The 144,179-nt window shown below is 40.8% G+C and overlaps 5 protein-coding genes across 11 annotated transcripts; 2 read left to right on the forward strand and 3 right to left on the reverse strand.

Annotated features, from left to right (window-relative positions):
* Window positions 1-346: 346 nt before the first annotated feature.
* On the reverse strand, window positions 347-9,458 carry dnaaf4 (dynein axonemal assembly factor 4). 2 transcript variants are annotated; one of them, XM_086029665.1, is made up of 10 exons: window positions 9,261-9,283; window positions 9,057-9,184; window positions 8,622-8,769; window positions 8,373-8,506; window positions 6,187-6,403; window positions 4,710-4,855; window positions 4,482-4,591; window positions 4,238-4,391; window positions 3,383-3,488; window positions 347-1,202 (listed from the first exon to the last, which is right to left on the reverse strand). In XM_086029665.1, the coding sequence occupies exons 2-10, from the start codon at window positions 9,171-9,173 to the stop codon at window positions 1,099-1,101; spliced, it is 1,236 nt and encodes a 411-aa protein (XP_085885791.1). In that variant the 5' UTR covers window positions 9,174-9,184; window positions 9,261-9,283; the 3' UTR covers window positions 347-1,098. The 2 variants fall into 2 exon arrangements, with proteins under 2 accessions (XP_085885791.1, XP_085885790.1); XM_086029664.1 differs by lacking the exon at window positions 347-1,202 and adding an exon at window positions 1,265-2,180 and having other exon boundaries at window positions 9,261-9,458.
* A 1,905-nt stretch (window positions 9,459-11,363) lies between these two features.
* On the forward strand, window positions 11,364-31,218 carry LOC147148268 (aminopeptidase Ey-like). Its single transcript, XM_086028553.1, has 21 exons — window positions 11,364-11,676; window positions 14,299-14,605; window positions 17,650-17,792; window positions 17,896-18,032; window positions 19,316-19,442; window positions 19,944-20,098; window positions 20,625-20,738; window positions 20,893-21,036; window positions 21,175-21,240; window positions 21,503-21,568; window positions 22,047-22,222; window positions 22,520-22,596; window positions 23,903-24,036; window positions 24,139-24,194; window positions 25,730-25,877; window positions 26,296-26,387; window positions 26,702-26,809; window positions 26,898-27,065; window positions 27,152-27,292; window positions 28,986-29,067; window positions 30,643-31,218. The coding sequence occupies exons 1-21, from the start codon at window positions 11,364-11,366 to the stop codon at window positions 30,796-30,798; spliced, it is 2,910 nt and encodes a 969-aa protein (XP_085884679.1). The 3' UTR covers window positions 30,799-31,218.
* Window positions 31,219-32,019: 801 nt separating this feature from the next.
* Window positions 32,020-49,430, forward strand: LOC147148269 (aminopeptidase N). Its single transcript, XM_086028552.1, has 24 exons — window positions 32,020-32,104; window positions 32,223-32,368; window positions 34,131-34,228; window positions 35,458-35,574; window positions 36,461-36,647; window positions 36,744-36,886; window positions 36,981-37,117; window positions 37,421-37,547; window positions 37,827-37,981; window positions 38,073-38,186; window positions 38,329-38,472; window positions 40,820-40,885; window positions 41,034-41,099; window positions 43,194-43,366; window positions 43,467-43,546; window positions 44,859-44,989; window positions 45,075-45,130; window positions 45,388-45,535; window positions 45,653-45,744; window positions 46,329-46,439; window positions 46,527-46,694; window positions 46,784-46,924; window positions 48,927-49,008; window positions 49,094-49,430. Exons 2-24 carry the CDS (start codon window positions 32,226-32,228, stop codon window positions 49,247-49,249), a joined length of 2,835 nt encoding a protein of 944 aa, XP_085884678.1. The 5' UTR covers window positions 32,020-32,104; window positions 32,223-32,225; the 3' UTR covers window positions 49,250-49,430.
* A 4,378-nt stretch (window positions 49,431-53,808) lies between these two features.
* LOC147148270 (synaptic vesicle glycoprotein 2B-like) lies at window positions 53,809-107,012 on the reverse strand. Its single transcript, XM_086028255.1, has 15 exons — window positions 106,697-107,012; window positions 95,132-95,685; window positions 92,517-92,740; window positions 83,180-83,360; window positions 81,047-81,198; window positions 80,807-80,940; window positions 79,757-79,846; window positions 77,906-78,019; window positions 75,553-75,641; window positions 75,368-75,443; window positions 74,899-74,987; window positions 68,306-68,439; window positions 67,395-67,592; window positions 66,085-66,244; window positions 53,809-59,449 (listed from the first exon to the last, which is right to left on the reverse strand). The coding sequence occupies exons 2-15, from the start codon at window positions 95,371-95,373 to the stop codon at window positions 59,266-59,268; spliced, it is 2,067 nt and encodes a 688-aa protein (XP_085884381.1). The 5' UTR covers window positions 95,374-95,685; window positions 106,697-107,012; the 3' UTR covers window positions 53,809-59,265.
* A 9,809-nt stretch (window positions 107,013-116,821) lies between these two features.
* LOC147148271 (dual specificity tyrosine-phosphorylation-regulated kinase 4-like) lies at window positions 116,822-142,969 on the reverse strand. Of its 6 annotated transcripts, none has more exons than XM_086029406.1 (13): window positions 142,719-142,968; window positions 141,666-141,842; window positions 141,186-141,249; window positions 140,938-141,101; window positions 138,551-138,687; window positions 138,225-138,365; window positions 137,988-138,126; window positions 131,825-131,900; window positions 127,282-127,454; window positions 127,134-127,194; window positions 124,719-124,821; window positions 124,537-124,637; window positions 116,822-118,562 (listed from the first exon to the last, which is right to left on the reverse strand). In XM_086029406.1, exons 1-13 carry the CDS (start codon window positions 142,848-142,850, stop codon window positions 118,480-118,482), a joined length of 1,551 nt encoding a protein of 516 aa, XP_085885532.1. In that variant the 5' UTR covers window positions 142,851-142,968; the 3' UTR covers window positions 116,822-118,479. The 6 variants fall into 6 exon arrangements, 4 of the variants coding, with proteins under 4 accessions (XP_085885532.1, XP_085885534.1, XP_085885533.1 ...); XM_086029407.1 differs by lacking the exon at window positions 116,822-118,562 and adding an exon at window positions 122,124-122,173 and having other exon boundaries at window positions 142,719-142,969; XM_086029408.1 differs by lacking the exon at window positions 124,719-124,821.
* Window positions 142,970-144,179: the final 1,210 nt, after the last annotated feature.

Here is a 144,179-nt window from a genome sequence, read left to right on the forward strand (position 1 = left end):
AGGTGGGGCGGGTAAGTATACTGAAAACGTTGCTTTTGTCTTTGTCAATTAATTTCATACATGAGCATTTGGGGTTTATTTTTAAATGTACTGTATTTGTTTCTGTTTAACTGTACTGAATTTCAAAATAAGGATGGTCAAGCAGTTGTTTGTGAATTGTAGTATATTTTACTTCACAATACTAAGCGACCTTTTTTTTTTTTTTTTTTTAAATCTTCCACTCAAAAACAAATAAAAACAACCAAACTCGGTCTAAAAACTAATTAAAACCAACCATCCATTATCCAATCCGCTTAAGGGTTGCGGGCGTGCTGGAGCCTGATCCCAGCTGTCTTGGGCGGAAGGCGGGATACATCCTGAACTGGTCACCAGCCAATAGCAGGGTACATAGGCGAACAACCATTCAGACTCACAATCACACCTAGGGACCATTTAGTGAGTTCAATTTAACTACCATGCATGTTTTTGGAATGTGCGAGGAAACCGGAGAACCCGGAGAAAACCCACACAGGCACAGGGAGAACATGCAAACACCACACAGTAAGGCCAAAGACCGGATTCAGACTCTCGACCTCTGTACAGTGAGGCGGACGTGCTAACCAATTTTTTTTTTCCCGTACAAAAATTGTTATACGGCGTACACAATTCGAATTGATCCAAAAACATATCAAATACGGGGAAAACTTACAAGTTGACAGGTATGTGTTTAAAACAACCAAATTACTAACTTTCTTTTTCTTGAGTAGAAGCCTTTTATTTTCATGATACAGAGCAGTTTATACCTGTCAAAAGTACAGTGGAAATAAAAAGACTACATACCCTAGTTCAAATGCCAAGTTTTTGTGGTATAAAAAACTTAGGCCAAGGAATTATTTCAAAACAGTAGTATTCATGTGTCTCTTTAAGGGGGTGTGGCCAGGAGTGCTGACTCCAACTCCAGCCATTTGCCACGTTTATTCAGTGTTTGTGTCTTCTCCATGCTCGTTGCGAGTGTCTTCATTTAGCATTTGACTGTTTGTCGCATTCAACAAACTGCCAAATCCAATGCCAAAATGACAAAGAAGCTTTTTAGCATCAAGGCTTTCACTTTGCCACAGCCTATTCTGAACCTCCTTGAATGATGTCCCGGATTTTTTGTGTGTCTGCCTGCAGTGCTTCATTGTTCGGGTCAATCTTTAAAGCAGTTTGGTATTCTTGTAGTCCTGTGGAAAGAGTTAGATGAGTTAATATCACTGATAGTCAAATGTGGGTGATCTCAGGGCAGCTCACTATGAGGGTACGAGAGTAACGAAAAACGATTTGAATCGGAAAATTGTTTTTTATTCAACAAACCGAATTGAATTTATAGTTACATTTAAAAATGGTTACATCATTGAATTTTATCACATCCCATGTATTGAAATACGTGTAGAATGATCTTTTATGAGAGCTGCACACCAACTATAAATCAGTATAAATTAGTTTGATGTTGCTGAAATATATATTTTTTTAATTTAAGTTTGAATAGTTTGGAGAGCATTTGAATGTTGTTGGATATGAATAAACATGACAAAAGCTACAGCTTTACCATATTGAATTGTATTCCCACTGAATCAATGTACTGTTCTTGAATTGTATCACACCATGTGGACCAAGATACATAGCGGGTCATCTTTTATTGGAGAGATGCACACCTCTAGTGGTTAAACTTCATTAAATGGGGGTACTCTGATAGCGACGTAGGGTAAGACAATTTGAAGTTTCGAACTTCATGCAATGAAATACAGTAGATTACTCAACGGTGACAAAATACATCATCATGTAACACAAAAAGACCAGTTCAAGTTACTCACTTGCTGTTTCCTATTTGATTTTTGTATTTATTTATGGCCTAGAAGACTTCTTTTTTTTTTTTTTATTTTTTTTTTTACAGCGAACCCATTATGTTATATGGGTTACATCTCATAATGAAGCCAATACATTTGGGTTTCCCATTTGCAAAAGACTGAATCAATAAAATAATTATTTTGCCGCCATCTTGTGGCATCATTGCGCCAAGGAACTATGTTGATGTCGTAATGCTGCTCTGCTTTGTTTTTTCTTGCCTTTTTGTCGCAGTCTCGATGAAGAGTGGCGGTGGGCGGAGTCTCCTGCGTCGCACATGCTGGCACTTGTCATTAGCAGGCTAACGGGACGCAGGACTAATAGAAGGGAGTTGCAGAGTTATTGTTTCTTCTGTTACCGTTTCCACGTCATTTTGATACTCGCGTGCTTCTTCTGTCTGGTTTTCTTCTACTAGTTACTTTTCGTTTCACTTTAGCTTTTATTACTGAGATTTTCTGTTACCCATTCGCAGCCTTGTGTAGGGTTTTAGTGTTTATGTTTGCACCTGCGTCTTCCTTCCGTGGCTCTCATCCGCCTACATTTGTTTTATTTGGTTGTTCACTTATTTTATGTTGCATGGTGTATTTGTTTCAATAAATGTTATAAAATCTGCTTCATTGGTCATGCTTGCTTTTAAATTGACCATCAGAATTCCTACACACCTGACAGTTGAAGTAAATTGGGGAGTTGCATCTAGTGTGACAAAACACCTCAATGACATTCTTTATATCATCCACAGTCAGTCTTTCATGAAAAAAATAATTCACACATATATAGAACAATGCCCATCACACTCATAATCAAGTAGTAAGTAAAAAGCAAACTTTTTCTGGGCTTAATTTTCTACATAATGCTTATTTCCTTTACCGTTTTTCCTTTGGGCATAAATAAGGCTTTACTACCATCATGTGGCATTTATAGGTAATTGTACAAGTTATTTTTGTGGGGTGGGGTGGGGTGCATCAATTGCTCGCAGGTCCCTAACCTCCAAAAATAGCAGGGATTTACTGTACTGTGTTAGAGCAGGTCACTGATAGACTACTGTGTGTCCCAACTTACTGTACGTATAAAATGGGGTTAGGGAAAGACCTTTGTCGTTAATAGAGGAGCCCTGTCGCCGGGTTCCTTGATGTTGCACACACACACTAGACAGGCCTTGAGGTGATCTCACCAGAATTTAGTAGTATCTATTATACAATGATTGCCCTAATATCAATGGAAAATTGATTTAGTAGACAGCAGACAATTTGGGTTGGACTAGATTTTTGAAAAGTATACGTTTTATGGGAAGCTTCAGTGTCTTCAGTGTTTTGCTGTGTGGTAAACAAAAGTTGACAGTCTGTAAATTGTCAAATTACCAGAAATAGTCCAGTTTGAACATTACAACAGTACTTTACTGTGTGTCCATTTTCCTACTGAAATCTGATGAGAAGAGTTGCTGTTTCGTGTGCAGCTTGTTAATTTGAGTGCTTTCATATACAGCTGTGCTTAGTCAGACGCCGGGTGGTGCATTTCAGACCTTCCGCATAGAGCTGCAGCTGGCAGAAAGCGGAGCCTCGACGCACATGAGCCCTCGCCCGGGCAGCCGCATTGGCACAAACGGCTGGAGTCAGCAGTTCAAGCGCCTGCAGAGAAAGATCCACTTCAGTCTTAACCACCACCCTAATATATTTTGAAATACAGCATTATCATAAAACCTGGGTTGGATATAAATTTCATCAGAGGCAATTTTCAAACTTTAGACGAGATGCGCACGGTACTTGACTGCAGGAGCCTAAACCTGTTTACTACTGTGCTGTTTTGCCTTTCCCTATCAATAATTTATTAAATGTAGAATGGTTGTCAGTATGTGTCCGCGATGGACTAGCGACCAGCAATGGTATACCTCTCAAAATCATCTGGGATGAAATTCGATTATCCTTGATCCTAATGCGGACAAGCATAACAGAAAAAGGATAATCTGATAATTATCATCTTTTGTAGCCACCTCTATCATCATCAGGTTAATGTCTTATTGATGTCAGGTGTAGAATTATACGATGGCACAGTATTCTTACAGTGCACTATTTACTATGATTAGTGCAGACCGGCAGTGTAGATTTCTTAGACCTGCATCAATGTTTCATATGCATAAATCTGTCTGCAAAAGTCTGGCTGCCAGTATTTATTGTGTGCCTTATATTGATATTCCTACACTTTGCTTCATGAGATCTGTCACTCATAAAAGTCTCTGCACTAGCACTAAGGGGCTCATTTTTTTTTAAAATTACGACTGGATGGATAGATTGATCGATGATTTCAAGCAATAGTGTTGATGTGACAATCATTTGCCACACCGAATTAGTCAGGCATATAACATTCGGACCACTCTGACCTGAGAGGAGTCCTCAATGGCTTTGTGAAAGTTGCGTAACTTGAGATGACATGCGGCCCTGTTGGAATACAAAGCTGGGATCTTTCTGTTGAGTCTGATAGCCAGGTTGTAGGCATTCATCGCGCTCAAGTAGTTTCCAGCGGCAAAACACTTGCTTGGGGAAAGAAATCATTTATTTAGTCGTTTCACTCAGCACAAGTCGGGACAAGAGTTAGCAAGGATGATGAGAGCAGACTTCACGTACTTGCCTTTCTCCTTCAACCACTCGGGGTTCCTCTCCTCCTCACTTAAGTCCTTCAGCTCTTCAATATCTGCACTGACCACACGTCTGGCCTCTGCTTGCTTTTTCAGCCACTGTGGCAAAGCAGAGGAGCACAGGTGTTGGATGCCGTTTATCATTCGTTATTTAATGTTTGTTTGCATGAATTGTTGTCGTTGGACAGTTTAGAGTCTGGACGAAAATGTTACTTACCTCTTCTTCCTCCTCAACTCGTGACTCTCTGAGGGCCGTGGGGAAAACCCGAGGAGTGAATGAGACTTGAATGCTTCCTGGAACTCTTGGAGCAGGAAGATCCACTTGTTTTTTCTTTCTCTCTGCTTCACTGATACTTATTTGATCTAAATGTAAGAATACAATTCTGAACGACAGTTGACTATGTACAGCGCTCAGTGTAAATAAGCACACTCCAACATGTAGTGGAATCTGAATTTTTTCCATGGCTTTCTACTCAACTAATGTAAAACACTCACACAAATTTGGACCATCCATTATCTATACCGCTTATCCTCACAAGGGTCGCGGGCGTGCTGGAGCCTATGCCAGCTGTCTCCGGGCAGTAGGCGGGGGGGACCCCGAATTGGTTGCCAGCCAATCGCAGGGCACACAGAGACAAACATCCGCACTCACAATCACACCTAGGGGCAATTTAGAGTGTCCAATCAACTTACCTTGCATGTTTTTGGAATGTGGGAGGAAACCGAAGTTCCCGGAGAAAATCCACGCAGGCACGGGGAGAACATGCAAACTCCACACAGGAAGGCCGGGGCCGGAATCGAATCCACGACCTGTGAACTGGGAGGCAGACGTGCTAACCAGTCAACCACTGTGACGCCGAATTTGGACCATTGATTGGAAATTGTAATGTGCACACACAAAAATTGAATTTTTCAACAAATGAATTTCAGTGTCAATCAACATTCGGAAACTTGCTGTTGTTGTCTGTCGTGATGTTTTCTTTATTTCATTTTTTTGTTAGGATTTCCTTGTGTCCAATTTGTTTTGTCTTGTCTTGTTCATTAGGTTTTTGTTTCCACCTCTTGACAACTTGTCATCAATATCTGTCTTTGTCTACCAATCAGCTCCCTTCTGCCACTCATGTCTTGTGCAGGCCCTGTCTATGCAAAAATGCATTTCAGTGTATTTAAAAAAATATATATATATATTGTTTTGGCATTTTGTCCACACGTTGGCGGAAAGCCCGAAAACGATAATTTTTGAGTGGTTAACGCTAAAAACACCAGCACTTGCATTTCAAGGTCTGCTGATTGTTTCTGTTGTTTCACGTCTCCCCTTGCTTTGTTTGACTTTGTTAATTTTGATATTCCATGCACCTTGTTTGTCAGTTTTGCTCTTGGAAATTCAATTCTCTTTTTTTGTGATTACTCTCTTGCTCCCCTCTCTTGTCTCCCTGCTTCCCTGCACTTGGGTACACATTTTGCTACATACTGTATGTTACCATGCAAACTAACAAGTCACGACACAATGGACATAGAGAAGATGACTGATGAGACAACGCAGTACACCTGCATACGAATGGCTTAAGGGAGATGATTAGTAGACAGAAATGGATAAAAAAAATAAACATTTCAAAGGGGGGTGTACTCATTGTTTCGCACTGTACAATAGCAAAAAACATACTCAAAAAACATGGCACCATAACATTACTCACCAAATATAACGTTTCTTCCACTAGGTCCGCCATTCTCACAGTTGTGTTTCACAGCTCTTGCTTTGTCTAAATGATTGGTCTGACGCTGGAGTTTGAGCTGTGCTTCTTCCTCAGCTTTTTTGTTCTCCTTCAGCTGCCATGCTTCGAGTTCAGCAGTGGTTCTCTCTCGTTCATCATCCTTCATTTTCTGGATTCTTTGTTGTTCTTCACTTTCAATCTATTACCAGATAGTAAACGTGGTTATACGGGACTGCGCAAACACCTTAGACCTGTTGAACCTTTAATTTATTTAAGTCCATCCATCCATAGTCACTGATAGTGTAGTGGTACACACGCCTGAGTTGTGTGCGGGCAGCGTGGGATCGGTTCCCGGTCAGTGACGGTGTCTGTGTGTGTGCCCTGCGACTGTTTGGCGACCAGTTCGGGGTGTAGTCTGCCTTCGCCCATTGACGGCTGGGATAGGCTCCAGCAACTCCCCGCGACCCTATATAGGATAAGCGGTTTGGAAGGTGACATGACACCATCCGTTTTCTTCCGCTTATCCGGGTTTGGGTCCCATGGGCAGCAGCTTAAACAGGGAAGCCCCGACTTCCCTCTCCCCAGCCACTTCATCCGAATCTTCCGGGGGGGGCTAGCTGGGAGACATTTATAGTCTCTCCAGCGTGTCCTACGGCCTCCTCCCGTTGGGATGTGCCCAGAACACCTCACCGGGGAGCCGTCCAGGAAGCACTCTAATCAGATGCCTGAGCCACCTCGTCTGACTCCTCTCAACGTGGAGGAGCAGCAGCTCGACTCTGAGTCCCTCCCGGAAGACCGAGCTTCTCACCCTATCTCTAAGGGATAGGCCGGACAGCGTGCAGAGGAAACTCATTCTTGTACCCGGGATCTTGTTCTTTCGGTCAGAAGCCACAGCTTGTGACTATAGGTGAGGGTAGGAATGTAAATCGACCGATAAATTGAGACCTTGACCTTTCGGCTCAGCTCCCTCTTCACCGCAACGGACCGAAACAAAGTCCGCATCACTGCAGACGTTGCACTGATCCGCCTGTCGATATCTCGCTCCATCCTCCCCTCACTCGTAAACGATAACCCAAGATTCTTGATCTTTTCCACTTGGGGCACCATGGTCTGAGATTTGGAGGTGCTGATTTTCATCCCAAGATCTTCACACTCGTCTGTGAACTGCTCCAGTGAGGGTTGGAGTTATGTAAGGCAGCTTTTTTTTAATAGCAGTCATTGCTGTTTGTATCTGTACCTGTATGTATCCTGTGCTGTAAAAATACTAGCACAGATGCAAACAAAACAAAAAAAAGCCCAATATTTTAGTTGCTTTTTGACTGGCAATTTCGGCTGGCATTGTGATTGCTTATTCCTGTCTTGCTGCTTTGTGTGTAACACCAATGCAAGTTGTGGAGTGAAGTCGACTTGAGATTTTGTTACCTTCCGTGGTAGCATCTGAGGAGTAACTGAAGGGGAATGTTGAACATCGGTGAGCGGAAGGTGAAGTTTAACACCTGCTTTAACTAAGTTGAAACAATTATCATTGTTGCGCTGATTTGCTACGCACCTAATTGTCTGAATGCGTGAAGCTGCAACAGCTCAACAGCACTTCAATTATGGATCAGCTCTGCCGTGAATGTAGAGTGGAAGCGAGACGTACATTTTGGTGAGATCTGGATGAAGGCACATTCAATGTTCACTAACTATTCATGATGGACAGGGCAAGCGCTGTGCTGTTAATAGCGAAAATCTGAAAGTCATTCATGCTCCCTCACCCAAAAGGTCCATAATTGCCTATAAATGCCACAAAATGGCAGAGTAACACAATATTTTTCAAATGAAATGCCCTCAAGTCACTTCAAAATAGTTCCTCGGCATCGAGATGCCAAAGATGGAAGCTACTCATCTGACTTCAGCACAATTCGTTGATACCAAGCAGTCACAACATGCCACCAAAGCATGACTATTATTGTATTGCATAAGCACAATAACAGCTAATACGTTTTTTTCTATGAATAACGGAGGATAGGTACAAAAAATACAAATACAATTATGCGTGGGTTCACATTATTCAGACATGTATTGAATCAGTTGTCACACATTCACTACGGCCCCCTAATGGAGCCTCTATTGGGTCATCAATGGAAATCAAAAAAGTTGTTTTAAACAACCAAAGAGTTTCTTACATTCATCATTGTCTTCAGTGTATATTTCTTCTCATTATGCCTTTTCTCTGATCTATTTTTGGCCTCTGCAGCAAGCTTTTCCTGCATTTTGGACAGAGCTCTCTCTCTGACTTCCCTTTTTGTTTCTTTATCATCTGAAACAAAGCAGACAAGAGAAAATATCTCACTACATAAAAGAATTAGTTTTCAAGTCATACTCATATAGGAGGAATTGTAATAATATTTTAACTGTGAGACATGCAGTCTTACATGTACTTATTGACAAATGTTCCCAAAGTTTGTTGGTCCTCTTTGACAAACTGATGACAGCTACACCGTTTCCAATCTTTGCTGAGCATTGGTCATCATCTACAAGCTCAGAAGGGAACACTTCCAGCAGGAATGGTGGGAAATGAACCTAATGGAAATAAAAAAACAAACCTCATATGTATCTATATTAAACTATAGTATAGTATAGTTTTCTTTTATCTATCTATCTATCTATCTATCTCTCTCTCTCTCTCTCTCTCTCTCTCTCTCTCTCTCTCTCTCTCTCTCTCTCTCTCTCTCTCTCTCTCTCTCTCTCTCTCTCTATATATATATATATATATATATATATATATATATATATAGTATGTAACGTGTGTTTGTCAGTTACTGAGAAACTAATACAATGCATGATGTGTTAGCTTAGCTCCATATTACCTTCAGGTACTCGTCTGACGACACTATGTCCACTTTCTTGGTTCCTTTCAGAGGCACGCTGATGAAAACCATTGACTCTGTCTGCGTCCACGAGTGGTCTGTCACAATCAGCGGCATCTCGTTCGGGGCTTACAAGTACAAGACAAAACACAAACGCTTTCATTTACAGCGAAAACAAGGACTGAAAGATTTGACTTTTGTTACCTGGCACTTTAGTACGACGTCCTTCACTACAATTTTATAAAGATTTATTGGTTTGGTGATATGTCTGGTTATTTATTAGTTATTACTGTCGAGTTAACCTTGCAAGTCACGCTTCATTTATGATTCCAGACGACTTGAGTGCTACGTTAGTGTGAGAGACAAAGACTAACGGGAATTGTTCAGAGTCTTGTCGCTATGGAGACCATGAAGCCTGAATGTTGCCTTCAAATCTGTCGGAAACACGAGAATCACGCAATGCATGAGTGATTGCTGTCTATGAAGACAGTTTTCCGTTCTCACGAAAAATGAATGACAGCAGCTGCAAACACACATGTATGCTTAATTGAGTAATTTAGTTTTAGAATGTAATAAAGGTGAGGTTAACTTTACTCAATGTATGTATTCATAGCTTTGAATAAAGGTAGGGGTCACTGATAGTGTAGTGGTACACACGCCCGAGGTGTGTGCGGGCAGCGTGGGATCAATTCCCGCTCAGCGGCAGTGTCTGTGTGTGCCCTGTGACTGGCTGGCGACCAATTCGGGGTGTAGTCTGCCTTTGCCCGTCAACGGCTGGAATAGGCTACAGCACCTCCCTGCAACCCTGAATAGGATAAGTGGTTTGGAAGATGACACATGAATAAAGATACTCTTTACCCAAAATATATTACTAAAATGTATCCAATTAAAGGGGCTGCAAATTGATACCCTACATTTATTGATTAGATGCTATAGTTGTTTTTTTTTTAATTTTTTACAGTACTTATACTTCGTGAAGCATGATTGAAAGAACTTACATAATATGAACCTTTGCTTGCAGTTTATATTATCATCGTCTCCTTAACAGTTTCCTGTTATCCATTTTGAAGTGGCCAATTCTCTTTTTATGTTACATTCCAAGGTTCGGTTGTGCATAAAAAGCATATTCCATAAATGCTCACAATCTTGTTGCAGGTGTAATCAGATGGAGATAAGTCTTCAAAAATCGCTTATCTGTTGAACATCACTATTGAATGGGGAAAAAGTAAATGATTCACTTCAACTTAGTTGTATCTTTATTGTCTGACTGTAACAAAAGTGACCTCTGCTGTCCTTTACTGCTTGTGGGGTGTTATACAAACCCTAATATGATTATCAACTCCACAGTAGTGGAGTTCCTTTTATTGCAGTTTTATTGACTCAGGAATCACTCAATCATATCGTTTAAGATAGTGCTTGTGCTGTCATTTTTGTCTATCACTGGTATCAACAAACATTCAGGTAGAATATTAAACATCTCAAAACACATATTCAGCACCTAAAAGTAAAAGCCAAACTAAATAGACTTCTTCTGAGTTTTTGGAATGAAATTTGTTCGAAAAGAAACTCTGTCTAAATGCATCTGTAAACTGCACTTTGATAGGCTATGCAATGCTTTGATAGGATAGCTTGTAAGATAGTAATCTCACTATAGCTACAATGAATTGATACAGACCGGATGTTAATATTTGAAAGGATTATTCTACAAAGTGCTTATTTTGCAATAGGCAGAGTTACGGTTAGCTTAACCCTGATGCAATGGTATTTCAAAACAAAATCCACAAAGGAGAAAAAAAAAACACTAACCACAAGATGCCTTTTTATTTCTCACACAACTTTTATATATTATTATGTTTCTCCAGTGTTAAAAAAATTTAAAAAATTGACTGGTCTGTGATTTTTTTGTTTTTAAGCATCACAAATATTTTTATGATCCTCATTTGTTGATACTTAAGAATTTGTACCTTAGTATCTGTGTGTCTTACAACATTTTATTTTATTTTTATTTACAAATGGGGAAATCTGACTTTATTTCTCAAAATTAGTAGATGACCCACACCAGAGTATACTGTACCATCTGACAAAAAAAAAGAACATTAATTATTATATTACCTTTTCCAATTAGTAACAAGCATTACAAATGTTGTAGCGAAGTCCTTCTTAGGTACCTACAGTTTAGTGTAATCTGTTAATACATCACCTGCTATAGTAAAAAGGGAGGAGAAATGCTGTGCAGGTCTGCATATAAAAGTTGTCCTTTCTCTGTCCCATGCACTTTCAGAGTGGGTTTTAGCTTCAAACAGAGAAATGGGGAAAGGGTTTTTTATTAGTAAAGGTGTTGGGGTAGTTTGTATTATTCTTGGAGCTGGGGCTTTGGCCACTATAGTAGCTTTGAGTGTTGTCTATTCCCAGGAAAAAGCAAAAAATGATAATCAAGTGTCGCCAACAAATGGAGCAACTACTCCAACTACATCCAAGCCCACTTCCACGACAACTGCCCCGTCCAACAACCCTTGGGACAAATATCGACTGCCCAAGAGCCTGGTACCAGAACTCTACAAGATCACACTGTGGCCTCGGCTTACTCCAGACCCGACGATTGAACTCTATATTTTTACAGGTAAAGTCTTTTTTATTATAATCTTCTCAAGACTGGGGAAGAGGTCTCAATTTTAGGCTACTCTAAATGTCATCACCAAAAAACTGTTCAGTGATTTGTTTCTCGTGATTACATTTTGCCGGAGAGAATATGCAGTTAAGCCCAATATTTAAAAAAGTAAGTTTTATTTGGTAAATTCATATGTCTTTTATCTGGGCGCAGATGCTATTTACAGTATTTAAAATAAAATCCACATTTTTATTTTTTTAAATTAGTTTGACAAAGTGTCCGTAATTGTTCATATCCTTTCCCAATACAACCATATCCAATTTTCCTAATTTGGAGTTGATTCTAATTTTCTAGAGTATTCTAGAAGCACATTTAAAAAGGTGCCCAAAACTTGTTTCCTCCTATAAGATCGATCAAATGATATCTTCACAATATCAAAACTGTGAAAATGACAAAGGTTTTTCTTTCCCCACTTGTACGGTGGCCGACAGGGGCGAACGCGCTGCAATCGTCCAAATGCAGATAGAGGAATGGTACAAACAAACAATAAAAATTATGCAAATAAAAAAATAAAATAACATAAAAAGATTTCTGCAGTGTATTATTATATATATTTTGGTATTTGTTTTATTGTTTGTAATGTTTGCCTCCACTTTGTTGCTGTGATTGCAGCATTTCTTTCTTGCATTTGTGTGTTGTTGTTTTTTTTTGTCATTTATGTGTTTATGTTTTTTGTTTGTACCATTCCTGCGTTTGCAGCATTTCTTACTTGCAGCCATGGGTGTAGCCATGGGTGGGCCTGGGTGTGCGTACGGCCACCCAAATTGACAGACTGCCCACCAAGTGACATTCATAAGAAAAAATATTTACTTTTAAATTTTTAGTAAAATATGATTAAATTATTTTTTAATTTGCGTTTCGTTGTGTTCTTCATTTTAATGAATATTAAGAATGGCATAATTGTGGTTTCTGAGGAGGATCTGAACTTCATATTATTCAGTTCGTCATTTTATTTGATTAAAAGATGTGTCAGGACTGGAGGATTGTGCTCAGTGAGAGAAATATTCAGGCCCACCCTGATTTTTCCAGGCCCACCCAATAGCCACATTCTGGCTCCTGGTACGGCACCTCCGACAGATTTCACTGAGGGACATTGTCGAACGCTTTCTCCAAGTCCCCAAAACACATGCAGACTGGTTGGGTGAAACCCCATGCAACCTAGAAGACCCTGTAGAGGGTGTAGAGCAGGTCCACTGTTCCATAGCCAGGTCAAAAAACACACTGAATCTAAGAATTCAACCTCCCGATCAACCCTCCTCTCCAGCACCCCTAAGGTTTAGACCTTAGACCTGGTAAGCCAGGGAGGCTGAGGAGTATGATCCTTCTGTAGTTGGAATCCACCCGCCGGGCCCCTTCTTAAAATGTGGGACAACCACCCCGGTCTGCCAATCCAGAGGCACTGTCCTCAATGTCCACGCAATCTTGTAGAAGACAGCCTCACAACCTCCATCGCCATTAGGAACTCCGACGGATCACATCCACCTCTGGGGCTTTGCCAAGGAGGAGCTTTCTAACCACCTCAATGGATTCAACCTGAGAAATATGAGAGCTCACCTCAGTGTCCCCAGACTTTGCTTCCTCAAAGGAAGGCGTGTCAGTAGAATTGAGGAGGTCTTCTAAGTATTTCCCCAATGACTCACAACGTCCCGAGTCAGTGGGTTAGCAGCAGGATGCTGGATGGTGGACCAGGATTTACTTGAAACTGTTCTGAAAACATTTTCCATGACCTCACAGAACTAGTCCCATGCTCGAATTTTTGTTGAGGCAAGTGCCAAAGTTGCATTCTGTTTGGCCAGCCGGTACCTGTCAACTGCCTCTGGAGTCCCTTAGGCCAAAAAGACCCGATAGGACTCCTTCCTCAGTTTGACAGCATCCGTTGCCGCTGGTGTCTACCACCAGATTCAGTCCTCCCAGTCACGCACTTCCAGATCTCACTATCATTGCTCACGTGAGGATGGAAGTCCCCTAGAAGAACGTGGGCATCCCCAGGGGGAGTGCTCCTCCACTTTAAATCTTCCATGGACTCCATAAATGGTACTCTGAACCGCTGTTTGGTGCATAGGCACAAACAATAGTCAGGACCCATCCCCCGACCTGAAGGTGCAGAGAAGCTACCCTCTTGTCCACTGTGTGAACCCCAACAATGTACACAGTCAAGCTGGGTGGAAAAGAGTGGAAAAGAGTCCAACCCCTCTCGAGAGGTGGGAATGGGACCCATGTTGCCTTTTTGGGCTTTGTCCCACTTCATGCATGTTTCCATAGGGTGGCTCCAGGTGAGAAAAAAGGTGAGCTAACTATATTGCTCATAATAAGAGTCCTGTGAGCTATACTTTTGTCTGGTCCCTCATCTTGGATCTTTTCGCTATGGGTGACACTGCCAGGGGCATAAAGCCCCAGCCAACTTAGCGCCTAGATCATTGGGACACACAAACCCCTTCACCATGGTAAGGTGGTGACAGCTCACAGAGGGGTGACACATTTGTTTGTTATTACATTTATTTAACCTTGTTTTAGATTACTGTATTATTATTTAGTCACCTTCTTGCCATCATATTATGCTAAATGTCATTCTAGGTGATTCCAGTGTAGAGTTTAAGTGTGCTGAGGAGACAAATCTGATTCTTATCCACTCCAATAAGCTGAACTACAGCAAATATGAGAATAACCAAATGGCATGGCTTGAACCGGTGGACAGTGGAACCAAAGCTCCCTCCATTGTATCCTCCTGGCTCCAGAGAGAAACTCAGTACCTGGTCTTAACGCTGGACAGTAAAATGATGAAAGATCACCGGTACAGGCTTCACACAAAGTTCACTGGAGAACTGGCTGATGACCTAGGAGGCTTCTACAGAAGTGAATACATGGAAGATGGAGTGAAAAAGTATGTGTACTTGTATCTATTTATGTTTGCAAAATGCATGACCCTTTTTTATTCATTCACGTGTGTAAGATAACAATTTTATTTCCTGTTTTCTTATCTCTATGAGTCTTTATTGCTCTTGACATGTTTGATCTTGTAGAACAGCTCCTTAGCTGTCACTGCTGTGTGTCAGCATGAGATGTGATCAAAATCTCCCCGTTTGTTCTTGGATAAATTTGTGGGGGGTGCGGGGGAGCATTTTTTTTTTGTATTCACAGACCTCATGGGACTGTAATGATTCATATAGCAAAAATGTCTGCAGAGAGCATGAGATCAATTCCCACTTAATGCATTCATCACAATCATGCTGTGACTCATCGTTTGAAAGCTGGGAAGGACTCAAGGAAGCTGGGATAGACTCAAGGCCCCCACTGTAACAATGAACAGGAATAACGTTCCACGTTGTAATTTTATTTGGCCCGCGAAGGCAAATCATGTGCACGGTGGTGGAATGCTTAGCACGTCCGCCTTACATCGCAGAGGTCGAGGCCCCGGCCTTTCTGTGTGTAGTTTGCATGTTCTCCCCGTGCCTAGGTGGGTTTTCTCCGGGTACTCCGGTTTCCTCCCACATTCCAAAAACATGCATGGTAGGTTGATTGGACACTCTAAATTACCCCTAGGTGTGATTGTGAGTGCGGATGTTTGTTTGTCTCTGTGTGCCCTGCGATTGGCTGGCAACCAAATCGGGGTGTCCCCCGCCCACTGCCCGTTGACAGCTGGGATAGGCTCCAGATTCCTGCGACCCTTATGAGGATAATCGGTATAGATAATGGATGGATGGATGGATTGTCTTCACGTTTACCAACACTGAGATAGGGGATATTGCAACATTTGATTGTTAACCAAATCCATCCATCCATCCATTATCTGTACCGCTTATCCTCACAAGGGTCGCGGGGCATGCTGGAGCCTATCCCAGCTGTCTTTGGGCAGTAGGCGGGGGACACCCTGAATTGGTTGCCAGCCAATCGCAGGGCACACAGAGACAAACATCCGCACTCACAATCACACCTAGGGGCAATTTAGAGTATCCAATCAACTTACCATGCATGTTTTTGGAATGTGGGAGGAAACCGGAGTACCCGGAGAAAACCCAAGTAGGCACGGGGAGAACATGCAAACTCCACACAGGGAGGCCGGAGCCAGGATCGAACCCACGACCTCTGAACTGTGAGGCGGACGTGCTAACCAGTCGAACACCGTGCCGCCTGTTAACCAAATCTTTTAATATAAATTGAAATTAGCTGAACAATTTACAAGCTGATTTCAAAACTAGTTATCCATCCGTTTGTTTTGTATATGTGATAAGGCAATCATATACAGTACAGTATATTGGATTCACAGTCATAACGGCCCTCCGAGCGAAATCATAATTACGACATGGCACGCGAAAGCAATGAGTTTGACAGCCCTGCTTAAGTGCACATATGGCAATTTCAAGCCTGGATAAAAATGGGTGGGTGGTGACAGGATGGGCATCCGGTGTAAATACTGTGACAAACATACACTCTAAAAACAGTTGGGTTATTTCATTAACCCAATTTTGGATGGTTTGTGTTGGGTCAAAATTCTGGGTTCTTTCTTATAAATTAACCAAATTGTTGGTTCAAATTAACTCTATATTGGGTTATATGCCAGAAATGTTTTATGTTGGGTCAAAAATCAGGTTCTGGTTACCTCGCTTGTAGAATGAAAACTGTTGAGCGCAACTCTCCTCAAGAGGTCAATATATCTCAACGCACTTTTCAAGATGGACCCACAACTCATCAGAGCACATGTGAAAGTGTGAGACAGTTGTCTGGTGATGACCGCAAGGAAGCAAGGCTTGGTTTAAAGAACTTAAATAAATTGTATACCATTTTACAAATCCATCTATCTCATGCACTGATTTGCATTTCCTGGCTGACAGCCAATCAGAGTGATTGACACTAACACCACTTTGCAGACTGACCTTGGTGGCTTATTCATTCAATTCATATCTAAAAAGCACCATGACACAAAAATGTATGAATTTGCCACAATTGTAAACACTACTTTTTAATTTAGATTTGTTCTCACTTCCATCACGAATGTGCTGAACAAAATTCTGGACACGTATGCATTCTACTTTATGAAACCATGACTGAGGACCGCACAACAAACAATGACACAAGCATATCACCAAGTAAACTGAGATGAAATTTGGCGGCATTTGTTCGAATGCATCATCCCTAAAAATGGGCATCCAATCAGTCTGGCCGCTGGAGTGCCCAGCTCTGACCAAATGTACATCCCTACTGTTATTGTTGCTGAAATTATGTCAATGTCAGGACTGATGTACCTGAAGATAAATAAACATATTTTTTTTAACTTTCACTTGTGGTTATAAATACATTTTTGGGGAAGGGGCAGTATCCTTAGCATTATAAATAAGATGAATAAATAAATAAAATAGTGGGATAACCCAATCATTTGCATTGTTTTGACCCAATTTGTTGTGTTCATTTAACCCTTAAAGTTGGGTTAAAACTGAATAACCCAATTTTTTGGTTCAAATTGACCCAAGTCTGGGTCAGTCCTTTTTTAACACAACAATTGGGTCAAATTTAACCCAAAAATAGTTATTTTTGACCCAACTGTTTTTAGAGTGTACCAAGCGAATGACTCGCTGTGGTGACTCCTGACCTGGGTTAGTTTTTCTTGGAAAATGTTGGTAGTAAAATTAGCATTATTTTTAACCACAGTTATACTAGAACCTGGTAATGTGTTTCATGGTAGATTTAACTCATCATTATGGATGGTTGTTACCCCTTATTAGATCAAAATATTGACCCAATATACTTGATAAAATCCTCATCTCAATGCAGAGGGTATAAATAACCTAGCATTCAGTCCCTTTTGGACCCAGCGATGGGCTAGCTATTTCACCCAGTTTGGGTTACTTTTAACCCAGCAGTTTTAAGAGTGTAGTAGGAGTTTTCCTGAGAATTGCATTTGATGCAGTGATTGTTTTTGTTATTGTTCAGGATTGTTGCAACAACTCAGATGCAGCCAACAGATGCCAGGAAGGCCTTCCCTTGTTTTGATGAGCCGGCTATGAAAGCAGTTTTCCACATCACTCTGATACACGACCGTGGAACCGTGGCACTCTCAAATGGCAAAGAAAAAGGTTAAGACACACGGCAGTGATCATTCATCGAGATTGTTCTTACGTTGATTTATTCATTATTTTTATACCCATTTGCTTAAATCCATCACATTGTTTTCTTCAGACACAAGCGAAGTTGTCATTGATAAAGAGACTCTACTGAAGACAGTTTTTGAACCAACTGAGAAAATGTCCACCTATCTTTTGGCATTTATCGTCAGTGACTTTGACTATGTCAACAACACAATTGACAACGTCATGGTAATGTATTCAATTCAGCAATAAAACAAACAATCGTATTACTTATATATTTATTGTTGCACTTACTTAAAGGGAAAGTCAACCCAAACAGATTTTTTTGAAGAATATGTTCTATGCAAGCCCACCTGTTGAAACAAGGCATTCTGATAAATGTTGAGTTTGTGGAATAAGATTTAATCCACCTGTTTTTAGCCATCTCTGGGGCCATCATTTTGTCCCTTTTGTCGACTTAAAATGACATCGCAACTGCTCAGGGCTCAGGTAACGACCAGTCACGGCTGACCTGTTTCCTGAAACTGAGCCGTGATTGGTCGTTACCTGAGCCCTGAGCAGTTGTGATGTCATTGTCAGTCCACAGAAGTGACAAAATGGTCACCCCCTGAGATGGCAACAAACGGGTGGATTTTGTTGCTTAACTCATATTCCACAAATGCAATATTAATCAGAATGCCATGTTTCAACTAGTAGGCCTGCTGGGAACATATTCTTGAAAAAAATGAGTTTGTGGTGATTTCCTCTTTAAGTATAATGCTCTAAGTGAACCTTTTCATTGTGTACAGTATGTAACAATAGCAAGTGTTCATAATAAACGAAACACAACGGAACCTTTTGAGATAGAATACAGTCCATTCCAGGATGTTTTTTGACCTTCCATTTGGAAACAGTGTACCGTTTGGGAACTCACAAAAATAGAAATCATCCGTTTTTGAGAGTCAACATTTTCCAAAATAATTGTTTAGCATTCTTAACAGTCATACAAGTGAACAAATACATTAAACAATGCTAACATTAAAAAATAATGTTTTGTCAGTATTGACTTTCATCCTTTTGGAATACCAATATCCCCCAAAAACCCAAAACTGTACAGCATTAATCCTTTGTTGCTCACTAAGCAGATGTTAAATAAGCGATAACGGAGTCTCATATGTGACATGCACACTCCGACTCCAACAACCTTTGGTTGAATTTTGATTTGTACAGCCTCAGGGTTCCACTGATAAAAAGTTACAAATACAGAATGTTCTCATTAGTTCTTAGCAATATTACAGTATTGAGGCTAGTACAGGCCTCACAAACCTGCAGCTCCACTTACCACACTAATATTAGCTGGGCTAGCCGCTAGCATAACAGAGGACACCCAAAAAATGTGCCCTATCCTCTTAGACAAATATATCATCAAGCTTCGAGTGTAAGCATTTAAAGACAACTGATGTAACTCATCTTAGTTTGAGTAAATCCGATACTGTCGATTTCACTTAATGTTCTGTGTTTTGTCGGTTTAGATCCGGATATTTGCTCGCAAGTCTGCTATTGCAGCTGGCCAAGGAGCGTACGCTCTTAGCATTACTGGACCAATCCTGAAGTTTTTTGAGAAGTATTACAATTCCACGTACCCTCTGCCCAAGTCAGGTATGTCAAACACGCTGCTTCTGTTTTAAAAGGAATAGATTTAAACAAACTATAAATGTTTTTTCTTCTGGGGCTGATGATGTTATGTTAGTGCTTTTTATTTTTGCAGAGTTAAGGGTCAATTGGCGGAGGTTTAAAAAACATTTGTAATCAGAATGAGTTGTCAAATAAGTCGACATTTATGTGAATTCATCAACATGGCCAGTTGTTTTGATTTACTGTTTTTTGTGATCACATGCTTTAAATCACAAGTACCTTAGTCTTGCAGACATATAAACTTTTACTTTCAATAAACTGCTTTGTCAGCCCTGCAGTCACGTTCATAATCAGTTGTAGAAAGACTTATCAACTCATCACAAGGACTTTTATCTCTTGGTGTTTGTCTTTTATTGGGAAGTGCATCGTAACTGGTCATAAATTATAACATTGAACAGCAACGGCAGTAATTCAAAGGCTTTATTTTGCAAACATAAACATTTGTTGTACTCTTCCTGAATACAGATCAGATAGCCCTGCCAGACTTTAATGCTGGAGCCATGGAGAACTGGGGACTAATCACCTACAGGGAGACAGCGCTCCTCTTTGATGAATCCTTCTCCTCCAATGGCAACAAGGAGAGGATTGCTTCCATAATCAGTCATGAACTGGCTCATATGGTTAGTTTATGTAGTGGTTAACATCACACCCTTTTTCAATAAAGCCTAAAAGCACACCTTTTAGACCAGTGTGGTAGATGCGAATATGTGACAAGTTAGGTGAAGCCAACTATGAATAAAAAGAAGAACAATAAGACAAAATTGGATTTATGACATGCTACATTCACACAGGATAGAGATGCACCTCAAGCAGATAGAGACTTAGTGTCTTGCTCAACTTTGATCACCCCATGGTAGATGTTAAACATGAACCAAAGAGTATACCTTCTGTCCCAAAGCCAAGTCCAGACAACTCCAGTTCAGATACACAGATTTTTTTTTAATACTGTGATGGAAACAATTACCTTAAACCACCTTAACTTGCTGCTTTTTTTGAAACTGCTGTCTTCAGTTTCAGCAAGGAATGAGATTTGGCCACCAACTTGGAATCTTTTTCCTTTACAATGTCTTCAATTTCTTTTCATTGTATGTTAAGGATAATTATTGATCTGCGTTGTGTGTGTGTGTCATATTTTTCTCTCTTTAGTGGTTTGGAAATCTGGTCACCCTGAGGTGGTGGAATGACTTGTGGCTGAATGAAGGTTTTGCCTCATACGTTGAGTACCTTGGAGCACATGAGGCTGAACCTCAATGGGGTGTGGTGAGGATAGCTTTTCAACTCGCAGTCTCCAGAATGAATCTCACATTAGATGATGATGATGATGAGGATGATGATGATGATGATGATGATGATGATGACGATTTTGATCAAGCACTGACAGTAGGCTACCATTTTTTAATATTTCTTTCAACAGAAAAATCTGATTGTGCTGAGTGATATGCACAGAGTGTTTGCCATTGACGCTTTGGCCTCCTCTCACCCATTGTCCTCAAAAGAAGAAGATATCCAGAAACCAGCACAAATCAGTGAGCTGTTTGATGCCATTTCATACAGCAAGGTAACCTCATACATCGTCTTTTACATGTACAGTACCTCTGAACTTTTAGCAACTCTCTAACTGAAACAAAATAGCCTATTTCTATTAAGTACTCAGCAGATTAGCAATTTGATCTACACATATTTCCTTCATCTTTAGGGTGCATCTGTACTGAGGATGTTGTCAGATTTCCTTTCTGAAGATGTCTTCACAATGGGCCTCAGGGTAAGGATTGTTTGCACCAATACGAAGAATGCTGTCATGAATTTTAACGTTGACAGTTTGCATACTCGTGCCCTTGGAAAATACTGTAAAATAAGAAGTCTTTTAAGAAGTATTTTTTCATGTATTTACAATGATAGTTTCTGAATTAAATCAACATGGCATTCCACATAACTATATCATGGGAGACAATGCTAAGCTTGTCAGGAAAAACATTTACAGTATTTATCCACTTTAACGTTTTTTTTTGTCCATGTCCCTTTAGACCTACCTGGCTGAATTTGCATTTGGAAATGCGGTTTATACAGACCTGTGGGATCATCTGCAAATGGCAAGTATTTTTTTATTTATCGAATATATGATTTAAAAAAACATGAGTACACTGTAACTTCAAATAGTGGCACTCTTTCTACTAGAGGCTGTGTCCAAGTTAATGACTGTGTGTGTTGTTTACATCAAGAAATGATTGTGTCTCACCGTATAAAACGCCCCCTTTTCCCCCAATTAGCAAAGCTAGCTGTATAATAACCTTTACTATAGCCACATTTGATCTTATTTCTTGGCATGGTTCATGTGGGGACAGTTGATGAATAAAGATCCATTATTTGTAGTCCATAATTTTTTGACCAATCACAGCACAAATGTGCAGCAGCACAGTGGTAGGGAATCACTCACTGGTGTAGCTGATAGTAGATCAGCATGGCCGATTACTGCATGACCTCCAGCGATGAAAATGTGTGACATCCTCACTGCAGGACAGTAACTTGTGAATCAATTGAATAAAGAATAAAACACTTTTGTCTCTACAGGCTGTGAACAATGTTAGCAAGAGTGATCTTCCTGAAACCGTCCATAACATCATGAACACATGGGTGCTGCAGATGGGCTTTCCCGTGCTTACAATCAATGCAACAAATGGAGTTATAACCCAACAACATTTTCTCCTGGATCCAGACTCCGAAGTTACTGTCCCTTCACCTTACAAGTATGAACTGTGTTCACTTTTAATTATGTTACCATTTCTTTACCCAAATGCAGGAATATCATTCATTCTCGTTGTTTCTGCAAGTGAATAACGATGATTTGATCTTAATCAACAGATAATAGTTATTTGTAAAACAGTACAATCACAAATGTACAAAAAAAGATAACTATATTTCAGAAATGAAAATCAGTGAAGAGCTTCTACCCACTGGTATAATTCAGTAAAAAGAAAGACAAAAGTGATTCTGGCACTTAGGCCCAACAAATTTTTTTGTATAATTCATTCTATCTTTTACAGTTATAAATGGATTGTACCCATCAAGTGGATGAAGAACGAAACCCCCCAAAATCAACTGTGGTTATCTAAAAAAACAGGTAATTTCTATTAGTAATTTCAAACAAATGTTCATCCTGGGCCATGTCTGCATCAGGCTTGTAAATATAAAACTAAAGTAAGATCATCATATCATCATGTTATCATTTTCTTATAATTCCCCTTCCATTTGTTTGCACCAATAAATGAATAAACAACTAGTATTGATAGAGCAAAACGTAAAGGTGACTAGATCTGCATATATACATCCATTGTACAATTTACAGTTTACATTGAATAATAATAGTTTTTTTTTTAAATCAAAATAGTATACACTATGTCTCAATTAGCCACCAAGGGTGCTCTCTGCTGAAAAACAAAAAAAAAATTCCTGGCACATTTTGATTTTTATTGCCGTGCAAACGTCATTTAGCGTGTTTGGGAATTTGATAGACCGCACTGTGCCATGCTGAGCGTTCCGGCGGACCGAGCGCGTTTTCTTTTTCACACACCTGGCAATTTGGTGGCTGAAACTTTTGACCACTTTGGACTTTAGATCCAAGTTGTGGCACAAGTGGTACAACACGATTTTGGTGAATTTGATTGAAGTGCAGGCAGACAAATTCTGACCTCCGTGGATATGTGTGGTGGATGGCATTTCATTCATAAATATGACAACAGCGTCCATCTAACTCTCTGAATCATTGTGGAAATAAATTAATTGAATGCGTCATTATAATTAGCATCTTTATTATATTTTTAAAATATGCACTGCCTCCTATGATCCGCCCATGGTGACGGGTCTGACTGTGCCTGCATGAGCTACATAAATAGTATGATGACATAGAAAGTAAGTGAATTCAGCAAAGAACAAACGAAGAAACACAAATAAATTCTCGATCCATTCTAAACCCACAGTACTTTGATCTTCCTTCTTTTCTGCAGCATCCCCATGTAGCAAGAGGTTTTGGCTATACTAAAGACATAAATAAATTTATAAAATAACCGACCAAGCAATGGGATCTGAGTGAAGAGAAACAAATCACGTTACCTTTCGGAGTTACCAAAACCACTTTTTCTATTTTTTAGCTTTACTGCTCAACAGCTGTCAAATGAAGACCTCTCTGACAATGTCAGTCCAAACATTATCTTAGGCAAGGCAGACTTTAGTAACTATTATTATTATTTTCAATTAATTAATTCATTCTTTTTGTTTTAAATACCTCCTATCGGAGCTCATACGTATTCAGATGTAATGTCACCTTCAGTGTCAAATTATCACATTTCTACAGCCCCACTGCTAATCCCTTTATCAGCACTTGCACATACAGTGTAGTGACTAACCCATGTTTTATTTCCCCTCTCTAGATACAGTAGAGTCAATGAATTTAAAAGAGACTGAGTGGCTCCTGGCCAATCTCAATGTGGTGGGTTACTACAGAGTTAACTATGACCAAGGCAACTGGGACAGACTGCTGGAGGTTCTGAACACCCGTCATACTGTAAGTCATTTTGTGACATCATCACACTGTCTCGACACCTTTTCATTTGTTTCAGTTGAGTGACTAGACTTACATTTTATGTTATGTTACATGTTTCTCAAGGTCATACCAGTGATCAACAGAGCTCAGTTAGTGGATGACGCCTTCAACTTGGCAAGGTACACAGTACACTATTTGTAACATCATTTGCTAGGAAATGTAATATTCATAAATTAACGATTGAAAATAAAACGATGATGACTGAACAAATAGGCCATTTGGGGTAGTACTACGTAGCAGGGGAAAAGCCACTTATTGTATGTAAAACAGGCACCAACCGGTAAAAATGGAGCAAACAGATGGTGTCCAATTCACAAAGCATGCGCAGATGGCGAAATGCTTCACCAACTTTGATGCCAAGCAGAATGTGTCTCGGAGCGCGTGTGGTATTTGCGCGAATTTAAATGAGGTAATATGCATATATTTTGCAGAGAAATTGCCCACCTCTATGCAAATGAGCCTCATTGATAAACGTCTGATTCACTAACAACCAATAATAATAAAATCCAATAATAACGACCAATCATGGCTCAGCTTCTAGAATAGGTGTGCTGTGATTAGTCGTTACCTGAGCCTAGAGCAACTGTGATGTCAATTTCAGTCGACCGGAAGTGACAAAATGGCCACCCCCAGAGACGGGCGGATTTTGCTTGGGCTTAACTCATATTCCACAAATGCAATATTAATCATTATACCATGTTTAGACTGGTGAAGGCACATAGAACATATTATTGCGATACATTTTTTGGTGTTGACTTACTTTTTAAATGAATGAATGAATGAATCTAATGTCGTCTTCCTCTCCATAGGCGTTCACTACTGTGAGGAAAACGCTTATGTCCATAAACTCCCAAATACTGAGTTGATTGATTCGATATTTTTTCAGATTTATGTGGGCATTAGAGATGTCCATGTGAATTTTGCTGACCATAACAGTTTTCTGACGGTCCCGTTCGCACCTCCTCGATCTAGAGTCCTTTCTGATGATTTCCTCTCTCTCTTCCCAAACTGCCGTTAATCTGCCACGATGTTGTTGGCGCAAAGCCAGCATTTATACTTTGCCATGTGTGGCAATCAGGGTGAAAACAGGTGCAAACGGCACTCGGCTGCAAAACTTTGCTGGTGTGTTTACACTGGTTTATCATTAGCGCAGTATCCTTTGTGAATAAGACGTTAGGATGCAGCAAACTGCGGGTGCAATTAAAGGCGCTATCACCGGATTTGGACCAGTCTTTTAGACTACTACACTCTAAAAACAATTGGGTTAAAAATAACACAATTTTGGGTCAAAAATGGACCGATCCACAACTTGGGTCAATTTGACCCAACTTTCTTGGTTGTTTTGCAGAAAACAAGCCCAAAAATGGGTAGTTTATGTAGAAAACAACCCACAAATGGGCTGTTTTGTACAAAACAATGCAAGAACGTGGGTCAAATTGACTCATTTTTGAGCCAAAATTGTGTTATATTTAACCCAACTGTTTTTAGAGTGTAACTAACTAGCTTCTTGTGTTAGCTTAACTTAGCTCCCATTAGCATCACAAAGCTAATGACTTCCTAGAAAAGTAGGCAATCATACCGTTAGAGGGATAAAACTATTTCATAACGACACAGAATGTTGTACTCATCTTCACAATTTCTTGAATCCCAAAAGGGCCAAGCTCATCTCCACACTGCTGGCTCTTGAGACCACCAAATATCTGGATAAAGAAGTGGAATACTTGCCCTGGGAGTCGGCCCTGAACAACTTGGATTTCTTCTACTTGATGTTTGATCGTAGTGAGGTTTACGGTCACATGCAGGTGGGGTTTCTTCCTTTCGTAAGAAATAAAAAAAATGTGCTACATTGATTCAACGAGCAAGGCACAATCAATCAGTGGTTAGTAGCCTCCGAGTAAACATTTTGGAATGGAACTTTGTGGGAAATGTTTGGCGGAAGGCCTCAAAACAAGGCCTGGTCTTCTATGACTTCACGTACTGTAATGTTCTCCTCAGCAACAAATAACGGCAAATATTCCCACAAACACTTGTCGTTAGTGACACATTCCAGAATGTTCTTATAAGCTTCCCACAATAGTGGGAGTTTTGGCAGCAGCTGCATTAAAGTACCAGATGTTGCAACAATTACAGTACGTGTTGCATGCATGTATGTGCATCTCATCTCATTGTTATGTCGTCTGTGTTCCTCAACTGATTCAAGCCCCTTCTTGTTTGTTTTAGGATTATTTAAAGAAGCAGGTCATCCCACTGTTTAACCATTATAAGACGTTGACTGAAAATTGGGCCAAAGTACCAGCTGGACACATGGACCAGTGAGTAAAGAGTAGAGTAAAGGAAACATTTGTTTTTACCAATTATTTAATCTGTCACACTGTTTATAAGACCACTAGAGCAATGAGACTTGAAGTAAATCACGGCACCATTTATTCTTTCAAATTTGGCCACACCGGTGTGTAAATTCATCAAACCTTCTGTTTTCAATCATACTGACTGTTGTTATCCATACACACAAGTGCCCAGCATGTATTGCTGATCTTTTTACCTAGGCAGGTGTTGCACCTCCAGCACTTACAATAACAATGTATTCTTTAGCCCTTGTTCATCATAACTTTGGATTGGCATGCAGGTACAATCAGGTGAATGCCATCAGTCTGGCTTGCAGGACAGGCCATCAGGAATGCCAAACTTTGACACAGACATGGTTCAAGCAATGGATGGATGACAAAATAAACCCGTAAGTGAATAGTAAGATGTGTCCATTTTGTGTTTTCTTTGTGCTCTCATTGTTGTTTCTGATTTATTGAAACACCATCTGTCTCCAGAATCCACCCCAACCTACGTTCCACTGCATACTGCAATGCCATCGCAGCAGGGGGCGCTAAAGAGTGGGAGTTTGCTTGGTCTGAATTTCAAAACGCTACCATTGCTAGTGAAGCGGAAAAACTCCGCGCCGCTCTGGCCTGCACGAAGCAGCCTTGGCTCCTCAATAGGTATGTTCAGCCTCTATCACGATCATTATACATTGTATCATACTTCTACTTAGAGAATGAAAATGAATTTGGTGGGGTTTTCTCAGGTACCTGGAATACACGCTTGATAGCAGAATGATCAGAAAGCAGGATGCCACCTCCACCATTGTCTACATTGCCAACAATGTAATTGGTCAGTCTCTGGCTTGGGACTTTGTCCGGGCGCATTGGTCAGACATTTTTACCCAGTGAGTATAAAGTATTCCTTTTTCATTCCTTGTTTTGACAAATGAATTCTGCTCATCATTAAAGTTCACAGCGGGACAGTTTGAAAGTGTTGAAATTAACTTTACAGCCAAGAGTAAAAGCTTGCTATCATTGCAGCTACTCAGGTATATGGTATGTCAGGTAACTTATTTCCATAACATTTGACTAAAAGAGCCTAAAGCAATAAAATGATCTGACAAACTCCATTCCGATTCACATGACATAAAAACTGAATGGCAGCTTTATAGACAAGGTCATTGTGAGACTTGTACTTCAAACTCCGTTGTGCTGACTGTTGCTGTCAGGCCAAGTGCAGCATGTTCAAGTTAACAATCAATCCTACTTAAAACCTACAGTACTTAAAAGACAGCATGCTGAAAATGCAAATTGTACTTTTGAACCCTTGTTTCAAGGGTTCAATTTAGTTAAATTTGTATTTTCAACATTACAATAGTAGTGCGCTCAAGGGCCTTGAACATAATGGGACTAATGATGATTTTTCAAAACGTTGTATTTATATGAATATCTTTACTTTATAATGGAGGTCATATTTCATCTTTTTTTTTTTTTTATTACTGGTTGGTTTTAATGCCTCATAGGCACATGAGGTGTGTAAGGTCCGTTCAGTGAATTCAGTTAGAGGAGCGATGGGCAACTTAAATGTTGGAGAGGGCCACAATTTTTCATCAGTGCCACTGAGGGGCCACATAGGACCACACGCTCGCTAACCAGATTCATGACAAAAATGATCTTTTAAATGTGAAGAAAATAAGTGCATACGTGCAAATTACATTCTCCAAATATATTTCATTATGATTATTAATTATTTTCAATGCATGTATGAAAGATCCACTATCCTAGTGCCACTCCCACAAAAAAAGGTTTGAAGCAGACAACAAAACCTTTTTAGAGTGCAAAGAGCTGTCTGAACAAGAAACCAACATTAAGTGCAAGAACTAATTTTTTACATTTTTGTCACAAAAATAAGGTCACTGAAATGTTTAGCATTATTCCATTACATTCCATGGACAAGTTTGTCCTGCAGATCATTCCACATTTGCAACAAATGATTAGGCTTATTCACATTGTAATATATCGTCGCTGTCCGGTGGAAAACACGTATGTCCATTTTTTTTCCAATTTTCTTATTTTTACATGAATGGTATTTCTACGTTACAGAGATCGCATCGCGTTAACGTGAAAATTTAAAAAAAATTGCAAAATTGGACACAAGTGTTTTTCACAGGACAGCAACAATATGTGGGTCAGTATAAGACCCAGTGTCAGCGTAACTAGACATGTCTGCCATCTAGCTGTGATTGGTGATATTACAACTTATTAGAATAGAATACTTTATTGTCTGTCCCAGTGGTGACAGAAATTCCTCTTCAACAGAGCTCACAAACACATTCACACATTCCCAACAAGACACACAAAAAAAACCCATGCAATCGATGATCTATTTCAAAGTGTTCAGAATGGCTGTGGCAGATGGAATGAATGAGATTTTATAAATATTTTTTCAGTCACATATTTGCAGATTTTTTTCTTTTTCAATATTTTTTCATGTTTTGATTTCTTCCAGGTGATTCTCCTTGCCAAATATAATATTAAGGTCTTGTCTTAATATAATATAATATAATAATATAAGGTCTTGTCTTTCTTCACTTACAGGTATGGAGGCGGATCTTTTTCCTTTTCCAACCTCATCAATGGAGTCACCAAACGGTTTTCCAGTGATTTTGAGCTTCAACAGGTTCGATTTCATATGATAATCTAACAGTTTCTAACATTTTATCAGTTGTCAGGCATCATTACTTACTGTACACACATAGCCACAACCAGATATTGATCTTGTCAAACCTGAGGTTATGTCACCACCACTAAACCTCATAAAACAGCCCAAAATTCTGACGTAATAATAATTATGAGGTCTGTTAGTATCAAGCACATATTCACATATTGTGCTATCTTTTGGTAGACTGGTGCCCCTGCGCTCGGTGTAAAAATGAGCAGAAATTCATTTTCGTGAAAACGTAAGTCTAGTCAACCATGTTTGTCGCTGTGTTGCGGACTTGCCTCACCCCCGACTCATCCAACAATTTGGTAACAGAAAGTACTGTGATCCTGGCGTAAAAACGGGTGCATCTTCCTTTTCGTGACCCCCGGCGCATCTGAAAATATGGTTACAAAAAGTAGATTCGATTTCAGAAGCGGGTCTAACTCATGCCGGAGGTGGTGTAACGCGATTTTGGTGTATTTGATTGAGGAGCAGGCTGACAAATTAGACGCGCCATGGACGTGCATGGTTTATGACATTGGATTTCCTTCACATATATGACACAGGAGTAGGACAATCATTCTTAACCGTTGTAGAAATCAATTCATTTAATTGATCAGAGTTTTTAGCATCTTAAAGTGGAAGTCAACCCAAACATTTTTTCCAGAATATGTTCTATGCAGGCCCACTAGTCTATCTGATTAATATTGCGTTTGTGGAATATGAGTAATCCACCCACTTTTAGCCATCTCAGGGGTCGGCCATTTTGTCACTTTGACTGTCGACTGAAGATCAAAGTTGCTTAGAGCTCAGATAATGACCAATCATGGCTCAGCGTCAGAAAACAGGTGAGCCGTGATTTGGTTGTTATCTGAAAACTGAGCGTCTGTGATGTCATCTTCAGTCGACACAAGTGACAAAATGGCCAACCCCTGAGATGGCTAAAAGTGGGTGCATTTTGCTGCTAAACTTATTTTCCACAAACACAATATTAATCAAAAGGCTGTATTTTGACTAGTGGGTCTGCATAGAATATATTCTGGAAAAAAAACTTGACTTCCCTTTAGAATTATTTTAATAGCACCTGAGTCACTATGGCGGACGATTGGGGCTGCTCCAATTGCCCAAGTCACATGCGCAGCCGCCTACATCATCCGCAAGGGGAGATCTTGCAGTTCACTTGCCGATGTCATGCACAGATCCCAGCGAGCCTATTTCTGTTTCCACAATGTTAACCATGGCATACTCGAGTGTACTGTGCTCTGACCACCTGATTTTGATGCAAATGTGGGATGCTGCTAGGATTACCGGTAAAATACTACTTCCCTCCCACAACGGCGCATAAAGGTGTAAATGCCCCATTATGGCCAATTCTACCCGTGCAAAATTTAGCAAAATACCAAAAGAAAGAAAACTCTCCCCGTGTGAACAGTTAGACAGTGCTTTGTTTTTGTAGCAAACAAACAATCCGGTAAATGGATTTGTTATTCTGCTCAACACAACTTCATAAGCATTAACATCTAATAATGTATACTCTCTTTGCCATTGCAGCTAAAGCAGTTCAAAGCAGATAATGCTGAGGTTGGTTTTGGTTCTGGGACCCTGGCTGTGGATCAGTCCATCGAGAGAACCATCGCCAACATGAAGTGGATAGCAGAGAACAAGAAAAGTGTCCTCGATTGGTTCAAAGCTGAAGCTAAACTATGATGCCTTCATTTGCTGTCAAATATAACAAAGTCAATTGTTTAACTTTTTTTTTTAAATGTTGATTCTTTCTACTTCAACAGAGTAGGCACATACAGTATGTTTGGTATGTTTTCCCTTTGAAAATATAATCTTAATTTAAGATTTGCTTTGACTTTTCTGCCAGTCAAAAGTAAGATCCCTGTTGTAAATGAATAAATAAATGATTCGATATTTTAATTTGACAGGACAACTTTGCAATAAAATGTATTTTTCTTTCTTTGGAATTGGAACCTCCTATTGCATGATTTGAATTAAAGAACAAAGAGACATATATATTTTCTGGAAAATTTTGTCAGTTAAAAATAATTTGGAGACAAGTGCTTGGAATACCAATTTACATCATGCAATTCTATTATTTATTTTTATTGCATTTATCATGTACTTTACTGGTTTTGTCAAAGGTTTTTCCATCAACATTCTTCAATAAATATGTTTATTTACTTGTTTTGTCATTGATCATTTTTCATACTGAATGCTACATACAGAAATATTTTATATGAAACAAACAAAAGAAATGTACCAATTTTGGTGGATATGTAGTTTTAAAAAAATGATTTTGCTTCGACAAAGGATAGACTAAACTTTCAACTCATTTAAAGAAACTATAGTTTTAGGTTTTGCTGTACTATACAAAGGTTTCAAGTGGCTATGACATATATTTCCTGTGGACAATGAAAAATTATTGATGATATTGCATGTTGATAATACTGTATAAGTGTTCTGTTCAACTGGATGCTAAAGATGCATAGTTCGTGTTAATATTTAACCCCCTCCCAAAAAAAACTTAATAAGGTTGACCGCTAATGTTACACACTCACTCACCTCAGTGGTTAACTTGGATTTTACAACCTTAATATACTATTGGTTTGAATTTAGGAGACATTTAAAAAAATTAAAAGGTTAATATCTTGTACTCCTGATAAAACATGGACTGAAACAATGCTCATGTTTATTTTAAGATAGTTTACTATCGGGACGAATAAAGATTGAGTTATGATCAGTACTGTGATGAAGTAAACAGATCTTTGCGTTTTATGAGGCCGTGGGAACATGCACTGGACATTGTTAAAGATAACATTGTGAACTACTCTAAATCACTCCCTTCAGCAAATGGTTATCAGCTGTTTATGTCACTCTGCCCTAATACGTCATCCGTTGCCTTGCAAACAGTGAAAGGACCAAATTAAGAAGGAACAAGGAGGGAGTAAAACTTGTAGAGTGCTGGCATTCACTTGTTTTTGTCAGTTTGGAGCTGAAGCGCTGCAAAGTAAGCATGCTTTGGCTAAAATAACCTTTTGCTTTAATTACATTGTGACTGGGTACTAGAGGAATTATGTGTTTTGGTGCTTTCAGCCCGTGAACATTTTGTTTGTGTTGTTTTTTAGGTGATGGAGAAAAAATGTCAGGTCAGCAAGTTCTGTATTCTGTCTGTGCTCTTAGCCCTTGTCTCAGTAGCAACTATTATCACGCTGTGGACTATTGCCCTGACAGGAGGAGATGAGGGTGGTGATGATGCCGCTCCTTGGGAGAGGTACGAATATTAGCCTCGGGAGATGTTTAACAGTTTGGGGATATCGATAGGAGATTTTGTTTCTTCTTACTTTGCCTTCAGACTGAGTTGATTGATTAGTCTGGCCACTGCATCTCTCATTGATAAGATTATTCTTTTAGGATTAAATAACAAGCATTTTCCCGCTTTGTCAGTAACTTTGCTTTTACAACACACTCACACACATGGCCCAAAACACCATTTCCTTATCAAGAGATATTCCACATTGAGTTTTATAATATTACCATAACAATATCACCCAGATATTTCATTTTGTCTGCATTGGATACAATTTCACCTGATACGAGGGACAGTATAATTGTTTTCGTATTTAAGAAAGTTTCAAATGAACACGCAATGTAAACAAATCCAATGACAAGATGTACGCCGTCGCCGATATTTTGTATCCTTAAAGGAAAATGTGTCTGAAGAGGAAAAAAAAAATCATGAACACTGACATAACAGGCTCTTCACATCGAAAACTTTTGTCTGATAGTTGCTCTAATAAAAGTTTACAAGCAGCATATTGATAATGTTCATTAATCCATATACTCAACACTGTAGCATGTCTTTGTAAGCTTGCATGGGCATCTACCTGTCTCCACTTTTGTGAGAAGATTCCGTTATTGAGAATAATGGATTTTACAAAAAGGTGTGACTCATCTGCTCCTTTCCACCCCGGAAAGTGTAACATTGCATTCTTATTTAATTTTAAGATATCAGATACAGTTTGTGTATATTTCTATGAATACTGAATGTAAATGACTAAATACTTAAAAGTTTTAACTTAAACATTGTCAACAGTAATTCTCTCACATAACATTCAACACTCTGGAACAATATCAACATTTTAATGCATTTTGGATTCATTTATCTTCAGGGTTCGTCAAAGCTGGAACCTATTCCAAATGACCTAAAGCTCCAAGCAGATTACACACTGGACTTGATGGCAGTCATCCATCCATCCATTATCTGTACCGCTTCTCCTCACAGGGGTCGCGGGGCGTGCTGGAGCCTATCCCAGCTGTCTTTGGGCAGTAGGCGGGGGACACCCTGAACTGGTTGCCAGCCAATCGCAGGGCACACAGAGACAAACATCCGCACTCACAATCACACCTAGGGGCAATTTAGAGTATCCAATCAACTTACCATGCATGTTTTTGGAATGTGGGAGGAAACCGGAGTGCCCGGGGAAAACCCACGCAGGCACGGGGAGAACATGCAAACTCCACACAGGGAGGCCGGGGCCGGGATTGAACCCACGACCTCTGAACTGTGAGGCGGACGTGCTAACCAGTCGACCACCGTGCCGTTGATGGCAGTCAATCAATCATAATTTATTTTATATTATTTTTTAATGATTTTTTTTTTCCTAATTTTTTTTATTAAACATCCTATTACAACTGTCAAACTCATTACTGCTTAGCTTCTCTCTCTCTCTCTCTTTAAATAGATCTTATCTTTTTTATAATCTCTTGTTTTTGCTGATGTAAATGTCTTGTTAAATATCCACTTACACAACAACCTAGCTCCACTTTTGTGATTAGATAGGAAATGTGGGCTTTTGATCCTCATTGCATAATACTTTCATTCCTCATCATCATTTTCTCTTTTGTTGTTATTTAACAAGCAAGACACATTTTACTTGTGCTGGGTAGACAGTAAATGATGTACTGCACAGCAACCTCTGGAGCAAGTTTTTTCCCAAATTCCAAAACTTCATCTGTGTGTGTTCTCTCCTCAGGTACCGTCTTCCCACTTCTCTGATGCCTCTCTCCTACAACATTACCCTGTGGCCTCATCTAAGCCCTGACCCCGACTCTGGTCTCTATCTCTTCACAGGTGAGTCACAGCATTAAGCAGTTATATTGAGGAAACAGTTGCTGACACTGCACGATATATGGACTTGTGTTTACAGCTTACACTATTTCTTTGCATTTTTATTTAGTTTCCTAAATCACAGACTGGTGCTGTGAGAAAATAAGGCTGACTAACATTCATTTGATATTGTATACTGACACCCCTTATTTCCTACATTGTTTTTTTAAACAACCAAAAACACTGGAAAACCCTGATTTGATCTGTCTTCTATTTGAAAATAAAGCCTGGCAATACAATGATCAGGTCATCCCAGTGTCGTGAAAATGTATTTCCCCCCCTCTCAAATTCTTATTTTTTTGCATAGTTGGCCCACTTTAATATTTAAGAACATCAAACAAATGTGGATAACAGACAAAGATAACCCAAGTAAACATAAATGGGTCTATTTTCATGCCAAGTGCAAGTCTGGTGCAAGGCGCGGTGCAGTGTAAATCTACGCCGGGGCAGCAATTGTGCATTTTGAACACAGCCAACTTATTTTGCTGCCAATCAAAGTGGCTCCTCTCATTCCCTTAAAATGCCGCACACGTGTGGTGCACTGATAGACCTTTGACATGGCAGAAAAAAGTCACAGATTGGCTTGAGTCGAGACATGCAAATGGTTATAAGGATACCGCAACGGGTAGATGATATAAAGTTGGCTATAGGGAGATCAGAGATCCCCACACCCTCACACACCCACACTCACACACCAAAACTGTGCCGCGGTCAGTGGAATGACTTCAAAAAGTAAACAAATATTTTTTGGGGGTTATTTTCATAGATGATTCAGAGGGTTCGGTGCACGCTGTTGTCATATTTATGAATGAAATACGATAACATCAACCACGCATGTCAACGGAGCTCATAATCTGTCTGCCTGCACCTTGATCAAATACACCAAAATCGTGTTACACTCGCTGCGCCAATACTTATCTGTGGTTCCAGCAGGCGTAGTTTACTTGACTTTCAGCTACCAAATTGTCAGGTGCGCTGGCCACGTGTATTCTGGAATACCCAGCATGGCGCAAAGACATTAACCGAATTCCCAAACAAATGCACCGAGGCTTGCATTGGCACGAAAATCAGGATACGCTACTTTTAATGCAGAAGCACAGCAGCGCTGCCTGCAAAACTACAGCCCAAAATGTAATCTTGTTAACCAACATTTATTAAAATATTTGATCTACAGTATTCTCTTCTCCCATTAGGAACTTCTACTGTGGTGTTTCAGTGTGCAACGGAAACCGATCTGGTCCTGATCCACTCTTACAAGCTCAACTACACTTTGCTGCAGAACAAACACATTGCCTTGCTTCGTGCTTCAGGTGCAGTCAAATACACACCGATACATAATGACAAAGAGAGATTGCTGTCTATCGCGTGTGTTGTTATGTAGCTCAAGCTTTAAGATATACAATAGATTAATTATTGTTATTACCATTTATGTGGAGTTAAACACGTCTGGAAAAAAAACCCCATGTGAGCCAAAAAGGCAAACCTCTCAACCTAACTGGTCGATCTATGCTCACAACCTCACCCATGATCATGAACCGTGAATGTAATAAGATCACAAATACAACTAGCCAAAATAAGTTTCGTCCGCAGGGTGTCCAAGTTCTTACAAAGAAACAGGGGGACAAACTTGATTATCGTGGAGAAGGGCTCCATAGTAGACTGCTCTGAATCAAGAGGAGCTCAATGAGGTGGTTCGGGCATATGGTTACTTCCTTGACGCCTCCTTGGTGCGTTATTTTGGGCACGTCCCACGAGGCAGAAGACTGGAGAGATGTCTTTGCGCTTCCTTGGGAAGGCCTCAGAATCTAAAGTTAGATGAAGTGGCTGCGTCAAAATCTGGGCATACCGGCTTAGACTGCTGCCCCTTTGACCTGATCCCAGATAAGCAGAAGAAAATGGATGGACGTCTCAAACTAGAGAATTTAATGCATGAAAAAAACAAAAAAATCCACAAGGCTGTGGCGTGGTATGTCGTTAGCCTCTATGCCTCACTTTAAAAAATCCGGGATCCGGGTTTGAATCATGGCTCTGTACTTTCTGTGTGGAGCTTCTCAATTTTCCTTTTGGATGCCACCTTGCACATTAGTTTAAATGAAGACTTAATTGCTAGTAGGGCGGAGTAAGAGTGAATGTCTGCGCGCGATCAGTACTAGCTTGCTTACTGTATCTGACTTTTAGGTGTGTATTTTCATGCAGGCAATGGTTTTGTACCAAGTATTACGTCCACCTGGTTGCAGCCAAAGAAACAGTACCTGGTGGTTCAGCTAAATGGTTTTTTAACTCAAGGAGAGACATATCTTTTGTACACTGAGTTCACTGGAGAGCTGGCTGATGACTTAGCTGGCCTTTACAGAAGTGAATATGTGGAGGATGGAGTCAGAAGGTAAGATATACTGGATATGTCCGTGCAGTCTTTTAGGATTTGTTTTGCATGAGGTAAGGTCAGATGCTCAAAATGACAATGACTTATGACTCACAGGATTGTTGCTGGCTCTCAAATGCATCCAACACATGCAAGAAAAACCTTTCCTTGTTTCGATGAACCGACTATGAAAGCTGTTTTCTACATCACTCTCATCCATTCGCCTGAAACTGTAGCCCTGTCCAATGGCATTGAAACAGGTCAGTTTGAACCATTGAACCATTGCACCATTTATTCATATGATAGATTTGCCATGATTTGTAGGACAATCTTTTGTGTTTGTGTTCATTTCAGATGCAGTTAACACCACTATTGATGGCGTATCCGTGACAAGGACCAGATTTGAGCCAACTAAGAAAATGTCAACATATCTACTGGCTATTGTCATCTCAGACTACGCACATCTCAATGTTACACAAGGCAACATCTTGGTAATATTTAATTAGAGGCAGTAGATTGTTAATATTGTTATATGTTCTCCTATCTGTTTATCATTTATGTATCACCATGTCAGAGCAAAAAAGTATCTATATTCATAATCTTCGTGAAAAATTATGACTTTAAAATTAAACATTGGGCTTAGTTACATGTACATACTATTCTGCTGGCTCCAATTACTGTACAACTCCATGCGCTTTAAAAAGTGAATGTAAAATAGTAGTGTTATTTTCATTTCTTTTTATAACTTGCATTAAGAACTAACGTGTGCAATAAAAACCTGGCTGTGTTTTCAGTTACGTATCTGGGCTCGGAGGAAGGCACTGGAGCAAGGACAAGGAAATTACGCGTGCAGTGTGACGGGCCCCATATTGGAATTTCTTCAAGTCTATTACAACATCTCCTATCCTCTGAGGAAGTTGGGTTAGATCTGAACGTTGGGCCTCATTCATATAGTTTCCGCCTTAAATTTACACTCATATCTCTTAAAGAAAAATGATTCTGGACTTCTTCAATTGTAGAAGTTTGTTCAACTGCCAATGACCATACACACATGATTTTGGAGTGCGTTGGGAAGCTGCATTCCAACAACAACAATAAGCCCTATGATACATGCTTGTCGGTGCATGGTTTGTGAAAACATAGAGGATGCCTCCAAAGACTGTCCAATCACTACTTTCTCTCCTGCCTCTCATCTCCTAGATCAAATTGCTCTGCCAGACTTCTATTATGGGGCGATGGAGAATTGGGGTTTGGTGACATACAGAGAAACCAAACTGCTTTTCAGCCCTTTGACCTCCTCCAGTGAAAATAAACAAAGCACAGCCACCATCATTGCTCATGAACTAGCACACATGGTCTGCTGATGATTACATTCTCCTACTTAAAATTAGTCCGATAACTGACTTATTCACTAAAGGTGGTCTGTGATGTCATTCTCTGACGCAGTGGTTTGGTAACCTGGTGACCCTGCGGTGGTGGAATGAGGTGTGGCTCAATGAGGGCTTTGCTTCTTATGTGTCTTATCTGGCAGCTGACCATTTTGAGCCAACATGGGGCTTGGTAAGGACTTCATTTTTAAGTCTTTAGAATTTCAGTAGTTCTTTTGAGGGGAGTAAAGTGCTTGTGCAGACAGTTTTTTGCCTTCGTACTTAAATCTGTATTGTGAACACTAGAAACTGATATCACTGTTTCTTTGTTCTAGAAAGATCAGATCGTTCTCCGGAAAATCCACAGAGCGTTTGCAGTCGATGCCTTGACCTCTTCTCATCCTTTGTCTCTGAAAGAAGACAGTATTTTACTTCCCGAGCAGATCAGTCAGCACTTTGATACCATCTCATACAGCAAGGTTTAACCCACGCATGAATGCAAGCACACACACACATACACGCACGTGCACACACACACAGAAGCATTTGTTGAACTTGAAGCCTAAATACCTTGGTTTACCAAACCAACCCAGTCTAGTCAGTCCTAAGCAAGCCTTGCTGCATGAACTGATGAAGCCTTCTCGGATGGGAGGAAAAACGTCTTAAAAGACAAACACAGCAGTCGAGCTGTGATCGATTCAATGCCCTGAAAAGAAAGAAATGACCTGGATGAATGAAAATATCCACAAGCAACAATATTTAACCACATTTACAAGTTCAAACCTGTGGATGAAATACCAAAGATTGTGGTAAAAATGTATGTGAGGGTTGCGCACCTAGTAGGGTCTTTTCAAGTGAATGGGAGCGAGCCTCATATTTCAATACGCTGTATCCACACTTTCCTCTTCATCACCCATGTCCTCTCTATGTAGGAACCTGCGTCTTCCTTGACTAACACCAGGGATAGACGATTAATCGGAAACTGCGTCTTCCTTGACTGACACCAGGGCTAGACGATTAATCAAAATGTCATCATAATTTCGGTGTTAGCGCCTCTCGATCTTTAAAACATAATAATCGAATTAAAATGATTCATGTCCAGAACAGTTCCCGATGTTGTGAAGCTCGTGCAGTGTGCGTCAGCTCTCAGTCATACCCTACTCTTCGTCATGCCATACTCTTCGTCTAATGGTAGTGTCTTGCGTTTGTGTTTTGGCATTTCATTTGTGGAGAACATGTCCCATCTTTTGGTTGCTCGATGAAAATAAAACAAAAATCAACATTTTCAAAATGATATGTAGCAAGAATGCACTATAATACAACTGTCTAGCTGTAGCATTTACCAGCTTTGGTAGTCATCCTCCATAAATCACCTGAGCATAGAAAATGTGTTGTATGTTGCATCCCATAAGTACGAGATTTCAATATATTATAACGAGTAATGTATATGTTATAATGATTGGTGCTTACCTTGCATATCACTGTGTTTAACCTAGTTTACATGGTGCGCCACCAATGAAAAGTGTCTTTGAAATGGCCAGTGTTGCCTAAATGGTAAACAAAAACATTTAGAAAGGCCATGTGTGTGAGATGACTCTGTGCAGGTGGAGTTCAAACTTTATAGCAGGCTGTGGGCAATCAATTTTGCTAAGGGGCCACATGAGAAACTGGAACGGTTGCCGAGGGCCAAGCCAACATGCTAACCTCAACCTTTTCTATGTTATTTTTTCTATGTGATCAAAAAAAATGTATTGTCTTGTTTCAATACATTGCCACGTGTTATGATATGTATTGTTCGAATTAGGAAATACACATTTGAAACAAAATTATGAGCGGTCATTAAAATGAAGACTTTCCACTTTAGAAATTTATATAATTGATTTTGTGCACCAACCTCCAACTCATATTAGCCGTTTCTAGTCAGGACTCCCAAATATATAGAGTGGGAAGTATAATGTTTTTGACAGTGATGACTTATAATATACCCAACACATACAGTACTGTATATGAAACTGTAATTTTGCATACAGTATTATCAGGGAACATCTTGCCCCACTCCCTCCACCGTGAAGGAAATAAGTATGTTGCTAACATTAGCGCCACTGTGGTCTCTCTTAAAAGCACAACTTTCAAAATCAAAGCACCATATATTTTACGTTTCACTCCAACTTCTTGGTCACTGTGAGGGCCAGTCCGAGACTGTGGGTGGGCTTTGCCCTGGTCTGCCTTACAGCATGAGATGGAAGTCACAGTTTTTGTTTTTGTACCAATGAAGAAATTGGTAAGTCAGAAACCAGAGCTGGGCCCTTGACCCTTTTTTGCCAGTCCGTCCTTGTCCCTTGTCCTGTCCTTGTCCTTATTCATCAAAAAAATTGTCCTCCGACCCCGTCCATCCTCGTCCTTTTAAAGTGCTTCAAGTCCTTGCATTCTGTCGGCCTTATGTTAAATTGTAACATCACCTGTTAAGATGTTGACTGGAAATAGCTTTTTTAATTTGAAATAGCAAGTCTGAATTTGAGCCCTGAAATAACTGTTTTCAGTTCTTTACAATCCATACAATATTTTAAGAGGATGTTGAACATAATGATATGGAACAGTGTATTTTATTTTCTATTTATTGAGAGAAGAAAAAAAAAACCCTACTGTTATCATTGGGAGCGTTGTTCAAAAACATCTTAACCGTACTGTATTCGTAGATGACGTGAACATTAGGATGATGGATGACTGTCATTTTCATCGACTATTTCGGAAAATCAGAGAAAAATACCATTTGCATAATCATTTGAACTGTATCTGTATTTCCTCTTTTGCTTTTTGTTCCCTCAGGGTGCAGCAATCTTGAGAATGTTGTCTGGTTTCCTATCAGAGCCTGTCTTTGTCCAAGGACTCAGTGTATGTGTTGTTATGTTAACAAATATTTTTATACATTAGTTTTGCTTAAGCATTTTTTATTGATAAAGAATAACCAGCAGTATTGTCCACAGCCCACAAACTAATTACAAATCTAATGCAGCATAAAATGCTTGTCTTTCTTCTCTAGAAATACTTGAGCCACTTTGCCTACAGTAACACAATAGGAAATGACCTATGGGACAATTTACAAAAGGTAATGAGTTTGCATTCCTTTTATTTCTCTTATTACAGAGAGCCAAAGATTTTATTGAATCTGCTGCAGCTTATTCTTAATTGGAATTGATTTAAATTCAAAATAAAGTTCAAATCCCAGGTAGGAATCATCAACTAAAAGCTGAAGTTGTCAAAACGCACAAGTGAATGTATGGATTGTATTAGCAGTAGTGTGAAAGGGATGGAAAATTCCACACACAAATACATAACTTCTTTGTGAAGCTGTATGTTTGTTTTTGTTAAAACACCTCTACCCGTATCATATGATGAGGTGAATGCAAACAAATATAGAAACGTAGTACAGTTTTATGGATTCTTCAAAAAAAACAACCCATCAGATAAAGACTTATTCCTCCAGTTAAATTGATGCAACTGAGCGCCATGTGAGTGTGTCGGACAGGAATGGCGGTAACCCCGTCAGAAATCTGTGCAGCCCCAGTTAAGCCACTTCAGCATTATCCTATCTTAGAATAACAATAATTGTATTATTATTGTTGAATTAATTGATTCCTACAATAATTTGGAGCAGTGATTCCCAACTAGGATAGGGGTACGCGTACACATTTTAAGGGGTATGGGGAAACATTAAGTTAAGCAGGAAAATGTATCAATCTCCGTGGGCGGCCATTTTGTCACTTCTGTCGACTGAAAATGACATCACAGTTCCTCAGGGCTCAGATAACGACCAATCACGGCTCAGCTTCAGAAAACAGGTGAGCTGTGATTGCTCGTTACCTGAGCCCTGAGTAGTTGTGATGTCATTTTCGGTCAACAGAAGTGACAAAATGGCCACCCCCTTTGTTGGCTAAAAATGGGTGGATTTTGCTGCTTAATTCATATTGCACAAACTCAATAATAATCAGAATGCCATGTTTCAACTAGTGGGCCTGTATAGAACATATTCTTAAAAAATATATACAGTATGCTTGGGTTGACTTCCCCTGTATGTGTTGTGTTCATTCTACTTTGTGAGAATCATCAACACTATGAGTGAGGGGGTACTCATGGTCCGACACAAGCGTTCAGGGGTACACAATGCAAAAAACCCCCACTGTGTTAGAGGGTTTGATGCCCGCTGTCCACATATTTATGAATGGAATACATGTGACATTCATCACTCAAGTTCGCAGAGCTCAGAATCTGCCTGCTTGTGCCACTATCAAATTCACCAAAGTTGTGTTGGACCGCCTGCAGCAGTGTTTAGTAGGCTACCCTTAATATTAGGTTCAGACCGAACCTGAAATGAACTGTGGCGTGGCATGCCTCGCGTGAGTTTGATCGTGGGGGTTCATTTATGCATCCTCTTATCCCTCGCGCCACATGTATCAGAGAAGAAGCGGGACATTACTTGTTTAAATAAGGATAAAAGAACAAATTTCACCATTTCCTAAGCAACGATGGAAGACATAGCAACCACGGCTGCTTTATTTTTGTTGTCCCATCAGCTAGCGGAGCATGGAGAATTCCGTTTGGGAATTCCGTCGCCTTCTCAATGTTGATGACTGCAGCTTGCAGCGCGGCATGGGGCAGACTTGTGGCGTTCACTTTCCGTTTCTTTTTAATACGGTGTTTAGCTATGTTTCTACCCAGGGCGTCCAGGTCACCGTTTAGCACTCTGGGCTCTGATTGGGAAGATTATGGGACGATCCCCAAATTCGGTGGAAATCACAAAACCTTTTTGTATTTGTGGCTTTCTTGTTGATTAAAAAATAATATACATATAGCCTATATATATATTAAAATGATGCATGACCACAGAACAAACTACTCAATGAGCCGTGCACCTCAGTTATCGATATCGGTATCGATAATGGATGGATAGATAATAATAATAAATTGAAATGGTTGGGTAATGGTTGAAAACGGTGTGAACGTAGCACTAAACCGACTTTCTGCCACGCACACCCTTGCTAGGGCCAGAAAGCCCAGCTTAGCGTAGACTGGTCTGAATAGGAAAACGGATACAGCGAGCTTTGTGTCTGCACAAAATCAAGATGTGCCAGGTTGTGCTCTGTCGCAGGTGCGCTGTCTACGAAAATAGTGTAACCTTAGTGTATGCAACCTTTGTCAACAGGCAGTGGAAGCCAACAATATATATCTTCCTCATCAAGTTCATGACATCATGAATCGTTGGGTACTCCAGATGGGCTTCCCTGTTGTTACCATAGATACTGCCACAGGAAAAGTAACTCAAAAGCATTTCTTGTTGGACAATGAATCCAATGTCTCTGTGGAATCACCATACAAGTATGTAATTACACTGTTTTTTAACAAGAGAAATTGTACAAATAGTATTTCACTAAATACTTTTATGCAATGCAATTTGCTTTTATCATGAATTTTACAGCTACGAGTGGATGATTCCTATTCAATGGATGAAGTCTGGCCAGGTCCAAAGAGATATCTGGTGGCTGACGAAAAAAACAGGTATGGAACAAAAGAACAGATAGCCTAGTGTATATTTAGTGTATATTAAACATACACACACACACACACACACACACACGCGCACGCACACACACCCCCACACACCCCTGCACACACCCACACAAACGACTTTTGGGTGACTTTGAGTACCGTAAATTCTGGTCCACCATATATATGCATACATAATGGTGATGGGACACTGCTGATCTTAACTTGAGATGTTGTGATTCAGTGGGAAGAATAGTTTGAAGACCTCAATTTCACCGGCACACCTTTTGCGGATGTAGAGCAGGGGTCACCAACTACGGTCCTCGAGGGTACCTGTCCTGCAGGTCTTCCATCTCTCCCTGCTGTAACACACCTGTTAAAATGATCAGCTCATCGGCAAGCTCTTGAGAAGCCTGATAACGATCCTGATCATTTTAACAGGTGTGTTACAGCAGGGAGAGATGGAAAACCTGCAGGACATGTGCCCTCGAGGACCGGAGCTGGTGACCCATGATGTAGAGGCCTGGGACTCTGAGGTGGGTTTTTCTATCTCTGGGGTTGAGATGATTAAAAATCCCCTCTGTGGCAAAGCCCCTGTGGCGTGTGAGATCCACTCGAAGTTCCTAAATGCTCTGGATGCTGTGGGGCTGTCCTGGTTGACACGCTTCTACAACATCGCATGCACTTCGGGGACAATGGCTCTGGTTGGCGGACCGGGGTGGTGATCCCTCTTTTTAAGAAAGGGTATCAAGAGGGTGCGTTCCAACTACAGATAGATCACAGTCCTCAGCCTCCCTGGTAAGGTCTATTCTATTTCAAAAATATAATTAAGATAATGATAAACATAATCTGCCGGAATGCCCAGCATGACGCAGCGCGGTCTGCCAAATTCCCAAACACGGTAAACTATACTTGCCCCGATATGAAAATGAAGAAGCGCCAGTTTTTACATCGAGCACATCTGTGCCTGTCTACAAAAATAGGGAACTAATAGTCAATTTAGAGTGTTCAATAACCTTTTGGTAAAATGAGAGGAAGAAAGTATATTGAGAAAAGCCACACAGGTCGACTGGAACCAAGATTCAAACCCAAAACCTCAGATGTCCGATTATAAGTGTTTCCTCTTTTGCCGTAATGAACGAAGCAAATTTTGCAGGAAGTCTCTGTAGATATCCAGGTTGACAATGGCCTACATTGTAGGGGAAATTGCATCTTGCAGTTTGTAGCTTGACCTTGAAAGATATATTTTTTAATTACACCTGTCCTGGAACTATTCTGACAAACCTGGCATATCATGTATCCTCCCCTGCCTTTCCCTTTATAGTTGTAAACTTGGAGATGAGGAGTGGCGGCTTGTGGATTCTTGCTAATATCAACGTCACAGGTTATTATCGGGTAAATTATGATCTAGGAAATTGGGAAAGACTTCTGGCTCAGCTCATCAAAGATCATCAGGTACAGTAAACGTTGATTGACGTGGAATAAATATAATTGCTATTCTGTGATACGTGCAAACAAACACTTAAAATCTCTTGTGCAGGTTATACCGCTAACAAACAGAGCCCAGCTTGTGGATGATGCCTTCAATCTGGCCAGGTAGAACATTTAAGTGTGTCTGTGATTTTCTTCTCCAATTCCAACCCATTAAAACATTCAGTTGACCAAATTGTTATTAGAAAATTCTATTTCCTTTATTTCTAGTCAGTCTACCCATGAAAATCAAGGATAACATCCCCCAGCAAAACAAAATCAAGAAACAAAAATTAGGCCAAAATTTTATCCAAAAACAACCAAGTTATAAATTGTATAGTCCATAAACAAGTCAAATTTAAGCATTTCTGTTCACTTTGCAGAGCTCGGCTCGTCCCTGCCTCACTTGCTCTGAGAACCACATCTTATTTATATGCTGAGACTGAGTACATTCCCTGGCAGACTGCTTTGAATAACTTTCACTATTATTACCTCATGTTGGATCAAACTGAGGTCTATCACCCGATGCAGGTATGTAAATAGTAACCTTAAAGCAAAACTGAGACACATTGTCATGTTTCTTCTACCTTGATGTTATGGAAAACAACATTTATAGCCTTTTCTCCATTCATCTCTCTGAAACACCAGGGGTACATGAAGAAGTTAGTCACGCCTCTTTACCTGTATTTTAAAAACATTACATCAGACTGGATCCAGGTTCCACAGAGGCACACAGACCAGTGAGTATATATCCTGTAGATTTGATTTGATTGATTGATTGATTTGAAATTAAAAAAAAAATAAAAAAAATCCAATGCACGTTTTTTATACTTGCCTGAGTATAACCCGATGTGTCTTTCTTGATCGACAATAATCAATGCTGAGATGAACCATGAAAACTAATTTTCATCAAATGAAAGATGCTATACCTTTTCTCTCAATTTACAACTGTTCCCAGATAACCTAATTACATACACAGTATGTGCTATTCTTTTGTCAAATCGAAATTAAGTACGTGCTGCTTAATCTGTGCATCCCCACAAAATTCAATGCAACTCTGCTTCCTTTTCTGATTTTAAATGACAGTGTTTCAGACACGTGCAGTCATGGGAGCATTTTGATGAGGAGCAACGCTGCATGAGTTTTCAAAAATAACTTAGTAGCCTAAGTATTGCAACTAACTAAGTACCTAACTAATTACTTACTAAGTATTGCAATCGTATTGCATCCTTCAGGAAGGATGAACATAGTGTAGTTAAAGACACACAGAGCAAATGCGCCAATGACGGATCAAGCTGATGGCCATGTTGTTCGTCACCTGCAGGTACAATCAGGGGAATGCCATTCAAATGGCCTGCAGGACTGGAATCACACAGTGCCAAAACTTGACCAGCACATGGTTCAAGCAATGGATGGACAACCCTCAACACAACTTGTGTGTTCAACATGATATTTATTTAACCGTCAATTTTGTTGAACAAACAGATAATATGTTCATCAAACCGTGTATTTTTCTTGTCAGGATCCCTCCACACCTGCAGGATGCAGTATACTGCAGCGCCATAGCGTCTGGTGACAAGGCAGAGTGGGAGTTTGGCTGGGCCCAGTTCAAGAATGCATCTGTTGCCAGTGAGGCAAATAAGCTCATGTCTGCCCTAGCCTGTACCAGCAACACACAATTGCTGGAAAGGTGAGCACATTATTCATTCATGCTTTCTAAAGAAATGATCTCAATTGGATATGATCTGTTTTTAATAGCTGCAATGCCTGCTTTCACAGGTATCTCTCTTACACCTTAAAGCCAGATATGATTCGTAAGCAGGATGCCGCTATAGTCATTGGGGCAGTGGCCAGCAACAGTTTGGGTCAGGAATTAGCGTGGAACTTTGTTAGGCTACAATGGGACTACATGTTCACTCAGTAAGTGTTTTACAGATTTGCATATTTGTGGGAAATGGATGGGAATGAACTGGTGTGAACTTTCTTTCTTCTGTATTATTGTTTTACGACTGAATTTGATTAATTGAATTTGATCTTGATCTGTCTTTTGTTCATCTTTTGGTTTTTGGTTTAATATTACATGTGTACAGATAATTTTAGTTTCCTATTTTTTACTTTAGTTTATGTTATAGGTATATGTTATATAGCTTCAATAGAGCAATGGTAAAATCAATTACAAGCAAATAGTGCTGGGAAAGTTCAGTTTCTATGCAAATTAGTTCAACGTTCATTTCCCCAGTATTTTTAATGAACTCACTCAGTTCATAGTTCATATAAGAAAAAATAGTTCTTTATTTTTATTTTATTTTCCTACAATGCATTACTGTGAGCCATAACCCTAAAAATACTGGCATTTCCACATTTTTTGCCACCAATTCAGTCCACACTCGTAGACAGCTGGCTACAAGTTTCACCCAAGAATATTATGATGAAAGACTTGTTGCTTGAATGCTCTTTTTTGTAATGAGGATTTATAACAATAACAGGAATGGAGTCTTTAATGTGCAAGCACAAATACAATCTAACCGGACTGAGGTTGCCAGTAGGGATAACAACTGGAGACGATTCCGCACATTTTTTTACAATATATTTTATTGAAATTTTACTTCATATATAACAAAACAAAAAACAAAAAAAGAAAAGCAACAAAACAAAAAAAAACTAAATAGACAACAACTAATACTGAGCAACCCGAGTTACATAAAAAATAAAGGAAGCATAGTAAGGAGAGACAATTCCTCTTATAAACTCCAAATATTCAAACAGTTATCCCCATAGACCTCCACTTTAGTGAGCCGGTATCTCTTTGCAGAATAGCACTAAGATCACCTGGCAAGTATTCTAATAAGGGGCTCCATAAATCCAAAAATAAATTCTCATTCCCACTTAATTTTGCGCTAAGCATTTCCATTGGCAGTACTTTAAATATTTCTGTATACCACTGAGTAATAGTTGGTGGCTTTTCCTTAATCTGATTAAACAAAATACATCTTCGTGCCAGAAACAGAAGCTTGGAAAATATATATATATATATATATATATATATATATATATATATATATATATATATATATATATATATATATAAATCCTCATGTTATGTCATCATTTAGCAAGTGGTTTTAATTATATATTATTTATAGCCCTGGCCTCTCCAGCAGATTTCATTGTGTTAATTTTGTTAGTATTAAGGTTTAATCTCCGGGCCAATCCATTTATGTACTGGCAGAGGTTCACCAGGTAGTCCTGTGAGAAATGATGATCACATATTGCTCAGAATGCTCACAGATGGGTGTATGAAGGAAAACACTACTTTGGGGTCTTTTTGTGAGTAATTAGCATTTAACATGGCTAAAAGATAAAAATACATTTTTTTAAAAGTTGATTTTCTTTAAAAAGTGCAAGCAGACAGCCTTACGCAGGGGTGGCCAAGTCCGGCCCCCAAGAGCCACAATTTAGCCTGTTTTAGGGTTATCCATTCATCCAACACACCTGTTTCAAATGTACAGCTCATCAGCAAGATTTGCAAAAGCCTGATAATGAGCCTGATGATTTCAATCAGGTGCGTTGCCGTAGGGATAAACCTAAAACAGGCTGGATTGTGGCTCTTGAGGACCGGATTTGGCCACCCCTGGCCTAGCGGGTAACGTGTAGCAGCACACATCACCGTGAGGATGTATCGAAAATCTGAATTGTCACACTTGCACTTTGTAATGTAAATCCAGCCTAATCCAGATACTTGCTGGACGTCTGCCTGTTAAAGCGTTCCAAGATGGTCCAACCATGAGGCTCAAAAGGCAGACATTGAACATGCTGAAGGGATTAATTCTCGCAGCTGGCCTGAGAACCTTCCTGACCAAGATAAGCGGAAGAAAGTGGATGGAGTTCAAGATGTTCCTGTTTAACAAATTCTTCTTTCCAGACACAGTGTGGGCTCCTTCAATTTTGCCTCAATAATTCTTGAAGTCACAGCAAGGTTTTCCACACCTGCCCACTTACAACAGGTCTGTCAATGTTATAACGTTGTGTCAATATTATGTATTTTAGTCCTGCATGTGTCTGAACTATTTCTCACATTTCCTCCGGTAGCTGGAGGACTTTGTGAGCGAGCACCATGCTACAGGCTTTGGTTCAGCAACTCTGGCAGTGGGGCAGGCCGTGGAGAGGACCAGAACCAATATCAAATGGCTACAGCAGAACAAAAAGGAGATTCTAGACTGGTTCACCAACCAGACAGAGCAGTGAAATGTCAGAAAGTATTTGTTATTCACTGACTTACTAAATAAACTTCTGCAGAAAAAAAAAAAAATCCAAATCTGGATTGCTGAAATAACCACATAACCCCATAGGTGGTGCTCAAGCACTTGTCTCTTTGCCCTGGATGAAAAAAAAAATGCCCTTTTTGCTGCCGCTGATTTTTTTTCTTCATTCATGAATAATTAAAAAAAAAATCTACCTCACTGTGATCAATTCAACACAAAGTGTTTTGACATTAGATGGACATTTATTTGAGTGTTTTTTTTTTTTTGAACATGTGAATTACATATGCTCCCAGCTTGCCCCCCCTTCCTGTCGCTTGACAGACAGGTAGGAATGTTTTTGCATCCCTTGACAAGGTTTTGTGCAAAATTAACCGCACTCTTTAACATTATGGTACTGTGGAAAACATTAGTGGCCCAATATTTTCTTTGCATACAAAAAAATAAAACAGTTTTAATGTTGGAGGTGTGGGGGCGACTAAAATAAATAATTTAAACACGTTTTTTTCACCATTGTTATAACCAATGATTTGTAGATAGTTTTACTTTTATCATCCATTTTTTAATTTTGTCTCAGTTTTAGTCCAGTTTCAATCGCTCTTGTTATTTTTTTTTCACATTTAGTCAACATCACACCGTTTTTATTTAGTGAAATTTTAGTCAATTATAAGTGGCAAGAGAGAGTAATTAGAGTCAGTAGTTGTCAAAACTCTTTGACCTAAGCCATGATTTATGGCTTTTCAGATCAAAGGTCATGGTCATAAATATTATATTTGATTTTAATAGTTTCCGGACATCTGGAAGTGCTAAAATTTAACTAGTGTACATCCTGGGGTCATTATTTTATGTGAAGTAGTCAAAAGGTCAAAGTAATATATGTCAGGGTTTGTTTGAACTTTATTTGATATGTGTATTATGTTTTGTTTTAATAGATAGTGTTTCATCTTACCTTAGGAATGTAGAGCGAGAAGGAGAAGGAGGAGGAGGAGTGGGCAGCGCGCATCCATGGGTGTGAAGGTAGCATCCTTCACGCACACACTGTAAGCAGCAGAGGGTGTCCAGAAGGGTGGGGGTTTGTTGTAAGCGGGGGCTTCATATTCTTTGGTTGTGGAAAATGGTTTGATATGAAATGAATTTGATATGTGTATTATGTGAGCAACATAATTGTTGTTTTATTAGATAAAGTGTTTCTTCTTACCTGTATTTCCATGCGGTTCACATTTGTTGTATGCAAGGTTTCTGTTTTAAAACAGAGTTTGGTCAAAGAGTGGGGAACATGTGTTTTCTCTGTAGGATCATAAAAAAATTGACTCCTGGAATTTTAACGTTCAGGATTCTAAACAGTATATCTAAACAAGAAGGGGAGAAGATGCATCCTTTCACGCACACACGAGGTGGTCTACCCCCAGTAAATAAGCAACATGTGTTTTTTCGTAGGCTCATTAAAAAAGCTGACTCCGGGATTTGAACGTAAAATCAGTCAATGTGGGAGTCACAAATGCACGGGAGGGGTATCTTGAATTTGCTTTATGTCCAAGCATGACACGGTTTTATGGTGGTGGGAGGATATGTTCTGAGGATATGTCGGGGCATGCCTGTACATGTGTGAGGTCAAAGGGAGGTCATAGAGAGGGATGGGTGGGGTGTTGGAAGGGGTAACCTGGCCTTTTAATCTGATACTTGTACAAAGTATCAAACCCCCTCCCTTCTGGACACCCTCTGCTGCTTACAGTGTGTGCGTGAAGGATGCTACCTTCACACCCATGGATGCGCGCTCCCCACTCCTCCTCCTCCTTCTCCTTCTCACTCCACATTCCTAAGGTAAGATGAAACACTATCTATTAAAACAAAACATAATACACATATCAAATAAAATTCAAACAAACCCGGGCATATACTACTTTGACCTTTTGACTACTTCACATAAAATAGTGACCCCAGGATGTACACTAGTTAAATTTTAGCACTTCCAGATGTCCGGAAACTATTAAAATCAAATATAATATTTATGACCATGACCTTTGATCTGAAAAGCCATAAATCAAGGCTTAGGTCAAAGAGTTTTGACAACTACTGACTCTGATTACTCTCTGTGGAGCATTTCACTCTTTATTTGAGTCCAGGCAAACATTATTTTATCTGTCTAGTTTTGGCAACAAAAACTGTCGAAATTTTTGTCTAGTTTTAGTCACAACAATCATTTGATCCTTTTACATTTTTTGTCAGCTGATAAGAGTGAACAATACCATTTAATCTAAAATTATTTCACATAACATTTAACCAAAACTGTCAAAAGTTGGTTGAGTTTTGTAGTCTGAAATGCAAACGGAAGTTTAAAATTATAGGCGGACCGGCCTATAGCCGATTACTATTTCTTCCGACCAGACCAAAAGGTGGAAGGGCACCTCGGCTGCAGGTGGAAGGCGATAAAAGAACTGGGAAATTTTAGTAAAATGCCCAGATATCAGTTAGCACAAATTCAACTTCACACACTATTATATCAACAAGTGGCTACTATCGCTGCGTGCTATAAACTAGTAGGTTAGCACGCATTAGTTTGTGGTCTGTTTAACGTTATTGTTGGAACGTTATAGCCGTTGGCTATGTTATAAATAATCACCACCAAGTTTTTGTTAACTTACCACAATGCTATGGTGAACTACGATGTGTCTTTTCAGGTTTGTCGTGTTTTTTCCTCACATTCCTTCCTTTCTACGAAAACAAACAAACGTTTCTTTTTGTCCACTTCAATATAACGGATATGTGTCCAAACATCACGTCTCTGCTTTCTCCCGGGCCCCATGCAAAGCATGGCCATCCATTAATGTTTTACATTAGTGGTTATTTTGCCGTAACAGGCAACTCGCCACCTAGTGTTATTTTGCTGTGAATCTTACGAAAACTTGGCCGACGGCAAGAAATCATATAATAGATTTTAGCCGAGTCTTTATTTAAAGCTGAAGTCAACCCAAACATATTTTTTTCAAGACTATGTTCCCAGCAGGCCCACTAGTTGAAACACGGCATTCTGATACATTTTTTGCATTTGTGGAATATACTTTATAAGTATATACGTAATATAAGTTTAGCAGCAAAATGCACTTGTTTTTTAGCCATCTCTGGGGATGGCCATTTTGTCTTCTGTCGACTAAAAATGACATCACAACTGCTCACAACGATCAATCACGGCTGACATGTTTTCTAAATCTGAGCTGTGATTGGTCATTGTGAGGAGTTATGATGTCACTTTCAGTCAACAGAAGACAAAATGGCCGCCCCAGAGATGGCTAAAAACTAGTGGATTAACACTTATTCCACAAACGCAATATTTATCAGAATGCCCTGTTTCCATAGTGGGCTTGCATAAAACATATACTTGGAAAAAAAAACGTTTGCGTTGACTTCCACTTTAATGAACTATATTTTCATCTCGTATTTATTACTCCATGAAAATTCATACATTTTTAGTCCCAGTTATTGTTTATTAATGGAGGTTTTAGTCTCGTCTAGTCTATTTTTCCAGTGAAAAATGTGGGTTGACGAAAATATTTTCGCTTAGTTTTCGTCAACAAAATTAATACTACTTGTAAAATTTGATTGAAAAAAAACACATGGACACATTTTTTAAGAAGGGAAGAATAAACAACTCAGATAATGTGGAAGCACAAGTGTGATGTGGGTGTGTTCAGAAGTAAGCCGTCACATTCAAACTCATGTTAAATGGGAGTCAACACACACACATGGGAGTCAACACCATTTCAAGTGCTTCTTATTTACCCCAAATGAAGTTCAGATGTTCTTGTTTGCTTTTCGTTTTTTGTTTTCATTCTCAAGAAGACTGAAGGTTTGTACTAACATAAGATGCTCTTTGTTATTGTTATACGTAATTCCAATCCAATTGACTGCACAATACACCCCATTTTCCCCTGAAGAAAACCAGCCTTTGATGATGCTGCTTCCACTATGTTTCCGGAAGGATTTAAGTGGGTCTTGGGAAGGTTATCCTTGTGAGGCCACACATACTGTACCTTGATACGCTAGCCTGATGGACCCTGGTTTGCTGTTAACGGGATGGACAGGCTCATTGTCAGACCATCTGTTTATGCACGCGTTGGCTTACTTCTGGTGCTTGAAATTGCCTGAGCTCATGTGGCAGCCATGATGCAGCAGTTTCTGAGCGATGAAGGCATTGATGCAATTGAAGCATTTGAGGACATCACGTTTCATTGCTTCCACTGTCTCCACTGCAAGAGACCCTGGTCGAGGTCTGGCAGGAAATTACTCTGGGGCATTCCCAGATGTGGGTACTTATAAAAAGAAAAGTAAATTCATTGATTGTTTTGAAGCTGATCTCTATAATAATTTGTGACTATTTGGATACAAATTGGCATTACAGTTTTTTTTGTCTCTTATTAGTAACAGTTAATGTATATATGCATAATACTAAGATCACAACAACCAATCTGAGTTTATGTAGAAAGTTTGAGTATGAATGTGTTGTGTTTCAGTCAATGAATGAATAAATCTAGTTCACAGACTGCAAGAGAACTGGAAATTTAGTTTTAATGGTCAGACTTGTCATTGCCACCAATACACACGTAATAGAAATCAAATCAAACCATGAACCAACAATGAAATGAAAGACAATAATTTCAATCACTTGCACTTGTAACAAACAGCGGGCTTTGCTTTCACTTATTCCAGACACAAATAACGACACTGAAAATTTGTAAATATGATAAGCCATAAATACCCTACGTTACCATTTCATTGTCAAAAGCGATTTGGTTATCGGTGTCATGACATCAAACAATAATGACAAGATACTCTCAACATTTGTTGGTTTGCACTTTTTTTTGCCACACTGCAGCAACAATTATGATTGGATACTTAACAGTTTGTAAAACAATCTGCAGTGCTGACAGCAGAATAGTACAAAATATGAAAATAAGTGAGATAAAAGAAAATTACCCCCAACTGAAATTTGAACCCCCCCAAAATTTGCCCTTGATTGGCTTGCCTAGTATATGGTAACAATATGTAATCTTTCAAGTGAACACACTTTGTGGTAACACGGTTCTTGATTACTTCTCTGACACCCCTAAGAAAATATTCTAACAAGATTCCACATAACTATTCCCAAAATTGCATTTGATAGCAACAGCAATGATAGAGCATTAGAATTATTGCTGCGTGCGTTTTGGATGTTTTCAGATTTCAGAAGCCCCTCTAACACAGTGAGGTTTATGCTGCTGCTGTGTTAAGTCATATGTTGTTGATTATGTCCAACATGCTTCAATGGCCAAGCCGACATGCAGAGGTGGCTGGTAACCAACACCTCAAGCGGCAGAGGAATGTAGTGACCGCATTTCGTATTATTATTACTCTATGTTATGCTCACGATTAGCTTATTTTCACCGATTGTAGCCAAAGAGGCGTAATGGTGTTGATTCTACAGCTGTATCCCCTGTACGTATATTTCGTTTGGTGACAGCTCATGTATGTTGCCCTCAAGCTAGTAAATGTGATGGCACACGACAACAGTTGTCATCGAACATAACCCCTGTAGCTCTACAACCAGAGCTAACAGACCATGTAGAGCAGAGATGTAGACTGAAATCTTGAATTCAGCTTCTCTTACTCTTTGGAGAATGCTGAGCACATATAAGTGCCACTTTGACAGTATGAGATGTAAGTCATATGCAGGGAAATGAGTGAGACTTTAGGGAAGCACAGACCAAGTGAGGACATTTTTAAAGGTGCACACGTGATACACGAACAAGATAAAACATTAGACAAACATGCAGTTAGTCACTTAGACAACCAATTGCGGCGCAGAACCACTTGCAATAAATACATGTCAACACCAAATTTTACAAGAAAAATAAAGCGTTTTTTCTCCATCACCCACACGTTTAGTGTTCTTTCATTCGTGTTTGCATGTGTGTGCGCGTGTGTGTGTGTGGGGGAGGTGTGTGTGAGTGTTGATCTGCTCATCAATTGTAGGTGATGCTTGGAATGCAATCACGTGCCTGTTCACAGAAATCACTGGACAATTGAATTAGTTGTTTTGCCTTTACAAAGGTAAGCTATTTTTGACTGACACTATTCGAGATTTACTTTAACATTCAAATATTTAGTGTGATTGAATGACTGCAAGTCCAGAGGGTAGTCTACCTTCTTTGATACATCAAAAGGATAATAGAAAATATATGGATGAATATTTAACAAATGAACACCTCTTCAATAGTGTCAGTATAGAAATAAACATCATCAATGTCCCATGGGCTGGGAGGGGCCAAAGGGGTCGTGTGCTGTGCGAGCTGTACGGCGGTTATAGGCGGGGACCTTGGCGGTCCGATCCCCGGCAACAGAAATTAGCTCTTGGGACATGGAATGTCACCTCCCTGGCAGGGAAGGAGCCCGAGCTGGTGTGTAAGGTTGAGAAGTTCCGACTAGATATAATCGGGCTCACCTCCACACATAGCTTGGGCTCTGGTACCAGTCCTCTCGAGAGGGGTTCGACACTCTTCCACTGTGGAGTTGCCCTAGGCGAGAGGCGCCGTGCAGGTGTGGGCATACTTATTGCCCGCCGTCTCGACGCCTGTACATTGGGGTTTAGCCCGGTGGACGAGAGGGTAGCCTCCCTCCTCTTAGGGTGGGGGGACGGATCCTGACTGTTGTTTGCGCTTATGCACCAAACAGCAGTGCAGGGTACCCACCCTTTTTGGAGTCCTCGGAGGGTGCTACCTACGCCACCTGGGGACTCCATCGTTCTACTGGGGGACTTCAATTGTCACGTGGGCAATGGCAGTGAGACCAGGAAGGGCGTGATTGGGAGGAACGGCCCCCCCGATCTGAACCCAAGTGGTGTTCAGTTACTGGACTTCTGTGCTTGTCATGGATTGTCCAGAACGAACACCATGTTCAAACATAAGGGTGTCCATATGTGCACTTGGCATCAGGATACCTTAGGCCGCAGTTCGATGATCGACTTTGTAGTCGTATCATCGGATTTGCGGCCACATGTTTTGGACACTCGGGTGAAGAGAGGGGCGGAGCTGTCAACTGATCACCATCTGGTGGTGAGCTGTCTCTGATGGTGGGGGACGATGCCAGTCCGACCTGGCAGACCCAAACGTATTGTGAGGGTTTGCTGGGAACGTCTGGCAGAATCCCCTGTCAGAAGGAGTTTCAACTCCCACCTCCGGCAGAACTTTGCCCATGTCCCGGGGGAGGGGGGAGACATCGAGTCTGAGTGGACCATGTTTCGTGCCTCCATTGTTGAGGCGGCCGATCGGAGCTGTAGCCGCAAGGTGGTCGGTGCCGGTCGTGGCGGCAATCCTCGAACCCGGTGTAGGGATGCTGTCCAGCTGAAGGTGTCCATCTGGGCCTTTTTGGCCTGCAGGACTCCGGAGGCAGCTGACAGGTACCGGCTGGCCAAGCGGAATGCAGCTCTGGCGGTTGCTGAGGCAAAAACTCGGGTGTGGGAGGAGTTCAGGGAGGCCTTGGAAAATTACTTCCAGATGGTTTCGAGGAAATTCTGGTCCACCATGCAGCGTCTTAGGAGAGAAAAGCAGTGCACCATTAACACTGTTTATAGTGGAGATGGGGTGCTGCTGACCTCAACTCTGGACGTTGTAGGGCCGGTGGGGAGAATACTTCGAAGACCTCGTCGATTCCACCGACACGCCATCTACTGAGGAAGCAGAGCCTGGAGACTCTGAGGTGGGCTCTCCTATCTCTGGGGTTGAAGTAACCGAGGTAGTCGAAAAGCTCCTCTGTGGCAAAGCCCCAGGGATGGATGAGATCCGCCCGGAGTTCATAAAGGCTCTGGATGTTGAGGGGCTGTCATGGTTGACACGCCTCTACAACATTGCGTGGACATCGGGGACAGTGCCCTGGATTGGCAGACCGGGGTGGTGGTCCCCTTTTTAAGAAGGGGGACCGGAGGGTGTGCTCCAATTACAAAGGGATCACACTCCTCAGCCTCACCAGTAAGGTCTATTCAGGGGTGCTGGAGAGGAGGGTCCTTCGGAAGGTCCAATCTCGGATTCAGCAGGAGCAATGTGGTTATCATCCCGGCCGTGGAACAGTGGACCAGCTCTACACCCTCAGCAGTGTCCTCAAGGGTGCATGGGAGTTCGCAAAACCAGACTACATCTGTTTTGTGGACTTGGAGAAGGCGTTCGATCGTGTCCCTCGGGGAGTTCTGTGGGGGCTGCTACGGGGTACAGAGCCCCCTGATAAGGGCTGTTCGGCCCGTGTACCACTGATGTCAGAGTTTGGTCCGCATTGCCCGCAGTAAGTCAGATTATTTTGCGGTGAGGGTTGGACTCCGCCAAGGCTGCCCTTTGTCACCGATTTTGTTCATAACTTTTATGGACAGAATTTCTAGGCGCAGCCGAGGTGTCCAGGGGGTCCGGTTTGGAGGCCTCAGTATTGCATCTCTGGTTTTTGCAGATGATGTGGTACTGTTAGCTTCTTCAAGCCGCGATCTCCAACTCTCGCTGGAGTGGTTCGCAGCCGAATGTGAAGCGGTTGGAATGAAAATTAGCACCTCCAAATCTGAGACCATGGTCCTCAGTCGGAAAAGGTTGCCGTGCCCTCTCCAGGTCGGGGGTGGGATTCTGCCCCAAGTGGAGGAGTTTAAGTATCTTGGGGTCGCGAGTGAGGGTAAGATGAAATGGGAGATCGACAGGCGGATCGGTGCAGCGTCTGCTGTGATGCGGACCCTGTATCGGTCTGTTGTGGTGAAGGAGCTTAGCCGAAAGGCAAAGCTCTCAATTTACTGGTCGATCTACGTTCCTACTCTCACCTATGGTCATGAGCCGTGGGTCATGACCGAAAGAACAAGATCTTGGATACAAGCGGCCGAAATGGGTTTTCCTTCGCAGGGTGTCCGGGCTCTCCCTTAGAGATTGGGTGAAAAGTTCGGCCATCCGGGAGGGACTCAGAGTCGAGCCGCTGCTCCTCCGCGTTGAGAGGAGTCAGTTGAGGTGGTTCGGGCATCTGATTAGGATGGTTCCTGGACGCCTCCCTGGTGAGGTGTTCCAGGCATGTCCCACCGGCAGGAGGCCCCGAGGATGACCCAGAACACAATGGAGAGACTATGTCTCCCGGCTTGCCTGGGAAGGCCTTGGGGAAGAGCTGGAAGACGTTGCTGCAAAGAGGGAAGTCTGGACTTCCCTACTGAAGCTGCTGCCTCCGCGAACCGACCTCGGATAAGCGGAAGATAATCGATGGATGGATCATCAATGAAAAGCAGCTATGAATAATAATACAGAACTGACTCTAGTTATAAAAACATACTGTTTGGCAAATCTCTGGCAAAGGTGTAGGTGCGATTTAGCCATTCATTTAAGTAAGCTTTTAAAAATGTGTACTATTACTTATTTAATGATCATAATTGATTCTGCCTTAAATGTATCAGTCTTTTCCAGTCAATAGAACTGACGCAGGTAAACATTTAACTAGGACACAATTAATGCCATTTGGACAAGCTATGTGTTAGCTAATTGTAGTGTCTTTTTTGCAGCACAACACAAATGTGCCTTTGTTTTGTTGCCACTGAGACAATTCCAAACTTCTGTTGTCACTTTGTAAGGTCAATTCACATTACATATTCAACACAGAGCATGTGGATTAATGATCAATTACATCATGTGACTTGTGTCTTCATATTGAATGTGCACATATTTTAATTAGTGTAGGAATATTCTTTTCACATATCAACTCAAGATCATCCAATCCCTGATCCCGGAAACAAACAAAATCTTTCTCATTACACACTAACTGATCAGCCTCCCAAAACACACATTGTCAACATAACAAATAAACAATAGAACATGGCATTTTGTATTGGAAAAGTGTTAGTTGCTTCCATCCTTGCTTTGGAAAGAAAAGTGCAGTAAGAGTCGATTGGTGCTGCCAAGACTTCAACATCAAGCAAATACAGTATGTCTTAATTTAAATGCTTTCAATATTGGACCTCAGGTCACCTCACTGGAGAATTTTCTCTCGTGTGTCAGGCAATTTGAGGGCAACCATGCCGCCGCTGACCAGCGCAGCAAATGACAGCAGGATGGGAATGGCCTTGGTGATGCCCACAAAACTGGCGAAGATAGAGCTGCCAAGAACCGCCGCCAGTTTACAGAGAGCATTCAGGACACCAAAGGCCGTTGCCCTGGGATACAGACAGATGTAAGAAGATTTTTTGTCATGCAAGCTTAAAGGAGAAGTCAACCCAGAAATTGTATTTACAATAATATCTACTATGCACCACCACAAGTCTAAACACAGCATTCAGATTTATATTGTGTTTGTGAAATATGAGGTCAGCAGCAAAAGCCACACATTTTTAGCCATCTCAGGGGGGCGGCCATTTTGCCACTTTGTCGACTGAAAATGACATCACAGTTGCTCAGGGCTCAGGTAACGACCAATCACGGCTCATCTGTTTCCTGAAGCTGAGTCATAGTTGGTTGTTACCTGAGCCTTGAGCAACTATGATGTCCTTTTCAGTTGACAGCAAGTGACGAAATGGCCACACCCTGAAATGGCTAAAAACGGGTGAATTTTGCTATTTAAATCATATCTCACAAACACAATACTAATCAGAATAGATTAATATAAAAAATAGATTCATGTGTTTTTGTCATGAAGTAGAACTTGTAATTCCCCCCAGAACCGCTGTGGCCAAAATGCAATGCCAGACAAAGAAATCAATTGAGCACTATAATCCTGGTTGAAACAGAACATTCGTAACACATATCAAATCAGTTCCACAGATACTCCCCTAGTGGAGGTGAACAGTATAGTGACCACACAAGATCAATCTGATTGGATGCTGATGTCAAATACTTTATGGTGATTTATTGGCATAATTCAATTATTTCCCTGTCCTTTACCTTGCAGGGAAAAATATAACTGAAATGAAGAAGCATTTCAACCTTAAAAAAAAAAACATGTTCTTTTGAGTTTGAATCATCTGAGAACTGCTACTACAGTCAGGTCCATAAATATTAGGGCATGGACACAATCTTTTTGGCTTTAAACACCACCACGATGGATTTGAAACAAACAAGATGAGTTTTAGCTGCAGACTTTTAGCTTTAACTGGAGGTTTGTATATCTGCTTCACCCTATTTAAAGAGGGAATCAACACAAACAATTATTTCAAGAATATGTTATATGCAGGCCCACTAGTTGAAACACGGCATTCTGACTAATATTGCGTTGGTGGAATATGAGTTCAGCAGCAAAATCCACCCGTTTTTAGCCATCTCAGGGGGCGGCCATTTTGTCACTTTGACAGGAAATGACTTCGCAACTGCTCAGAGCTCAGGTAATGACTAATCACGGCTCAGCCTCAGAAAACAGGTCAACCGTGATTGGTCGTTACTTGAGCCCTGAGCAACTGTGATGTCATTTTCAGTTGACAGAAGTGACAAAACGGCTGCCCCAAGAGATGGCTAAAAACCGGTGGATAAACTCTTGGCTATCAAAATGCCTTATTTCAACTAGTCGGTTTGCATAGAACATATTCTTGAAAAAATATGTTTGCATGACTCCCCCTTTTAAGAGACCAAAAATAATGGGACAATTGACTGCTCAGCTGTTCCGTGGCCACGTGTTTTTCCTTCATTATCCCATTTATGAGAAGCAGATAAAAGGTCTAGAGTTCATTTTAAGTGTACTATTTGCATTTACAATCTATTGCTGTCAACTCTTAACATGAGATCCAAAGAGCTGTCACTATCAGTGAAGCATGCCATTATTAGGTTGAAAAATCAAAACATACCAATCAGAAAAAAAAGAAGGTTTGGCCAAATCAACTGTTTGGAACATTCTTCAAGAACACACTGGTGAGCTCAACAATACCCCGAAGACTATCAAACTGTGGCGGCTGCCCAAAGAATATTTTCCCCGGTGAAGAAAAAACCCTTCACAACAGTTGGCGAGGTCGAGAACACTCTCCAGGAGGTATGCATGACAGAAACAAGAAGCTCTTGTGAAGTCAGTGCTCTGAGTAATTGACAATCATGGTGGAGAGCGTAAAATCATCCAAAGTGCAGGCCCAACTTTACCAACGGGCTTATCTGGACTGGAGTAGAGGCCTACATTATTCAAGGGCCTTTTAGAATTAAAATAAATACATAAATAAGTAAAATCAAATTTGTTGATTTTCCTGTCAATCACTTAACATTCTTGGCATGAGATGACCAACTTGCAGGCGATGCTGCAGCGCCGTGGCATTATAGTGTCTTAAAAGTCTTAATAGTTTCATGTTATTCTGCCACTTGTTGAACTTTCTGTCAGTCACTTCCCCACTGCAAAAGTTGACGAAGAAGTCCGCTCTACGGGGTCTATAGCCTCATGCCAATGGGCCTATCGGAGGGCATTAAATTCCACATTACTCTGCCATTTGTTTATTTATCATATCACGCACCTATCACATATCCATACGATAGACTTCTGACATCATGTGCCTGATCCCTGCGTGCATTTGTTTACGCAGCCAAGCTAACAGGACCGTAGCGACGGCAGTTTATCCGTCCATATTCTGTCCAAGTGAATTAACATCTCACTTTGATGAAAAGGACATAATGAGCAAGCTGGACAGGTTGGATATCACAGATGCGGCAGGAGTGAGTTTTCAATTATCACAACGGCAGATGGGGAGCACTACCCTGGGAGTCCTTGCCATCATACAAAAGCTTGGAAGGTTACTGGCTGTGTGTACTTACAGTACACGGCTTTCATCTTTGAGACAAGCATACTGGCAGGATCAACCAAGTGGCTTCGGAGCCAGGGCTGGCTGGCGGGTGGGGAGCAATGTGGGCGGGCGGAGGCCGGCCGGGGCTGGTCGGCCTTGCTCGGAGGGCATGGGAAACGCGGTCTCCACAGGCGGACAAGGAGGGGATGCCGACGCAGGGCGTCTCAGCCTCGCTGTAGAACGGGCGCACACAATGGCGCTTGCGGCAACCAGAGATGGGTAATCCAGGTCTAGAAAGTAAATACCCTGCCACAGTTTGGTTTTAGCCACAGGTGCTTCTACTCAACCGGCAGGTAGATGAGCTCAGTTGATTAGAAGTACCTGTGGCGCAAGCCAAACTGTGGCAGGGTTTTTACTTTCTGGACCTGAATTTCCCATCTCTGGCGGCAACGTCCAGCGCTGGAGAAGCCATTTGCCTGAACGCCGGCGCTACGACTTAATTGGTTCTTCTTTTGGTAGCCTGTAGAATGCTTGCCCCTTGTTTTGCCGCCACTTTTTGTGGCACCCCGGTGCACACAAAAAGGTGTCTACCATTGTGTCGTTTTCCTCAAATTAGCGACAAGTTTTCTACCTTGCCAAAATGGCCGTGTTTGTATTTGGCGCAAGGTATTGTGGGATGCGTGACGCCAACGTTCGGAGCGCTATCATGTTTTGCACTTTATTACTATTTAAATAGTATTTTGAGCAGAGGTGGGCAGTCCGTCCCTGGGCTGGACCGGTCGGACCCTCCTGCCTGGATGCCATTTTTGGGTCGGAGGGGTGCGGGGTGACAATTTAAAAAAATGGCTGGACTAAGCATGGCCGGAAGTTGATTTTAGTCCGGCCCACTAATCGGCCCTCATGCGTGGGATGTGCTCGCGAGGCGGCCAAAAATCATCTCAGCCTACTAGGTGAAAGGCTTCTTTTTAGGCTTCTTTCTACTGCCGCGTCTGCGCGAGCGACAACTGATGTTATAGGGATTGTGGTATTGCCCCCCCGTTCCCTCTTGTAATGGTATGTCCCAGTTGCAGGTGGGAGGCGCGGGTTATGTGATGTGACGATAAGGAAATACAAACACGCTTGAGCGCACGTTGCTGTCTCGCACGTTGCTGTCTCACATGTTGCGATGACATACGGTTTCCCACACGTAGACGGATGCACCACGCAGCTCGTTGCGCGGCCGGACCAGCAAAAAATGGTCAAGTGCCCAGCTCTGATTTTGAGCTGAGAAAGTATTGTAGGTGCAAGCGTGCACTACATGAGCTAATTTGTTTAAGTGTAGTTTATTATATCAGTGCAAACGTTTTTTTTTTCATTAATAGAAGTGACTGAAAAAATGCACTATTGGTTTATAAAATGTATAGTGTGTGAACCTTTTGATTTGTTGGCTATTCTCTGTGTTAAAATTGATGAAAAGCATAAATATGCTTGCTGATCTGTTTGTCAATGTTGAAAAATGAGTTGAGCATGTCGGTTAGGGTTGGACAGGGGGGCCTATATTTGATGGTTAACCTCGGGCCTCTGAGTATAAGGTGGCCCTGCCAAAGTGTGGTTACATTTCTCAAAGGTAGATGTGACAACGCACGCTGCCACAAGCGCAAACAATCATTTCAATCAGGAATGTCCAAACCTGGTCCTCAAGGGCCGCTGTCATGCCTGTTTTCCAGAGCTGGGCACTTGACCCTTTTTTGCCGGTCCAGCCGCGACCCTCCCCCGTTGACCTGGATACCCTTCCGGCCGCAACCCCCCGCCCTTATTCATAAAAATGATCCCCCCCTCCAAAAAAAATGTCCGTGATTGACGCCGCAGCGGGACAGATGCGAATGGCAGAGGCTTTTTAAGGATCATGTCATGTCATCTTCCAAACCGCTTATCCTATATAGGGTCGCGGGGAGTTGCTGGAGCCTATCCCAGCCGTCAATGGGCGAAGGCAGACTACACCCCGAACTGGTCGCCAGCCAGTCGCAGGGCACAAATATGTCATGTCATGTCATCTTCCAAACCGCTTATCCTATACAGGGTCGCGGGGAGTTGCTGGAGCCTATCCCAGCCGTCAATGGGCGAAGGCAGACTACACCCCGAACTGGTCGCCAGCCAGTCGCAGGGCACACATAGACACTGTCACTGAGCGGGAATCGATCCCACGCTGCCCGCACACAACTCGGGCGTGTGTACCACTACACTATCAGTGGACTTTTTAAGGATCATTAGCTGGCTAATTTACTATTCAAAGCTACTGTGGACACACTTCAAACACGCTTCAAAATGCGCTACTAGTACTTTTCTACTTACCCAACTGCATGTGATTACTTCCATTGCGAGCCCCGGGGTTGGTTTTGTCATAATGTATAATTATTTGGGTCCAACAGACGGCCAGAAGTCGTAGTCAACAAGTTACTTATTTATTTTACACACTTCCCCTTCTTCACGGCCTTCAAACTAAAAGCATACCAGCAAACCACTATACAACACGGGGTTTGCTACAGCATATTTCCGGAAGTAGGGAAGTGTGTGCGTAGCATGTGTTGCAGACCTGTCGTCAACAGCACAATGCGTCAGTCATGTGAATCAATGTGGCAGTTGTCGCTCGCGCCGACGCGGCAGTAGAAAGAAGCCTAAAAATAAGCCTTTCACTGAGTAGGCTGAGATGAAATTTGGCCGCCTCGACCACGTCATACGCATGAGGGCAGATTAGTGGGCCATGCTTAGTCCAGCCATTTTTTAAAAATGTGTCATCCCCCACCGCTCCGCCCCCAAAATGGGTATCCGGCCGGGCCGGAGGGTCCGACCGGTCCGGCCCAGGGACGAACTGCCCAGCTCTACTGTTTTCCATCTCTCCCTGCTGCAACACACCTGATTCAAATGATCCGAATCATGACAAAGCTTCTTTAGAGTTTGCTGATGAGCTGATCATTTTAATCAATTGTGTTGCAGCCGGGAGAGATGGAAAACAGGCAGGACAGCGGCCCTTGAATGTACACGCATGCTTGTACACAAGCAACCTTAAAAGTTAGCAAAAGTGCATCACAGTCAAATGGAGAAATGCACCATTTTTGACTGACTAACATCTAAACCCGCTGCAGGATGAGACAGCAGTTCCACACCACTGTTTTCTTTTGCACTGAATAATTGATTTATATTTTATAGTTTAACATTGTTGTTAAAAACATTTATTTTCCTGTAAATCATCATTTTTATTATTACATCTATTTTATTATTTCTTCTTCTTCTTCAAGGACAGTGCATATTGTTCTGTTCATTTAGTTTACATCAGTGTTGTTGCAGTTGCAAGACAAGTTAATTCATTTAAAAAGCAAAACAAAACTGTGTTAATTCTAATGTTGTTAATGTGTTTTTTTGGAGCAAAAATGGACCGATAAGAATACAATTCAAGTACCAGATTGATAAGCACTTATTATTAAGGGTAGTAGTACCATTAAAGTCTTACCAACAACCAAGGGATGGGCAAATGAAATAATTGATTAGCAACACTGCTCCACTAATAAAAATGTTTTTTCGAGTTTTATGTGATGCATTCAGGGTACGTTCACAACGTTGGGAACTTGCACATAATTTTTCTCCACTTACAATGTTTTTAAGACCAAGACCCCGCCTCAGGCCCCGTCGGCAACGCCCTTGCTTTCCTGGGGGGGTGGGATTGGTAGTGGCAGTGGGCTGCGCTGGGCAGCGGGTGGGCATGGTTGTGAGTTCAAGGGGCAGCGATGGAGCCGGGGGAAAGCCCTGGGTCCCGGTGTGTGGGTGGTGTCCATCGAGTGGATCCCCCACAACATGGTCGCGCTGGCCCAGCTACCCTTGTGGGTGGGCGGGGCTCAGCCCACCCTCCCTCAGTGTGCCGGCAGAGCAACTCTGCTCTCAAGATGACTAAATGCATGTGAGACGGTGTTTATTCACAAATTAGTTTCCATAGACATGTTTAGTTGCTTGTGTGATTAGACACTATATAAATACTCAGATCAACAATTCTGCATGGCCATGCAACTGAACAGGTCAGGTTAAAAAATAATAACATCAATCATACTGTTATGACAAAACCAGGTTGGTACCTTTTGGAAGCAGGGTACAGCTCTACTGTCACCACCTCGATGCCGTTCCATGCAGCCACGCTGACGCCACAGAAGAGACACTGTAGAGCGATGATCGCAGATTGGCTGAAGCTCAGAAACAGGAAAAAGGTACAGCCTGCTGAGATCAACATTGAGCCACCTGAGGAGAGGTTAAGTCCAATTAAAATGACAAAATCCTACTCCAAAGGTTTGACTGTCCTACCCACAATGTTGGACTCAAAATGAATTCTTCTACATCACACCTAAAGCTTTAAAGACTCTGGGCTCTATTTTTGTGAATCTGGCGCGGTGCATAGCATATCTGCAAGGAGGTGGCTTCGACCCGATGTGAGTAATTTTGAGGATGAGTGCAAGCCGGCGGATCTGCGAGGGGGAGGACTGCAGTGCTGTGGGAGTGGTCAGAGGCGATTTCAATCATGGCCAATCAAAGCAGCTTTTTTCATTGTCTAGTTCCTAGTCGCACACTAAAGTCTCCACTTGGACATAGAGTCTCGAAATGGGCAGTTGGAAATTGTCTGGGTTCCGGGTTTGACTCTCAGCTCCAGCCTTCCTGGATGAAGGAATAATTATTAAATAGTTATCCCACATTTGCTTATTATTAATCACCAAATAGCTGCCACACGTTTGCCCATCATACTGAGGTAGAATGAACATATAATCCTGAGTGATTTGATAATGTTATATTCATATAGTGTTGAGTGGTTGTGTAGTTTTGGAGCAATCTATACATTGGAGCAATGTTGTTAATGGTTTGCAAAATATATATTTGTGTGAAATGTTATTGCCCTGCAATGAGGAAGTGTGCTTCTGTCGCAAAGAGAAAATGTGAGAAGAGGAAGATGGAGAAGCAGGGGAGTGCCATGAGGGCGTTGACCGTTTTTATATCATTCCTTAACAGCTGAATGAATGAAGTGCTGATATGATATTTGTACACATGTACACAGTAATAAACACACACATAGAAGTACAAGTTCACGTGTTTCCAACAGCTCAAATGAACCCCACTCTTAGGTTGGAAACACCCATGTTATCAGGGACTCCGAAACTCAATAAAAACAAAAGAATACATAAACAATTATAGAAGTCTTGATCAATGGCAATGTGGATTTGTAATTTGGAAAGACTTTCATGCATTGGTCTGAAGCGCATCCAGGTACCTCTATTAAGGTTGAAAAAATATTGGAGCTCTGTATGGGTTCATGGATCAAAAAAAGCTCATGATGTATTGAAGTATGTCTCCAGCTAAAAAAATCCTATCAGAGGAATCAGCAAAGTAAAATTCACATCACCTATAATCTTGACTCTGCCAATCTTCTCCATGAAGAGGGCGGAGATGATGTTGCCAGGCAACACGGCCAGACTGCCAAGGAAGCTGACTAGATATATGAGGACATCATTCTCTTCACCAGTGTCCAGGTGGCAGCCATATTTGTCGTACTCAAAGGTGTTGTTTTCCATTTTACAGTCAATGAACTTCTCCTTCAGGTCTACAGAGTATCACAAAGAACAGAATGGTTAAGGGAGGTTCAGGGTGTTGTCCCTCTGTATATTGGGACAGCTAAAGGAAATGAATAATAAAGAATACCAGGTGTTTCAGAAAAGATTCAGGACTGGTGTCACAAATATATACATTTCAAATCCAACTACAACTTTTCCCCGTCAAAGCAATCTTTCAGGAGTCTAATGCACTTTCCTCAGTCCTTCTCTGCTAAGCCTTCAAGAACTCCTGGAAGGATTTTTACAGGATCCTCCACAGCTCCGTCTTCATGACTATCATGATGTCATCCATATTTTCAAAATGGGTCTCTTGATGACCCCTTGAGTTTGGGAGGCAGGAATAAAAAATCACACGGAGACAGGTTGATTGAATAGTGAAGTTGCTTCAGCACAGCTCTTTTTGCCAACTAATCGAATCAAACCGCGGGATTTCTTTGCAGACGTGCCGGTCGATCGTCGAGCCAACACATTGAAGACGGAAATTCATAGTCTGTAGGTTGGGTTTGGAACATATCTTTTCTGTTCCTTTTCCTTTTCTATTCTATTTCCTATCATTTCTGAGACACCTCGTATATGGAGCTGCACAGAGGGTGACCAACCTTACAAAGGGAGTTTTTCTTTCTACCTCAAACCATAATACTGAATAAACACATCAGCCAAACCACTGAGCCTCACCAATATGAGCTGCTTCACCTGAACCTACCTGTATTTGTGAAGACAGTGTTGCGTATGGTGCAGTTCTCAAACACTGTGTCAGTGGACTTGATATCCTCAAAGAGACAGTCTTCAAACAATGAGTCCTCAAACTTCACGGACTTCAGTTCTATTTTGATGAACCTATGGGCATGGGATGGGACACACAGACAAGCCAATAGACAAAGAAAACATGGACTCTGACTTCTATTGCTGGAGGCTTTGCAGAATGAGCAGAATGGTCTCAGTAATACATACTGGAGCAGTCAATCACAACTGCTATGCAAACAAGCTTTGCCGCATGCATAGATATGAGCACCATATGGTGCATACATGTATGAATACATGATGAACTCCATGGTAGTATCCTATTTTAAGCGGAAAACTTGTTATTGTATTGAAGTGAAGTCCCATTCTGTCATTTTTTTTTTTAATTCTGCAATAGCATAGAAGTCAAGTATGATACAGTAGTAGTAGTCACATACTGTATACTTAAAACATTGTTTTATCTCATTAAATATAGCCTTGTACCAAATTCAAATGTTTAGTCTGTTTGTGAGCAAACAGCATGACACACATTTGGTGATGTAAATTCCAATGAATTAAAATCAATTACTTCAATGGATTAATTCCTTATTCCATTTTGTCTCTCTCTGATGACAATCTCCTCGGATTTTACTTGATTAATTAACTAATTTAAAGTAAGTTTCCAAACAACCAATGAAAACATTTCATAACAGCATTTTCATAAATATTTTCATTGGTTGGCAGAACTGTCTTTCAAACACTTACGCTTTACACAACTCCATCATTTTTTGTGTAATGGAAATGAGCAACAACACACAACGCGCTGAAGAGTATCACCGATCACCTCTTTCATGAGTTGTGTTACTGGCGGCTGCGTCAATCACATTTCAGGCCACCGGGGACAAAACGCAATGGACTGAAAACAATGTGGGAGGAAGGTGGGATGGGCAAATGTGAAAGGCTGTGATTGGCGTGGATGCTGGGACACATTTTTAAACTGCCAAAACAGTAGCCACGACAGTCATGGTGCGCATGAGAAACCTAGTCAGCCGTTGTAAAATGGGGTGAATGCATCGTCACATGACAGTAATTAACAGGCTGTAGCAACAGTTGGAGGTCGTCCGCAGTGGGACGAGAAGTGCATCATTGGCGTCAGGCCAAATCCTAGCATCTCCAACCCATCATTTTTCAGGAAAAAAAAAAAAAAATTCAAATAAAAACAAATCAATAGAGAGCAAGCCATTTTTGCCCCCCGGGAATCAGCATTCCCCTCGCCCTACGGCCTGTGACAGACCACTTGGCAGGACTTGAGTAGGGAGAAAAAGATGGCCAAAATCCCACAGCACACTATAATTTGGTTAAACGGGGCAGCCGTAGCCACTGGGATCATAATGTAAACCTAGCATTAATGAACCGAGTGTTGACCGCCTTTGATTTTGAATAGGATGTTTTGAGCAAAAGACCAAAAGTAAAGATGTATTTCCACTCAACCGAGTCTGATCAAAATCATTGAAATTAAAACTGCCCTTGGCACACGACGCTATGACATCATATCTGTTGTGGATAAATCTGGTTTAACTTTTTCCAGTTTGGTGCAGTATGGCAGCCGCATATTCATAGTTTTGAGTAAACAGCCCCAGTATGAGCCTTAAAACTAGATGTTTTGTTAATTTCCCTTAAAGAAACTAAAAAAATACAAATAAATCGATGTTGCTGCGTTTATAATGCACATCGTCATCCAAAATAAATGGCGTTTTAAGATACTACAGATTTCCCAGCAATGTTGAACTTGATTACGTGTATTGCTCTGTCCCACAACCTGCTTTCCCAGATACCTCAGTGTCATTCAATTAAAAGACAACATAGACATTGTTAAAGAAAAAACTCCTGGAACCAAACATCTAAATTTGGATTTAAAAAAATTCAGATGACGACATTTGATTCTGTACAAGTGAAGATGGGGAAATAATGTTAAGCAGCCCTACATTTAAACTTTGAATTTTTTTTTGTGCTTCTTCATGAATCTGAAGCAGAAAGGCTGTACATACAGCCACTCGTCTGTCTCTTTGATTGTCTGTCCTTATTTGACAGTAATAATGCCAACCATTAAAAATCAACAAGAACTTCAATACACACGGAACAAAATGTTAGATATTTTCTGTTTCAGTTTATCGAAATGTTCATATTTTCATTACTACACACATTTTATCAATGTCCATGATTGTTTATGAGCATACTGACAACCACAGTAAAGAAGAATATTGAGTCGTTCATATCCGTGGCTGTAAACAAGGCATACGTCTTAAAGCCCTTCTTTAATTTACGGCTAGGTGCATTGGAAGATGACTTAAAGAGATGTACTCTACGTCTGTTGTGGTTAGTGTGGGCAAGTCTTGCGAACACAGTGTGTAGATTAACATATTTCGAAACCAGAAAAGACCAAGCCTTAAATCGGCAACATGGCAAATTATGTGCAAAAAGACAAAGGAGTGGCTAAATTTACCAAGAAACTATGAATTATAACAAATTTCAGTGTAAAATATACAGTAAATGCAATGCTTTGAACCACTATTATGAAGTTTGTGAAAAAACAAATAGTGTTTGCCTTGCAACATGACCTTGCCGATCTGATCCCAGGCTACAGACGCTGGCTCTTGGGACATGGAATGTCTCTCTGGCAGGGAACGCACCCAAGCTGGTATGTGAGTAAGAGAAGTTCCAACTAGGCATAGTCAGGCTTACCTCCACAAACAGCTTGGGCTCTGGTACCAGTCCACTCCAGAGGGATTGGACTCTCTTTTGGGATTCACCCCAGTGGATGAGAGGCTAGCCTCCCTCGGCCTCCAGTTCGGGGGACAGGTTTCCTGACTGTTGTTTGTGCCTATGTACCAAACAGCAGTTCAGACTACCAACCATTTTTGGAGTCCATGGAGGGGAGCGTTCCCTCTGACAACTCCCTTGTTCAGCTGTGGAACTTCAGTGCTCACCTGGGCAATGACAGTGAGACCTGGAGGGGCATGATTGGGAGGAACGGCACCCCAATTAGAACCCGAGCAGTGTTCTGTTACTGGACTTCTGTGCATGTCACAGATTGTTCATAAAAAATACCATGTTCAAGCATAAGTGTGTCCATATGTGCACTTAACACCAGAACACACTAGGCCACAATTCAATGATTGACTGTGGTTGTGTCATTGGATTTGTGGCTGTATGTCTTCGACACTAGGGTGAACAGAGGGGCAGAGCTGTCAATCACCTGGTGGTGTGTTGGCTCCAATGCCGATGATGGGGGAAGATGCCAGACCGACCTGGCAGACCCAAACGTATTGTGGGCATTTGCTAGGCACGACTAGCAGAATATTCTGTTAGAAGGAGTTTCAAAAACCACCTCCAGGAGAACTTCACCCATGGCCCAGGGCAGGCGAGTCACTGAGTCAGTGTGGATCATGTGCCGCGCCTCCATTGTTGAGGTGGCTGACCAGAGCAGTGGCCGTAAGGTGGTCGGTGTCTGTCAATCCCTGAACCCGTTGATGGACAGCAGTGGTAAGAGATGCCGTCAAGGTGAAGAAGTCCTATCGGGCATTTCTGGCCTGTGGGAGTCCGCAAGCAGCTGATTGGTGTGTTTGGTGAGGTCATGGAAAATGACTCCTGGATGGCTTCTAAGAAATTCTGGTCCACCATCCGGCATCTCAGGAAGGGAAAGCAGTGCACCATTAACACGGTGTATAGTGGCGATGGCGCGCTGGTGACCTTGACTATTGTTGTGAGTAGGTGGAGAGATTATTTTGAAGACCTCCTAAATTCCACCGATACACCTTTGAGGAAGCAGAGGCTCCGGGGGTGGATGAGATCCGCCCAAGAGTTCGTAAAAGGCTCTGGATGTTGTGGGGCTGTCCTGGTTGACACACCTCTGCAACATTGTGTGGACATTAGGGACCGTGCCTTTGGATTGGCAGACCGGGGTGGTGTTACTTCATTTTGGGAAGGGGGACTAGAGGGGGCGGGAATACACTGTCCGAAGAGGAACACAGCGCTGGCCAGTCACCGTGTTCCTCTTCGGACAGTGTATTCCCGCACCATCTGGTCCATCACGTCCACGCCGCACTTTGTGGTGATGTAGAGGGTGAAAGTATTTGGCTTGTCAGTTTGCACTCAGAGGTAGGCTGGTTAAAAAATAGGCTATGGAAGTTCTAGTGTTAGGTCAGGGATGAGATCCTGCCCCAAGTGGAGGAGTTGAAGTATCTTGTGATATTGTTCACGGGTTAGAGGAGGATGGAGCAGGAGATTGACAGGCAGATTGGTGCAGTGTCTGCAGTAATGTGGACTCTGTATTGGTCCGTTGCGGTGAAAAAGGACTGAACTGAAAGGCGAAGCTCTCGATTTACTGGTTATCTATGTTCCTAGCCTTACCTATATCCACAAGCTGTGGGTTGTGACCCAAGTAACAAGATCCCGGATATTAGTTCCCTCTGTAGGGTGACCGGGCTTTCCTTTCGAGATAGGGTGAGAAGCTCGGTCATCCGGAAAGGACTCCTCCACGTTGAAAGAAGCCAGATGAGGTGGTTTGGGCATCTGGTTAGGTCCCACCGGGAGGCGGCCCGGGGGATGACCCAGGACATGATTAGAAAGACTATGTCTCCCGGCTGGCCTGCGAGTGCCATGGGATTCTCCCGGGAAAGCCGGACGAAGTGGCTGGGGAGAGGGAAGTCTGAGTTTTGCTGCCAAAGCTGCTGCATCCGCGACCCTACCCCCAATTAGCAGAAGTAAATGGATGGATGAACATGCTTGTTCTGAAGGTTTGCATGTTTGTGAAATCACCGTTTAAGTTCTGCTGTATTGTTTTGTATTGTTATCCTGAGTTGAATTCTTTTTTTGAGTACTGTTTGCCTTTAACATATGGTGTGGCGCATGTATTGGACAATACACTGATTTCATTGGACACAGGATGCCTTACGCTATGCAATTGATGACGTCAGAGCTTGCGCGCCTGAACAGAGAAAAGTGTGCAAGCCGCCAAACGGAGGCAGTTAGCAGTACGCTGTTTTCCCCAACCGAAAAGAGGACCAGTGGAGCAGTTTGGTGACGTTTACCTACGTTGTTCCCCGACCGAAGTGTCGTCTAGAACCGGGAGGTTCCGGTGAGGTAGACTGAGCTGCCCGCGTGTAGCGTCTCTGTCAGAGATCGAGCTAGCTAGCATCCAGGCTAGTTTGCATCCGTCGGCTAAGCGTAGCCATCCTCCCCGAGCCCCGTTTTCCTCAGACAGTCTACCAAGCCAAGCCTTCCCTTGCCAGTGAGAACCGACCTTCATCCCCCTCGTACTAGGAGAAAAGTCCCCGCTCTGGTGAATAGTTTCATACCCCTCACGTAAATATACAGTCCTCTACAGGCTCCGGCACAATGCTCTTGCAAGCTGAAACTGACAGGAACATCATGATTCATAATTATCAGCTTGTTATCGACAGCCGTTATGACACAGACTCTCAAAATCTGATTTTTTTTCTGTATCAAAATATTAAACTATGACTGCATCCGGTCTTGACTTAACCTCATATTTTGATTTAAACTTTGTTTTATGACACAAGTGACCCTCCATTGTATTACATACTGTTCTTCACCAAGGCATTATTGACCTTGTAACTTTTTTGCCTTTACCTCAATTGAACACTTCATTTAAAACATCTGACCAGAGCAGATCTTTTGGATCAGTGGATGCTTTATAAGGTCTGCAGCATTAATCCGCAGTTTATCGATCTATTCTAAGTCCACTGTGCAAAGTGTCAGTATCCAGCAATTAAATGATGCTTAGGCGTAAACCTCCTGAGGTTTATCATCTTCACAATTTAAGCATTTGGCCATTAATATATGTAAGAGCAAAATGAATAATCACTAACATATAGCTAATGTTTCACATATAGCACAGCGTGCACTTTATGAAATGATTGATAAGTTGCATTAACCCTTGCGTACTTGGCACAAGGTGCTCATGATGCTTTGCAAATTGGAAGGCATAGAATCCTGAAGCGGCGGCACGGTGGTGGACTGGTTAGCACGTCCGCCTCACAGTTCAGAGGTCGTGGGTTCGATCCCGGCTCCGGCCTCCCTGTGTGGAGTTTGCATGTTCTCCCCGTGCCTGCGTGGGTTTTCTCCGGGTACTCCGGTTTCCTCCCACATTCCAAAAACATGCATGGTAAGTTGATTAGACTCGAAAATTGCCCCTAGGTGTGATTGTGAGTGCGGATGTTTGTCTTTGTGTGCCCTGCGATTGGCTGGCAACCAATTCAGGGTGTCCCCCGCCTACTGCCCCAATACAGCTGCGATAGGCTCCAGCACGCCCCGCGACCCTTGTGAGGATAAGCGGTACAGATAATGGATGGATGGATGGATAGAATCCTGAAGCTGTATGTTTCCCATCAAGATGATTCACTGAGCAGGACTGTGTAGAGAAGGTGAAGTAATTTCAACAGTAGAACAATTTTATATTTTGATATCAGTTCAGTAACCTCATGGTTTTATTCAAATGACAATTCATCTGAATGTCAATTAAGCAACTTAGGAGAAAGGCAAAGCGGCACCTACTTGTCATGGACGTATTCCCCTTCTTTATGGACCTGGTTCTCTAAAGAAAAGTTGAAATGGAAGTTCTCCACTTTCTCTTTATGGAATACCTGAAGAGAGCAACAACTTCAGCCAGATGCAAATTATCATTAACTGGTCTAATTAAATCAAATTAATTCAACGAGACTGTCTGTCTGGGTGAAGCATTAAAAGTTGATAAATCAAATGAACAAAATTAACATTTCACAGATGGGATGAGTGACTTAAGCAAATCAAGTCCTAAAGGGATGCCATAGAATATACAATACATGCCACCCTACAGAAAAAGTTTGGTATGAAAAAGTAATATCTATATTATTACATGATGATGTTCAGATGTTGAAAATTCTTTTTTGTTGGATAAACCTTTTGACATGCAACATTTCATTTGCGAGGGGTCCCACACAAGAAATACAACAGATCAGTGAATGCAGAGCAGTGATTCCATTACCTTGACTCTCGACTCATACTCCTCATATTGAAGGTGCTTGATCATGTCTGGGAACCACACAGATAGGCCATAGTAGCTGTAAAAAAACAAACAAACAAACAAAAAAGCAGTGTGACAAAAAAGCAAATGCTTTAAATGCAATGACTGGCAAGTTTTATATGTAGTGGGTGACACTGTGAGCAAACCTGAAAGCCATGCAGAACCAGATGATGGCCATAAAGAGTGTAGCAAACCTCAACTCAGCAGAAAAGAGAGATGCTACGTTCTTTAGAACCTGGGACCAAACACAAATACATATTAGAGAAAATGTACAGCTAGTTAGAGTTTCTAATTGGATCCGTCCACCCCATTTCATACAGTATACTGATTATCCTGGTCAGACTTATAGGGGAAGCTGGAATCTCTCCAAGATGATATAGGGTGAGAGATGAATGATCACTGACACTATTCCACCATAGGGCTGACATATGGGGCTCCTTTTTCTTAGATGGCTCAATTGCTGGCATATGCTAATTTCCATGCAGGCGTAAGGCTCACTGCGCTTGTTGGCCAATTAATTCATTCATCAAAATTCATTCTAAAACAAACAAGCTCCAATCGACATAAACCCTGCCACCCATAAAAAAGGCATCCGTTTGGCACATGTCATGTGCACAGGTTTAAAGTTGTGAGAGATGGCCCCAAAACATTGATAGCTTTCTTATTGTTTATCCGATTTTCAAAAGGTTTGTGTCATTGTTAAACACAGAAACTAATGATAACATATAGTAGTACTATCAACCATTTTTACTGAATTCCAAAGTTAGATTACAGAATGCAGCACACAAAACATACATACCAAAAATAAATTGAGAGCCGAGAATGAGTCAAGTTACCACAGTTTTTAAAATTAATGTCATAATTGTGAATACAAAATACTAGATTATTCAGTGAAAGTTTATTAATAAGATTGCTTTAATCAAAATAATACGATCTGACATTACAAAGACCCCCTTGAAAAAATGCAATAGGGTTCGTTCCACTTGGTAAGAATAGCAAAAATTCCGGTTATTAATACAATCGTGTTGTTTTTCCAGGTCAAAAAAAGTAATGACTAAAGCTAAAAAAAAATAAAAGAATGGATCCACTAGAAACAAGAAATAGAGGATAATAAAACCAAAAATATGAACAATAGTAATAAGCCATTTTCATCATCTCCCCACAATAATTAGCCCACCTAGAGTGAAGGCTTAATATACGAGCGTGGAAATCCAGACTCAACACTGTACCAGTGATTTAGTCTGGTCACAGTCGAGTCAGGTGCATTTCTGAGGCAGGGAAAACGTGAGCAAAAAGACAGCAGAATTAACCAGTCAGTGAAGAGCGGACATGAGGTCAGAAAAGCGACTTGTGGAAGTGGTGGGGAGCAAGGCGACCACATCTTTTGAAATAAATGCTTACAGTGGCATCAGCTGCTGGGGTTTTAATGACTCTATGGACCCTATTTTGGTAGACTGGCGGCCGTGCGCTCGACGTAAAAACGGGTGTAACTTCATTTTCGTGCCAGCGCAAGTCCAGTCTAGCGTGTATGGGGCCGTGTTGTGCCTGTCTGGGCGTGCCGGTGCTTGAAGCAGCCTCACCCCCGACGCACCTGATAATTTGGTGACAGAAAGTAGTCTGCATTCGTGCTGGGACAATGGTCTAGATCAGCGTGTTTGTGAATTTGGAAGACACGCTGCGCCTCACTGGGTGAGCATCTCTACCTGTGCACCTCGCAGTTTGGTGACAAAAAGTAGACTACATTTTAGACTGGCTACAAGGTGGTCTAGTTTGCAGCTCTGTTGGTCTAATGTGATTTTGGGGTATTTATTCGAAGCACAGACAGACACTCCGCTGACGTTTTGTGGTGGACCTCATGTTATTTCATTCAGAAATATGACATCAGCGTGGAACAACCCCTGTGAATCATTGTAGAAATCATGATCATTGAACGAATTGAACTATTGGGGGTGTGGGTCACATATGGATGTACGAGAGGGAGATGCAAGGCGGTCTCCAATTGCCAATCGTCACACCCATGGCTGACTAAAAAAGAGGAGCTATTGCAGTTTGCGTGCCAATGTCATGCACGACCTCCAGGGAGACTAATTTCTGTTTCAGCAATGTCCGGTGCACCGCATACTCGGGCGTGCACTCTGTACCACCTTGATTTTGATGCAAATAAGGGACGCCGCAAGGGCTGACCGGGAAAACCATACGTCCCATCCCACAATGCGCCCCGTTACACCCAATTCTACTGGCGCAATGCCTAGCATAATTGGAAAAGAAAGAAAACTAACTAGTAACTAAATTGCTGTATAATCAATAAATCAGTAAAGTCACTGTTATTTTTTCAATGGAATTATGGAAACATGTCTGCTTGGCAAGATCAACATTACGCAAGCGCACCAATGTAAGGGTTGTGAGACATGATACATTTGTCATCTTAATCTGTAGTCTATCTTAAATTTAAAACATATATACAGTACAGTGGAACTGTACTCGTTGTGATGTACGTACCAGTTTACAGAGTGTAAGTGAGCGGACAGCCCAGCGTTGTACGGCTGTTCCAGTAGCACTTTGAATCTCAATTAACTCATCCTCTGCTGTCTTTGGAGCCTTTATGTGCGTCACCTAAAGAAGGTAAAGGAGAACTATATATGGATCTTATCTTTGTCCCACGACCAATGAAAATTCTTCAACATCTCAAATGGTGTAGTTTTAAATTAAATCTTAAATTAAAAGCAAATTTCAAAGAGGAAATCACACTTTTGAGCCATTGCAGATGCTAATGAGGGTTGTTCATGGTATCACCAACTGTGAAGCATGAACATATCTGTTTGGTCTTGTTTCCTCACTTCTTTGACAAAACTCTGAGGCTAATTATATGCAAATGCTACAATGAAACTACTGTAAATGACAAGAAATAGCGATCAGGATGAACCTCATATCGGTAGCTTTCAGCTAACGTTTGACTTTTCGGCTAGCTTTCCCAGCAACGCATTACGTCACCGCAGCCACTGGCAGAAGCGGCGTGTTGTCAAACATTGATTGCAACCATCTGCCGAGTATTTTTTTTCTCATTTTCAACCTCCATCGAAACTAGTAGCGATCGGGTTCAAATCAAGTCGTTAGCTTTCAGCTAACTTTGGACTCGTATGTGTAGCTTCCACCGTGAGGTATTATGTCACCGGAGCCGCCACGCTATCTACTAAGTATTTTTGCTCTACTTCAACCTATTTTGGCAATGTGACCTATTATATATTTTTGAAAAATCCAGAACACTACATGTTGCCATAATGAGGCTGCGTTCTGAGATTTGCATAACAAAATAACGGACAATGCAAAACAGTCTGCAATTGACTGATATGAAATGCTTACATTGTGATAAAAAATTCTGCTATATCGCCCAACCCTATTTTCATTCATTCATTTTCATAGTGTCATGCTTAACCGTTAACAGATGAACCTGTATTATTTTGCACTTCACTTTATTTTGAACAAAGGCTATAACTCAGCGAGTTATCAGTGTTATTGTGCACTTTTGTTTATGTCTTACAAATGAATCCTAAATTCAGAGTTAATGTTTTATTTTGGGTTTTAATTCTCTATTGTAGAGTGACTGTTCTGCCTTTGGTCAGAAATAAACAAAAGGTCTCTCTCGAAAATTATCTGTCATTGGTGTTATTTTATTTTTATTGTATATATATATATATATATATATATATATATATATATATATATATATATATATATCAAAAGTACATGTAGTATTGATTACTTGGTATCGATATTGGTGAGAATTGAAGCATCGAGTTCTCACAGTGGTGTCGGTCTGAAAAAAAGTATTGAAGATGGAAAAATTGTTTGAAGAATCTGCACTTGACTGTGTGAGAGTTTTCAATGTTGGAACTTTAATGTTGATTTTAACTAAAATTCAAGTCAACCTTTTGTACATTTTGCATACGCACTACTATCCATACGGATACCGCTATTGGATAGCTACAAGGGCTGAAGGACTAATTGCATTTGAGAAAGCAGAATTTTGTAATCATGAAGACTGCAGTGTAAATGGTCATTACTTTAATGACAGTGGAAGGGGAGAGGGGATTGACCGAATACTAAGGTAACACTGCCACGCCCGCTTTATTCCGCATCATATGCTTTTACTCCAGTATTAATAATGCATAACCAATCAGATTTGTTGTAATAAATATTACCGGTAATTGTTGGAACGTGCCTTAGAAAAGGACCTCGAAAAAAAAAATATGAGGAAAAACTCATATCGCAATCGCAATTTTGAGGGGAAAAAATCGTAATTAGATCACTTTCCATAATCGTTGAGCCCTAATAGCTACAGTATTTACTCACAGTGAAGACTTTTTCTGGCTGTCCTTTGGCTCTCCAGTTAGTGTCGTGGACCTGCTTCAGAATCATCCATGCTTCATCGTGCTTGGCATTCTGCTCCAAACACGATCACAATTTTAGCACCAATTCTGCACATTCCGTCCACAGTTGGATTCTTAGTGTTTGTAGATCAGGGGTCTCAAACTCCTGTCCTCGAGGGGCTGCTTTCCTGCATGATTTGAGGTTTCCTCCTGCAACACACCTGATTCAAATGATCGGGATCATTATCAGGCCCCTGCAGAACTTGTTGAAGAGCTGATCATTTGAATCAGGTGTGTTGCAGCTGGGAAATCATGCAGGAAAGTGGCCCTCGAGGACTGGAGTTTGAGACCCCTGTTGTAGATCAATACAAGAAAAAAATGTGCAGACATATTCAATGCGCTTGTATATTTAAAGTAATTTGACACACTATTAATGCCCATTGCTGAGTTTCATAATGAATGCTTTGAGTTGAATTTTTAAGTCATGCATATGGCTGCATTGAAAAAATTCAACATCTATATCAGGGGTTTTCAATCCTGCTCCTGGAGGGCCGGCATCCTGCCTGATTTCCATCTCTCCCTGTTGCAACACACACACCTGATTCAAATGATCAGGATCGTTATCCAGTTATGCAGTTATTGCTGATTATCTGATCATTTGACTCAGGTGTGTTGCAGCAGGGAGAGATGGAAAACAGGCAGAACACCGGCCCTCGACACTCTAAAAACACTTGGGTCAAAAATAACCCAATTTGGGTCAAAAACGGATCGATCCACCAATTGGGTCAATTTGACCCACTCTTTTTTTTTCTTTTTTGTACAAAACAGCCCAGAGTTTGTTTTGTATAAGCGACCTAATTTTGGGCTACTTTTCTGCAAAAACAACCCAGGATGTTGGGTCAAATTGATTCAAGAAGTAGATCGGTACATTTTTGACCCGAATTGGGTTATTTTTAACCCAACTGTTTTTAGAGTGAAATATGAAAAGTTTTGTGAACGTGAGCATGGAGCCGAAACATGGTGGTAGTCTCACCTCAAGCAAGAAGCGAGGACTCTCTGGCATGAATGTTAGTCCGACCAGTGAGGCGATGGCAGGAAGCGCTGCAACCAGAACAAATAACCTCCAACTGTGGAACTGGAACTCTGTGCCCATACTGAACCCCCAACCTATACAAAATAAAGTGTAATGCAAATGATTAAGATTAAGATTATATGACAAGTTGTACTGTACATGTATCTGTAATCACAATACATAGAAATATTAGGGTCTTACCATATCTGGGAATGATTCCCCAGGCAGTGAAAGAGGCATAAATCCCACCAATCATCCAAAACATACATAACCAGGAAAGATGCTCTCCTCGCTTGTCCATCTGGAGGAACTCAGAGAAGTACGAGTAGACAATCGGCACTGTGCCACCGATACTGAAAAATAGATGGACTCTTTTAACTACAGCTGTTTACTTGAAAGAATTATTGGCATACAACTGTTTTCCTCACATAGAAAAAAACAATTTAATACAATTGCATGAAGGAGACACAAGCTGTGATTAAAAATAATAACAATAAATAATGATAATGAAAGTCATGAAAATAACAACAAAGCTTACTTGGACCAGTAGAATACAGTCTCACATGTTTGTATAATTTCAATATCTGGCTAATGCTAAGCCTGACCATGTGTTACCTGCAGATAAATAAATAAACCTAATGATCATTTGCAAATATCATATTTTAAAAACTATATAATTTATCTTGGTCATGTTGATACATTGTCTTGCATGGGCAACGTGAACATTAAGAGTGGCACAATACAGTATGAGGGTATGTTAAGTAGATACCGTTACCTTATGCTATCTTGCTTGTTTATAGTTAGCTTCATATACTATCATTATTATCATCAGTAACAAGATATTATTTAATATCAGTAGTGGCAGCAGGGTGGCCTATTGGTTAGCACATTTGCCTCTCAGTAAAGAGGTTACGGCTTTGATTCTGAGCCAATTCCTTGTGTTTGAATGTTGCCCCGTTGCTTGTGTGCGTTGGACTGGCTTCCCCAGCTCCTCCCCAAAATATAAATGTTAGACTAACTGAAGAGTCTAACTCGCACATAGGTGAGAATGGGAACGATTGTTTGTCTGCAGTGGATGTGCCCTATGATCTACTGTTGACTGGTCCGGTGTACACCCTGCCTCTTGCAAAGAGTCAGCTCGGACAGTGAAGACAAGCAGTATAAAATAGATAGATGAGGTAGTAATACTGCTATAGGGATGCAAAATATATTGAAAAAATATCGATATTACGATATTGGCCCATGCTGTACGCATATCGCAAAGACATGCAATATGTTTCTTATGGAATGGTATGCTTCTATCTGAATTTGACCAAACTTAAATGTGCGTTGCCATCCAATAGTTGAACATTATCTAGGATAGTTACAATTAATTCGCTAAGACTAAATTGAGCATGCTTATTTTGCTGCATGAAAAACATGTCATTCTTTAATTTCATATTAAAAATGTCATTTCTTTAGGTGCATGTTAAATATGGCAATATCGATATTGCTATATTCAACAACCATATCACATATGGTATGTTTTTCCAACATCGTACAGCGTTATACTACTACGTCTACTGTAGTTCAAGAGTAAATTAAAAAATAAGACAAAGCCAGTCTGCAACACCTACCACCACACAGGAATCTCTAACCTAGTTTACATATTATAGAGAAACCATGAGTCGACTCGTATCCACCCACTATATGCTAAATGGACAATAAAATTAGACATATTTGTATGGCCACACGAAGGTTCATGGTTATTGCACACATACAATGAGGCAGGGCATGGCAGACAAGCTACACCTAAAAGACATTTATTGATGTGGTGAAAGCTGTTTGTGGATGGGATCATTTGCGCTGTGCCGTGACCTGATTTCTGAGTGTGTGAATCCCAGAGGACTTGAGTTATTCTCAGCTTAAGCATTGTGCATTGTGCTTGGTCCCTGCAATGAAACACCAGACTGCATACATGGGGCTGTAAATAAATTATATGCGCGTCACAGCACAATGAAAAATAATTTCATATTAAATGTCCAACATCAGATGCCAAACACGCTGAGGCTAGCACAGACAATGTTCGTAGTTCAAGCAGGCAGTGTCGCCAATCCACACTCAACACGAGGACACGGCGTTCAGATTTTATATTTGGCAAAAATGGTTACCTCTATGTAATGGTCAAAGGTAATCACGTAAAGCATGAACATTGGGTGTGTATGTAGAAGAATAAAAAGTCTAAATCATCTGAGTTCTTGATTTTAAAAAAAATGCAAAGGCAACAACACAAGGATGAGCAAAAACAAACATTTGTTACTATGTACTGTATGTGTGTGGTTATAAGTGATTTACCCGATGCCTGACAGCAGCCTGAAGAAGAGGAAGAAGCCATAGTTCTGGGCAAAAGAGGACAGGAAGACGAAGACACAGTCTATAGCTAAGGCCACCACCAAACAGCGTCGACGGCCAACTTTGTCTGCGAGACCACCCCATATGAACGCTCCCACCATCATACTCAGGAAGACAATCAGACCTGCAGACGGAAACAAAAGCATTATAAACTCGAGTAAGAGTTTTTCCTTGCCTCCTTCCTCCAGTGTTTATACATGTGGGGTTTACTTGTTTTTCTGTGAGGAGCATCCATCTAGTCCGGATCGATTTGTAAAATGCTTTGAGCTAACATCTGTTTTGAATTGGTGCTTTGTACACTCAACACAAGTACAAACGCAATACTTTTTTTTTTTGCTCCCATTTTTTATGAGATGAACTCAAAGGCGTAAAACATTTTCCATATATCGTCGCTGTCCTGTGAAAAACACATATCTCCAATTTTGGAAATTTTTAAACTTTTCACATTAATGCGATATAAGGAGATAAGTATTTTTCACAGGACAGCGACGACATACATTATCACAATTTCTCTCAAATATTGTTCACAAACCAGTCTAAATCTGTGATAGTGAGCACTTCTCCTTTTCCGAGATAATCCATCCCACCTCACAGGTGTGCCATATCAAGATGCAGATTAGACACCATGATTAGTGCACAGGTGTGCCTTAGACTGCCCACAATAAAAGGCCACTTTGGAAGGTGCAATTTTATCACACAGCACAATGCCACAGATGTCGCAAGATTTGAGGGAACGTCAACCAGAGCTATTGCTAGTGTATTGAATGTTCGTTTCTCTCCCATAAGCCGTCTCCAAAGGAGTTTCAGAGAATTTGGCAGTACATCCAACCGGCCTCACAACCACGGACCACGTGTAACCACACCAGCCCAGGACCTCCAAATCCAGCATGTTCACCTTCAAGATCGTCTGAGAACAGCCACTCGGACAGCTGCTGAAACATAACCAAAAAATTTCTGCACTAACTGTCAGAAACCGTCTCCGGGAAGCTCATCTACATGATCGGCGTCCTCATCGGCCCTCGACCAGATTCCAGTTTGTCGTCATAGCGGGTGATGTAGTGGTCACTTGAGTGGGCAAATGCTCACATTCAATGGCGTCTGACACATTGGAGAGGTGTTCACTTCACCGATGAATCCCGGTTTACACTGTTCAGGACAGATTGCAGACACTAGCGTGTGTGGCGTGGGGTTTTCTGAGTGCCCAGACCCCGCCCAATAAAACAAAACCGCACCTTTCAGAGTAGCCTTTTATTGTGCGTAGTCTGAGGCACACCTGTGCGCTAATCATGGTGTCTAATCAACATCTTGATATGGCACACCTGTGAGGGGGGATGGATTATCTCGGCAAAGGAGAAGTGCTCACTATCAAAGATTTAGACTGGTTTGTGAATAATATTTGAGAGAAATGGTGATATCGTGTATGTGGAAAAAGTTTTAGACCTTTGAGTTCATCTCATAAAAAATGGGTGCAAAAACAAAAGTGTCACATTTATATTTTTGTTCAGTGTAAATCAAATGTCATTGACTTGGCTGACGTTAAACGCATGTTATATTCACCCTGTTTGACATGATATCACATATGCATGGCAGATGCAAAAAGACAACTAAGGGGACATAGGAAATTAATTATTTCGGGAGCGCCATTTACCCTTTTTAGTGGATAGCTCTGAGATGAACTGAGACATGACATCTTTTAGAGTGAAGACTGTGAAGAAATAAAAGTAAAACCTGCAATACTGTATCTCATAACCCTTCACATTTAAAAAAAATATATATTGCTTGTAAAGCTTGTATAACAGGGCAAATGTACTGTTCCCTAAAAATATTGTGAAACTGACTCAAATTTTATATTTTGCCGCAAATCCAGTGGCCAAGAATCAGCCACTTGTGAAATCTTGGAGCAGGACCCAGTCAAAAGCTTCACCGACACCATGTTAAGGCATCCACACAGACATCTCCAGTACACATAAAACCCCACAGTCTCTTAGTAACCCCTTTTGGAGAAAACTTCATGTTGCAGTCAAGCACTTAGATTTGACTGTTTATGATTTAAAACCCTTTGTCAAAAGGCAGTAGTGTTATCCACTCAGCCATCCATCGCATCTTGTCAGCTACAACTTTGCCGCAAGGTTAATTTTCAACCACCCCCGCAAGGTATAGCGTAACCTAATATTGCTAACTGGAATATATTGTTTGATGTTGGGAGACTACATGTCACGTCTTTTATCACCACTAGACTGCTAAACAGAGATTGAGTGTGAATTTACGTGATGTGATTATTGTGTGAAAATGTGCACAAATAATTAAATATATAACAGGCAAGCGTAATGCATGTCCTTAGTTCCAGCGGTCCGTCAAATGCACCGCTCACTCGTTGGATCTGCCGCCCCCAAGTTTGATCGCAAAATGATTTACATGAAAATATTTAGATAGACGCGGGCAAAATGTCATTTTACATCATCTTTGGCAAACTTAGGTGTTGCTGCCAGACTTTTGGACTTCATGTGAAACATTCATCAACAGGTGGTGAGGGGTGTGGGGGGTTGGGTGGAGTGGTGCAAATGCATCCAATTATTCAAAGGAATAATCAGTAGCATAATTGACTCTAAAAAGATTTGATAGTGAGAGCATTTTTCAGCTGTGGGAGCGCAGTGATTCCTGCCTTAGCATAGGATTGAACCAGAGACTTTCTTTTGCGCCTCAAAGGGGAACGTCACATTTATTGTATGACTTCAGACAACAGGGTAGTGTACAACCATTTTTTCTTCACTTTTCTTTTAAATGTATTAAATCATTTAGTTTGTAAATGTTTTTAAATGTTTTATTTTTAATTATGCAAAGCACATTGATTTACCTTGTGTATGAAATATGATTTGTAAATAAAGCTGTCTTGCCTTGTCTTTCCTAAACTGGTTGCCAGTCATTTGCAGGGCACATACAGAAAAAACAACTGTTCACATCTATCAACAATTTAAAGCAACACGGTGTCATATGTCAGTTTTTGTTGATTATGGCGGCGCCATGTGGACAAAAGCGGTGATGTTTTGACAAAAATCAACCACATTTCCCATGCATGCCAGCGCGTAGTGTCGTGAAATCCTGAGACGTCCTTATAGCGAAAGGAGGAAGTGAGTATGCCATAAAGCAATTCGGGACGTTTGTATTTTTTGGTGTGCCACGGTTGATCCCGTCCTCCTCAAAGTTGCTTTGTGCCAGTAAAAACGATACAGACCCCCTCAGGGTGTTAAGTCCCATTCAACTACTGTACTTGTAAGTCAATGTTTCAGCAAAAGAGTTGTGAAAAACATGTATTAAGGTCGATTTCTTGCCCAGTGCTGCTTTAAAGTCTTCACTGAGAAAACATGCATGTTTTGTGGATGTGGGAGGAAAATACACAAAAGAACAGGGAGAACATGCAAACTCCAAACTCCACTCCATGCAAATGTTCCAGCAGAGATTTGAAGCCATATCTTCTGACTGTGAAGCAGGTGCGCTGTTCCACTATTCATTTCCTCAAATGACTCAAAGAGTTGTGTGCACTTAAATAATACACTTGATCTATTTGTTGCATAAGACTAACTATGGAACACGAGACCAGTGTGCAGGTGGTCATACGCTCTAAAAACAGTTGGGTTATTTCACCAGTAATGTTTTATGTTGGGTCAAAAATCAACCTTACATGCCCATACACAGGTGCCTGATGTACACTTTAATGAAGTATGACTGCCGGCCATGACAGCCACTGACATACGTCTACATACGCAGCATCGTGGTCAAGTCAACGACACTTTTGACATTTGGATTTCTTCATCTATCACACCGTTTTGGTAAGTACTTCACACATTGTAATCTTTTGAAAACGAGTTGCCTTGTAAATGAGTGTGTGTGTTGGACAGGATGAGGGCTGGAATTGTAAGAAAATAAATAAAAAGGCATTAGTCTGCCGTCATTGTAGGATGGGACACTTCACAAGAACTGTGCGTTCTCCAAATAATGTTCCATATTAACTTTATGTGTTTACTGTAATCCACAGGAACATTTTTATGATTACCAGAGTGGTTCTGGTTACCTTGCTTGGAGTTGGAAAACTGTTGAGCGCAACTCTCTGACCTCAAGAGGTCAATATAGCTCAACGCACTTTTCAAAATAGACCCACAACTCATCACAGCACATGTGAAAGTGTGAGACAGTTGTCTGGTGATGACCGCAAGGAAGCAAGTCTTGGTTTAAAGAACTGAAATAAATTGTATACCATTTTACAAATTCATCTATCTCATGGACTGATTTGCATTTCCTGGCTGACAGCCAATCAGATGTGATTGTCACTGACACCACTTTGCAGACTGACCTTGGTGGCTTATTTATTCAATTCATATCTAAAAAGCACCATGAAACAAAATATACGAATTGATACAATTCTAAACAATACTTTTTAATTTAGATTTGTTCTCACTTCCACCGTGAAAGTGCTGAACAAAATTCTGGACACATATGAATTCTACTTTATGAAACCATAACTGAGGACCGCACAACAAACAATGACCTCCCTGCCATGTTAACATACAGATATCACCAAGTAGGCTGAGATGAAAATTAACCTCCTTGTGACCATGGCACATGCATAAGGGCTGATTAGTGAGCCATAATAAAATCCATTTCCTCCCTTGCTAAATTGGGCCCTTTTTTTTATCATACCCATCACCCCCTACTGTTATTGTTGCTGAAATTATGTCAACATCAAGAATGAAGTGCTTGAAGATAAAGACACACTTTTTTAACTTTCACTTGTTGTTATTAGCACATTTGTGGGGAAGGGGCAGTATCCTTAGCGTTATAAATAAAATAAATAAATAAAATAGTGGAATAACCCAATTATTTGCATTTTTTTGACCCAATTTCTTGTGTTCATTTAACCCTTAATTTTGGGTCAAAATGGAATAAGCCAATTTGTTGTGTTCATTTAACCCTAAAAGTTGGGTCAAAACTGAATAACCCAATTTTTTGGTTCAAATTGACCCAAGTCTGGGTTCTGTCCTTTTTTAACACAACAGTTGGGTCAAATTTAACCCAAAACTAGTTATTTTTGACCCGACTGTTTTTAGAGTGTACAAGGGGGGGAGCTCTGGCTGTGACTATTCACATCATGATCATTATTTTTATGCTGCATACACATTGAATGAATATACGACAACACATTTCATATGAATAATAGCGTCAGTGTCCGGACTCCAATTCAGAACATCTAATCTACAACCGAAATGGCTCTTGGTGGCTGCACTGCAGCACTCTTCTTACTCCACCCATATTTTTTCACAACACATCTCCATTTCCCTTTCGCATTCACTGCTCTGCTTATTCATTCAAACACTCACATTCTCTCTCTATCCCCCTGTCTGCATTTGACTGATATTTGTTTTCTCGTTTCTGCTGCTGTTTATTGTTATTTCTCACTCCTCTCCCAGCGGAGTTTGTTTGGTTGTTTGGCCTTCATCCCACTAAATCTTTGTTCTCACAATTTTGGAAATGTCACATGTACAAGTATGTGCTTCCACTTCTAATCATTTCCTGCATAACCTGTAGAATACAAATTAGCAACTTGAGTAAACCCTTAATATGCAAAGGCGCCAGGGGCGCTCGTCGCCGTTCACGCTCAGTACTTCGCCATCCGCACCCCGTGTGTGGAGGCATTTTTTGAGCGCCGCCGCGTATCAAACATGTGTGATATTTTTGGTATTATGTGTGTGGAGCACACCGAACACGCTATTATCCACGGCACATGCCTTCTTCATACACCAATATATATAAAGGACAAGCACAAACGGGCCAAAGCAATGAAAGAGATCGCTTTTAGCCTCTCTCAACAAGGTACGTATATCGGTCACATGATCCCAAACACATGATCAACGCAACTTTAAGCAACTGTGCCAACGGCGAGTAGTGTGCGGAGAACAGTGCCATCAAGAGACAACCGTGCCAGGCTCAATTTTTTTTTTCTTGTGGAGCCATTTTGCGAATCAATAACTTCATTTGGAGAGCAACTTTGTGTTTTTGTCAAGCATTTTTCCCCCCCAGGGACCTGCAGCAAACAATAAAACTATGACAATAGAACGAGTGAACAATTGTTTTTCTTTTTTTAATAAAAATCAACAGTTTTTGTTTCTTAAATTCACATTACAACAAACTACATTTTGTGAGCAAAAATACATCAACTGACTGACTAATTTTGAGAACATTATTGTGTAGACAAAGTAAAAATGACAAGTCTCTTTTATGAAAACAAATGAGTAACATTACATATACATACATATATGTATATATAATATAAATATATATATATATATATATATATATATATATATATATATATATATATATATATATATATATGTATATATATATATATACATACATACATATATATGTATATACTAGGGACGAGATGAGACAAAAATCCCACGAGATGAGATGTCTCACGAGATTGAGTCCGCGAGAACGAGACGAGACGAGAGTTTTGCTAAATTTCGAATATAAAGAAATACCTAATGTAATTTTTTCGGTTTGCAAATTTTTTTTATCGAACAGACTGCAAGAAAATTAGTCATCCAGCTCTAAAGTGCAAATGCAAACAGGAGTCACTTTCATAACATGCTCTCAAATATTGCTGCAATAACAGCTAAAGCTGATATCTTTCCTCTTATTGAATATTTTGACAAAATCCAACTGTGCTCGTGGGGCAGTAACTCACTTGTATATAGTGTTTTATGTTAATTTATTGGCTCTATTTATTTATATTTTTATTTATATTTTATATATTTGTTAATATATATTGATATATTTATTAATAGATGTATCACTGCCTCTTATTGTTTTTTATTCATTGTATTGTTTTTAAAGTGCTTTGTTACAGCTCTAGCTGTTATGAAATGCGCTAAATGAATAAAATTGTATTGTATTGTAGAGTTCAACTTGTTTCTCAGTCGATATTCAACAAGAGGAATGTCACTGCGTCTGTGTCAAGATTTCTGCAACTCGTCGTAGTTCTGGGCTCCTCAGAGCCGCAGATACGCAGATGTCCCCCAGGGATAATGACAAGGCTTGTTTTTTCAGTTTTTCAGTCAGATAGAGATTCCGCCCCCACATCATCAAACTGCCTCCAACAAAAGATGTTAAAGCGGAAGTCAACCCCCAAATTTTCTTAACAACAATACTTTCTATGCGCTAGTCGTAACACAGCATTCCAATTAATATTGCGTTTGTGGCATATGAGTTAAGCTGTAAAATCCACTAATTTTAGTCAATCTCAGAGGCGGCCATTTTGTCACTTGCTGTCAACTGAAAATGACATCAGAGTTTCTCAGGGTTCAGGTAACGACCAATCATAGCTCAGCTTCAGAGAACAGGTGAGCTGATTGTTCATTACCTGAGCCCTGAGCAACTGTGATGTCATTTTCAGTCGACTGAAGTTACAAAATGGTCGCCCTCTTGAGATGGCTAAAAATGGGTGGATTTTGCTGCTTAACTCATAACAACATATTCCACAAACACAATAATCAGAATGCCGTATTTAGACTAGTGAAGGTGCATAAAACATATTATTGCAAATTGGGGGGTTGACTTCCGTTTTAAAGATGCAATCAGCCTAGCAAGTTTTTCATGGGCACAACTAACAGACTGAGCTCTGCTGCTCACCCCACAAATGTACCGTTCTTTATATTTGTGGCACCATTTAAAGCACCAGTTTACCGAGATGTCATGCCTGTTCAATTACTGTTTTCAGCTGCAAATTTCACTACTTGCAGCTTGTAGTCTGCAGAATATGATTTTTTTGGAGGGCGGGCATTTTTCTGTCATTCTCAATTGTCTTTGTAAGCTAACGTTTACTTTTTAAGGAGTAGGAGATATCGGTGCGTAAGTCTAGAGTGCCCTCTTGTGGCTGTCTGTGAAATTACATATATTTTTTCCATGTATGAATCGCTCCGGGGAAAATACGGTACATATTCTGTATATGCCATAACTAAAGGCCATAATGTGTGCATAAATCGGAAAAGGCAGCTGCACCATTTTCAGCCTGCGTACATTCTCTCGTCCACTCAAATCAGTTATTTACACACCCACAAGCCAGGTATACAACCTGGGTGGATCAACCCTAAAATCTAGGCCTTGCCTGTCATATTTGGCCCTGCACACAGCATGCTGGCATTGTCCATGGACACTTTTCCTCTTCCACACTCCAGAGGCTGTAGTAAGAACAGCGCTCCACGTTGCACGTTTTGATTCAGTTAACAGCCTGCTGACAGCCCAGCGGCAGCTGACTCATGCTGACAGACAGGACACACCTGGCCATTAACACTCACCCTCCTTCACTGACTGGCCAACGGCCGCAATTTGTCCCTACCGCATTATAGTTATGTCAGAATGCCGACATATTGGCAGAAAATATCAGCGGACTTTTTTGAACCTCTGTGATTGCAGAGCTTTCTGCACCAAACATTCTGCTCACTATTACAACAACTACAGTCATCGTAATGGCGCAAAGGTGAGTTCAATTTTGAATCATTCATTTTTATTTGCTTCTATGTTAGTCGTCAAATATAGATAAGCGACTCACCCACGCTCTATGGTGCAAGGAAGTTTGCAAGGTTGCGCAGAATGCATAGAACAGCAGGCAGTCCTCCTTTCCATTCATGGACCTCCAAAAATACGTTTAGTCATACGTACAGTATTCTAAATAACTTTTATTGGATTTATTTCATACCTAATTAAAAAAATACGTGCTCTCCTTCAAAATGTTGAGTGTTAGACGGAGGGATGCGCATGTCTCAATTTTGATGACACATCTGCTATTGAAGGTATTTTATGTAAAGTTTGCTATAATTTGCAAATGGATTGACTTGACATTGATGACATTCACAAGTCTCTGGAAAACTTGATACACTATGATTTACAGCCAGCCTGAGACTTCCATGAGTCATGCCTCTTAGGTGGTTGCCCACACATTTCCAGGTTACTAACAAAGGATGTGTCAGCAGTTTGGATGGGAAAATACGCTTAGCTGGAAGGTGTGCAAACTTGGCACATAAAGAAACAATGTTAACAACAATTGTTATTATTATTAAGACACCAACAAATGTTCTAAATTATGGAAAACGAGCACAATATGTCAATGCATAACATACCATACACCTGTAATGTAGCAACACTGAATCGTGGATGTGGACAATATCAAACAGCATATATAGCAGGTAAACCAGTATCAAATCAGGAAGCCAGTCAGTCTTACCCAGCATCCCTTTCTCTGCATTGGACAGGCACAGGTCCTTTTCGGCAGATGGCAGAACAAAGGCAACCACAAAACATTCGACCCCATCAGCCATGAGAGCTAGGCCCAGCACCATGAAGAGCGTCCACTGGAACTTCCCGTGGCCACAATCTTCCATGATATCCTCATACTGTTCCGATAACTCCTGAAGTTCTGAGAGTGCGCCGCCAGCTCGAGATTTCGCCCTGAGATTGCACAGGAACGAAAGCAATTCTTAAGGTTGAATCACTCCCTATTGAGCTCACATTAGCTTAAAAAGGATACATGATGTTAATTGGACAGAATGACTATTAAAGCTACTATAACAAGACGCCAATTAGATCTCTTCCGACGCTGTAGCCCCCAGGCTGTCATTTTTCCATAACATCAAAATGTTATACTCTATCAGGATTTTATTACCGCAACTGGTACTGCTTTAATTTAACATGAGTTCAACTGAGCATGAGAGTCCATCCGGAAAGTATTTACAGCGCTTACATTTTTCCATCTTCTTCCAAACCGCTTATCCTATATAGGGTCGCGGGGAGTTGCTGGAGCCTATCCCAGCCGTCAATGGGCGAAGGCAGACTACACCCCGAACTGGTCGCCAGCCAGTCACAGGGCACACTTACATTTTTCCACATTGTCTTATATTACAGCCCTATTTCAAAATGGATTACATTTATTTTATCCCCCTCATTGCTACACACAACACAACATCCCATAATGAAAGTGTTTTGGGAGATTTCTGCAATATTTTACATGTACTTATGGCATATTTGTCAGCAATAAGTCTCGAGTATTTTTGAATATGATGCCAAAAGCTTTTCATTTTGTCATTATAGCATGTTGAGTGTAAAAAGCAAATTTTCCACTTTGGAATGAGGCTGTAACATAAAATGTAGAAAAAGTGGACCGTGAAAACTTTATGGATTCTCGTTAAAGGGGAAGTCAATACTGTCGACTGTAAATGACATCACAACTGCTCACAACGATCAATCACGGCTCAGATTCAGAGAACAGGTCAGCTGTGATTGGTCGTTGTAAGCAGTTGTGATGTCATTTTCAGTCGACAGAAGACAAAATGGCCACCCCCGGAGATGGCTAAAAACAAGTGCATTTTGCTACTTAACTTATATTCCATAAACGCAAAATTAATCAGAATGCTGTGTTTCAACTAGTGGGTCTGCTGGGAACATATTCTTGAAAAAAATATGCTTGGGTTGACTTCCGCTTTAAGTATCCACTGAAGCAGAGGCACCATTGTTTATATAGTTGCCACATCATTTTCTTGAAAATATCACACATCAGTTTATAGGACACAGCATTACGTACTTCAGGTGAAAAAGAATTGAGCCCATGGCAGCTATGTGAAGTACAAAATTACTATTGATTCAAAGTTAAGATATTGGAAATGTGTTTATTATTTACACATGTACTGTATACAGTATCATTAATGTGCACTGATTTTAATGAGAAGTGTCTCTAATATTCCCCCGTTAAGATTTTTTTTCATTAAAGGGAGAAATCAACCCAAACACATTTTTTTCAAGAATATGTTCCCAGCAGGCCCACGAGTTGAAACACGGCATTCTGATCAATATTGCGTTTGAGGAATATGAGTTAAGCAGCAAAATCAACCCCTTTTTGGCCATCTCAGGGGGCGGCCATTTTGTCACTTCTGTCGACTGAAAATGACTTGACAACTGCTCAGGTAATGACCAATCACGGCTCAGCTTCAAAAAACCGGTCAGCCGTGATTGGTCGTTACCTGAGCCGTGAGCAGTTGTGATGTAATTTGCAGTCGACATAAGTGAAACTTGAGCATGAAACTCGAGCATCTTTGCCTATTCTGTCAACTCCGTTGGTGTCCTGTTGCTTTAAATATTGCTGCCATAAAGAATTGTGGGTCACATCCAAAATTAATTTCCTTTCCTATCCTATCCGAGCGAGATGACCCAGAAGTACTTGGAGAATAGACTCGCTCGAATCCTACAAATGCTTAGGCGTTCTCTTTTTTTTAAGTGGCTTAACAGCAGCTACATTCAGGATTTTGGGAAACTCGCCTGACTGAAGTGAGCAATTGATTTGCTGCTACTCAGCACACATTTCACAATAGCTTTGAAAAAGTCAGATGGTATTGAGTCAAGACAGCTAGTTGATGGTTTCAGCTGCTGAACTGTTTCCGCAAAAGTGTTTGATGTATCAAATGCTGACATGGTGATTGAGTTATTCCTCTGGGTTTTAGGTTTCGCATCATTTTAGGGACCTTGCTGATTTGTGATGATATTTGACCTAACATATTGTTCTGTGTGACTGAAAAAGCAAGCAAATTTAATGTGTTTATCTGTTGAGAATTTCGGTGCTATTTGATTTGGGGGATTAGTGACTTTATCAACCACAACAAACAGAGTGTGCTCATTGATGGGTTCCGTTACCAATGATTTAAGAAATGTGTTGCTGTCTAGCTCTTAGTAACTCTTACAGTCATATATTCTTTTTAAATGAAAAAAAAAAAAATCATATCATTGCACTGAATTGAATTACATTTGTTTGCCCGATGTTTCGCCATGAGAGTGCGTCGTGATGTGTCTCACCTTGCAGCTCTCTGCGCAGCCTTCACCTCATCAGGGTGTGGTATACCTTGGTATTCTCCTTCATACATTTGGTCTTCTTCATCATGACCTTCAGTCACGTCACTGGCAGCATCCTCTTCCTGGGGAGGGTATTCTGCCTGGTAACCATATCCATCATGACCACCTCCATCACCTTCTCCATAGGTTCCATAGCTATCGCCGTCACTTTGGTGGTATATGTTGTTTTGGTAGCGTTCGGCCATCCTGTCGGGTTCTACCTTCTCTCTCTGCTGACAAACCAACTGGAACAAGTGGAAAGTGTCCGTCTGCCTATGTGATTTGTGAGAATAATCAGCAGCCTTTGATGTTTTAAGGGTGCAAACTGTCAACTTTCAGTTATAGCATGATGAGTAAATTGCTTTAAAATATCCGTTGGTCACAATTACTGCACTTGTTGTTTTCTTGTCGTGAGTGTGTAATAATGCATGCCTGAATGTCTTAAGGCCTGATGTCAATTGCTTCAGTGATGCAGTGATGGATTCAGGGGACTAAAAGCGTGTCTCCAATATCCAAACCTAAAGACAGTGGGAAAAAAAAGGTTCAGTTAGTTCTCAGATCACAGTGAGCTTTCCCACATCTTTACGCTACATTTACAATATTGTTTGTGGGTGCCACAACAGCTCTATTTGACAGAAAACCACTTGGCGCTGTGGGATTTTGATCATTTTTTTCCCCTCTGTATTCAAGTTTTGCTATGGTTTCTCATCGCAAGCTATCACGGGTTATGGGGGGGATGGGGCTGCTTAGTCACGGAGGCCCAAATGCACAATATGGTTCGGCCCTGGTTAACCACAGATTCACGTACCTTTCCTAGACTTAGACTTCACTTTATTGATCCCTCGGGGAAATTAAAATTCCAGCAGCACATGACAAGAGCACACGATAGAACAGCAGCGCACAGGTGATAAAATGGGCAAATATAGCAAATATACTTTGCAAACACACAAAGTTAAAATATGAATATAAGGGGATGTATGGCTATAAGTGAAATACGGTTATATTGTTGTTACTCCGCACAGTTAAGTTATTGCATCAGAGGAAGGGTGCCCAAGGAAGTGTGAATGGGAGTGACTGTCCTCAATACTCTATCGCCTATTTCCCCACCCCGAGTGAGGAGTTATTGAGTATGATGACATGATGGACAAAAGAGTTTTTGCACCTGTTGGTCCCGCTCTTGGGAAGCCCTACTAACCCTTCCTATTCTGATGGTTGGCGCTTACAATTCTAACCCTGTGTCAAGGCGACAGATGAAACATGGACGCTGGACCACTTTGGAGCATGGGACTGATATTGGTCCAGTAAATAAATAATCCTCGACTGTACACCATGAATAACATCATCAACATACTGAAATTAATTTTCACACATGGCAAACATTTATTTCGCTGATAATCCACTAATTGATTTCAGTGCAATGCACTGCAGGCAGTTAATAAAGGCGGCTCCGTGGTAACGCAGATGAAAACAGTAGTCTTGCTTTTTAAAAGAACCCAACACAACAAGTAAGTCGGTACTTGACCAGGTTAGGGACGATTGGAGGGATGGACAAAACCTCCCTTCCCTCCTTGCTTAGTCCATCCTTTTTAAAAGACTTCTGATTCTCTGTCCATATGCCCATCCCTGTCCCTTACATATTGTCAGGTCGCACCAAAATTGTTTAGTGGCGGATAAAATTCATTTGTGGAATCCCGCCACTGATAAATGTATCCGTGGGAAACACTGAATACAGTACCTGTGTTGGAGGGAGTATTCTAACGTGTGCGCCTGCATGAACGCAACCACCTTAAATTCTAACTCACACAAGCTGAAAAAATGTCACGTGTGACCATTTTGGGTGCTGTCTCAAGATCTGATTTAGGATCTTCAAAGAACCTAACTTTGTATGTTTTGCATTGTGGGAGGAAGCAAACAAGACATTTATTTCGACTAAAATTGATTAGAATTGCTGGGATTGGCTGGCAACCAGTTCAGTGTGTACCCCGCCTACTGCCTGAAGAAATCTGGGATAGGCTCCAGCACTCCCACGACCCTCCTGAGGATAAACAGTTCAGATAATGGATGGATGAATCATTAGAATTGAAGAAATTCACAAAACTTCATTTTGTGGGCTCAAAGCCTAATTCACAAATGGTGATGATGCAATAATGCTCAGAATTTGTGTTGTTTGAATGGACTCACTCAAGGGGCAGTCTAGTTCTACTGGTTTGTACGTTGTTCATATTCAAGTAAAGCATTTAATAGAAAATTCTACTCTACACATTGTCAGTGTGCATGGACAAACTCTCCAGAAACATCATTGACAGGACATGACTGCACACAAGACACTGTATACTGTGTTTTATCTTATAATTGCATATAGAATGTCATTTTCACTCAGTCATTCATATGTGTGTAGAGTTGTACTTAATACAATTAAAAGTTCACTAAAAATGGAAATAAATATGAGATTTGTAAGCATGAATATGTCTCAGAATTTTTTATAGTACTGTTTTATAGTATAGTCATTTCGTTAGTGTCTGTATTTGGGATTAAATGTGCATGCAAGATTAAATTTGGTCCCAGTGGGAAAATATACCAGATGAATATGAAAATATTTCTGTAAGAACAACAAAATCCATTCTCTTTGCTGTTTACCCATGTGTTGTATTTTGCAATCCACAGTTTTTGTTTGTTGTTTACCTACCTATTTTATTTCTTCAAAGCAGCCAATAATAACAAGCCCAGAAAATAAAAACGCAATAATGACTTCTCGGAGTGACAGCTAACCAGCAGTGAGCCAACCTTCCAACAACATGTATACAGGCTATTTGCTACTGACAGATGGGCAGCAGGAAATTAAATTCTTGCTGCTTCATCAGTTCACCATTGTTGCACAGCCAAGCCTTATCTGCCCTCCATCTTTGAATCACACACATAATTAATCTGATAGACTCAGTAACATGCACTGTGGATTTCAACCATTTGTAAAAGTGTAATCAGATCATTTTCTGATTCCAAGAATGTCCAAGAATTCCCAAACGTATGTTTTCATACATGAGCAAGTTAATAGAATTGAATTGCCTTAAAAATTCTGAAAGTAAAAACATGACTTGATCACAAAAGGTTATCAATAAATCTAAGTAAAACACAATTAATTATATATGGAAATGTCAAAACAGTAAACCACGTAATCTTACAAATAGAAGGTGTAGATATAGAAAGAGTAGTAGAGATTAAATTCCAAGGGTTAATTGTCAACAATAAAATCAGATGAAAACCGCACATTAAACATGTCAGATCCAGACTTTCAAAACGCATTTCCATTTTATCATAAGTAAAACATCTTCTCAACCAGAAATCATTACACATCTTGTACTCCTCTAGTATTACAATACATAAATGATTTTTCTGAAGTCATGTGTGGAGTTGCATGTTCGCCCCGTGCCTGTGTGGGTTTTCTTTGGGCACTCCGGTCTCCTCCCACATTCCAAAAACATGCATGGTAGGTTGATCGATCACTCTGAATTGCCCCTAGGTTTGATTGTGAGCGTGTATGTCTGTTTGTCTCTGCGTGCCCTGCGATTGGCTGGCAACCAGTTCGGGGTGTCCCTCGCCTACTGCCAAAAGACAGCTGGGATGGGCTCCATCACGCCTGCGACCCTCGTGAGGACAAGCGGTATCGATAATGGATGGATGGATGGACATTCACCACACAAATGCACTGTTTCTACAATCTAAAATTCTCAAATTGAGAATTTTAAAACAATGAGGACGGACAGGGTCGGAGGACGATTCTTTTTATGAATAAGGGTGGAGGGATGATGACGGCAAGGGTGGCTAGGTCGCAGGCAGATGATGAGGACGGACCGGCAAAAACTCAAATATGCAAACAAGCTTCTGCTCATGCTGATCAGCCAGAAGGTGTTACTGAGTTCCAACTGAAAGAATATAGTTTGGAAAATAACCTCCAGCCATGTTCTGTAAAAATGAGATGAAAATGTTCCACCTATTTCGCATTAAGAAACTCTTATCGTTAAACAACTTTGTGGGTCGAACAACCTTTGTTTGTACTGTATGTAGTGTACCAAAAGAAGTCTATTTTTTATTCTTCGTCTGTTTTTCTGCTTCAGCATCATTAATTAGCGGCTTGAGAGATGAGTTTTGTCTGGAACAGATGCTCAGTCACATGCAGGAACACATGCAGGAACACATGCTAGACGCACATGCACGCATGCTCTCACATTCACTGTCAAAACTAATAAGGACTCAATGAGCCTGATTTACTATAGGTTTGCGAGAGCAGCAACGGCCGCAAACTTGGTTGCTCATGCAAACAGATGTGGAAGCTGATTTACAGACAGACACACTCACACACACACAGTATGGTGGTGACACAGTAAAATAAAAACAATATGGAACAATGTCATATTTGTGCGACCGAAAAGTGTATACAAGACAGCCAAATTCCTTTAACGGCCAGGACGACATAAATAAGGAGCAGGCTTGGAAAATGGTAACCAAGATTTAGTTGGGAGGGCACCAGTTTGACTAGCAATGTTCAAACTTTTTTTCTGTCGGAGGACGATGAGCCTCTCCTCCGCTCCGCTCGAAGCAACCCCGGTGTATTGACCCCTGCAAACAAACACAGGGAGTCTGCCAGTGACGTCCTCAGAATGTCCATACTGACACGGTTAGTGATCATTCGGATGACGGATGAAAAACCGCTTCCGTCGTTGCTTAGTTCATTTTTTTCAAAGTTTGCATCATTCGTCATTCGCCAGCAAAACATGAGTCCGTCAGCGACGGACTGACACCGTCAGTGTCTACGTAATGGCCAGCTCTGCAAATTAGTGATCTTAAAGCTAAGTGGTCATCGCCCAACCCGAAAGTTTGGGTTCGATCCTCAGCCCTTGCGACCGAGTCGAAGTGTCCTTGAGCAAGATACTGAACCCCGAGTGGCTCCTGATGCTGCGTCATCAGCAGGTAAATGAGGCAGGTCAATGAGGAAACAGTGTTTAAGAACTTCAAGTACCGAAGGAAGAAAAGCGAAATACAAGTGAAAGCCAATTCACCATTCACTTCATTCAGGGTGCTTGTCATATTTTGCTCAATGTTGGCCAATAGCACGGCGAGACACTACAACCGATCGGTAAGCAGCTACATTTTTTAGTCATATACTGTATAGATGATGAATTCAATTATCTTTACATGTTCCATGCACTCCCACTAGTCTGAATTTGGCAATCTGATTAATATTATGTTTGTGGAATTGGAATTCAAGCAGCAAAATCTAGTTGTTTTTATCCACCGCTGAGGGCAGCCATTTTGTCACTTTCTGTAAATGACATCACAGTTGCTCAGGGCTCAGGTAACAATCAATCATGGCTCAGCTGGTGAATGTCACATGATCAAACTCAGAAAAACAGTGAGATAGCAAAAGAGATGAAAACGGATGGATTTTACTGCTTAATTCCCATTCTACAAATGCAATATTAATCAGAAAACCGTTTTTAGACTAGTGGGGCCGCATAGAACATGACAGAGGGCTTAAGGTTAAACTAAATAGTGTATTTGTTTTTTCCTTTCGAGGTGTCTTAATTTTAGTTTAGTTAGTCTGGTGTGAAATAGGAAATAATCATAAATGCTGTTTATAATTTAAAAAAAAAAAAAAAAAAATAGTGCCATGTTTTATAGTTACAAGAAATACTCAGTTTAGACTGACCTTTTTACAGTATTTTTATATTTATATATTTTTATATATTAACCTCTTTAAATATAATGACTGTACGAAGGTGTGCGTGTGTGTGTGTGGGGGGGTGCGCGAGTTCAACCTCTGAGGCATTCCTGCCTCACAGTCTGTTGTAGTTAATCTCAGCGGTGATGGACGAGGGTTTGATGTTAGCTTGGTTTGATCCAGTCAAGGTCTTTTCACACCCAAGTCATCACACCATAGCTTTTAATAGCCCTACTTTGTGTACTGGGGTATAGTCATACTGGAACAGTAAAGACCTTAACCATTGCCACTAAGTTAAAAGCATACAACTGTCTAATGTCTTGGAAGGAAGAAGAAAGATTCACTTGTGAATAATTCATCCTACTGAATGAATTCTGGGTAAAAGGGTGGCGCATGTGTCTGCCTCACATTTCAAGGTTCTGGGTTTGAACAAAGGCTCTGACTTTTCCGTGTGACATTGCATGTTCATCCCCATTGGGTTCAACTAAGATGTGTTGAGATGTCAAACAGCCAAGAAAATATTCCACAAAAAGAGTAAATAGACCCCTCCCCCCAAATCTATTTCCTTCCACCCTCACTGGTTATAAATGTTGCAGGTGCGGCTTGTACCTTCATGTATATTAAATGAATATTTGGTCCCCTCCCAGTCTTGCCTTGTTGTTCAACCAATGTTGCGTTCACTCTGGTCTCGCATCAGTCTCAACCCTTGAAGGCTATATTAATATATACAGTAGTGTGGAAATAAACTCTTAGTTTTTGGGCTTGCCTGTCGATATGTGCTGAGATTTTTATAGAACAAAAGCTTTCAAGGCAAGCTGACCGAAGCATTTCATGTTTTCTTAACAAAGACCTAAAACCAAAGTCTTCTCAGTCCAATAGCTTGATGAGTAAAGATTAAAGTTTAAAAAAATCAAACATGATATCGATTCATGCTTCACCGACAGAAACACCAAGAGGTTTTAACTATTCAGCTCACATACTGAAAAATAATAGCGCTTTTTTTTTCAACTTTGCACACTCAAGAGCACAGAACAATGAACTCCCACTTGCTTTAAAACACCTGTTTATCTTGTAATGAAAACTTTCAAAAAAACGTTAAGACAAACAAATGAGCCCATAGCTTACAACAATCTATTGTTCTGATCTAAGAATTTCCAGTTGAGTTGGCATGGTGAATAACTGGTTAGCACATACGCCTCACAATGCAAGGGCCCAGGGTTTCAATCCAGGCTGCGCCCTTCATGTGTGGAGTTGCATGTTCGCCCCGTGCCTGTGTGGGCTTTCTTTGGGCACTCCGGTTTCCTCCCACATTCCAAAAACATGCAGGGTATGTTAATTGGACACCCTATATTGTCCCTAGGTATGATAGTGAGTGTGAATGTTTTTTTGTCTCTGTATGCCCTGTGATTGGCTGGTAACTAGTTCAGGGTGTACCCTGCCTACTGCACGAAGTCAGCTGGAACAGGCTCCAGCGACCCTTATGAGGAAAAGCATTTCGGATAATGGGTGGATGGATGGAATTTTCCAATTGATACCTTAGATTCGATTTTACACATCCGATTTCTCGCAATTCTACACAATTGTAAAATACGGAGCAGCATCACAAAAACATTACAAATATGCATTCCTTTTTGAGGGCCTATTACGGTATCTTAACTATCAATGGACAAAAAAACATCCCTTTTGTTGTCATGTACATGGATACAAGGATTTTGACCTCATTAATTAAACCATCACAGAAGTGACACAATTTTTATTGTTATTGCATGCCCTTACATATCTGTATATAATCTTACGCATTACACATTATTTTCAAATGGCTGCTGTCACGTGAACGGAAATCAGCGATGTACGGCGTGCATGTTTGAAAAGGTGTTTCCACCTGTACAAATTATGCCGAAAGTGTACAACTTGTCAGGTGTGTTATTGGATTATACAGAAGACAGCTTTCAGGATACTCATGAAGCTTGAAAACTGATATTATCATGGTAGACAAAATAACATGAGCAACATCACTTATCTATCAATCCTGTTGCGACATTTCAAAGCTCAACAAAAGCCTCATTTGGGAGCCACATTTTGCCACAACAGCATCACATGAACATTCTTTTTTCTTTTGGTCAAACAGAGTTTCAGCTTCAGAGCACAATTTTATTGATTGCAGAGAGTAGTTGTTTCAAGTTTATCAATCCTCCCACCAGCTACTAATGTGGCAGCAGACAAGCACCATTGCACACAATGTTGAACGTGCTCGCTCGCAGCCAGGAACAAACATTTTCAATGAGATGCTAACTTTTTTGTGTACTTTATGTACCGTATCAGACTTGATTTAAATCATGGATATATGGAGGGCAGAATGCTCGCACCCAGACCTCTCAACAAGGTTTTTTAAATCAGAACCTAAATGCAAATGTGAATTAAAAGTGAAAAATACGGACACATAGTAACATATTTCAGACGTATCGTGACACTGCACCTAAATTTACATTTGAGCTGCAATATCCAACATTACACGGGGTATTATTAAAATAAATGCATGCAAATGTGATCCCAGTCCTAATATAACACATTTTTTAATCCCAATAAACACAAATCAAATCCATACAGAAAATGGGGGAATGCAAAAAGGAATAGGGAATAGATAATGCTCGCAGCTAATGCAAACTCTCTCGGGGACTGCTCAAATGTGAGTCCTTTTACCGTGTGATGTTCATTGAGGTATGGATATGTAAGTTTTGAAAATTTGTCAAAAATCATTGAAAATCAAACGATGACAAGATGACGTGTCGTCATGGCAAGCAACTTGTGTTGGGTCGTTCGCGAATGATTCGTTCAAAAAGGACGAATCTTTTCAGTGAACGTGAGTGAATGGATCACTTCCTGAAGTGATTTATTCTGTTCTCAGTTCATTTGAGCTCAGCCACGCGCATGTTGTCAACCTTCGCGATCGACCAATCAGCAGCCAACGTCAGATGTAAGCGGGATTTACTGAACATACTGCCACGCTATTGGCCTTCACGAATGAATCAGTGATGTAATTACCCGTTCACCAACGATTCGGTGAGTGAACGGGTCGCTGCGGGAATCAGTGATGTCATTTGCCGTTCACCAACGATTCAGTGAGTGAACGTGTCGCTGCAGGAATCAGTGATGTCATTTCCCGTTCACCAACGATTCAGTGAGTGAACGTGTTGTTGCCATTTCTCGTTCACGTGAACAAGAACTCCATGCAGTCAGTGAGTGAACTTTTGCTATGAATGATTCGCTATTCGCCAAGGAAGGAACCACTCACCAGCACCACTCCTTTCGTCACCAAACAGGAATACGACTATTGCCTGACGTGATTACAGTACATCAATACAAACGCCTAGGATTTTGTTAGCAACGATAATCCAAACGCACCAATTATAATAAGTAGAACATCAGGTGTGGACAATTTTATATATATATATATATATATATATATATATATATATATATATATATATATATATATATATATATAAATATATTCAGGCGGGGGCGGGGGAATGTGGGGGTTGTCGGGGGTATGCGGAGCTGAATGATTCGGTGAACGATTCTTTTGAACGATTCTTTTCGATGAACTGATTCAAATGATTCAGTTCACTTAAAAGAACTGTTATGCCCATCACTACAAGCAACTGCCATAGTTTTGCTTTGCTGCTTGTGATGAAAAGCAGTGGGGGTTCAAATCTTCCCATGGGAACTTTGGTTTCGGAAATATTCAAAAATGTGTGCCTGTCAGGTCCCATAGACCCTCCATATCTGCTCTCTTAAAACCATCTTTATTAATTTTTTATTATTTTTTTTTTACTCTTAACTTCATCCGGATGAAATATAAAAATGAATGAATGGATGAAATATATTTACCCGAGTAATATCATCAGACTTATTTGACTGGAATTAGACTGCGGGTTTATATAGTATGGCCGAACACAAGAATGCTATTTATACACTGAGCACTGTACAAACTCAGCAAGGACTAACACAATTAAAAAAGACTTTGTAGAATTGGACTACTTGGACTCATTAAAAAAAGTGGAGTATGTCCCAAAACAGGACTGCAGCTGTTCAACTGTCATGCAGCTTTCACTGAGCAGCCCGTGTGAGGCTGAACTCAACACCAGCGGGATGAGCTTGAATGAGGGGGCTGCTGTTTGTCTAATACTTAGACAAAGCTTCTAGATATGCATCATACTGCAACCTAGCTATGGAAACATGTGTTCTCAAGGGGCTTTTCAGTTTTGAAAATTGCAAGTGATGTGATCAGAGAGAGAAAAACAGCACTGCTTAGGGCTGTGGGATGAGTGAGGAGGGGAAGCTGAACAGTCAGCCGAGTCATTTAGACACAATTAATAATGCATCGTGTTCCTATCTACAGCAGGAAGGCTCTCTCTCTCGCTCTCATTGCCCCTCTTTCCCTCTCTCTCTCACACACACACAAACACGCACTTTAGCAACAGTGCAGTCTACTGAATCAAATTGGAGCTGAAGTAACCTGCTCGATGTTATAGCAGCATCACCAGATCTGAGGCCAGCTGGATTTGAAGGACAGTGGAGGTTTACTCAGGTGCCATTGCTTTTAGTGTCAAAATGTACCCCAAATTCTAGTGACGGTCATTTATAGAGCTCCTTCACTGTTGGTCTACTGTCCACGCCCATCCCGCAACTCAGCGGGATGGGAGCTAAAGCCTTCTGCCGCTCTCAACCCCATCCCATCTATATTCCATGCGCATCACTGTTTTGATCACTTCAACGTAAGGTCAGTCTCACGCCTCACTAAAAGGCAAAGAAGCATGTGATTCCTCACATTCAACAATGAAAGGTAACAAAAGTAATACAAAACATTGAAACCATCCATGCATCCATTTTCTATACGTAGAGCTTGTCCTCATTTGGGTCACGCGTGAGCTGGAGCCTAAGCGAGCGCTGGTCCTGCTGTCAGTCAGTCCCAGGGCATATAGACAACCATTTGCGCTCAAATTCACCGTGACATTTTAGAGACTTTCAATTTTCATAATAATAACTATTTTTTTTTCAAATTAAAGTAGACAAGTGAAATATTAAAGTATTCAAATAATAATTTTCTGCAGTTAAATAAAAAGATTGAAATGGGTGTCTAATAAAGAGTTATTACATTTGGGTTGGGAGAGTCAGCATAAAAATAAATTCCATCTTGAGCTTTTTGAAACTTTGGAGAGGGGGTTGAAAATAGTCTTGTTCTCAAGGAATAGGTTTCAATGAATAAAGGCTCCCATTATAATGCAAGACTTAAAAGAGTTCTTACATTACGTCTGGTGGTCTATTCCAAATGTACCTTTTGATGTGAGAGTACAATGAAGGTAGTTTAACACGAACAATACGCCATCAAGTTTCTTTGAAGGCATAGCCTTGCTAACATATGCATGTTGTCAAATAATGACTGTAAATATGTGAGTGCTTTAATATGCGCATTGCTCATATAACACCGGCACGCAATCTGTGCCTTCTGACAGTTTTTAACACATTTGAGTTATTGTCGTACTTCAACACTCTATGAAATTGCCTAAATGATGTGTTTGCCTTTTTTCCATCCACTTGTATATATGGCGGTCTGCAGAATTTACATGCAAGGCTTTGTCACGATATTGCATGCATTGACATAGATTTCACCTATTGGACAGAACAAAATACTTTAAATATTTGTCTTACATTCCACAGCCATTACATACACATTTGACCTCAAATAATTCCTCAGTAAAAACGTCTCCTCATTCATTTCAAATGAAATACATTACAAATAGTTGACTTACCAGAAAGGAGTCAAACTGAAGTTTATGAGTGTTCAGTGGTGTCACGATCTCACAATGAATCTATCTCACAGTTCAGTAATCACCGTCAAATCTGGATCTTGAGTTGTGTACTTATAGAGCATCAATTTGACTACACAGGCAGCACGCAGACAGAGCTGTGGGATTAGAAAAGCAAAGGATAGAGCAAGCCTCTCTTTCTCTATCTGTCTGTCGGTCACTCTCTCTCTCTCTCTCTCTCTCTCTCTCTCTCTTTGCAGCAGTCCTCTCTGCTGCATCCTTCCTATCTAAATCACAGTGGTACAGTCTGCCTCTCTCCTGTATTATGTACAAGACCATTCCATTTGTCTTGCCGCAGGGAGAGTCCAGGAGTGATGTGAGGAGCGAGGGCGTGTTAGGGGGAGGTGGTGGTTTGAGAGAAGCAGATGGGTGGCTTGTGGGAGGGAGGGGGGTCGTTGGGTGTAAGCGGGGAGGGATGAATAGATGAGGAGGAGGAGTAAGCGAGTGGGGCTGCCCAGTGACAGGTGTGTTGACTTAGTGTGAGATGCTTCCCGCACATTGATGGGAAAGTCCTGCAGATTTACACAGATATAAGTCTCTTACTTCTCTCTGTCTATGGATACAAAACGGCGTAGATTATTTCTCTCGAGTTTTACAACGCACGACAATGACACTGAGTGAGCACAGACCTGATTAATCATGTTTATCATCAAAGAAAATTGGAAATTATTAGTCTTATATCATCAATCATCATCATCACCTAGATGGGATGATCATACACTGGGGAAAATACCTTCCATTTACTTTAGTTTATTTACTTTATTTGTGTCATTTCTGTGTTTTTATTAAGAAAACTGTTTTTTTTTGGTCTTTCGTAGCAAACAGTTTCACTGTGTTTGCATTTTTATCTTTGTTTTTATTCATCTGTACAGCACTTTGAAAAATCTCTATAAATGAATTTATTCTTACGACTTAATTCGAACGTACATTGGTTGCACATAATTAGAATGTGTTAAACTAATTAATTTGATTACTTTTTTTAAGGAAAAATCAGCCATCAGTTTACCACATTTTAGTCATGTGCAACCACAAATTAAATACTTTATTTCCTGTTGAATAGTTTGTCAATTAATTTATCGTTAGGAATTCAGTCCACTGTGTGTGATTGAGGCAAATTGGAGTTCACTCGTTGGTTGCAACTTTATGGTCTGAAGAAGGACATTCTCTCATCTACTATATGGGAAGTAGCTTCTGGTCAACATGATTAGTGCAACACAGTAGGAGAATTCAGTGAGAGCTGCTCATACCCCTTTAAAAAACACTAATGTGAGTAAAAATAACAATTAATTAAGTGTTCCCAGTTATCCACATACTGTACTAAGGTGAAATAAATTTTAGTCAAATGTCCCTTCCTGATAGTAACAGTCACAGCATCTCTGCAATCTTAAACTAAAAACATTGCTCTCCGGTGTTGTCATACAGAAAAAGTTAAAAGGTTTGTTATTTTGGAATTGGTGAGCCTCATTCACTACAAAGGGGCTAATTTTATGACACAGATAAAAACGGTGTCATTCTGGCCTTTTGAAAAGCCTTTGAAACCTTTGAAAATGTGTCACTTTTGGAAAGAAGATAGATATCAGACCTTTCTGAAGGCTGAAACGAGTTATCTGTAAAAACAGACAGCATGCATCTTACGGGTACTGTGTAGGCATACTCGAGTACAGTATGTCACAATGGAAACATTAAAGACACACTTGATTAGGCTGAACATCAACATTTATATAATAGGTCTGTATGAAAAAAAATGTCAGCACTAAAATTCACCCCCCTAAAAGAATCTGTTGTGATTTATGGGCTTTTTGTGAGGACTAAAGCCACAAATTGGCACGCCCACTTTCGGGGCATGTTTTTTTTTTGTTCTCCATCTCAGGCCTTGTCTACACATAGCCGCGCTTTTTTTAAACAGCCGAATATTTCTCCCCCACTCCGTGTTGGAATACACATTGTTGTTTGTTAAAAACGCAGCTACACTACACCGCGGAAATGCGTTTTCAAACGCATGCCAAGCCTCTAGGCGGCAGTCCTTAGCCAAATACTGTCCATTCAGAAGGAACGTCCGTCCTTTGACGTCACTTCTATGAAACCAAACACACGGCGCCAGACTACTTCAAGAGGACCGAAAAGAGGTCAGAATTGCTTTTAAACCTTTCAACAAGACGCAGTAGGTGGTTGCGGACAAATAAATAAGCAAAAATCGCCTGGCTATAACCTACGCAGGAATCCATGTTGACTCGCATGAAAACACAACAAGTGACATCAGAGCATTTTTGTCGCATAGTGACAACGTAAATCTCCGGGTCTCACTGGCCACAGCCAAACGTGTGGTCGAAGTTATGCGTTTTCAATGAAAAAACTCCGGGGACGTGTGGTTGACGGGGCTAACTGCAGAATTAGCTATGAATTGCTAACAGTCAAAGTTAGCAGAAGGAGATCTTATGGAGATCTTATTCTTACCGTCCATCGATGAGTGAGTTTGTGTCTTTTACGAGCTGTCCACTCATTCACTTCATCCAGTTGCCGGTGTTCTGCCAGGGATTTCGCTCGGCATCACCGGTGCGGCGTGTGATCGCTAATAAGTGGTCGATTCGAGAAAATGGATGGAGGTATACACTTTGAAAAGACATGGGGCTCCGTTTCACGGAGATCCGACGTCTAGGCAGCCAAGGTGCTCCGTTCTACCTTCAGCCGTGTTTGCCATGGCTAGTCAGCCAGCCAGCAGCACGCTGTTTGCTACAGAGGAAGTCTCGTTGCAGCGAATGCTTTAATTCCGTCCAGCCAGAGATACAGCGGCGCTGCCGTGCGAGTGGGCCGGGCCCGTGTGCGTCAATTTCGGGTAAATTCAAGGCCCGGAGTTCGGCTTGTCGAAATGTCAATGTTGAACTTGGAAAGATTAAGAGCACCGGACTTCCAGCGAGGCCGTCCCTTCAGCCAAGTATGGCCATTTAACGCACCTCAGTTTCTGATAAGCGACACAGGGGTGGACCTCGGAGAAAATGTAAATCAAGCTTACATTTTAATTTAATCTATAACAACGTATGAACAATTCAGCTAACGATAAAGCTTCTCGGAACGCAATGTGTTTGAGTATCTTGGTGACTTATGACATGGAATGACATATGTGACAAGTGCACCTTAGCTGCATGTAGGCTGCTCATTTCTTGCTCTGTTTGGTCGGACATGGAAAGGCTTATCGTTTTGTGATGTTTTCAGAGGTTAAAGTGGGCCTAAGTACGGATGTGCATATGTATTTGGGCCGATTGATCCGCGTTATTTTGACAATATTAGCGATGTTATTTACAACGACTTTAAATGGCAAAATGTAATCGCTCGCTGTCGTGACGTCACACAAGGCATGGAGGGAGGGGAGGGGGTGTGTCCAAATGGCTCATTAATGGGAGGCGTTTCTGAACACGTTAGTTTTGTACTGATTTCTCCAAAACAAATTGATAAAAGTTCAAATGCAAGCTAATATAATTTTCCTGATAAAAAATACATAAAAATACATAAATTGAGCTTGTCTCGGCTCTCCAATCCCTTTAAGGTCACAGGGTTGTTGTTGCATCTGTGCTTTTAAAGCATTTCCAGCAAAGTGTGAATGTGTGTGAAAGGGTGAATAAACATCACCACAAAGTGCATGAACAGGAAGAACTATTGTGTGCCAATTAGAACTATGCTCACGGCAGTATGAAACATACACATGCATGCACACCTACACGTGTGTGGGTGTGCGCGTGTGTATACACATTCTCACACACACCCGGACACATGCCCCCACACACACAGATGTGACTGCTGTGTACTTTGCCTTTGGGATGCAAAAGTGTTTTAATAATAGCGGAACATGTCGACCATTGTGTGTTCATAATGAGTCTTTTTGTATTAAATGCTGCATAAACGAATAAATATTGCACAATATTGCATAATTGGATAAATAGCAACATTTGACAAGATCATTTTAGCATGCAAAAAGTGTGCTATTAATACAGTATATAAACAAACCTCACTACAAAAATGGGCTAGCATTTAAAAGAAGGTACAGCATATGTCCAAGGTGCCTCAAATGAAATTGACAGAAAATAAATATTACAGGAAGTGATTTCTGTCTAATGGAATAGGCGGACAGAATTATCGAGGGGGTATGATGTGAGAACGGTCTTAATGCTACAAATGTTACACCCTGCAGTGGGGACCAGGATTATTGATTAAAATAATATCAGGCGGCATTTACTTTCTTCATCCCTCAGGGCCAATCAGACAAAGATAAACTCTGCTATGCTTTCATCCTCAGTTGTTGGTTCAGTCATGTTACAGTAACAACTAGGCGGGGCTCTTTAAAAATGCTACATTTCTTATTTATCCAGTGGAAAAGGTAGGGCACACTAAATCTGACTGCTTTGAATGTGTCTGTTCCTTAACAAAAGGTTCCTTTTCACTCACAATCTTTTATAAAGACCCCTTCTTAAGGTTGGCGCCTTTTTTAATAAGCATTGCTAATGGCCACAAATAAGGTAAAGAAAAGTAAGTGCAATACGTATGACTATTTGGCAGTTTGAATTTTTTCTGTTTGTCCAACAGTCCATCTATCCGAACCGTTCTTGTTTCACTTTGGTCGTAGGTTCAACGACATCAAATAAATCAGACAATGCATCCCTCGAAAACCCATGAAACTTGATGGATTTCATATTTGTGGAATTATACTGAGCTCAATCACATCCTGTCCTGTCCCATTGACACCAAGTGACAATGGGACAGGACAAAGTGTGGAGGCAGTCAATCATTTGAAACAGGAAGCTGTGTACGTAGCCAAGCACACATGGAGAGGAGGGGGGGGAGGGATCCTTAATCCCAGTGGTACACTTTGGCAGAACAGCACAACACTGGTGGTACAGGATTAAATCAGTGTCATCCGTCTGCCAGTCAACCGAACAGTCAGTCTATGTGGAGATGAAATACAAATGAAATTCAAAACCCCAATTTCATTTTCATTTTATTCTCCAGAAGGCCAGGGCAACATGTGGTCTGTACGTAGTTATTAAGGCCAGATAGCTATGGTCAAATGATTCGTGTGGATGTGTTTTTTTCTTTTTTTTTTTTTACGCCACTGCACTCAACCCCTTTAACATTACCTTATTCATTTAATAACGATTGCAAGCAGCTATGGAAGCAAAGTAAACGGCTCATTCACACCGTGATGTACAAATCATGTGATGAAACAACAATCTTTTTAACTGTCAATTAATCAGTCATTTGCATTGTTACCAAAGCCATTCATCAAACGAATGAGGCGGTGATGGGTGCAAGAGCAGAATGTGTTGTAGTTGAATGTACGATACGTGTCAGAAAGGTTCTGGGCTGAATAAGAGCAATTTAGATGTTAACAATATCGACTAGTATTAAATTAAAGATCTTAAGATTGAATCAAATCAACGTCTTATTGGGGTGATGTTAGCATGTTTGAAGTGTTACCTGCAACATACTGAACGGAGGTCCAACTACGCTGACGCTCAGTTCTTGTTCGCTCCACCGCTCGCAGCCTCGCACTCTATCGCCGCCGTATGGAAGCCGAAATGCTCCCGGCTGACTATACTGTATATACAATACACTATACAAACGGCTGATTTGTATAGTGCAGACGACTCCTCTAGCTCCATGCTTTCTCCCGCTCTCACCATTTTCTTCTACATTTGTTTTGATCTATTTCTTCACCGTCGCTGCGTGTAAACGCAAACTAGTGGGCCACACACAAGTTCTTACTACCAGGAACTCTTGCTACCAGGAACTCAAAGTTTACAGTTAAATGCTGTCTTGGTTAAACAGTTGTAAACAATTCAAATTAGCCAGCTAATGAGCTTTAAATAATGGTTATGAGGCCATTGGGGGGGGGGAATATAAGGACGGAAGTGCTTCAAAAGGACGAGGACGGGGTCAGAGGATGATTATTTTTATGAATAAGGACAGAGGGACAATGCCGGAAGGATGGAGGACGGACCGGCAAAATAGGGTAAGTGCCCATGTCTGCTAATGCGGTATATAAGCTCCTTGTCTAAGGAGGCAACAAGTTACATACGAGAGCATTAACTTTGCCATGAAATATCTGACCATGACTCAATGGATAATGAATCCCTGCTAAATGATCACAGAAATTGAGTGCTTGGTAAATAATGAAAAGTGGCACCATGAATACCTGCACAGTCATTGTTGTCTAAACGATAATTCTGCCAAGAACCTCACAAGTGGCAAATGAGCCAGTGATTTACAACTAAAACATAAAAGTCAATGCTAATCAGCTAATGCAAGAGTGAAAATCTTGCTTTGACTGAATTTACCAACATCAGGTTTAGTGCGCTGTTAGTTTTTTTTGCTTCACCACCAGTTTTGTGGTTCACAGAGTACATTGATTTAAATCATACTTTGTACAATGTTCAGACATCATTGAGGGGGAAAAAACTTCTTATCTGCAAAAGACTATTTGACAAGGATCCAGAAGCAGTCCTTTTCTGAGATTGATGTCTAGTCTGGCTCACAGCAGTGATGCAGTTACGGATTGGATGAGAGCAGTGTGCCAAAAGGCAATGCTTTTCTCTTTCACTATTGAGGCAGACTAAAGCCTTTAAAAAAAGCCACATATTTCCTAACAAAATAAATGGCACTATACCTGTATTATACACGGAAATTAATTTCCACAGCGAACTAAAATGTTTTTCTTTTCCATTAACATTTGGAGTAATTGAAAAAAATATATAATAAATTCTTCATAAAGTGACCATGGAGTTGTGGAGAAATGACTTATCAATTTGTGAAGAAGTAAGCCAAAGAACGTCCATTCTTTGACATACAATGATCAGGTGGCTTTTGCAATAAATACTCTGAAAGACAGGAAGAACATACAAATTCCACATAGGCAGGCTGGAGCCTGGATTTAAACCTTTGACCAAAGAAGTGTGAGGCGTATGCTTTAACCAGTCGGCCATTGTGCTGCCCAGATTTGATTACTTTCACTGCAATTGCATTAATACACTTTTAAACAATTCAGAAAAGTCTGGGTGAAGCTCATATTGTTCTTCGTAAAATACTGTAACAAGTGAAGACTGTAAAGGGGAATTGTTTAGTATTCTAGCTCAATGCATCAGGAATCAAACCATTTATCACCTGGACATCGAAGAACACGTTGATAAAAAAAAAATGTTCCAATGACTTTGGTATGATGGTAGTTACTGTAAATACAAAGTGTTAAATGTCAGTCAAATATTGAACATGGACATCATTCTTAGTTAAAGCAGGTTAAACTTAAGATGCAAACAATTGATGTAAATTTTCATTGAAATTTAGATTAGCTCTTTTTGTTTTTTTCTTCAATAATTTTAGTTTTCTGAAAACACTTTTCCCATAAAGGGATAACTGACAATGTTTAAATGTTACAGAGTTGATTCATGAAAATGAAAAGGGGAGTAAACGAAAGCATGATGAAGCAATTACTTGCCTTATCCTTTACATCGAACGGAGGTGGTTGGGGTTTCCCTTTGCTGGATGCTGGATATCCCAAAGAGATGATGCAGGGAAAAACGAGAAGGGAGAGAGAGAGTGGAGGGAGAGATTTCTTGATGCAGTCTGGACAAGGTCTGAATACATATCAGCTATATAGGTTAGTGGATGGGGTTTTCATGCCGGACAGATTCATTTTGACTTTCTTTTGCTCACCACAGCCACATGTGAATAAACACATCTCATCTTCAGTAGAGGCAGACTGTGACTTTTTCACATGTCAAAAGCCGCTTAATTTAAAAGGTTTATCACACGCTATACACGCTTATCCATTTCCTATTACTTATCCTGTTCAGGGTCATGTGCAGCTAGAGCCCCTTTCAACTGACATTTAAAAAAGGCAGACTACACCCTGCACTAGTCGTCAGTCAATCACAGGGCACGTAGAGACAGACACAACCATATTCAGAATAGGAAGGTATGTAAAGTACATGCTATACTGCAGAGCTAGGCAGTCCGCCCCGTGGGCGGAACAGTCCGCTTTTGGGACTGAGGACGGGGGGCGACACATTTTAAAAAAGGGACGGACTAAGCAAGGGCAGACTTCAGTCCGGCCCACTAATCGTCCCTCATGCGTGTGACGTGGTCGCGAGGCGGCCAAAGTTCATCTCAACCTACTGGGCGAAATGAGCAAATGACAAATATTGCCTCCGAACACTTCAAATGCGCCACTAGTTACCCAACTGTGCAGGACATTTTTCAACAGGAGATACGGCGCAAGTTCTACTAGTACGACACGTGATGAGACCCAGTAGCGCAAGCAGCGTCAGAGCCAGCACACCGGCGAGTGGCGCCAGCATGTCGCTTGACTGTTCGCTGCTGGAGTACGTAGCTTTAGCTGTGCTAAAGCTAATGCAAAAATATATTGCCGTCTTGGTGAAGTTCAACAGCTGTAAAAACCTAAAGAAAGTAAAAAGATTCCATGTATAACAAGCTCCTCGCTCATGGTTCTCCAAGCCTGGTCTCTTTTTTTTCTTGTCCCGGTTCTGATAGATGTCCACAAACCAAAACGATAATCCCACCAAGACTCGCCGAGTGTACAGGACTCTGTGTGTGACATAGTACTCCCCGATACTGATTGACTGCCGCGAGGCGAAGAGTGAAAAAAGTTCATTTTGTTTAGCCGCGACAAATGGGTGTATTTTCAGTGCTTCGCTCCGCGTCCCACCCCTCCAAATGTATAATTTGCGCACGAATCAATTGAATCACGCTGCCAGAAACGCCCTCACCGAAACCAGTGAGCCAATCTGCAACCCGAAGGGCTGACCAATGGAAGCGCTCCCTGGACCGGGCGTCTCCGCCCATTCGTTCTGAGACTTACTGTACCTCTCTCACATCAGCTGCAGTGACATAAACAATGACCGCTGTTAAATAAAGCAGTTACATTAAAAAGGGGTTCGTCAAACCGTTAACCCAGAAGTGGCTGCCCATAAGGTAAGCATATTGGATTAGTAAATTAGCCAACTAATGAGCTTTAAACAAACCTCTGCCATCCGTTAGCATCTCTCCCGCAGCGTCATGCGCGGACAATTTTATTTTTGGGTAGGTGGGGGCAGACGTAAGGACGGAACCGCTTTAAAAGGACAAGGACGGACGATGTCGGAGGACGATCATTTTTATGAATAAGGACGGAGGCACGAGGCCGGAAGTGTACCCAGGTCGCAGACGGAGGAAAAAGGATGGACCAGCAAAATCGGTTCAGTGCCCAGCTCTGCTATACTGTATGTAGGAATATTGTGTAAGTAATATTTGGCGCATGTGGCCACACATCAGCAAGAAGGTCATGCCCTCAGATGTAGATTTTACAAATGTAAAGGGGCTTGCATGGGTTTTCTCTAAGTACTGTGGTTTCCTCTTGTAGTCCAAAACATATAGGTTTCATATCATAGTATTAAAAGTGTCTTGATATCGTCGTGGTCTTGTCTCAGTATATAAAAGAGTCTTTGTGCTTAAAAGGGGAGACCCGTGGGCCGGGAACTGAACTGCTGCCGATGGACCTTCGGTTCAAGCAGCTGGCATTCCGCCTTGTGAGGGTTGCCATCCGACGGCCCATAGGTGTGATCATAGATAGATACCATAGATAGATTATGCCAATTTTGTAATCGTGGAGTGTAATAATCGTAATTATAGTTGAATTTCGATTAATTGCACAGCCCTAAATAGTGCATCCCGTTTGAAAACCATTTTACACAATCAATATCTCGGTTCTGTTCGAGGTTTCTTCCTTGCTGCTCGTCATGTGGGGTTCAGTTAATCCTTTTTTATGTGTGTGGAACATTGTTTTAGACTTGTTCCTAATTTAAAAGTGCCTTGCAAAAGTCTGCTGTGAATTGGGGCTGTGTACATTGACTTGACAGTTATAAAAAATAATTTGGCAGTAGTTAAGAACAAGCACTGTTTCAAATTGAAACATATCTGTATCTTCTGCTGAAAGGTAGCAACTACAACATACATGTGGAGGAGACGTTGCAACAATGCCGTATGTGAAAAAATAAAGTTTATTTTGTCCATTTGATTTACATCAATTTACATGAATCTTGACAAACAAAAACGACAGGCTCCTTCTCAGGGAACCTTGTTTCTCCAAAAAAACAATGAACAAAAAACTAACCAACAAGTAAAACATTAGAAATGGGGATTACTAATCACCTACAAGATTCCAACAGGAAAACTACCAATGCAGTTAATCCTGTGGATGCCCCCCCATTATAATTATAATGGTTGCTCCTCATTTTGTCTGGTGTTGTGACACCAGACACACTCTGTCTTCATGCTCCTTTAGTGGATTGTCAAATTTCTTGTCATAACATTAGCAGCTTCCATCAATTCCAGTGACAATATCAGCTGCGTATTTAATGACTGTTAGCACATTCAAGGCTTAACTCGTTCTTGTCACTGAGGTGGCTTCTCAGTACCTGCATAAGCGTCACATCTAGATCTGCATCCATTTTAGTGATCGGCATGACAGTTCTTTTAAGTGAACTGAATCATTAGGATCTGTTCATCCAAAAGAACCGTTCAAAAGATTCATTAACTGAATCGTTCACATACCACCCCCACCCCACACGAACACACCACCTCTCCCAGGGCACGGAATTAAAAAAATAAAATAATATACTATTGTGCTCACATTGATGTTGCAGTAATTGTAAGTTGTGCGTTTGTATTCTTATTATTTATATTAAAAATACCATACAGTACATTCACTAACTGAATCGTTGGTGAACGGGAAATGGCAGCATGTTCACTCACTGACTCGTTCGTGAACAAGAAATGCAGCACGTTCACTCACTGAATCGTGTGTGAACGGAAAATGGCAGCACATTCACTCACTGACTCGTTGAACGGGAAGTTTCCCCACTGTTTCTTTCGTGAACGCCAATAGAGTAGCAGTGTGGCAATACGCTGGCTGCTGATTGGTCGTTTGCGAAGACATGCATGTGGCTGAGCTCAAATGAACTGAGAAGAGAACGAATCACTGTATTTTACTTGTTCTTAGCTTGAATAATGATACATTTTTTAAAAAAAGGAAGAACAACGGATCACTCGAGGAAGTGATCCATTCACTTACGTCCACTGAAAAGATTCGTTCTTTTTGAACGAATCGTTCGCGACGACCCAGCACTAATCCATTTTCTCTTTGCAACCATTTGGGCACTTCAGGGTGCGGCATGGCTCATAACCATCTCGTTTGTCAAAATTACTCTCGATGTCCAGTACACACCATCATTTGGTGAGTACCTTGGAGGTAGAAAGGCACTACAGAAGACTGTAAATTAAGTGTGCACTCGGTATACGTGGCACTTAAAAGTGAAAGGTTCAATGGTCTTGGAGCCGGCTTCCTGTTGTTACAGCATTGAGTTTTTGATTAAGATCAGCAGGCTGTTTGCCCAAATTATGCCACGTTCTCTGGTATCCATTGGCGGGGCACTGAGTTGTAGGCATTCTCTTAGTCAGTTCAGGAATTCCCTTTGCAGGTCTGTAGAGCCTTTGCAGTCTTGGGAGTCATGGCTTTGCGAACCAGTAGTGGGTTCTTGGGCCTCTTGTTGTTGCTTTCTGTCAAAACTCTACTACTGACTTAGCCAACTTTGTTGTTGTGATATACCAAATATATTTTTATACATGCATGTATATTTATATATACATGTAATGTGTAATCCCAGTGTCCAAGGGTTCAGTCGTCACTATTTATGTGGTACCAATGGCTGCAACAGTGGTGGTGCAATTTTGTCTCTCTTTAGCAAGCTGGTTTTGGCTGCTTTGACACCTGTGTAGGGGTGGACAAAAAAGATAATTATTTTCAGTCTTTTCAAATTTTATATAGCAGGCTGTGTGCAAGCAAACCATTCAGTGCAAATCATAATGTGTCATCATGTAAGGGGTGGTGTTAACTTGGGGTGGTTTCACACCTCGGCTACAAAAACTGGCACACGTTGATTTTTGTGCTGGTGCAAGCCAAGTTTAGTGCGTTTGATAATTTAGCAGACCGTGCTGTACCAAGCTGGGTGTTCCAGTGGACCGAGGGCGTTTAGTTTTACACGCCCCCGGCGCATCTGACAATTTAATGGCTGAATGCAGACAAAACTTATTTACTTTAGTATGCTACTTATGCATGGAATTCTACGAAAGGGCTGGAGGCTTACTGATAACATTTCTTTCAACATTTTTAAATCCAAACAAAGTTTGTCATACTTGTTTTGCACATGTTTGTAAAATTCAGTGTTGATATGTAAGTAAATTTCATGTTTGTTGCTGCCACTTGGCCAAGATCCAGTTGAAAAAGAGGTTTTTAATCTCAATGGCACATTTCCTGGTTAAATAAAGGTTACAACATTAAAAAAAAAAAAAAAGATTCCAGACACCTTTGTGCTGGATGCAGCAAATTATTTGCTGCTTATTTGCTGCTATCAATGAGGTTTAAGCAGAATGTGCTTTCCAGTGTCAGAAAGCCAATTCTCACCCACAGGTCTTTGAGTCCTCCACCAGCATACTGAAACAAAACACATGTAAAATACCCAAGATTGGCTGAGAAAAAAAAAACATCTGACTATTCTTTGGCGATGATATACCATATTTTCCGGACTATAGGCTGCTATGTTTTTCCTAGGTTTTTAACCATGCGGCTCATATAAAAGGTGCAGCTATTCTGTGTATTTTTCTTCCGCCGCTTGGGGCGCTCTAACCGGAATTAGAATCAAAAGAAAAAAATCAATGCAAAGAAGAATACGCTACTTTTTCTTTCGCGGATAGAACACGGACGGCAGTCAGAGTTAATTATTTGCTGCACACAAGCTTAGCGACAATGAATCTATGGTGAGACATTGGAGGCGGCAGCAGGCAGTGAAATGAAGATAAGTACTGTTTATTTTCTCTTTCTGTTCCGTTTAATCTGCAAAGTTAAAATAAAGTTAAAGATGCTGCCGTGTTAAAAGGCACTGTTAGGAAAAAATCTGTTCAGGTACATACATGTACATTTACAATTCAAAATCATTCTGTAAATGCAGTAAATATCTAATTTTTCGACATAGATTGGTGCGGTTTATAACCCGGTGCGTATTATATATATTTTTTTCTTTTCTTTTCATTTTATTTAATAGAGTGAATGCGGGTCCAAAAAATACAGTAAATTCTTTTGAATCTCTGACAACGGATCCGAAACACGCAGTCAGGAGAAGGCCCCATTTGCTCACAGTGAGTGAGCCAGGATTACAGTGATGATACCTCCAACGTCTGTACCAGAGCTGGGTAGCCCGTCCCGGGGCCGGACGCCTATTTTTGGGGTCGGGGGTGACACGTTTGGAAAAAATGGCTAGACTAAGCAAGGGCGGAAGTGGATTTTAGTCCGGCCCACTAATCAGCCCTCATGCGTGTGACGTGTTCGCGAGGCGGCCAAATTTAAAATCTCAGCCTACTCGGCGAAAGGCTTCTTTCTACTCCCGGTAGAAAGGTTTACTGATATGCTTTTATTTTGAAGGCCGGGAATAGGAGTAGAGGGGAAGTGTGGAAAATAAATAAGTAACTTGCAGAATGTTTGCAGACATCTTGCCGCTCAGAGGGGAGAAAAGAATGAGACGAAGAAGAAAGTGCGCTGGTGTTTGACGGCGGGAAATTTGAAACCAGAATGCCGCAGCGCTTCATTCGCTCACATCGGAGAGGGGGAGCAAACAAAAAAGGTTTCTACATCGCAATTAAGTGGCCGACACTCCCTTGGGTGCAGACAGTGTGTAGTGACAGCTTACGTTCCCGCCAGCCAGGGCTCGCAATGGAAGTAAGTACACGCAGTTGGGTAACTACTAGTGGTGCGTTTGAAGCGTGTTTGAAGCATGTTTGAAGCGTGTCCACAGTGGGTTTGCATAGTAAATTAGCCAGCTAATGATCTTTTAGCATCTCTTCCGTTAGCATCTCCGCCGCAGCGGCGTCACAGGGGGACGGGTCCGGGGGGCTATAAGTTTTATGAAGAAGGGTGGAGGGTTGCGGCCGCGGCAAAAATGGGTCAAGTGCCGAGCTGTGGTGTGTACTAAATATCAAAGAGGAAGTAAACCCAAGCTTTTAAAACTTTATCGATATTTTAAATGTGCTTATTTCTTTAGCAGTTGCCATTTACTGAAATCTAGTTCTTGTTGTTGCTCACGACGGATACATCACAACTAGTAAAAGAATTTCATTGGACAGTTAGTTTTTGAACTGAGGCCAAGCTGCTTGGTCTCCAGACTCACTTTCACAGGAGCCAACATCTTGATCTAGGCCATGTTTCTTGAGCAAGGGGTTGCACCACACAATTTAAAATTGTTGGGGTACTACACCAGAAGACAGACTGCTGTTGATAATGGCCAAGACAGATTTACCAATTTACCTGGGAGAACCTCCTGCAAGAAATGTGGAGGAACAGAGTCATAAGGGGAGCCAGATAGCTTAGTCTTAATAACCACTTCCTCTAAAAATGTCAAGGAAACAATTTCAAAAGAATTAAACACTGCTGAACATGTGACATGGACAGAGGGATCGACTGTGGTGTTTGAAACAAGAGTCCTAGCTGTACAAACTTTATCAATGAAAATCTGCAGGAATCTATTACACATTTCAGGGGAAGAGTCTGAGCAAATTGGCTTTGGTTGTGAAGTACAGAATCAATAGTGTTAAATACAGAATCAATAGTGTTAAATAGTACACATGGGTTGTGACTGTTATGCTGCATTTACACCAACTCCGTTGGGAGCGTTTCTGGCGGCGCATTTCAATTGGAGTCAATGCAGTTCGCGCGGGCCGGCGCGGTTGCGTGCAGGGCGGCGCGAATGATGCGTTTGGAGCGGTGGGACATGGAGCGAAGCACTGAAAATCCCTGTGCCTGAGTGGGTTTTCTCCGGGAACTCCGGTTTCCCCCCACATTCCAAAAACGTGCATGGTAAGTTGATTGGACACTCCAAATTGTCCCTAGGTGTAATTGTGAGCGTGGATGTTTGTTTGTCTCTGTGTGCCCTGCGATTGGCTGGCAAACAATTCAGGGTGTCCCCCGCCTACTGCCCGAAGACAGCAGAAAATTGACTGTGCACGGTGTAAAAACTAGTTCAGTTTCAATTTATTGTCCTATTCATCTAAAAATTACAATGTACATTCCAATGAAATGAAACATGTGGTGCCCTGGCACTCTCAACACAATGTCTTGAAAGCAATTGTTTTCCATTTGTGCAGTTCCAGAACCGGGTCGCTGATGGTGTAGTGGTACACTCGCCTGAGTTGTGTGTGGGCAGCATGGGATCGGTTCCCACTCAGTGACTGTGTCTGTGTGTGTGCCCCGCGACTGGCTGGCGACCAGTTCAGGGTGTAGTTCGCCTTTTGCCCATAGTCAGCTTGGATAGGCTCCAACACCTCCCCGCGACCCTGTACAGGGTAAGCGGTGTGGAAGATGACAGAGACATGACACACAGTTCTAGCACCCTCTGGTGGTTATTTTATTAGTGCAGTTTAATGTGATGCATTTTTTGCCACCTTTAAGAATGCCCGGGGTGTTTTACTACTTTTTTACAACAACTTTTGAATGACAAATCTGGGTCATATTTGACAAACAACTCTGCTGGCTACAATTAGCCACCTTTCATTTGTAAATTGGCCATTACCTGCCAAAGAAGCAGGGGGTATGGCGGGGTGACATAGTCAAATGTAAAGCAGAAATAGTCAAATGACAGGCTTTTGGGCATTCTAGTGTTAAACAGATTTGCTGCTATCAATATCGTGACACGACAACGACGATATATTGTGGCAATAATATTGCGACAGCACAATATTGCCAATATTGTGACATCCTTAGTAAAAACCCAAGTAACTACCCTAACAGATTATGTGCCGGATGGCTGGAGTCCTATAAAATATTAAGACCTTTCCTCAGTGAGTGTTATAAATGTCCAGTGATATTTTTTCAGATGACTGCACTACCCAAGTGAGTCACTTACAGTATGCTCCTGTACTGTGATGTTCCCAAACCAAACTAGTTTTGACTCAGTCAGGATCCTCTCTATCATTGACCTGTAGAAATTAAGATCGTCGTGGACATCAAGGTCAAGGTTTATTTATAGCACATATAAAATGCACTAAACAATGGCCAAAGTGCTACAAATGCAATTTTGGTGGATTCGATCGTGGCGGTATTCTGCATTCATGTGTGGTGGATGTCATCGCATTTCATTTAGAATTATAATAACAACATGGGACAATCCTCCTGTATCATTGTAGAAATCAATTAATTGAAGAGTCAGTAGGTGAGTGTTCAAGGCGTTCTCCAATTGCCCTTGTCACTTGTGCAGCCGACCTTGCAAGTTAACCTGGCAATGTCATGCACTGACCCCAGCGAGTCTTTTTGTTTCTGCAATGTGAAGCATGGCGTAATCGGGCGTACTGTGGTGATTTTAATACAAATGTAGGATGGTGCTATGATTGGCCGGAAAAAGACATAATGGCACAAACACCACGTTTACGCCCGTTTCTACCTGTGCAAAGTTTAGCAAAATACAGAAAGAAAGAAAACTCCATCATGCGCACAGCTAGCCTGTGCTTTCCACTAGACTTGCACTGGAACAAAAATAGGGCCAGTTGTGTTCACTAAAAGCATGAAAGCATAATTATGTGGCAAGTTTAAGAAACCTTTATATCTGTAGATGTGATATACTGTAGGTGAAGATCAGATCATGTTTTAGGACAATTCATGAAATTTATGAAATCCAGGTAATTCCATCGGGTTTGCTTACTTTTTCTTGCAAGTGAAAAGAACACCAAATACTACCATGTCATGGAACTCCAATGGTCATTGTGATACTTCAGTCTGTACTAGGGCTGTTCGATTTTGCCTAATAAGAAAATCCCGAATATTTTCTCTCAAACCCGATTTTACGATTACGATTTCTTTGTGAAATAAAAAAAAATAATGAAAAATGAAGCATTTTGAATGTCTTTTATTTAAACTTAATTTTTCTATCTTTGAACTCAAAATGCCAGTCAATTTAACTTACTACACAGAACAATCCATTGTGATTAACAGCATTTTACTTACACAATAGATTTCAGATCTGTTCTTAATTAAACCAATAATGAAAGAAGAAAGTGCATATACCATCTGAAACGAAATCATCAACATGAGAGAAGGTAGACAGTCAAGTCTGTAAACCAAACAGTCTGTCAGCAAGTCATTTTGGCACCAAGCTAGTGACTAGCCTTCACCTTTCTCCCTGGTCTAACATAAACATAAATCAATGATTAGTGCAAAACGGCCCCCCAATAAAATACGGATGCATAGTCCGGCTGCACCAGAGGTCCGTTGTAGAGGAGAAAAAAAGGGACGCCTTTCAGACGTTGAGTTAATTTCTCACGAGTTGGATTGTACATGCGGGGCACACACTACACTACAAATCTATTTTTGCCCGATTTATTAACCAAACGCTCACTTGTCTGAGCAAAGGTAGCAGAATCGCCGGTAGGTAGCCATGGATGCTATTGTTGTTGTTGTTTTCAACTGTGCGCTCGTAGGAGGATGCGGAAATGCAGAGGAAACTACGGTTGCTTAGATACACCAAAAATAACAAAATCGAATGTGCCGATTTTAACATCGTTTTATCCAGAAAATTCAGTTTCGGTTCAAAATCGCTTGATCGAGCAGCCCTAGTCTGTACCTTGATTGTATGAAATTGGTAATGAATACTAAAATGTAAATGTTTCATTTACAATTGAAGTGTACAGTATTAGCGTTTACTCACTCATTTTAATAGTTGTCTTCATTGGTTTGGGCGCATCTGTGTTCAGGATCCATGGATGACGCAAAGCCTGTTCTGGCGTAAGGCGCTTCTTTGTATCATATCTGATAAACAATACACATGCACGTAATGGACATTCATAAAGATCTACTGCGTGGTGAGCAAGCCATTTTATGTACTCTTACTCCAAGCAGTATGAAATGAAATCCAGAAACTTTGGATTGCTCGACCTTATCCTCATGGCCAGTGTATTTTTTTGATGTTTTGTGGATTCAATGTCTGGGCTACCTGCATAAAAAATAAAAAAGTGAAAAAGTAACAAAAAGCTTCATTCACCAGTAACTGTTATGAACAAATGTGCTCTTAAGTCACAAGTGAAGACCTTTCAAGATGAACGAGCCATAAACCATTTTTTGTCTTCTTACTCAACAGCTTACCCAAGTACTTATCCAAAATGTGTGTGCACTGTGCAACACCGTTTTTTTTTTGTTTTTTTATAGTGCAGTGAACTGCAGTTAATCGTGTTTGGTACATTCCTTACCCGTTGGCCAATGACGGCAAGTGGTGTCAAAAGTATTCACATTCATTACTCAGGTTGAAGTATAGATATTGGGATTTTAAAAGACTTTAGTAGAAGTTGAAGTATTATGTCAAGCTTTTTACTCACGTAAAAGTATAAAAGTAATAGTTTCAAAACTACTTAAAATTATAAAAGTAAAGAAAAAATGCACTGAGTGGAAGTCAAGTCAAAAATGTTCTTTTCAATCTTCTATGTGCCCTCATCATGTAAACACGATTTACCCCCAAATGTTTTACTTGACTTTAAGGAAAAAAGCTTAGGTTACATCGCAGGGGACTGTTCTGCGCTGCCTAAGCACCCCCAAAAAAACATTTTTCTAAAGGCCATAATGATCAAAATGTTATATTAAAGTGTTACATTGAAGGCTAACTGCTGTTTCAACTTCTTATACGCCCATTAAAATGATCGCATCTAGTAGGCCTACAATGCAAATACATTAAAGAGCCATGTCTACTACTGAGGATTAAAGTGTGTTTCATGGAGCGGAAGATATGACCACTATTGTAGTTTGACGGCGAGTTTTTGAAAGCCACTAGCGGGTGTCATTCCGTTCATAAGGTTTCAGCGCATTTGAAATGCGTTGTTTTAGAGTAACTCCTCCAAGTATGACCAAAGATGTGCGATGGTTGGCTGGCTTTTCTGGCTACGAACCTCCTCACTCGGGTTGGATCAGTCGGACATCTTTCAGGCAAAACTATACGTCTGCACTTTGAGTGTGCCAAGTTGTCATTGATGTATGACATCTTTGGTCATACTTGGAGGAGTTACTCTAAAACAACGCATGTGTAGGTGAAATGCATCGAGTACAAACTAATAGTGACGGAGTGGTGTGATTTTATACTTCTCATCCAATCAAAGTCACTCAATCGATCGTGGTGCGACTTATCTGGATTGGTTTTTTGAACAATAACCATGTTTACATGGAGTAATATATTCCGATTAGAATGTATCCGAATGACCAAACTGCTCCAATGCTCCAACTAAACACCTCAATCGAAATATACAGGCCGAACCTGAATGGAATTTCATTTGGATTCACAGGGGTGGTATATTCCTTTTGCCAATCCGAACGAGCGTCATGTAAACAGTTCAATCGGAATAGACAGGCTGCGTCCGGTCTGCACATGCTCTGTCTTGACGTAAATGTGTAGTGATGTCGTCATATACGCACTTTAAAATGGCAGCGTCTTACCAGAGCTTATCTTCTACAGGAGAAATTGTTGTAAAGTACAGTAACTTGTTTTTTATCAAGATGTTACTTTAAAAGTGTTAAAACTATCATAACGACTATACAAATGAACGGCATCTTGATAAATCACATATATCGATCTCTGCGTGTCGCAGGGCGGAAACACGGCTCATCTGACTAAGAGATGACTAACAGAATTTTTTAAACAGCGGATCGGAAAATATCACGTCACATGTAAACAGGTGACCAAAAATTTGCAATGATTTTAGGTCGACAAAAAAGTCTCCCTGTAAACCCGGCTAATGATAAAATGCAATGAACACAATTCGAAATTAAATAGTGACGTGGGGGTTTCTTTTTTTTTTCTTTTTTTTTTGTAAGGAGTAGAAACTACAGATATTTGTGTAAAAAGGTAAAGAGTAGAATTACAATGTAGGCTGAAAAATAACTACTAGAGTATAGATATCCCAAATTTTTACTCAAGGTAACAAAGTATTACTTGACACCTCTGATTGTGGCTCACCTGTTTTCTGAGTTTTGTCATGTGACGTTTGCAAGCTGCGCTGTGATTGGTCGTTACCTGAACCCTGAGCAACCGTGATGTCATTTTCAATCGACAGCAAGTGGCAAATTGGATAAAAACCGGTGGATTTTGCTGCTTAATTCATATTCTGCAAACACAATATTAATCAGAATACCGCATTTAGCCTAGTGGGGCCACCTAGAACATATTATTGTCAAGAAAATATTTGACTTGACTTGATTTCCCCTAGGAAAGGCCTATTATGGCCAGTCTCATGAAGCTAAGTATTCTAATTTTACTTTGCTTACCAATGCGAAAATTTTTTTCATTGGCTTCAACCTGGATTTCCATTGGTGGGAGGCCAAGCACCTGAAATTAATTGATATTCAAAACCTTAGCTAAGACATACAAGCATAAAACTGGAGAGGCTTGCCATTTATTATGAATCAGTCTTACTCTTGTGATAGAGTAGAACAAGTCTGCTTTGGTATGGCCACCAAAGAGAGCATAGCCTCTGTCGAGTTCGGCCAACATACAGCCTAGGCTCCACATGTCAGTCGCTGGGGTAGAAGTTTTGCCAAGGAGCAGCTCTGGAGACATGTACGGTAGAGTGTAAATCGTCGGTCTATCTGTAGTAGATCATATAGAATAGATACATGAGCTTCGGCATTGTTTGCGGTGTTTAATTTCCGTTAGTTTTCAAGTACGACAGTATTTTCTGTCCCAGTATTTTTTTCCCCAATATGCACTATTATGTAAAAAAAAATAAATAAATAAAACACACACACACACGCATGTATACAGTGATGTGAAGGTGTTTGCCCCCTTCTTACTTTTTTGTGTCATGTTGTCCGTCACTTAAATGTTTCCCATCACCAAGCAAATGTAAATATTAGTCTAAGACAGCACAAGTAAACACAAAGTGAAGTTTTAAATTAACTCATTCACTGAAAGACATTTTCAGACCCTCTTTTACCCTAACGTTTGAAAAAAATTTGAAAAAAAATATAAATAGGTTCTTCGGATTGAATGGCTGGACTGTGAAAAGACAAGTAAATTTGTCAATGGCAGTGAATGAGTTAAAGAGGAAATCAAACCAAACACGTTTTTTTCAAGAATATGTTACCAGCAGGCCCACTAGTTGAAACAAGGCCTTGTGATAAATATTGTGTTTGTGGAATAAGAGTTAATACACCCGTTTTTAGCCATCTCAGGGGGCGACCATTTTGTCACTTCTGTGGACTGAAAATGACATCACAACTGTTCAGGGCTTAGGTAGTGACCAATCACGGCCCAGCTTCAGAAGACAGTTGTGATGTCATTTTCAGTCGACAGAAGTGACAAAATGGCTGCCCCCAGTGATGGCTAAAAGTGGGTACATCGGGTGGATTAATAACTCTTATTCACAAACGCAATATTTATCAGAATGCCTTGTTTCAACTAATGGGTTTGCATAGAACATATTCTTGAAAAATATGCTTGGGTTGACTTCCACTTTAAGGTTTGTATTAAGGAAGGAAAAAAAAACCTACATGGCCCTGTGTGAAAAAGTGATTGGCCCACCCTCAGCAGCAACAACTCAAATAAATCGTTTTCTACTACTACAACTGGCAACTGGCAAGTCTTTCTGGATATATTTTGGCCTCTCAAAACATTTTATTTTTTTAAGCCATTCATAAGTTGACTTGCTGATGTGTTTTCGATCGTTGTGACGCAGAGCCCAAATGCACTTCAATCTGAGGTCACAAACTGATGGCTAAACACTCTCTTATGATTGTCTGATAAAGAGCGAAATTCATGGTTCCATCAACCACAGAAAATCATCCATTCCTGATGAAGCAAGCAAGCACCAGACCATCACACAGCCACCACCACCGCGTGGGTACTTTTTACAGTGCCAGGTAGCTTTGAATACTTTTTTTCCCCTTAATAAAATAAAATCACGATTTAAATACTACATTTTATTTGTTTACTTGGGTTGTCTTTGTCTGATATTTACATTTGTTTGATGATCCTAAAAATAAATTGAGAAGGGGGCAAATCATTTTTCACATTACTATACAGTATATATGCGTATATGGGCGGTTCTCAGAATGTATGGTCCAACCGTGCGGTCAAATGCTGACCCGCTTTGACTTAATATTTTTTTTCCCTTTACAATCAATCACCAGATTTTCACTGCTTACAAACTGCAGAAATAAACAAATTGACAGATGTGTGCTGTCGTTTCTGTGAATGCACTTTGAGTGGTGAAAAATAGCCATTGCGACCACTTCCTCTTCATGACATGCCAACACACCCATGTAATTATTTAAGAGCCCTTTATACCCTTAAAAAGCATCCATATCAAAAGCAGTTGTTACCAATAAACTGTCAGAAGGTCAATGCAACATAATATAGTTTATTCGAGTCCCACACTGTCCATAATGATACCAGAAAAAAATAATTTAGGGTTGTTTCCTCATGTCCACAAGATACTACTGTCGATCTACTCCTGTGATGTACTGAACACTTCCACCCAGTGCTTTAAATGGAAAAAAATAAGTCGACTGTTGCCAGGTACAATGGGGTAAACGGGGTTTTGTGAACTCACAAATGCCGCGAGAATTCAGCTTGCAGGCAAGCTTAATACAAGGCAAGATATTTTGCTTTATACATGGACAGTGAATGAAAAAGACCTCCAAGTGCAATTTAAGGCACATTCTCTTCTTCACTCTCTCCCTCTGGCGAGTGAATTACAAACTATTACAAACTATGTCTACATCACTGAAGAAAAAGAAAAGCAAAGCAACAGCCGTAAAGACCACTTGCTGTTGCCAGCTGGGAACTTTTTGCTAGCAGCTAGTTGCTGGCAGTAAATGGCATAGACTTGTGCCGTATCATACGATGATGCAATAATTAACTTAGTTGTTTCTTAGAGTCAAAATTAGCGATTGAATATTTTTCGGGATGACGTTGTTGATGTTGGTAACAACTACCTGGTCTGATGGCAATTAAAAACAATTATAAGGCAAGCCAAAATGTTAAAAAGACAAATCAAGCTAAAAGTCACGCCAGCACGCGGTCCGACTTCAAAATAAAAGCCAACTAAGGCTATTACATTGGTGTCAATGTATTATTTCGTAAGCTTTTATCTTGAAGTTATCCCTTGCGTTGGCAGTGTGCTTTGTTATGAGCATAGATGGGCACTTTACCCTTTTTTGCCGGTCCGTCCTCTGTCCACGACCTGGATACCCTTCCGTCCTCGTCCCTCCGTGCTTATTCATAAAAATGATCATCCCTCGACCCCGTATGTCCTTTTAAAGTGCTTCCCATCTTACTTTTTTTGCGTAATTTTGAAATAAAAATAATTATTGCAAAATAACGCAATGTTATTATAGGAGGAGCATGCCACGTCTTCCACTTCCGGGTCATAGCTTTCTCTGTAGAGCTGGCATGACTCATCAGGTTTGGATAGATTTTTACAGTCTAGAGATGCTCCAGATAAGAACATACTTCACATGCAAATGGATAATGTTAACAGTTAGTTAATAAAACAAAATTGCTATCCACTAGACATGGCGTCCACTAGAGGGCAGACTATTCATGTGAGAACAATACTGCAGGGAGAGAATGAAAAAGAGCACTGTACAGTGTTTTGAAAGCTGTACATGGCAGCTCCGAGAACAATTAGAGGGACGGACGAAAACGCACCTCCGTCCTTGCTTAATTTGTGTTTTTTAAAAGACTTCTCGTCCTCTGTCCGTCCACAAAATGGACGCCTGTCCGTCCAACATATCTCTGGTTATGAGTATGCTTGCAGCTTCATTGACATGTCTAAATGATGGCGCACGCACCAAATAAACTGTCACCAGCGGCAGAAACAAAATCCTCTATCATCTTTTTTTTTTATTTGAGGTACCCGAATTACTGAAGGAGTCATGAGCATCACAAAGTGCAAGAGAGAAGTAGAACACGATATGGTACTGTGGGCTCATGCGAATTCCTGGTACGCTAGAGGCTAAAACTGAGAAGTGCTGGTCCTGCATAATGCTGCATACCAGCACACTTAGAGCACTGCTTCCACCGGAATGACTTTAGGAAGTTGAACTGGAAGTTCAATGGGTTCCCTGCAAAATACGCTGTTAACGTTTTTTAAAAACATTTTTTTTATTTTTTTATTCTATGACGACCGAGTAAGCTACCTTTCAAGCAAGGGATCATGAATTCGATTGTTCAATAAAGTTGATCAACAAATTGTTTCACCCTAGTTTCACACACTATTTCTTTGGTGTATTCTTGCATATGAATCAGCAGGATTTGAAAGGTGCATTTCAGCTGCAGGCATTACGTATTTTGCCAAGCGATCACTAACCATTTGTTGGTGTCTACTGTGCCTCCGATGTAACGCCATTGTTCACCATTCAGAGTTAATTTATATTTTAAATATAGTAAGTACAATTGGTAATTTGTACCAGTTTTTCAACTGAAGGTAGTGAATCTGTTTTACTTCAGTGCTCAGTGCTTGGTGTCCTGGTACCAAGTGCTCCAATATGACACAATAGAGTAGACCATGGCATTCAACAATCTCTTGCAAACAAAGGGCTGAGCTATATTTATTCAGAGCACATTGCAGGAACGTTTAATTAATTAAAAGCATATATGAGAATTTTGACCTGGATTTGAACAAGTTTATTTTTGGGCTTTTATGTCACACTCTTGGACCATACTTTTCTATGAACCACCCATATATACAGTATGTCCATGTCTGGTGTCACTATCACTGTTTATGTCTGTTGTTCACTGTCTATATATAGATGTGTGTATATATATATATATGTATATATATATATATATATATATGTATGTATGTGTGTGTATTTTTTTTTTTGTTTGTTTGTTTGTTTTGTTTTGTGAAAATTCTCAAATTTACCTCCACTGTGTCCTATTGTGTGTTTTACTTTACAGAGACTAAATGTTATGTTCACCTGTGACATTTAGTTGAAAAAGATACACTTGCCATTGTCTTTCAAAAATATGCAGCCTCCAAAATCGCTCACTGCAGCATTGTTTTCCTTGTCTAATAGAATGTTTTCCTGCAAAAAAGAAAGATTAGATAGAATTTTACCAATGGTAGAGCCACTCCTTAGTTGTTTTTTCTTATTTTTGAAAAGAATCACATAAGGGTGACATCTTTTTGAAAAGATCTTTGTTCACACGGAGCTGCAAATATGCCGAATTTGTCTGCCGGCGCCTTGATCAAATACACACAATCGCATTACACCATTTGTGCTGCAAAATAGACCTCCTTTTTAGCCAGTCTAAAATTTAGTCAAGTTCATCCAACCAAATTTGCTGATCCGCTGGTGAGGTGAGGTAGAAAACTCCCAGTGTAAGTGTAGTGCTTCTATCAAATTCACGAAAACGCTCAACTACACCATTGTGCCTGCACGTAATTGACAATTCACCCGTTTCTACGCTGATCACAGACTACTTTCTGTTACCAAATTGTCAGATGAGTCAGGGGCAAGGCAACTCTGTGTGTCGAAACAGCCATGTGGCCGCAACACAGCCCCAAACATGGCAGACTAAACTTGCGCTGGCACAAAAATTAAATTATGCCCGTTTTTACACCGAGCGCACGGGCGCTGGTGTCATGTCTGTGCTCTCAGGCTGTGTTTTGTTTTGTTGTTGTTTTTTTGCAGCAGCAGAAGCCTGTTTGATGTGGGCTTTTCCCTTGGCTGCACACCTGTTGCAGTTTGTAATCAGTTGCCTTTAAAAGGGCAGCTTGAAGCCATGCTCTCCTGCATAGCCAAACGTTAGTCTAGACTCCTTCTGCCCGCTCCCTCACTTCCTTGCCACATATTTTGATCTGGTCTCGCCGCCTTGACATTTTGTCGTTTTTGTTCATCCTTGCATCCTTTTCACAAGCACCTTTTGTTAGTCATTATTTTCACCTGAGTTAGCGCTTTTTGTTATCATCCGTTCAACAATGTAGTGTGTGCAGTTTTTGTCAACCCCTTATCTGTGTCTGCGCTTTCTGGGATCCACCCCCAAACTTAACATCCAGTCTACCAAAAGCTAGGCCTACCTCTAGGCCTGGCTTTAGAGAGGTGCCCCGTTGACCAAAACTGTACTAAAAGTACTGTAAAAGTGTCTCAACCTGAACAAGAAGCACGACACAAGTACATTTCAAAGTCACTGGCTGATGCCTTAATCCATCCTTCTTCACCTGTGGGTGCAGGAAGACAATACGTCTGTGCGTAGATTACCGGGGCCTCAATGACATCAGAATTAAGGATAAACACCCTCTACCACTGTTGGATTCAGCGTTTGTGCCTTTACAGACAGCTACGATAGTCACGAAATTGGATCTTCGCAGTGCCATTTGGTAAGGATCAAAGGGGGGGATGAGTGGAAGACTGTATTTAAGACTCCTTTATACCATTTTGAATACATGGTCTTTTGGTCTCACAAATACCCCTTCAGTGATCCAGAGGCTAATCAATGACATTTTGAGAGACGCTTAATCACTTTTGCTTTGTCCACTTAGATCACATTTTAATCTTCTCTCCAGAAGTCTGAATGAACACCGCTGCTACGTCCAAATGGTTTTCTAACAGCTGCTGGAGAACCGTCTTCATGTAAAAGCTGAAAAGTTTGAGTTCCATCCCAAATCAATTCAATTACTGGGGTTCATTGTGGCGAAGGGCCAACTTAGAGCTGATCCAGACTGTAGTCAAATGGCCAACTCCAACAATAAGGCAGCAGCTGCAGAGGTTCCTGGGTTTTGCTCATTTATACCAACGCTTCATTCATAATTACAGCCAACGAGCAGGACCTCTGACGCGGTGAGGTACCGTTCAAATGGAACCCAGAAGCAGAATCTGCCATTGCCATGCTTAAACGATTATTTCACGCGTCCGCCGGTTACTTAAGTCATTCTAATCCAGATCTACCTTTTGTTGTTGAGGTTGAGGCAACAGACTCCGGAGTGGGGGCAGTCCTTTCCTGGCGCTCCTCAGTCGACCAGAGACTCCATTCCTGTGCCTTCTTTTCCCGACGACCTAGTCCTGCTGAAGCTACCTATGACGTGGGAAACCGCGAGTTGCTGGCCATTGTTTTAGCCCTTCAGGAATGGAGGCACTGGTTGGAGGGGGCCAAGGAACAGTTCAGTTTTCACAGACTACAAGAACCTAGCCTACATCAGAACAGCCAGGCGACTCGTCTCATGGCAAGTCTGGTGGGCGCTGTTACTCACCCGGTTCAACTTCATATTGACCCTCAGAAGTGGATCTTTGAACAGCAAACCCGATGCTTTGTCCAGGCTTCATGATTCGGCAGTGGAGGACACCGATCCCCGCGACCATCATTGCCAGGGACTGAACGGTGGGAAGTGGAGAGGAAGGTCCAGGTGTACTGGTCAAGTCCCAGAGGGATGTCTGCAGAAGGCGATGTTCGTCCCAGAGAAGTTACTCTTGGAGGTACTTCAGTGGGGACATGCTTCGTGGATCGCCTGCTATTCCGGACTGAGACGCATCCACTTCCTCACCTCCCAGAAGTTTTGGTGGCCAGGGATGCGGAAGGACATTGCTGCATTTGTCAATGCTTGTTCGGTTTGCGCCTGCAATAAGACTTGCCATCAATTTCCGGCTGGATTACTACAACCCTTGACAATCCCATCGCGTCCTTGGTTTCATGTCTCTTTGGACTTCATCACGGGCCTCCCAGCATCCCGAGGCAATACTGTCATACTGACTGTGGTGGACAGATTTTCCAAGATGGCCTTCTTTATTGCCCTGCCGAAATTACCATCTACGCTAGAGACTGCAAATCTGTTGATACGGAACATCTTGCAGATCCATGACATTCCCCTGGACATGGTGTCAGACAGGGGTCCCCAGTTTGCATCTCGTGTATAGAGGAAGTCGTGCTGCTTTGGGTGCAACAGCAAGTCTTTCATCCGGCTATCACCCACAGACGGACAGAACAAGTCAACCAGGATTTGGAGGCCGCTCTTCGCTGTGCCTGCCACCGCCATTCTACATCCTGGGCCACCCACTAACCTTGGGTGATCTGTGTCCGTGCACAGGAAAACGGCATCCATATTTTGTTGTTCATAATAAGGAGTTTGTGAGCCGTGCTTTGTCTGGTCCCTCACCCAGGACCTACTTAATTCCTAGGATTATAGGGACACGCAAACCCCTCCACCACGGTAAGTGAGCCAAAAGGCAAAGCTCTCAATTTACTGGTCGATCTATGTTCCTACCCTCACCTATGTTCATGAGCTTTGCGTTGACCAAAAGAACAAGATCCTAGATACAAGCGGCCAAAATGACTTTCCTCCACAGGGTGTCCGGGCTCTCCCTTAGAGATAGGGCGAGAAGCTCGGTCATCAGGGAGGGACTCTGAGTCAAGACGCTGCTCCTCCACGTTGGGAGAAGCCAGATGACCTTCCTGGTGAGGTGTTCCGGGCATGTCCCACCAGTAGGAGGCCCTGGGGACGAGCCAGGACACATTGGAGAGACTGTCTCCCGCTGGCCTGAGGGATACCCCTGAAAGCGTTTGAAGACGTGGCTGAGGAGAGAGAAGTCTGGGCTTCTCGGCTGAAGCTGCTGCCTCTGCAACCCGACCCCGGATCAGCGGTAGATAATGGATGGATGGATGGATGGATGGATTAATGGATGGATGGATGGAATTTAAAATGATTAACAGTGACATCTGTGGTGTTACGGGTCAAATCTGACCTATATAGAATTTGGCAGGATAAAGACAAAAAGTCACTCCCTTTTCCATCCATCCATCCATCATCTATACCGCTTCTCCTCACAAGGGTCGCGGGCGTGCTGGAGCCTATCCCAGCTGTCTTCGGGCAGTAGGCGGGGGACACCCTGAATTGGTTGCCAGCCAATCGCAGGGCACAGAGTCAAACAAACAGCCACACTCACAATCACACCTAGGGGCAATTTAGAGTGTCCAATCAACTTACCATGCATGTTTTTGGAATGTGGGAGGAAACCGGCGTACCGGAGAATACCCACGCAGGCGTGGGATGAACATGCAAACTCCACACAGGGAGGGAGGGAACCCACGACCTCTGAACTGGGATGCGGACGTGCTAACTTCCTTTTCATAAAACCAAATTTAGTTGAATCAGAATTGCATGTGCAAATTGAAAATTAAACCATAAACGCACTCCGCTAGCAGGATTCCTTGTGTATATTTTCATGCATAGCTGTTTTGCGCATCACATGCTGCCCAAATTTTGATGCCATATTTTCCAGGCCTGCTTGCCATATCTTGCCTGAAGGGACAACTATGAAAGGGACTAGCCGTCCATCCTCTGTAACCTGTGGCCCTGAAATGTACATAAATGGCAATTTGCCCACCCATTTGTCCCATACATCCTTGATGGGAGCAATGCCGAGCAACTCTTGTCTCCCTTTTACCAAAGCGCTGGCAGTAGCTTCATTACAGGATCTGTACACCCCAGTAAGAAGCAACAGTCCCATGTCGGCATTCAGCTGCTTTTAAGCAATCTCCATCCGGCTATTACCAAGCGCTCTTCTCTCTTCCATGTTGCTGATTTCAACCAGGATCTTGTGAAGAGGTTGTGGAAAGAAAAGCTCAAACGTTGACTTGATGTCTTACGTATCTAGTAGGCCCTGGAGTCATTTTGAGGATGTTCTCCCTTGGTGACTATCAAATGCCACCTTTTCTTGACTTGACGACCTCTCATTCGGCATCTGTGACATCTGGGTCCTCCTCATCAGATGTGTGGTCTTGTTCAGAGTCATGCTGAACCTCATCCTCGGACGCATCCTTCTCAGCTTCGCTTTCCTGTCTTCAGGTTCACTGTCATGACCAAAGATAGGATCCAGCTCCTCATAAAGAGTATACCTCTTGCTCATGTTGACTGATGCTCAAACAGAGCGCAACTGATACCTCACCCAAACCCTGCTTATATATGTCAATGTTTATTTTTTATTTAAATTGTGCCAATATGCTACAAGGAAGTTTGAGTTCACATGGGGTGTAGAGTGCCTTTGTCTATGTGTGCATACGTGTGTATCAATAATCTACGAGAATGTTTGAGTTCATGTGAGGGAGGTTAAGTGAAGAGGGCCTGTGTGTGTGTTTGTGTGTTGTGGGACACAGTGGGCCACATTTGATCCACAGAGCAACCCCACCTTTTAAACAACCAGTATTCTCTGTCGGGTCATATTTGACCCGTAAAACCACAAATGCACCTCCAGCCCTCCCTTTTTTTTTAAGAACTTTAGAATTTACTAAAATGGTGAAATTACTGTTCTTGCGTGCGTGAAAATAGTTGTGTCTGAGGATTAGATGAAGCCTCGTTCTCGTACAATAAAGCAAATGGTACTTTTTCCATACCTAAACGTGAAAATTGCTCAATTTTGACAACTGTACTGTACTTTTAAAAAATATTTTAAAATCAACCATGGAGAAACAATGCAACTTTTTTTTTTTTAACCTGATGGGTTGTTTTTTGTCTGTTATGTATTAGCTTACCTGTGTAATGTCTACTGCTCTACCATGTGGAGTGTCAAATGTGGTATAGTTGTGTGAGTGGGTTTGTTGTGTCTCATGTCTATTGTGCAATATTTTGCTGCCTGTCTTGGCCAGGGCTCCCTGTGAGAAGACATAATTATTGTAACTCAGTGGGACCTCTAAGGGTTAAATGAAAGTTATATAAATCAAAGTGACAGTAGGTGAGAGCTGTGGCAGGACAACTTATGGCTGCTTCACCATAAACAATGCTCACAATACCCTGAGCATTTGGCAATTCCTTACAAAGAACATCAGCATGCTGGAGCACTCCAGCAGCTCTATACAATTATTTCTTCTTTCAAACTCAAGAAGGTCATCAAGGGAACCAGTTTTTAATGATACCTGTCCCGGAACATTTCTGACACATCTTGTATGTACATTTTCCTGGGGAAGGATTGACAGATTCAATAACTTCAGCAGCAAAAGCATAGCAATGCTGTGGTCCTCCATTTCCGTTTTTGTTTGTGATGCTTTTGTGCATAATTTGATATAAAACTTAACGTGCGTGCACGTTTCACAGGTGATCTTTTTCACAATGCATAAGAACATTACCTTTTTTCTACATATGGTTGTCTTACAAAGTTAAATAACAAATATATAACACTCCTTACTGGTTTCAGGTCACCATGAACAATCTTCATGCCTTTGAGTACTTGAAGACACTTAAGCACATCTGTGGCATATTTTCTAATGTCCCCATCATGGAGTCGTCGCATCTTGCTCTGCATTAAGGCTTTAAATAAGTCTTTTCTGAAAAGAAATACAGTCAAATTCTTATAAGTTCTCTTTCTGCATGAATCAGAAGTTCTGGTTCTACTACAGAATGAAATAAAAAGATGTCAACTTACTCAAAGAGGTCAAATGTGATGCACAGATGGCTGCGGAAGTAAAAGTACTCCTTCATGTGTACTATATTAGCTTTGTTACTCTTGTCTAACTTTTGCAGGGTTTTCAAGACTTTTAGTTCCGCCTCTGCAAATCCACGACCCCTAGAAGCAAAAGCATGCTCAGGTGTGTGATGAAATTAATATAAAATGTACAGTACTCTGTGCAGCTTTACACATATGGAGCTAGTTTTTTTTTCATGGCAGGGATCCCCAGTTCCTTTCCTACGTAACACAAATGTGTAAACTGTAGTCATTTTGCTATACACATTGATTTGGTGACATCTTACTCGGTTGTGTTTCGAAAGACCTTGACTGCCACCAGCATTGTTGTCTTGTGGTCCTTACACTTCAGGACTTTTCCAGCAAATCCTGATCCTATCACTCTCAATATTTCAAAGCGGTAAGCCAGGTGGTCACCAATCCTCTATTGATGATAAAGTCATTGAACAATGAATTTATTAGTAATATGTCCTGCAGAGTTTCACAATAAACATTACAGATATGCAGAAAACTTCATGAAGAGTACCTGTGAAGTAGAGTATGCATGAGAGGACGAGGAGGGTGGCCACTCCAAAAGAAAAAAATATGTAGTGGGAGAATTCAATTCAATTTTATTTACATAGTGCCAAATCACAACATAAGTTGTCTTAGGGCACTTTATACATGGAGCAGGTCAAAGACCACACTCCTCGCTTATTAAAAGATTAACTGAGCCCCAATTGAACCCCACATGAGCACGCATTAGGCGACAGAGGTAAGGAAAAACTTTTGGGAAGAAGCCTTGAGCAGATCCACGACTCAATCACGACTCAATGTGGGGCGGCCGTCCGCCTCGGCCGGTGCGGTGAGAAAGTACATCGAAAAAAATTCTGTGTTTAATTTACTACTTTTATTTCGTCATGTGGTTGCACAAAATAAAATCATGAATCCAGATCGATTTTTTTTAAGCAGACTATACATCTACTTTGAAAACATACATTCATGGATACAGATGATTTTATTTTGTGCAACCACCTCAAGAAATGAGTAAATTCAACACACCATTTGTTTCAGTAAAGAGAACAACAAGGAAACACGCGTAGTCTAACTGTGTACATGGGTAGTATTTTTTTTGTATTTTCCTAGACTTTGCAAGGGTAGATTTGGGCGTAACGAGGTGTTTTCGCCATTGTGTGTCGTTATGGGATGGAACATAGCCGCTCGTCAACAAGCTTTGTAGAAGCCTGAAAATGAGCCTGATCATTTCAGTCAGGTGTGTTGGATGAGGGAGACATCCAAAACAGAATGGATAGGGATACTTGGGCACCTCTGACTTACAGTAACACAATGTCACAATCTCAGAACTCTCACACAATCTCCACTTTCAGCCTGCACTGAAAAAAATGCTGTGTTGACTTTATTCAATTTTATTTTGTCAAGTGGTTGCATGGCAAAAAATCTTTTTTTATCTACTTTTTTTAAGTAGATTATACATCTACTTAAAAATATAATACTATTACATTACTATTACATTACACACTATTACATCCAGACTATTTTATTTTGTGCAACCACCTGACAAAATATAATTGAGTAAATTCAACCATCATTTATTCAGTGCACTCCCACGAGATTATGCCAAGGTCTTAACTGTTTGAACAATGTTTTTGTATTTCATCAGCTGTTGCCAAGTGCACTTGTCCCTTGTGAGATTGCATCAAAATGAACTAAATTAATAGGCAGAAGCAAGCAGTTTTCCTCTGTTATATTGTAATTGCAAAGGCCTACACTGAAAAAGGTTTGTTGAATTTACTCCATTTTATTTCGTCAAGTGGTTGCATGAAATAAAATCATTTGGATCCAGATAATTTTTTTAAGAAGACTATACATCAACTTAAAAAATGTATCTGGATCCAAATGATTTTATTTCATGCAAATTTTATTTTGAGCAATCACTTGACAAAATAAAACTGAGTAAATTTAACAAAAACCTTTTTCAGTGTAAATAATGAAAATACGAGGTACAACACTGTGGATGTTAAGTTTATTATTCTTTACAGCCAGTTCACCTGCTTTGGAATCTATAGGGTTATATGAACGTTTTACCAGCAGAGGGTGCTAACACACATATAACGTATACAGTAAGCCAGGCATACTGCTTGCAAGACGTGGTTGTCAATTATTTAAATAAATATGGATTACATAAAAGAAAAAAAATCAATATAAATTGAAATTATCCTTTATATTATGTAATACATCCAATTTAATTATTTTAAATTATGACAACCAAAAATAGGTTTCAGGTTACACCGATTGAGTATTTGTTTTTAATCAAAGCCTGACTCTGATGGATTACTACCGGTATTTTTTTTAACTTATCACGTTAAAATGTGAAATTTATCACATTAAAACGTAAGGTTCATCATGTTTTAATGTGAAATTCATCATGTTATAAAACGTGAAATTTAGCACGTTAAAATGTGAATTTAATCACGTTATACTAATACTGAAATGATCACACTACAACCGTTACTTAATATTATAATACGAAATGTATGACCTTAAAACATTAATACATTATATTTGTTTATTTATTTTTTTGGTGACAGTACTATGCTTCCATAGAAATATTAAATTGAAAATAAAAGAAATAAAAAAACAGTCAATAGTTCTCAGTAAGTAGTTCTCTACTTACTGATTTGTAGAATCCCTGGTCATCATCAAATGACTTGGCCTCCTCAGATGTGGTTTGTGTCCGAATTTTACTATCTTTTTTTCCTACATACCAGACCTTTCTGTATTCTTTAATTTCAATCTGCTCATATGGTGTCAAATATCGCCTGTTATCTCTAAGAATACCTGTGTACAGATTAAGATATTACCTTTCACCAATTTGTCATCAGAATACAAACAAGTGTAAGGCTGGTGCCCTGAGGCTCTTACTTTCATATGTCATACTTGGTAAATTGAAAGTGAAGATTTTGTTCTTGATCGTTGTTCTGTATGCCTGTGTAGAAAGGGAAACTGAAAACATTTACAATGAAACTTGACAACCCTAGAACAGGGGTGCTCAATACGTCGATCGCGATCTACCAGTTGATCACAAAGGGAGCATTGGTAAATCGCAGGACATTAAAAAAAAAAAAATCTAGATGTTCATAGTTAATTGTGTTGTGCTATATTGGTTCGGTTATGCAAGGTACATCAACATATATTGTACATATAAAGATCCTCAATATATTTGAAAATAAACGTGTTCTGCATTTTTGTAGTGGGTAGGACCTACCCACTACAAAAATTCAAAACAGACCCGACCAGATCATTTTGACTTCGTCATTTTATAAGTAGCTCGCATGCTGAAAAAGTGTGAGCACCCCTGCCCTAGAAATACTGATACATTTGCAACATTCCATTGGAACAGACCTGAATAGGTTTGGAGATGCCTTGTTGATGCATATTGTTTTGTGGGTAGCTGATCTTTTGACATATTAATCCAAATTCAGTCATCTGAGGAGGAGGATTTGATGGTGGGGATATTGGTTTATATTCAGCACATTTTATTGACTTTCGGTGGTCCTTGTTTCTTGAAGTTGGACAGATCTATAAGTTTAAAAGATAAGGTTAATATTCATGCTGCTATGAACAAAATCATATCATAATGACAAACAAAATTGATTAATGTATATTACCATACATGGAAGCACTGTTGAAACATTTGGCTCATTTATGGGCTCCATGTATGCATTCTAAAATATGTAGTCTGTAGTTCATTTAAGTAATAACTCATTTTGCTCACCAAGTTTCATCTTTGAAAAGGCTTGCCATCTGACAAGTTAACCAGTATGATTGTTAAATAGTACATTACTCTACATAGAGATGCTTCCTGCAGTATTAATGGCATTCAATCAAACTGCATTTTGTGTGTGCGCCTAATAATTTAGTAATCTTAAACAGCTGAATTAGAAGGGCAAAACATGAAAAAGAACATTCGCATACAATGTCACACCAAATACCAGTACCACTAATAATATTATCTAAAAGTAAACATTTGTAATACAGCTCTTGAATGGAGATAGTGTGCAAATATGCCCATTCTTTTTAGGAAAATAGAAATAGAAAATGGCCTAAAAAAAATAACACGAAGCAAAAACTATTAGCTTAATAGCTAAATCCTGCTAAAATCCACAACAGAAACCACCCAGAACTGCAAATGTCAAATTAACAATTTTATCACAATATCATTGTGACATAATAATACCTAACCAAATGACATAACAATGACAAATAAACACATGAGGTTAAAAATCATTGCTGGACACCTTGTGGGGTTACAATTTGTCTCATTAAACTGAATTGCATTTGCAGTGGCAAGTCCTATTTTAACCTCTGTAGCCAATGTATTCATGTATGAACATAATAATAATAATAATAATAAAAATCTCAAATTGAACTCAAACATCTTAGAATAAAACTTACCTTGTTGGGTTGTAACATTGCTCTGTAAATACATTGTCGTTTTGGGAATCTCCTCCCATATGCTGTCTTTTCAAGTCCCAAGCACCTCTGCTTGAAGACTTGACCGATGTCAAGATGGTTGAAAGTAAACATTTCATTGCGGTCGCTGAACACACGTTGGTGGTCTAATACGATTTTATCAGAAGACCTGGTATTGCCACATGGCCGTTCTTTGACTTAAAGGCTACTTGATATCGTCATAGGTTATCTAAAGACTCGTTTAGTAAACCAGACAAGAACTTCGTGCGCGTGTCAGAGGAAAACCGGCGTCACAATTCGTGTTATAGAGCAATTTGGCGCCGCTGGTTCCAAGCTCCCTCCATAGCGCAGCGTGCCTCTCTATTAAAGATTCCAAAATTTCAGTGTCATATGTCAAACGATACACATTTTAATTGATGGGGTTTCTTCATCATAAAATAAAAAAGTCTATTTAAATCATTCATTACTAGACCTTTCCAGACCCTCTGTGAAATGACATAAACAGTATGTCATTAGGTTGGAATGAGTTAATATACAATTCCTTTTGATGGTTGGTGTCATGTACGGCTCTTTCATCATTACTCTCCAATTATACTGTAAAATTATAAAATCAAATGTTGATAGGCTGTCATAGCAGTTATTTACCACCTGGGGGCAGAAGAGGACAAAACTTGTCAGGCGTAGTTAAACATAAAACGTACACTTTAATGCATGAATGTTTCACAAACAGATGAAATGTTTATGCTGTTGATAAAGTACAGTATTACTAAGCACTCCAATCCTCCAAAAGCAGAGTGATTTAATTTAATTCCATCTTTTTTTCCACCAGCATTACTGCAGAAAAAGCTATCAATAGTAGTAAAAGTGCAGACCGCACATACACGTGTAGGTAGGTAGGTAGGTAGGTAGGTAGGTGGGTTGGATGGGTGGATAGATAGATAGATAGATAGATAGATAGATAGATAGATAGATAGATAGATAGATAGATAGATAGATAGATAGATAGATAGATAGATAGATAGATAGATAGATGGAGCACCAGTCAAATGTTACAAACAGCCTCTAGTTGTGTGTTTTTTCATTATTTTAAGATTTCCTGAATTGTAGATTAGCACTTAAATAATCGACATTATGATAAAGAAATATTGATTACATTTTTAGTGAACAATCATATTTCTCAGTCAGCTTTACAATGTGGATGATGCTTTATGACCTGGAATGACTTAATTTCACAGTTGTGCATTATCAAGGTTAATTGCTTGAATTTCTCAACTTCTTTATGTTTTTGAGACCATCAGTTGACAGTTTGAAAGGTATAACTGTCTTAGATACAGTGAATGGCCCCATATGAGTACTGTTCTAATCCATATCGTGGAAAAAAGTACTCAACTAAGCAAAATAAATAAATAAATAAATAAATAAAAGGCAGCCTATCATTACTTT

The sequence above is a fragment of the Filicampus tigris genome, chromosome 4 (assembly GCF_054856515.1).
Source record: "Filicampus tigris isolate MCC_2025a chromosome 4, RoL_Ftig_1.0, whole genome shotgun sequence".
Taxonomy (NCBI): Eukaryota; Metazoa; Chordata; class Actinopteri; order Syngnathiformes; family Syngnathidae; genus Filicampus; species Filicampus tigris.

Coding starts and splice junctions, on each gene's coding strand:
- LOC147148269 (XM_086028552.1), top strand. CDS start 32,226: ATGGAGAAAAAATGTCAGGTCAGCAAGTTCTGTATTCTGTCTGTGCTC. Junction 35,575..36,460: donor TGCCTTGCTTCGTGCTTCAG/GTGCAGTCAAAT, acceptor ATTTTCATGCAG/GCAATGGTTTTGTACCAAGT. Junction 38,187..38,328: donor TTGAGCCAACATGGGGCTTG/GTAAGGACTTCA, acceptor TCTTTGTTCTAG/AAAGATCAGATCGTTCTCCG.
- LOC147148270 (XM_086028255.1), bottom strand. CDS start 95,373: ATGGCCGAACGCTACCAAAACAACATATACCACCAAAGTGACGGCGAT. Junction 92,741..95,131: donor GCTGCGCAGAGAGCTGCAAG/GTGAGACACATC, acceptor GTGCAATCTCAG/GGCGAAATCTCGAGCTGGCG. Junction 59,450..66,084: donor CTGTACCCTGCTTCCAAAAG/GTACCAACCTGG, acceptor TCTGTATCCCAG/GGCAACGGCCTTTGGTGTCC.
- LOC147148268 (XM_086028553.1), top strand. CDS start 11,364: ATGGGGAAAGGGTTTTTTATTAGTAAAGGTGTTGGGGTAGTTTGTATT. Junction 21,569..22,046: donor TGTGGGATCATCTGCAAATG/GCAAGTATTTTT, acceptor TTGTCTCTACAG/GCTGTGAACAATGTTAGCAA. Junction 27,066..27,151: donor CAGCCTTGGCTCCTCAATAG/GTATGTTCAGCC, acceptor GGGTTTTCTCAG/GTACCTGGAATACACGCTTG.
- LOC147148271 (XM_086029406.1), bottom strand. CDS start 142,850: ATGTTTACTTTCAACCATCTTGACATCGGTCAAGTCTTCAAGCAGAGG. Junction 127,195..127,281: donor TGTTCTACTCTATCACAAGA/GTAAGACTGATT, acceptor AATTAATTTCAG/GTGCTTGGCCTCCCACCAAT. Junction 124,638..124,718: donor TTCATTTCATACTGCTTGGA/GTAAGAGTACAT, acceptor ATTGTTTATCAG/ATATGATACAAAGAAGCGCC.
- dnaaf4 (XM_086029664.1), bottom strand. CDS start 9,173: ATGCCGCTGATTGTGACAGACCACTCGTGGACGCAGACAGAGTCAATG. Junction 6,404..8,372: donor CACTGAAGACAATGATGAAT/GTAAGAAACTCT, acceptor ATCTGGTAATAG/ATTGAAAGTGAAGAACAACA. Junction 4,856..6,186: donor TGGAAGAAACGTTATATTTG/GTGAGTAATGTT, acceptor TCTTACATTTAG/ATCAAATAAGTATCAGTGAA.